At 40.9% G+C, this 135767-nt stretch overlaps 1 protein-coding gene across 4 annotated transcripts; it reads right to left on the reverse strand.

Moving 5' to 3' along the window:
* Positions 1-4338: 4338 nt before the first annotated feature.
* Positions 4339-89258, reverse strand: LOC124131539 (insulin gene enhancer protein ISL-1-like). 4 transcript variants are annotated; one of them, XM_046494852.2, is made up of 6 exons: positions 88569-89258; positions 26318-26510; positions 21221-21543; positions 16171-16448; positions 6561-6770; positions 4339-5233 (listed from the first exon to the last, which is right to left on the reverse strand). In XM_046494852.2, exons 2-6 carry the CDS (start codon positions 26446-26448, stop codon positions 5066-5068), a joined length of 1110 nt encoding a protein of 369 aa, XP_046350808.1. In that variant the 5' UTR covers positions 26449-26510; positions 88569-89258; the 3' UTR covers positions 4339-5065. The 4 variants fall into 4 exon arrangements, with proteins under 4 accessions (XP_046350808.1, XP_046350807.1, XP_046350806.1 ...); XM_046494851.2 differs by lacking the exon at positions 88569-89258 and adding an exon at positions 26704-26863 and having other exon boundaries at positions 6561-6749; XM_046494850.2 differs by lacking the exon at positions 88569-89258 and adding an exon at positions 26704-26863.
* Positions 89259-135767: the final 46509 nt, after the last annotated feature.

Here is a 135767-nt window from a genome sequence, read left to right on the forward strand (position 1 = left end):
TGAATATGAAACGTTAATGTACATAGCTACAAATTAAGATCAAATTATGAAAAAGCCCATGAAGTTTTATGTTTTAACGAAAGGTAAATCTTGGAAAATGTCGGAATCATATGTGCATTTAACGAAGTATTCAATTACTTCTAAACCAAAGATGCTATAACAAGCCACACGTCGTGTCTTATCGTGGACGGGAGAGCCAGATATAAAATCTCCTTTTTCAAAGCTGTTTTTTACTGTATTGTTTATGTTTGTGTGTTACACACATTTACCAGTAACAAAACAAGCTGTTAAAACGTGTGATAGATATTAAAGCTTGATAAATAGATCGTCACACTTATCAAACAAATGTGCGAAATTTGAGATAATTTGTAATTCAAAATCAGTGCCAGTGAGTTTGTTTACAGGTCACGTTGCTGTACATATGGAACCCTCCCAACAGGAAGTGTTTGGAATTTTCACACCGAAAAAAAAGTGAAAAAGAAAATCAGACGGAAAATATCAGTTCAACTTTAATGTTTCCGGCTCTATATTTCTCAAATATTTGATAAAACTTCCTAAATAAACTCATGGTTGGAAGATATTCTTGGTGTTAATGCTTGTCCTAGTCCTGCACCATGACCGTGGAATATATTTATTTTATGAAAAAAAGATAAATCTAGAAACGCATACAAAAGCAAGTCTAGCCAGCTCGAGCTAGCTCTATTCCACATCAGCATAGGGATTTATTTTGATTTTTAGAGTCAAGAAGGATATGGTGTAATATAAGATTTCAGAGACTAAATGTTAGTCTATGGTTGTCCGTTTTACCCCAATGTAACACACCTCGATCAGAAGATTTTAAACGTGACCAGTTTAAAACATGGTTTATATTGATATTTAAACAGATTTTACTGTCCAGGCTTAAATGACCCGTGCCATATGACGGGAGAACTGGGTTTTATAGGAGGAGGGGAATCAAAAGGAATAGGGAAGGGAAATAATATTCACAGAACATACTTTTTGGAGGTACTATCAGAAGCGGTGCATTCAGTTCATCTTGGTATAGTAATGTTCCCCCATATATACAAAATGGTACTCAGCACAATATAGGAAAAGCTAAAACTTATGAAGTGTAATTTTGTCAAAGATTTTTATCGGAAACAAATATTACGATCTATTCTCATACAAATTGTGAATGGAGGAAAAAAATTGACATTGCGAGTTCTGAAGAGTTCAAAAGCATGTTTTGGTTGTTGAATCATCGGAACTCATCAATATTGTAGGTTGCATATTACGTATAACTGAAATTTCTATTCTGGTATGGAATACACTCAAAGTTCAAAGTGTCAATGGTTTATTTTCTTCAATCTCACATTGAAGAACAAATCTGTTATGCGCTTAAGGTTTCTGCGCATGTAAAATTCTTGGAAATCAAATGAAGCGTGCCATGTGTTGCCAGTCTGGAACTCCCATATTCATGCCTTGGACCTCCCAAAGTTCTAACAGAGAGTCCCCTGGCCTGGAAAGTAGATAGCCCCGGGACTTAACCATATTTTTGTGGTTATTGTGTTCTGTTGTCACCATCATATTTCACGTTGTTACAAAATACATTAAATATCATACTCTTAACTGCTATTGAGTTGCAGTTCTATCAAGTTCCCACGGTAAGAGAACTAGAGATGTTAGTGTAAAGACAATGATAGCTGTCTTTCAGTGTCAGCAGAACATCAGAAATAGACTACAGAACTCCCTGAGAGAAGTACAAGACGGTCGTCTAGAGTCGGGCCTCCAAAGAGATCGCTCCCTTCCTTTCATTGCCACCCCGAAGGCTGTGGGACATTTTAATGAAAGCGGTTATAAAAGTCGATATTCCTTCCCGATTCACTGCATTGTCTCTGCACAGATCAATATTGATGTAACCCTAAGCTTCTCTAGATTTTGACGGACTTTTTATTCTAGATACAGAAATCGATGATGTTATGAGCCATGAGACAACGTTGCGAGATGTCACTGACAACGCAGCTAAGATGACAGACGCAAAGGCAATCGCTCAATTCAGGTAAAAGCCATCGAAATCGATTTTCGACCGATCAGCTCCTACAGTCCGCATGTATCATTGCCTCGAAGGCGTAAAACAAACATATCATTTTGGTGTGTTTATCCCATGATTTATTGGCGTGCTGACATTCAACGATTCCATTTTATAGCTCATGACTGACTTTAACTACACACGCCTTTACAAGCTACGCCTTTTTCTCTGAAAAAATATTTCCAGATGAACCATTTCGGTTTTGTAAAATGATTTTAAGAACTTTAACTTTGAAGGCATAAACCCGCTCTGTTTGTATGCATCAGCCAATTTCAAAGAAATATAGAATTCCCGATACGGTGTTTGTGGTTTTGAAGCAGCTGAGATGACTCTATTTACAGAAAATAAGTAGGTAGGTCAGACGTTGAATAACGTTATCGATTGCTTTGTTAGATATTTTTGAACAATGAAACGAGTCAGTAACGACTAAATAAATATCAACTCGAACAATACATAAAAAAAGAAAATTAATTTGAAAGGTTAATACAAGGAATGAATTAAGTATTTTTACTTTCTTTGAAAAGAACGTCTATACGTTTTTTGGTATTAGAAAATCTAAAAGTAATAATTTCATTATTTTTGTGTAAATAATAAACTGATGTATTCATTATATTGACACAAAGTCGTTCACCATGCGTGGGCGATTAGCTCTAGTTCTCCATGAATGATCCCAAATTGGTAGAATCATTTGAATAGTGAATTCGATAATGTCTTACTTCAAACCCTGTAAACTAAAAATAAGATAAAACTGAATTAATTGCTTAGCCACTAGAACAGATGGGAACTGCAAGATTCGGGTGGATTATGTGGTAACATGTATGATTATATATATATATATATATATATATATATATATATATATATATATATATATATATATATATATATATATATATATATATATATTGTTTCTCTGAAACTCCACATGTAACTTTCACTGCAACTCTAGTGTGCAACATGTAACTTGTAATTTCACTGCAACTCTAGTGTGCTACATGTAACTTGTAATTTTAGCTACATGTTCATCGAAACACTAAATCGGTGCCGGTGTCGACGTTCTTAGTGCTAAGCGGTTTGTTTCTGTAGTTTGTACCGAGGGGGTCGTTACATGGAAGGAATTATCCAAAGAATCCATGTGAGCAGGAAAGACCGCAGTAAATTAACTGATAGAATAGAGCGGCAGATTATTGTAAAACAGACATAACTCTTGACTGCGGCTTCATGATTGCAGGTTACTGACAGGGATGGCTGGGATTGGTTGTATTATTGATTCATAAATTTATAAAAAAAAAAAAAAAAAAAATTTTGTTGTGTCGCATGTGCATATAGACATAACAAGTCCTGTGTAAGCTATATAGTCATTAGATCATATCTTCATACATTAATCCTATCTATATATATATGTATGTATATATGTGTATATGTATATGTATATACACACGTATATAAGAGTCAAGAAGTAGCTTTGAAAAGTCCTTACATAGACAGAATAAAACTACTTATCAATAAAAAAGTGTCGTATCGATGTTCTTCCAACTTCTAAATACCTATCAAAGACATAAAAGAATAGCTATATATCACAAAAGAGGACGAATTATTTATAAGTTCCACAGTTAAGTGAGTTTAATGAGTTACGGCAACAAATTATTCTATTCGTTTAAGAAATGTGTTACATGCCCGAGCTGCACTCGTGACTTGATATTTGAGGATTGACACGTTTATCTCTGCTCACGATGTCTATTCTCATACGCTGTGTAGCGAAGGGTGTTAGTATATTTGTATTGACATGGCATGTATTGCAGACAATAAATGAGTTCGAGATACCCGTTTACTATAATAATACAGAACTCCTGATGTGACGAAGTCGGACAAATCGTATGGTCTGTCATAACGTACCATATAGTAGAAGAAGTGTTATGTAGCGTTGTTTCGGATGTAACGAACGAATTTTGCAGATCCATTGAAGTTCGTTACATCAGGAGTTGGTTGTCATATCATCCTTTCTATCGTTGACATGATTCCCTTGTCATGCATGCACGTCGACGTACACAAACCGGACGTAAACTAATTGTTTGCACTGATACTCTGGGTGAGTGAGTTTGGTTTTACGCCGCTTTTGCAATATTCCAGCAATATCACGGCAGGGGACACCAGAAATGGGCTTCACACATTGTACCCATGTCGGGAATCGACGCTTTAACCACTAGGCTACCCGACCGCCCCTCTGATAGTCTGAAAGTCAGCTGCAGAATAGCATAAAGGAAAAATAGTCACATTTGTACACATTTTATTGCATAATTTAAATTATGTTTTTCAAGAAATAGGGATGATTGAGTGAGATACACTAGAGGACGCCATTTTGATTGCACGCTCTGCACGTGCTGATGAGAGAGATGACAGCACGACATGGAGAAGACAAGATCACATAGCTACTCTGTGGTGTAAACGATGCACAGACGTGTTGTCGTACCCCTCCCCCCAATAAGGGGTGGGTGGGGTATAGTTCGGAGCCACGCGCTCAGTTCGTGCAAAAATAACAATAAGAAGCACAGCACGAGAATGACACAAACCACTGTCTATTTACATAGTTCATAATTTCATTTGTCCTATATATATCCACATTTTTCACAACGAGTCAACACAACATTCGTGGTCCGGACTCCTGATCCGGTTGGTAACAACACCTACACAGTAGGCTAACACAGATACGCGTCCCGTGTAAAACCCGGACCGATGCCGGTCCTCCACTTCCTGGTTTTGACTTGGAGTCGGGCTCACTATGACTCTCGTACGTCCACACTGCACACAGGTAAGCCCAGTTTACACTAAGACTGAGGACCAGCCGGTGGGACGTTGATAGGCGTGTTCCTTGTGCGCGTCGGAGCCCTGAACGGAATATGGGTCTCCTGCCCCCAGCAGAGTGGCAGTGAGGTACTAGGTTGATTGAGTAAGTTTTCCGGGGCGGCGTCACTCCCAGACGCCGCCGACGGGATACCGTCACTGACTGAGCGGACTCGAGAGTTCTGACGGTGTTCGGGGAAAGTCGGAACTAACGGAGTTGGGCATGTCGTCGTGGTGGAGGTAGGAGACGTGCATGAGGGGGTCGCTCTGTGGGGACGCTCCCCCTGCCCCGCAGTGGGCTTCCATGTTGTCGAACGTTGACATCTGGAACGCAACGACGTCGACATTAATACAACGTCACGACTACATACGTATACGCCGTTTCATCACCACAATGATATCATTACAGTTTAACTTTTTAATCGGCGAATGGTTGATCTTTGGAATAGTCCGGATAAAAGAGTGTCCGGATTAATTACATATGCATCAAACGTTATCCATTAATAAAATCACATATTGTATATTGTGAACACACCGCACTGGGAAATTTTACATACTGTTTTATGTCAGTTTATTAGACAATTTTAATAAATATGAATAAGACTCATCTATGCATAAATAAGCAAAGCAGTGTTGTCTATAAAGCAAAACAAACATATCTTAAATGATATAAAATAATAATCAATAAAGCATCACTATATGAAAACTAACGGTCTATCTCAGGACACAGGGCAACTAAAAAGGGCGTGCTATAACAGAAGGGTTCAAACCCAGGTGATAAGGTGAGAGAGAGCTGACAGACTTTGGGGACTTTCGATATCAAACAGTATGGTGTTCCGATTGTATGACGATTCGCTGGTATATTATATCTTTGATTCTTTTGTGTTTTACATCTGGATTCTATTAGGAACTATTCGCTCCTATAAGTCGTTTTGAATCCGATCGAATGACAATGCTAAAAATAACCGTCCAATCAAATTTCATGTGCGAGAGACATTCTGTGGAAAGTAACTGATTGGACAGATGGAGATGGTGACGATGCTGTGGTGCCGAATGGATACAGGGTATAGATCATAATATAATAAAGCTATTATACACTAGATAATGGCTTTATACCATGGCAGTGTATCGCCAGGACAACTGATTACACTTGCCATTACGAAATCTTTGTTATTGGTTCATATTATTTGTGTTATATAGTTCCAGTTAACTAACGTGTTGATAGAAACGGTTCCCCAAAGCCCCTCCCCTCCTCCCTGTGCGTGCAATATAAGCTTGACACATCAAGGGACGGCAGCCACAACACCTTTCTTGTGATATGTACGACGACTGGGTTAATAAATAATGTGAAGGCTTTCCAGGTTAGGTGATAAGTGAACTGAGAAGTAAAAACAAATTCAGGGTGTATTTTTTAAAGATCGCGCGAGAAAAAGGATTAAGAAGGGGGTTGTACAAAGAGGGTCAAGAGGGGTGACGAGCTCAGTCACGACACAAGAAAGGCGTAGTGGGTTAGCGCCTGGAGTGATGGAGAGATTACCGTTAGTAAGAGATGGGAGCATCTGATTGGCTAGAAGCAGCCACGTGACTAGCCCTGGTCCTCGAGATATACAACCGTATCATCCTCATCAGGAGGGGCCAAGAAACTGCTCACCAGTTGTTGGAAGGGGGGATGGTGGTGGTCGATGTCTCCCTGCATGGCGAACTCACTCAGGGCTTTCCAAGGAGTTTGGTAACTCTGGACCTCTACTGGGCTAGCCTGGATTCCAGGCCCCTCATGACGTACAGGGCTGGATGCCACCATGGGGACTCCCTGCAGGGGGCGCTGCAAGCCGTTTCCGTTCTGCAACAGATGAAAGAAAGGCTGTGGTCACATAAAGACCGCATCTGGACACAAATGAAAGTCTGACTAAGCAAATGGCACGTGTGGATGTATGAGATGAGATTGTGCTCGTTTTATATACATTAGCATTAATGAAGCCTGATTCATGTCTCGATACGAGAACTCCTGTTCTGTGTAATCGCCGTCAGCGTATAGACAGTCTCTATGATTGCTGAACGAATTGGAATATTCCAACAGTGTGATTTGCGGCAGTGTACGGTTCATGAAACAGAAATTCCATTATTGAGTAAAGAAACAGAATATTTTCCAGTAGCTTTAACACCGTTAAATCAAGACTGAGGCGATGATATTTTCAGTTGAATAACAACCCAAGAATTGAAAATAAACTCCGATTATGAGAATATTCAAGAAGTACAAACAAAGACCTGGGGAATGATAAAAGCGTGAGATTGCGACCGTTTACTATAGAAACTGGCCAAACAGTGGGACTACACACACCATTGTTATAAGCCTATACACCGCCGTCTCGACTGATCAATCGGGTCCTAAAGTTTATTTACCCGTGAGAAATTGACATGGAATCGATGGAACCAGATTTAGAAAAATCTATACTGAACAAAGGGACCTAAACACCCTCCGAGAACTAAAAACCGCGCCAGTGCACGTCATTGTTGTACATAGCGCATGCACGTGGCTTCCCGCTTTACTCGCTCTTTGATGGCCATTCTGACAGGTGAAACATACCATGGATGATAAGATGACAGGGTGACAACGCGCGGACCTAGCAGGAAACAACCTCACATTGCGCGGACGTCAGAGAGGACACATTATCGATACGTTTCTGCATTGGACCTACTTGAATATTGTGAACAGTCACAAAGAGTTTAACTGATAGCAGCATATCTTTCAACACCAATTAAATAATCTAGGCGTAGTCATTGACAAAGTATGCTATTACCACATTGATCAAACGATCTAGATGTTATTAATTCAATTGCTTACACAAATGTTAAATGAAATGGAACTTGTCTAATTTGCGCACTTCTTTGAAAGACACATTATACAAAAAGGATATTACATATTTCAACTGTTTTCATGAGGGTCATAGGTGAATAAATAAATAAATAAATAAATAAATAAATAAATAAATGACATGACTGGGGCTTCTGCTTAGATGTAGAAGTACATGTTTTGAGGAAATAGAGCGATAAAAACATTGATATAGTGCAATAATGGATTTCTTATCAGACATCGCTTTTTCTGGAAACCATGTGGAAAATAAAGGTAAAGCTAATAATTATTTTAGTATCGACAGATGTGGCGATTGCTGGCGTTTAGTTACAGGTGTGACATTGATGAATCGGGTATCTTGCGGGAGGAGGGGAGCTTTTCACTTTTATTGCACACCAGTCTCTAACGGTTGCATATCAGTATTCATCGACAATAGCAATGCGCCGGCAAACAGTGAGATAGTTTTAAGATTATGAAAGATAATACGTTAGACGATATCGCAGATCCCGATGCTAAGATACAGGTTCACCGAATCTCCGAGGACCTTTATGATAATCACCATACAAATCACACCAAGATACTTTAACATAACTCCACTGTGAAAGGCGAGTTGTTAAATTATGCATTATTTATTCTGAACTAGCTTTTTTTGATAGCCTTGATATAGAACGTGGCTTTAACACACCCAGTGTATACGTAAAAACAATGTACCTTTAAATCCTCCGATTATCCAAACACTAAATGCAATGTTTATCCAGTTTTGTACTGACGGACAGTTAAAAAACACGAATATTCCACAGAACGAACACTTGCATACCATATAATGTACAAAGGCTACAAAATTCTTAAAAATCGATATTTTTTTTTTTTAAAAGATCAAAGATGTTGGCCGTTTGAGATAAGGTGGTCTCGTGCACCCGATGCACGTGCATGAACGTGCAGTTAGCGCGAGAAGCACGTGAGGGGGACAGGCCACAGCACATTTGGTGAGGGACTTCTTGGAGTGACGCCAGATGAGACCGGGGTTTAAAATGACCGTGGGACGGGGTAATTGCTCCGATGATAATAGGGTGTGGACCGCCCGGGGGGTGGGGATCGAGCGGTCCGGGCAACCGGGGAGACATGATTGTGGATGGAAATCCTCACACAGAGAATACTGTGACGTTATGGTGGAACCATGGATAGAATGAGCTTCCCCTGGTCCAGTGAGAGTATCATGTAGCGACTTAATAAGACTGTAATTTCTTCAATAATGATTGTGCTAATTTCATAGATGCGCCCCTCTGTTTAAACGGCAGTTTCTGTGCAGGCTCGGTCACGACTTTGCTATGCTTGAAAGCAAACATCTGCTCCTAGGCTGTAGTCCCCATAACGACAGATTTTTCAAACAATACCCGGGCTCCGAATACACCAACCCAGTTCTCTTTGTCTCAGTTCATTCGAGAAAATTAGCAATAGTTATTATTTCTTTGCCTGTTAACGAGAGAATTGAGTTGATCTTTATTGAAAACATATAAAGAATCTAAAATAATAAAATAAATAAACAAATAAACAAACAAATAAATAAATAAATAAATAAATAAATAAATAAATAAATAAATAAATAAATAAATAAATAACAGATATCAACATTCCGTAATTGCAACTAAATATAAATTTATTTTACTACATTTGCATTCTTCCAGAAGAGCTTTCACTAAAATAGCTGCGTTAAACGGTATTGTTAGTGTAAATGCACGTGTTCCATAATGCAACTGAATAAACATCACGTGCTATGTTGAATTAATAACCTTTAAGAGATGGTGTTAACTCCCGAATTAAAAATCTTGACAAATATTGACATAAACGTCTAGATATTCAACATGTCAAAAGTATTGATAGTTTCTCTATAGTCGACGCTCGCAATAAACTGTTTTATATGCGTTTATAAAAAAAATCCTTCCTTGTAAATGGGTGCCCAATCATATTATTAATTCAGCGATTTAAGTCTATTAGCGCCATTACATCTAACGTTATGATTACTACGAAGCAAATAAATATAATTGTAATTATATACATTATTTAAAGTTTTGTAATATAACATCCCATTTAGCGTTACATCAAGGGAAAATATCACAGCGTTGAAAAGCATAATAATTGTTACTAGCCGACTTGATTTACGTAACATATTGTTTGTGTCGAGAGAAAAGGCATTTGAATATTTTGAATGGCTGTTGGGTTTGATGTCGTTATATCTCCATCTAGACAACAAAACAGTTTGAATAGCGATTACTACCACAATGAATATTTCGAGAAGCGGATATGGATGGAATATGTAGAATATTAATAAAGACTTGATCATCGCCTGCAAAGCGTTTCTATGGGGGAAAAAGTCATTCAGACCAGGTTAATCCGAACGAATGGGTGTGCTCTTTGTGATCCTGACTAATCCATGATGTTGTATCTTCCATGTGAAGCTAGGACAATACAATGCCTCAACAATTTGCTTTTAATTACGAATGTTAAAGAAGCAATCCAATAAGACCATTCCTTAATTTCCTGATATAGCGGAACGGAAAGGTCGCTTCGGAGTTAGCAATGCCGTATCGAGGAGGAAATTGAACGGCTCAGCTCGCTAATCAGTGAAACAAATTTACATCAAATTAACCCGCCATGAATTTTTTTTACCAAAGGCTGCATTCAGTGTTAAACTCCAGCAGTAATCAGCGGTAGAGCTGCGATCATTACGACTTGAAGTTTCTAAGGCGCGCGCCAGATATTTACTGTCCAAAGAGTCCATTGTCAGGGCGTTGTTCGCCAAGAAAATCGCAATGGGGAGATTTCGAACCAGCTTTGTGATTTAATTAAACGAATATAATAGAAAGATAGCTCAAAGAACAGCTTGACTTCTAGAACAGACAAATTCAGAATAAAAAAATGTTAAAAACTAAGAATTTGGGTTATGTACCAATCAGCCGTTACGACCAGCAAAGGTTGACGGAGATAAAAAGAAACCATTGCCATCCAGCTTAAGTTGAAAATTAATCATAATATAAATTCTACCGGTCAGTGAAATAAAATTGAAATGATATGAATATAATTAATAACTATATTTCAAAAGATAAAGGTAATTATGTAGATTTTTACTTTGAAATAAAGATTACTCAAATAAACACGAATTATTGGCGTATTGGATGACAGCGTAGATTAACGGTAATGTATTTTTTATGCTGTGCCATTGCTTAAAGCCTGGCTCATCGTCTAAAGTCGCCTCAGTGAGTATCAATCTTTAATGTCAATGGTGCTGATTCATGACATTAGTGTCAGGACGCTCACGTGGTCAGTCCACGACACAACTAGCCACTTAAACCTGGCCCATATAATCCAACACCTACGCATATGATGGAGGGTATAACCTCACATGCAATATTCCTATATATTTCTTTTCATATATTTTCGCTGAGATAACTTCACCATGCCCGAAAATTGTAACGATTTCTGAATAATTGTTTTCAACCAAAGTCGATATTAATTATGACGGGAGGATGATATCAGTTAAAATAACATTTAATGTAGCACTACGCCCATTGTAACTTTTATAAGTAAAATAAAACAATTCTGACAATACCCATTCACAGTAGTGAATAAGAAATGTATTCACTGGAGAATGTTTATGTAATAATCTTAATGTACATCATTCTCCCTACTACACGCTCCTCGCAATATATCAATAATTTATACCACGAAAATAATATCTGGAAAAATGCACCGCAAGTAGAAAGTCACATAAAAACCTTCATTGTGGTGGACTGACTAATGATATATTCATTAAGATATTCCAACAAAACAAGAAAAAAAACCCACACACAAAACATAAAAAACAAAATGGGCGTAAAATGTACTGTTCAATAAATTTAAATCCCAAATATGTAAGAAGATATATAGATTATTATTTTTTATCAGTGCCTTAATTTCACAGAGGGTGGGACCTAATGAGTGTGTAATACTACGTAAAGAGGAAATACCGTTAAAAATCACAAATTACACATAAAATATCAGATAAGTATGTGATATTATTACGATGGTTATTAAGGGATCGGGAGTCAACACGTCGCCTTGGTGTGGACCGAACCCGGTGTGTGTTGCGAGTAAGGTGTAGATGGTAGTATGTAGGGGGGGAGGCTCAATGTTCTCAACAAACCTGGGGGTGATACACCGGGTTATCCAAGTGCGAGAGGGCAGAAAGTCACCCTATCTAAACATGGCCATATTGTTGGTAAGCGGCAATGCACCGAAATGGCTCCACAATATACACAGTATTTGTTTGCAGAGGTTTCAAATTTAAATCTCAAAAAGTTAGTCGTCAGAATAAATACTGTAGAAATGAGAGAAATAGCTCTCTAACCATATACATCTGTCTGCATATAGCAATTTACACTAGTTGAATAGGGGGATATTCCAGTGTCGTTATACCTCTACCACTGATATGAATTCTACCGCAATATGACACCACCACCCACAAACCCTGCATACTCTATTGGTGTTTTCTGAGGAATACCATTTCAACTGTATCGAAATTGTTTTAATTACATCGCACTGTAAACGAAGTATAGATATATTCTTCAAAGAAAGGCCCATCACACAATCCAGTGTCCTCATCAACACTTGAATCAATTGACAGAGAACATACCGATGTCGCCTGAGATCAGAATATGACTTAAAAGTTGGAAATGGTCTACCATTAACATTCCATGCCATTATGGAGTCGACGAAGGTGTTGTCCTGATGCAATAACCGCTGTGTAATAGAGTGCGATTGGTCTTTCATTAAAGTGGAGCTTCTTAAGTCGACAACTGCCACAAAGGAGTGCTAGAGTTCTGCTACATTAAACACGACAATTGTGCTCTGTTGGCCTGGGGTACGGTGATGGGAACCCAACTGTTAAGTGGACAGCGAAAATTAGACGAAACTTAATTACCGCAAGAATATCAGCAATAACCTTGCAAATATTGTTCTTCAATTGTTTCTATGATTTTATCAGTTGCCTCGGGATGTCTCGCGTGTCTACGCGTGATTTTGACGCGCTCTCGACTGGACCGCGAGTTGGCGGTAATTAGCAGATACGCAACGTTGACTTTGACATAATCAGAGCGAGTGTTTCTGGGAGGTTGTGATCGGAGAATAGTGCTCATCACGACATAGCGTCTTGTTGTGAAACAGGATTCTTTCTCGCGAAAATTGACAGAAAATTTGATAAGATTGGCAAGAGCAGAAGCGGCACGCGATGTTTCGAATTGAAGGCTATTTCGCGTGAACAGCAGCACACACTTCTGCACGAAAACCGGTCTTTGACTTGGAACTTGACAAGAACCAATCTAGATTTAATACGAAGAATTATCAGAACAATTGAAAGAACCGTACCATGTGCCTGGGGGCGACGTAGAATTAATATAAACCTCCAATCTTGAGTCGGTATTTTCAATTTGTTTGCTAAACTAATTTCAGCTAATATCATCGACTACACCAAATTAGCTATATCTAATTCCATGGCAAAACCTTCTATTTGCGCTTGGTCGTGAAAACCAGGGATTTTGTCTGATAATGTGACGTTTGATGATACGATGCACCGGAAGTGAGCAGTCCTTCAATGCAACCCACAATTCCACGCGAAATGAGCTAGAATCAAACATTATTTTATATCTGCGGCACTTCAGTCCAGCATCGCCGCTTCATAACCAACATATGCTATATTGACAGTAGTAATTACTGGGCCTCGCACAATGGAGGCTGCGTGAAGGGGGTTATTTGCAACCACGTGCATCCGCGAAAATTACCAAACGGTGGAAAAGTTGTAATTTGGGTAAATTACGCGCAGTTTGGCGTTCAGCTTGGTAGTTTTGAGTTAAGGAGAGAAGGAAATGAGAGAGAAAAATTGTTTGAGATTGAAGGCGGTGTTCTCTCGCTAGCCGAGATACTCTGATGGCCGCGTGAGACGGTGATTATGACGAGTATGAGAACATTCGGGCCAACAAGTTGAGAAAGGTGGTGTAATTTGAGCCACTTTTCCAGTTAAAACGTGCTGAGTTTGTGATCAGGCTTTCAAGGCAGATACTCTTCAGTCACAATATAACCTTTACGAATCTGTATCTGAATCTGATCTGAAGCAGTTGGTTTTTCCACTCCAGTATAGATCCAACACAAGATGGAACACTGTTTCAGTTCTATTGAAGTATCGGGAATTATCGGTATGTTTTATCATACTAAATGGTGAGATACATGTCTGATAACACTCGGCTAATATTCCTTTCCGCGCAGACTGATAATACAAGAGCCCAACCCTCAATTTCCCGTCTCCCACCCCCGGGACGAGGGAGGGGGGTTAGGCAGGATGGTCCGTCCTTCATCCCCCCTGCATAGCCAGACATACTCACAGACACACTTCTTATAATCATTTTCAGAAACAAAAAAAGACAGTCATTTTTCAGATATTTTCCTCCCCGGCGTCGGAGCAGGGAGGAAGCTCCCCCAATGCGTCTGCGATAGGAAACAACTGGGGGTAGATAACTGGCTTGGCACTTCTGGGAATACAACATGGAAAACCGCCCCCTTTTGCTCTACACGTGTAAAGGATTCCAAGAAAAATGTTGTGACACGCTACACGAGAGAGTTAATTTTGTTATGAAGAGGTGAAATAAAAAATCAAGAATGTGCGAATTCTGAATGCATGAAGAATGTTTACGCGTAGCAATATCCTGAATTATAACGGTAAACAATAAGAAGTTGAAAGTCTGTTTTACGTTAGGGTTTTAAACTGTTGGGCAGCGACTGTCATATGTATATAACGAATTAACATACTACGTATACCCGTTTCTAAATGCATAATGTATCAACTCCATTTCGACGTGTTAATACCATTTACATTAGGTGATTTAAGAAGGCTCAATCCCCATCCCCAAGCAGGGTATTTAGCCAAGGGTTTGCCTCGCCACGGAACCAATAAAATATCAAACATTTATGAAAAGATAAAGAAACAGACTTAAATAGCTATTGACATTTAGAAACAGCCCCTATCAAAATATCAAACTTTTCCATAAATTATTGAAATAAAGAGGTTTTTAATCGCTGTTTGGGAAGCGATATCAGATGACTGAACACTGTGTTATGCGTGGCTCCATGGCTGCTCGGTTTGTATGTTCGAACTGATTAAAGGATTACCACGCTTACATTTTTAAACAGATTTGCATTGAACTGCATTTGATTTATTTTAACTGAGATTGGGGATCAACCATAAAAAGCGCATTAAAACTCAAAGGCATGTATGTTACCTGTATTGTACTCCGGTATAAGTGTCAGTTATAAAATTGATCTTTGCGGAGAGATTATCTCGTGCACGATCCTGTTGTACTATTGAGTAACGCGTAAAAGAAAGAAATCAGTGCTCACTCTAGTTTCGTAACCTCTCAATTCATTTGAAAATCGTTAAACCAACGTGTTTGTACTTGGTCCTCGGGTCTTTCATCAGGAAAAGACACTATGCACCTAAAAGACCCCGGAGAATTCGCCATTAACCATATTGATAGTTCTAGCGGAGACTAACGTACCGTGCAGGGTGAGCGATCAGTTTGACACATCGCTTCCACCGGCAGAACAGCCACATGGAATCGTCCTCAAAATGTGCTGCCTGTTCGTTCACAAGAGCCGCAATAAAGCTACATTTGCGTATAGGTGTATTTGAGATTATTCTGGGAGGACCAGAGTTGTACTAACTCTGTGGGTGGTATCGCTTATTCCAGTATTCAGTTTGTTTGTGTTTTAAAGCCAGTTAACATATTTCCGGTCATATTACGACGATTTGTAAATAACCTTGAACATACAAACAAGTGATCGATATCATGAGCAACGTCCTACGGGGTACGATGCCATTCAAGCAATCAAGTCATCGGGCCTGCCCCCCCCCCCCCCCCCCCCCCCCCCTGTGCTTCTAATAAATTACCATTCCCAGAAGCCGTATGTGTGCAATCATCGATGGTCGTCATGCCTCACACTAAGCGAACATACAATCCATTTGAACTGGCATTTGGTTCCTCAATCTAATCAACATCCAATGTCCACCTAACCTTTGGGGACATCGCCCTTCCCCAGATCAAGCTAGTGGCTTATCAACACTTGTAAAGCATAAACACTCGAAGCAGTTGTTATTTAAGTGCCAGCCATTATATTCTGATGCAGATTATATTTTTGAAGTATTTTCTGTGAAATTATTTTTTTCACAAATACCCAAGCACCCCAACCGCTCCCCCTGGAGTATATAAGGACCGACCCTAAATATCAACACTGTATTTACTACCGTAACCTTGATTTCAATAATTTCCCTACACATCCACACGTGAGCACCCGGTACCCCATCCCCACAGCATCCCAGTCGCCTTACCTTGTCCTGTTGCTGCTGAATCTGCTTCATGAGGATGCTTCTCTTCTTGTCCTTACATCTCTTGTTCTGGAACCACACCCTGATGACCCGGGGGGATAGGCCGGTCATCTCCACCAGCTGTTCCTTCATGAGGGCGTCAGGCCTGGGGTTCGCGTTATAGCATGTCCGTAACGTATGTAACTGTTTCTCATTTAACACCGTCCTCACCCGTGTGGTCTTGTGATCTGACTTATGACCACCCCGACCCGCCTTGGTTCCGCCTGCCTGCTCTGCTCGACCTGGGGGTGGGAACATTTGTGTCAGATATGATAATGAAATGCTTATGTATCACAAAATAACGGTAAATGTGATAAACCAGCCTTCTCTTTTTGGGGGGTCCTATTCTACAGTGTGGGGCGTTGGGGTAGCCTTGTGGTTAAAGCGTTTGCTCGTCACGCTGAAAACCCGGGTTCGATTCCCCACATGGGTACAAAGTGTGAAGCCCATTTGTCTAGTCCCCCGCCGTGATAATGCTGGAAGTCACTAGAGTGTCTGAAAGCTAAGGAACACTTGTAGTGGGACACCAGTGGTCACCCATCGCTTTTCATGGATTCAAACCCGTGTCTCAAAACCACACTGGTAAAAATACCACTGGGCTAACACGATCTAAAACATCCTAACGGGGCAGTTGGCTGCATCCTATATCCACAATAGGCTGAACCTTACAGCTATTTCAGTGATCTTGTCATACTACTTGATCCACAACACCTTCCGGTTACAACAAACTGAAAATTGTTTGTCCGACATTTTTTCGAAAAACACTATTTTGGGGTGAGTTATCGATAAAGTTAAATGACATTTGTTTCGTGGGAAACTCCCAAAATAGTCATGGTCAGTGTCGCATTTAGTCAATACAGTCTAAAATGATAACACCCCATAAGACTTTTGCTTTTTCATTTAAATATAAATCTCAGAGAGGATTTCGCAATTTTGATTAAAAATGCAACGAAAGTTGCCTTACCATCTTGGCTTTACCTAGATATTGAACACAATGTAAAGCTGTCATTTCAAGGTCGACATGGGACACGTGTCCTTGTGAGAGTGACATGTGAATCACATGCCTCTATTACACAAACAAACAATGCCAAAACACGGAAATGAACGATTAATGCCCGCGTTAATTACATTGATATGTACCTCCTTACAGTTAATTAGATTCATAGGAAATACGTCAAGCGTCTATTGATCTGAACAAGGTTGAGTGAGTGAGTGAGTGTGTGAGAGAGGTTTAACGTCGCGTTTTGTCTTCTCTCTTATTGTGTTCTATCCTACAGTGCATGTACTTTCGTACATTAACATAGACGCGTATGAGTGAGTGAGTGAGTATTGTTTTACGCCGCTTTTAGCAATATTCCAGCAATATCAAGACGGGGAACACCAGAAATGGGCTTCAAACATTGTACCCATGTGGGAATCGAACCCGGGTTTTCAATGTGACGAGCAAACGCTTTAACCACTGGGCTACCCCACCGTATCAGAGTAAGGACTACCAGCACCAGGCCTTAATCCTGGCGACCATGTATTTGTCAGGTACTGTTCCCCCTGCACAATGTTATTCACAATCCTTATCTACAAATCAAGGGGCGTTCGTCCCCCATGACGCAGTGGGTATGTTGTACACGACAGTACATGCTTCAACCAGCAGTGTGATGGACGTCATCTGCCCGGTCCCCTTCTGTACCACTTAATCAGATTTTAAAAACTTAAGTAAGATTTTGTCAAGTCTGTTTGAGGCCTTGTCTAATATTTATCATTACGTGTATTTCGCCGTGTGTCTGCATTGCACGTAGCGTATGTCGTTATACCTAAACGAGGGGGTTACAAGGTAGCGTATTTCGTTATACCTAGGGGGTGTACAAGGTAGCGTATTTCGTTATACCTATATGATGGGTGTATACAATGACGCGTATTTCGTTATACCAACACGAGGGTGTTACAAGGTAGCGTATTTCGTAATACCTAGGGGGTGTACAAGGTAGCGTATTTGGTTATACCTATATGATGGGTGTATACAATGTAGCGTATTTCGTTATACCAACACGAGGGGGTTACAAGGTAGCGTATTTCGTTATACCTAGGGGGTGTACAAGGTAGCGTATTTCGTTATACCAATATGATGGGTGTATACAATGTATCGTATTTCGTTATATATATATGATGTCGGTATACAAGGTAGCATATTTCGGTACACATCGCACATGTGGAATTCGATCGTGATGAGTAGATGCACTTGAAAGAAGATGACCCATTAATCATAGACACTTTTCGTCCGGGTAACGATTACAGATTGTGGACCATGGACACAGAGTAACTTCCCTTCTTATATTTAGACTTCCCTAACAAGACTTGTCCGGAAGACGGGTTCCCGGACCAACAGTGTCCGAAATATCGAGGTTTCATTGTATAAAGGTATTTGATCACACAAATACACATGCAACCTGAGAGGATTCAACATGAAAGGTAGGCTGTTTCTGCAAGCTAGTTTTATTATTAAACCTGTAGCGATGTTTTTGGATGTCAGTTCTTGGTTGCCAGGAATGTAGATGATCTTGATTTGAACGTTACGAGTACATCGCAGCCTACTGCGCGGAGGACAGAATTGATGGATAGCTGGGCTGATAAGATGAACGAGTGACTTTGTTGGGCAAACTACGCCATCTAGCGACGGTATGACGGCGGGGCCCTGATTACCTACCCTTACCATCCCTGTTGTTTAAACCCAGGAACTCAGTGAGACCGGCTTTGCGTAACAATACAATCTGCTGTGGGGTGTTTTGCGCAGTTTCTGTGATTATTGTATCTTTTTGATAAATATACAGAGTCGGAAGAATCGGAGAAATCTGGAGGAGAACAGAGGAAGCCGTGTTATTGTTTGTGTCGGAGCGGTCCGCTTCCTCATCCGAACACATCCTGAGTTTGATAACTTTAGAAACCGGACACGATTAAATCCGATTTAATCTCAAATTGGGAAGATCAGGTTCGATGAGGAGGCTTTTGTTTTATTTATTGGTGTATGAAAATAAACCAGCATGTAATAAAAGTAGCATGTTTGCCGAAATGATTCAATGATGGCGCGGAGAAGGTCCTGGGTCGAATGCCATCCAAGATGAGGACGATCAAGTTTCAGGACAATACGACAGGGATGCGTCCACTTGGGATTTCCACAGCTATCTGTTAGAACATGGAGGCCATTGTGACATTCAATAACTGTCGGAGACTAATAGCCGGACGATTATCAATTAGTGAAACCGAAATATCAAAAGTTGTGTGTCTAGGATCGGCCGTGAAGCTGGTCCCGGTTGAATATTGTTGAAAAGATTGCCAGATAGACGGCATACTGAACCCATTCTGACTGACGACGCATGTCCCTAGTGGGCAAATTAATTACACGTTTTCACACGTTGGGTCCACAGACGATCGGGTCGAGTGCCGCACATTTTATATCTGATAACTAGTCGTGTAGCAAACAGTTTCATCTGGGACAAGACAAGCAAATTAAGGCGAGAGGAAAATACAATCTGCTACAAAGATAATCGGAATTTATTTCCTTTGCAAACCACGATCGCCTCTGTTCGCTGGATAATTCCCCCATCGCATGCAAATATACAAGATTAGAAGCCCATTTTACTATTGTTACAGGCTTTCCGGAATTAAAATATTCTAGCTATTTGTCTGTGAGCGTGTGTCTCCGAGCTACCCTTTAACCTTTGTGTAATTATTAAATATAATGCAGACATGGTTTATATGATTGAATCAAAAGCAGGTTGGTTAATGCAGAGTTAAGAGATAAATACGACCTGGGTCGTCATGTCTTGATTAGATCGCGCACACAATCTGATAACTGGCGGAGGGATACATTCATGTGGTCATTTTACTCACTTTATCTTATCTTGTGTCATTCCACCAGACCAGCCACTCAAAGGTCCGCTATCAATAGCTTTTTGCCTATCTATAGTATACATTTCCTAATGATTTTTAAAACATCGTTGAAGATAAATGGCTTTTTGAAAGTCTAGATTCTCTAAGAGCTTCCGACAGTTTGACATTTGAGAAATCGACATTAATCGGTTAAAATGTTCATTTTGAAACTTAGCAGCCTATGGTTTATATTAGTTTGATGCTTATTCAAGCTCGATATGTCAAATGTCTATTTGTTTTAAGCATTAATGAGGGATCATCTTTCTGGTAATGTGGATGTGTTGGGGAATATTTCATCATTACGGGGATGTACAGCAATTTACAACCATCCCAAAACGTGCATCATTAACCGCTGCTTTTAGTCGTCAGTACAAATGACGAAATCGATGGTGACATGGGATATTTTAAAACGTAACAACATCACACCTTGCGGTAGACTTTGTAGACACACGCAGATCAAACTCCCTGTTAAGAAACGCGCACTTAAATACGCATATAGATATAAGAATGCACTATGGTTTTGTTACCCATATAAATGCATGAATCATAAACAAGGTACAAGTAACATATTCATGTATATCGTTCTGCAGAAGAATCAGTGTAAATAAATAATCACTTCGATATAATATATAGTCTACTAGAAAACCATATGGACACTATTGTTATATTTTACGTGACTAAAAAGGTCATGAATAGCCTGGTTGCCCTGGAAACAAATTTAAAAAATATCAAATTTACGGAACTGGTTTGACAAATCATCTCTACACTCTACAAAATCAGTCCGAATAGTAAGAAAATCTCTTCGGCTGAGTCAGTATAAATAATTCATACATAACGTAAAACGATTTCATTGTAATATGGTTTGCATTTTAGATAGCATCACCCTTCGTATGGGGTGACAACATGGCCACACGCACGTACTAGTACCACATACGAAGCAAAATGACAATCAAGATGGCTTCACGTCAACCATCTCAAGAATATATTTAAACATCCAAAATTGCATTTCAAATTGGAATCTATATAACATCTTATCAAATGATTCAAATATGTACAAAAATATGCGAGAAGAAATACACGTAAAAAATATTACCTGCGAGCTGTAGTCCATTCTTTTCCGAGTGGCTTTTCTTATTGTTGTTGTTTACACTTGATGAATCGTTATTGTTATTATTATTATTGCTAAGGGGGCTCCCAGGATCACATAGAGGACCTGAAGCACGTTCAACGACATCATGATCAGCTTTACAGAACAGCCCGTCATCTCGCAAGGCAAATTCATCTCCTGGTATCAGCTGTCTGCTACACGCTACGCAACGGAAACAGTCGATGTGAAATATTTTTGTTTTTGCTCTCATAACAAAGTCATTCTTACTGAATCCTAAACCACACTTAGCACACTTTGTCCCGAATAACCTGAAAATAAAGAGCGGTGGATTAGATAGAATCAACACAGATTGAATAAGCATGATAAAGTTTCCAGCGAGATTCACACGGACAATCAACACGTAACTTCAAGAAAGCAACGACGAGATTCTATCTATATGTAAAATAACGTTATTATGTGTTGCACCTGCACTGTAGCGAGTTCATAGGAACGGTTGAAGCGTTTGGAATGTGTGAATTAAAAAAACACTGTACTTATTGGATTGGTTTGTGTATTACTGAATGTTTATTATAATTTTAATACATATTCTGACTAAATTATTCATACTATTATAAAACAAACCCATGTACATATGTAGGTGTAATTTGATATAATTTACATAAATTAATAAGGTTTGTTACATTTAATTTGAATTAGATTAAAATGAATATTCTTCCCACTATAGAATGCTCGAGGCCTGTCTTTATATGTAAAGCCATTCAGAGTTTTTAATTCATTAGCAAACCTATTATCAAACGGGTTTCCTTTGGTGTCAGACACGCGACCCACTGCGCAATATCTATATTATCACTGAAAGTAATATTTTAAAGCCATATCTATTGAGGCTGATATGTGATGATTTCATGCAATGATAATAAAAAAGGATCGATATTTGAAAATAATAACATCAGTTTACCATATCATTCATTAACATATTTATCACCTCATGGTCGTGTCACATGTGTGCGACTATGTTTTAGATTTCATTTGGCTGACGTATAACCAGCAACGAATGTCTAAACCACGTGTTGATATTCCCCATTAATTTTCAATTAACACTTAATAAATCCTTTTTAAAACATTCCATACAAATAGATACTGTATTCAACATACAGTCACACACATTAGGGAACCTTGCACATATTTATAGAACCATACAATACATAGTGTATAATATTTATATTTACTGCTCAATCATAGAAACCTACATTAGTGTTATTCTAAGGCAAACTGCAATTATTTAAACACAGACATACAAACTCGTGAAATAGTTAAGCAAGAACGTGGTCACAAAATGCTTCTTTCATTATACAATGTCGCCCAAAATACCGGAAATATTTCTCCCCAAGTAATATAATTCATACTGTTTTCATTTACTCTATCTGTAAGCAGATAACAATAAAATGCTTCAATGTTAACTAACATTAGCTATTGTCACTGATATTAAAGATTCCCTTTCGTTCAACTGCACGCAAGCGACAATAAACCACCTGAAATACAATCGTCAAAAGTTGGGGTGTGCTATCAATATTTGCATGAAAAATTCATAGGAATGCTTTAGTTAAAGAATTCCCTTTCTATTTTTTCTATTAAATATGCATGTCGCGATTTGGGAAGTAACCCTTTTCCTATAGCGTTAACACGCACATTACACCCAAAGGCTGATTCTAGCCCATGAGCTCAAAAATTAAAGATTTCTGTGTTTAAGGAAAAGATTAGCCAATATTTTTTGTTTAGTTTGCAGATCTTGTTGTTTATCTCAGACAAACTTGAGATGATAAACTGCGTTTTCTTTGAATCGGAAATCGGAAAACTCTTAGCGGATTTCGAGAAGAAAGTCGATTTGGGATCGAAAACAAATTCCAGCAATATGCTCAAATGAACAGTTAGGGGGCGTCCTGGGAAGGTCTCTAATTGCGTCACTATGGAACCTGTAGACCCATGTATGTATTTGAAGGTATTTATGTGAAGAGTGAATTCTATCAAATACATCGCACCCATCGTATCTCTAATTCCCCGAGCATTGATTGTGGGAGACATTCAAAGAACAACCATCGGCTGAAGAAGTACGATCAGCTCTCAAATTACCTTAATTATTAGCGTGCTCAAACTCTTCAAATAATTAATACATCTATCAGAGAAACCATCTGAATTTGTTAGGGAGGAAAATGATTTCCTTAGCGAAACTCTTTAATCATGTGTATTGCTTCACATTGATTAAGTCATCCCTATAAAGCACCGATTGATATTGACTTGTTATTTAGCTCTGTGTACAAACGTGCATTGATAACTTATCTATTAAATTTCTTTAACAGGTATACAGATATCATAATAACCAACAAAATATCTTATCTTAGATACATTTTAATAGTGATATTACAATGTCAAAATATACTAGTAATTTACATACACATACCAATTATTCCATTACTAACTCACTTGATAATTACATGGAACAAACAACCAAACCGTCCTGGTGTTTAATTATTATTGAAATAATTTAATTAAGGGCTAAGTTATTGAGGGGCCGTTAGAAGTTCAATATCGTCACACAGATCAGCGGTAGACCAAGTTATTTACAAGGAATACGCTTGTTGGTGCTTTTAGTAGATTGAATCAATAGGGCCGTAATCTCTGAACTCTGTGAGCTTGAGTAATTAAGACGATTGCTTTAAAAGGTTTTTGGATGAAAAGCACGAATGCACTTGAATTTTGGCACGCCTATTAAGATGGGTAAGCGCGATATCTCACCATCATGGCTGTTTCTGCCAAATACGTTTCACCCTTTTATTAAAGACAGCGTATTCACTATTATAAGAACATTTATAAAGGTACGTGTAATACTGGTCCAAATGCTTATAACTTCAGATAAGCGTAACATAAGCATTTTTTTTGTATTTTAACATACAATTTCTGATCTCATATATGTTCATAGTTTTACTTGTGTGCTTTCCATACACTCACATCACCAGCGTAAAATAATTTGAGGGTTGGAGCGAGCCTTCTTTTTGGAGAAAGAAATTTAAATATAAATTATTTCAAAACCTTTATCCATGACCTTTGACACTTTATGTTATCTTTATGAAAATTGCGTGAATATCTCGGCAAAGGAAAACATACAACGTTATGTGTTTATGTTATAAACAGAAGCCCCGGTCGCGGAGACGTATGTTTTCACGGGCCAGTTGCCCCTTCAGTTTAATCGCTCAAAAATATGAAATACTATCCTCAAATAAAATATTGATAATACACGGAGTTATTACAAGAAAGAACGGAAATTTGAACATCATTTTCCCTTGTCAAGACACAGTCTCTAATTAAGAGACGGTGAATTCAAACACTAAAACCATCCATACGAGACCAGCGTTCCGTTTCTTCTGACCCCCAAACAGACGCGCGACACAGTCGACGGGCCAGCTGGGACACACTATGGAGTTAGGGTGGGGGAACGGGGGGACGGGGGACGCTTCATTTGGGACCCGTTGTACTCGCGCTTTAACTCTAATGAGGCATACACCGCGCTTGTGATGCCTTCATTAAACATGGCTTGAGTAAAAGCCAATGGACATTTGATTTTGTGAACTGTCACTATGCCTGACGCTATACTAAGCCCATGTCAAACCTCATCCACGAACAATCGTTACCTTTCACCTGTCCCACTTTTTGTAATTCTTCACAGGTCGGTGAAGTGTTGTTTTGCTGACTTTTACCTCAGTAATATTCTTGTTTTAATACGGGAGTATTGCGTTACATTGACGTATACCAGATACTCTTATATCCCGTGTGTCCTTGTCAACTTGTAAGCGTTACATGGATAGATATGACTTATGAATATTGAAATCATTGAGAATTAGATATGGAAGTTCATTGATTTAATAACATTGCATTAATTTAAAAAATTAATTAAATTCCTACGTCATGAAATATTATCCGGTCTTTGGACATTTGAATTGTCCATTAATGATAACGCATTCTATAGAGCTGGATGTATATATATATGCCATAAGCGTGTCAATACCTTTCCTGCGAGTTGGCAATATTTACACTATTAATGTCATAGTGACATATGACAATATGTTGCGTATGCTATGCTGAATAGTATGTTTATTCCTACTGGTCCACCCGGATATATCGCCCCTGTTCTGCGGCAGGTTCTACCCTGATATGTCGCAGTACGACAACCGTACACATCGTTTTTGGCACGAAGTCACTGTCAACCAACACTTATCTCCGAGAGCAACACAACACTACTGGCACACAACGTAAGGGTACCACCCATGGCAACCGACGTATCCTATTCAGCTTTTTTAAAAGGTCCTAATATTAATAAACTGACAGTTATCTCACAGTAATTTTGCATTTGAACCTGGTCTAATCACATGTATATGTTATTATGATCTATTATATTTAATATGTTATCGAGCCCGGGGCATATACACTGCTGCTGCATACAGTTTACGGTAGCGCTATCTCGGTATATATAATAAACAATAAACATCTGGTGTTCTTTTCAGAATAACTAGGTAGTATACAAATCCGAATATATTTGACATATACACACACTTTGTTTTCGCATTTGTACACACATCGTTTATAGTCATCTGATGCCATTCATTTATAAATCGGACCTCATTATTAAGTTTGTTCCTATTTCTCTAATGATGTCTATATCAAGGCCACCTTTGTTCCATATTTTTTGTTTCATATTGTTCATAACGAACTAAGATGGTCGGTTGATGGGTGTATTTTTAGGCATGGCGACTTTTTAGGGTAATCAGTCCTTCGCAAGTCCAGTCCTTGGTTTGGACAGCCAATATATACTAGTATATATATATATTATAACCATCTTGCACTCCGCAATGGCAGTGTGGCAATATACCCGCCTATGATTTAAGAATTCCTGTGTTTCAGATTCCTAATATAATAAGTATAAGTATTTATATCAAGATGGTGCATGGTACATTTGACATATTCTTCCAACCACAACAAACTTTGCAAACTTTGTACAAGTACTTGCAGTAATAAAATGTAATGAAGGCTTACCTCACGTAGTCCCGTTTACAGTAGGTTTTTCCATCCCTGACAAAACATGTACACGACTCGTCGAGGTACTGGTCACAGTCGGCACACTTAAGGCACCCTGCGTGCCACTCCAAGTCAGGAGCGACCCTCATAATAAACTGGTCCTGAATCTGTGAGCCACAGCCGACACAGACCGACACCCGTCGCTTGGTGCCTGCAATACAACAGTAAAATTAGACGAGTCTCGAAAACCACAAATTTATATCAATTATTGGTACATTAGGCGACCTGTCAAACGCTGAACGTAGGGGTACAGATCGGCCCGTGCGTCGAAACATTTAAGTGATATCGGTGACGGAAGACAACGCTGGCTCGTTGAATGACTTTACATGACAATGATAACTTACTTGGGGTCTGCGTCTCAGCGGTCATTTCCTCGGACTTTGAGGGTGAAATTTTGGCTGGTTTTGAGCAACAACACTCCACGTGGAAAGAAGGACTCGCAGATATGTGTACGTTCGTTCCCGGCTACTCTCAAACACTCTTGAAAACTCGTGCAAGGTTGATGACACAAAATACCTCTATAAATTCCTAGCCTAGAAACTGCGCATTTGATTGGTCGTCACACCGTGACGGGAGCACGTGACCTGCTAATTATAGTGAGTGGGCGTGTCAGACATGTGCGACTCGGCGAAGAGCTGAGTGAAGGCTGCCTATGTGGGCTCTCGCTCGTGGAGTACTGCCCTCGCTCGTAGAGCCATAGCTGTCACTCATAGCAGACAGCTTCCCCCAAACAAACCCGAGTGTGAGGGTTAGTCTTCATTCGTAACGAGACGTAAGGGCCTTTCACCATAGTAAACCAACATGTCTAAATATACAAATACTTATATACATAGTGAAGGGGGGTTATGTACAAGAGGGAAGGTTTATTTACAAGATGCCCTTTCAGATGAAAGAAAATATGATTTCATAAACACTATACACGTTCTGGGCTGGTGCACAGTACTAACAAAGAACGAGCAGTATTAACAATACGAGAATGGTCCATGACATTCAGCTGCACACGTGAAGAATAAAACTTGTTTTTTTGTGTACCTAATTAAACTTATGTGCTCGTGACTTAAAAGTGTTCAAGGTTTTTTTTGGGTTAAAATGTGTATTATTACGTTTGATAGCGTGTAATTCTCACTCTGTACAGATGTATAAGGTTTGTATAAACACATAGGTGGAGACGCAGGTGCAACGTCGGATTTTATTGCTTTAGAAGTTTATTACAGCTATTAATAATAAATACACCTGGATTGATGACATATTGAATGAGTAGCAGAGGACCGAGTAGCCAGTAGCTGATCAGCATCTTCATCAGAGTAGATTCAACGTGCCATCCCTAGCCTTTCCGGGTATACGTGTTTGTGACAGAGGGTAGCCAAAACCTAAACATGAAACAACTGTCTGATTATAAGAACAGTGTAATAAGCTTCCATATTCATTATTTTATTTAGTTGCGTTTTTTCCGTAAGGATATCGATGCTGTACTGTTAATTTATTTCAAATTTGTGTCTTAACATACTGCCAAGGCCAGATTAAGAATAATAAAAGTGTTAATTTAAGCATAAGGATTCGTGTTTGCTTTAAAATGTTCGTATAAACATCCCGCACCTTAAAAAAAATGATTTCAACTATCAAAGTTTAACCAGCGTCGGTAGGTTTAAAACTATATATCAATGACGGTGTATATTATATAAATGGTTGAGTTGGTTGTATAACGCTGATCTGTGATGTAGCTATATCAATGTTTGGCTGTTGTGAGTTATCATCACTGAGCAGGTCTTCCACGCAAGCAAACTGACTTTAAACACTTTCCCCATCGCTGCACAGTAGTCCAAATTCCCCATCGTTCACCCCGTCTCAACAAATTAAAGCAGCGTGTTTTCATTTCACACACAACAAGCTCGTGTTTTTTTCACACGAGGCCAATCTATTGCGCTTATCGGGTGCTGTCACTCAGCCTTGGCGAGCCAGGACTCGGGAACGGGCCTCTGTGGGGGACCGCCCCCCGACGCTCTCGGAATTAACATCGTAATCTGAACGCTGAACGCTGCCGTAAGGAAACAGTCCAAACGAGGAGAAGGATCCCAAACTGGCGAGATTAAACCAGGGGATCTGCAATACTAGACTCCGGTATGGGCCATGTGGCGGAGCATTTGGGGATCGGGAAAGGGGGTTGAGGGTCACTTTTCAGTTTGTTGTGACTGCTAGGGAGATGTTCCAAGAATCCCTGCTCAAAATGCAAAAATATTGAAAATTTGATATTTGCATGAAGAGAGTGGCTTAAATGTATCTCATGACACGGCATTCGGTAGGGTTGGTACACATTTCAATATCAATAAACTATCTTTGAATCTTTAATTATTGTTAATTGAAGTTGTCAAATATAACGTACAGAAATATATCCAAATATTTGCCTTCAACAATAATATCTCACCGTTTCACAATAAACACGATTTTTGTTCATTTGGAAATATGTTTTTTTCTCCTAATCAATGAAATAGTCATTCGGCTATGCTGATTAAATGCATGCATGTTACAATGCAAATGAATGTAATTAACAGCTTTAATAGCAGTACCCACGTAATACAATAATTTAGTCATACTGTGTTCCTATATTAAATATGGTCAGGTTTCTGAACCTGTACACGAAGGTATTGTGTGTTTCTATCAATACTCTTTTCGTTTATAAACATAACCTTAAACATCCCGTTAATGTCGATATGCAGAAACGATTTAAAACAAATGCTTCTAAAGATTCACGGAATTCATTAACTGTATGTAATTGGATTAATTGTAAACAACTTCCTATTTGCATAACAAAACCACAGAACACTAAAATACTTCTTCAATCGACGATAGCCGTATTCAATAACACGAAACAGTTGATCAGTACAAATTACTATCAATCGAAATCCAAATGCCTTGTTATTATTTCCACCCGGTCTGCTTGAGAATCGATCTGTACCCGCAATGTCGATCGCTGTAATAACACCAAGGCCTATAATCACCATACGTTATCCGAAGTGTCTCTTTACCCGTGAATAAGCATCGGCCTACTATAACGTATACATGGGTTGAGAATGCTGCAATCACATTGACGTGGATGCTCTCTGATCAAAGTGTTAATGTAATTTCAAGCCACGAAGTCTTTGATCTCAATTAGTAATTATCTCCCGTCATAGAATTTAATCTGGTGTTTATGGAACAGTGTTGTCATAATCAGGCTTCTATATCGTTACTTAATCTATCATTATCAGAGTGATGGTGTGTAAATTATAGAACGATCGTTAAATACATAAAACTGATACGTTTGTTTAGAAAATATTATTTATTTATAATAGGAATGAAACAAATATGATTTACATAAGTATTTCAAGTTTCAACGTGTGTTGCAGGTAATGTTCCACAATTAACATTACTCAAACTCACTTCTCTGATGACGTTGACAATATTAGATTTTTCGGATTTCATATTTTCACCTTTGAAGCATCGTGTTACATTCATATAGGTTTCACTGAAAGAAATCGATGATAGCAAAATAAAAACTATAATGGGATGTCTTTGTGAAGTTCAACGTTAATGTATTTGATAATTCATCTCGGACGTATAAATCTGATCTACTTTCTTTAAATGTCATTCCGGTGAGATATGGAGCGTTGTTGTCATCACGTTGAGTTCTTGTTTCAAATGCAGAAAACTCCACTAACTTTTGACCTCGAACCGGTCACTCATTGTCCAGATTCACGTGGCGCGTGGTCGGTCTCGCGCTGACCGGAGCATTAATCCCTTCAAACAATAGAATAGTTACTCTATTTGAATTTCTGTCAAAGCAATCTTTTTCCAACGCCTCAACCGTAGAGGCAGTGCCAAATCTCGAGTGTTTCTTTTCTAGTTTTTGAGTTGATTGCTTGAGTCTGGGGCGGCATAAGCCTTCACAGGTGATCGACCCTCGAGTAGTCCACAATTACAGCCAGTATTCTTGAGTGGACACTATTAACGTTTTATGAATAGATAGCCTCTGTCAACTTAATCATTTACGAATTTCCCGAAAACTTTGTTACCAATACACATCAAAGAACATACTGGTAGTATTTCCGAGTATTGTTATTAATTATTTTTTCTTTGTATGAAAAAATGTTACTGTATCGATTATTTTGTTGTTGTTTATTTACGACCATGTCTATACAGAGTCCTAAATAATACTTCGTCTTTTGGTGAATGAAATTAAGACCTATTAAGACTATACATATCCACATACATGAAAAAAAAGATTTTAATAAGCAAGCTATGCTTGGCACTATTGACTATGAGGTCACAGATTGATTTTCGTTACTATTGATGCATTTCGCAGCATATCGTTGGAACAAGAAAGACACATACTAAATTGTAGATGTTTCTTGTAACAGGTAACGGCATGGTTATATGTCGCTACTTAGAAAACATCAAGTGATTTTGAAATTGAAACCTGCATTCAGTTCATAGATATTATACATTTTGGCTTATATTAGGTTTGTGTGTAAACGGTTGTTATATACTATGCATGCTGCGTTAGTAATGTAAATCGTGTATATTCTTCAACGATCCAACCGCATTGGAAGTTATATTAATATTAAAATATATCATATATTGAACATGAAATCATTAGAAGCTTATTTGTACACGGAATGATATTGATAGAGAAAACTGACTCCGTGTCTTCTGTCATATTTCTAAAGAATCCCCGCTTGTTCGTGTGTTCATTTTCTTGATACACTTAAAGGACAATATATAATTATGATTTGAACGGTTCATTTAAGTCTTATTACTAGTACTTTATAAATCTGTCTGAAGAGACTTTTTTTGACACTATACATAATAGTTATTATTATTATTATTATAATGATGGTGATGATGATGATGGTTATAATTACATGTTTAAACCATTTTTGGGGTATATATGCATACAGTCCGTATGTACTACTGTTCGTATCTGAGTATACGCTCTCTGTATTGCGGGTGTCTTAGAGGTGCATGTCGTTACGGATGCTGCCCCTGTGCTCTGGTGATACAGAGTTTTCGGGTGAGTGGAAATGTGGAAGACGACAAGTGGAAGTGACATGTCACCACGCTCAGAGGGAGAGCCGTTCAACTGAAGTAAACACACACACGACAGACTGTACTCCCCGGGGTTGAGGCGGTGCGATTACGTTAAGGAGTGCGGAGAGTCTATACCGGCTCCCTCTCTACAGGGTGATGTAACTACTATGTATAAAAGAAGAAATTTCAACTTGCATTGTAAATACATAGTGCATAGTGCACTTCTGATCCATAAGTAATTGTTATTCTTCCTTATAGGATTTAACCGCATGTTTATACAAGTCTAAATATATTTAGTTTTAAAGGTATTCTTCCTTAAAGGATTCCTCAACAGTTACAAAAGATATTAACAATGGTACATCTTCAAATAAGTACTTATAAAATAGTTCTGTTACCACACGTTCGTATTTATTTTGCATTTGTATCTCACTAAACGATACTAGTATAATCTCTTTACATAAAACTGAGTTATTTTTTATCTCTCGTGTCTCATAGGCCAACTGGCCGGGTGGTATATTTTATATTTTGTTATGTACTTTGATTGTATGTTTTTTATACTGCGTGACACGCAAATAAAATATTATCTTATCTTATCTTATATGTAATGTATCCTACATCTCAGATAACGTGACCGGTGTCTCTGCATCGAAACCACGAGATGACTCGTTATATTTCGGGCGTTAAAAACAGTTTTGTTACAGGATCGTCTTTTTTTCAGCACTGTACACAAACCGGAGCAATAGTTCACAGACGAGTCTAAGTTTCTTACTGTGACTTGAGAAACGCAGACTTCTCTTAATCGATATATACGCTGATTGTTGAGTTGTAACGTTTGGTGGAGAAGTATTATTGATTCTATAGCACGAAGCACAGATGTAGTACTGTAATGCCATTTTTTATGCGCAAACCTAATCAAAACGTTTTTCTTTTGAAAAACGCAGATCAAATTTAATACGAGGGCAAATGCAGAACTTTCGTTTGAAAACACGATTCTAAGAAATGTCAGCGCGCGCGCGTGTGTGTGTGTGTGTGTGTGTGTGTACCTCATCCACGTATGAGTGTATAGATATACAATGTGTATACGTTATCCACGTGTGTGTGTGTGTGTAGATATATACGTCATCCACGTGTGTGTATAGATATACACCTCATTCACGTGTGTGTATAGATATATACGTCATCCACGTGTGTGTATAGATATATACGTCATCCACGCGTGTGTGTATATATATATACGTCATCCACGTGTGTGTATAGATACATACGTCATCCACGTGTATGTATAGATATATACGTCATCCACGTGTGTGTGTATAGATATATACGCCATCCACGTGTGTGTATAGATATATACGTCATCCACCAGAGTGTGTATAGATATATACGTCATCCACGTGTGTGTATAGTTATATACCTCATCCACGCGTGTGTGTATATATATATACGTCATCCACGTGTGTGTATAGATACATACGTCATCCACGTGTATGTATAGATATATACGTCATCCACGTGTGTGTGTATAGATATATACGCCATCCACGTGTGTGTATAGATATATACGTCATCCACCAGAGTGTGTATAGATATATACGTCATCCACGTGTGTGTATAGTTATATACCTCATCCACGTGTTTGCGTGTGCGTATAGATATATACGTAATCCACGCGTGTTATAGATATACACCTCATCCACGTGTGTGTGTATGGATATAAATGTATACGTTAGCCACGTGTGTGTGTGTGTGTGTGTGTGTGTGTGTAGATATATACCTCATCCACGTGTGTGTATAGATATATACGTCATCCACGTGCGTGTGTATAGATATATACATCATATCAAGTTACTGACAGCGGCCTCATATTTGATTCACATACTCTCAATAATGCAAAACTGTACAATTCCATATTAATAAACGACAATTAATATCAGCACAGAAGTTGTTTGGTGTTTTCCCCTAATAGTGAAGTAATGCACAAATGTGCCGTCCCCAACCTTTCCCCTAATCTCTCCCCCCCCCTCTCCCCTCTCTCTCACTCGCCCCCCCTCTCTCTCCCCTCCCTCTCTCTCATCTCACTGTCTCCCCTAATCTTTCCCTATCTCTCTCTCTCTCTCTCTCTCTCTCTCTCTCTCTCTCACTATTCTCTCTGTCTCTATATACCCCTCTCTCTCACCCTCCTTCTCTCACTACCATCTCATTCTCTCTATACCCCCCCCCCCCCCCCCGGGCCACCACATTTATCTCTACAATCAACGACCAGTCACATAACGTACATGATTTTTAACACTGGAGGATCTAATCACAAACACTGAACATTGTTGTCAGTCACTATTCCTTTGTGATACAATCAGATTAACTACCGCCCTCTACCCTCCAGCGCCCAGACCTGTGGTTAAACTGTGGGGGAGGGGATGTTACGTTTGATGTGTTTCGGGATATTGCCACCGAGACCCTCTACCACCCAGACCAGTATCAGGAGTGTGTTGTTGAGAGATATAATGTATCGTAACGTCAAATAATTACCCACTGCATAATACATTGTTTACAGTTATCTTCTCTGCCATATAACCCATTGATGTTTTTTTAAAACATTAACTGTCAACATTTAATCATTATGGATATATTTTACGAATTGTATGTTTAAACATGTCAATATGGGGGTTGGTAGGTGGGGGGTTGTGCTGTAACGTTTGAAGGTCCGGACAACTGTGCCTGACACAGAGATGCTATATCAAGTTAATATTCCCCTCTTGTCGACGGTTGAAACATTTAAGTCTCCGTGATCATGTGACGTGTGACCCGTCAGCGTAACCTGCTCGACTACAGGTGAGAGAAGCAGGTATGTAGACATATACACAAGGACTCACAGACAATGTTTAGTTACAAATGAGCAAATAATCAAGGAATTGTTTGAAATACATCTGACAGGTTTATGTTTTTCGTAAATGAATAATTCATTTTTATAAATCTATGATTCAAATTTCCGTCTTAAATGCAGGTTTGTAATTGACAATCAGAAAACAATTTCATAAAAACAGATATTATTATCAGTTTCAGAACGTAAACATCAGAAATTATCATGAATAAACGTCGTTTTGTTCAAAGCAACGGTTCTTGAAAAGGATACATTTCCCAATACAAAGGGTCATCATAATAAAATATTTATCAATGAATTCGCCGTGATCCAGATGGGAGAGCTCGCGATAGCAGCTGGTTGTGCAATCACCCGACATCGTGTGCCTGACGCTTCGGGGCTCTCCGCCAAACCAGAAAACGTGTGTCTTTCTCTCTCACGGATGAATAGACATACTCGCAGCCCGACAATATGTGACAAGGTCTCGCAATTAATTTGTATTGGTCCGGTCACCTAAACCGGACTTGAGTCGGCGGAATACGATGGCGAAAGCTTATCATATTATCTTCATAATTATCCCGACACCCCAGCTTCCAAGTTTGTCCAGGATTTCGCGCATCGTAAAGTTTTGTTTTGATGTAGATACCATTATTGATTGGGTTATGTAAATTGTGCAATGACACAGCATTATTTAGGATTGAAGAATAGTGTTGTGTGTCAGCACCTGAAATACTAGAAATGAACGAAACATGATGCCTATGAAAGCGAGTAGCAGATGTCGTGAGCGTTGCAACGATGTGGTGATGTTGACTTGGACGTCAATGTGGGAGCGACGAGCGTTGGCGAACTGCACGTGGTGTATGTTCCCGGGCGGCAAACCGTAGCAGCAGCTGTGGGGGTTGGGGTACTGATGGACGTGAAGATTCACAGGCAGTATGGAAACAGCAGTAAAGACTGGTTTCGGCTGAAATGACGTTTCAATAAACTGCCGGGCAAAAGTTTGCTTGTTTGTTTGTTGTTTAACGCCGCACTCAGCAATATTCCAGCTGTATGACTGTGGCCTGTAAATAATCGAGTCTGGACCAGACAATCCAGTGACTGACAACATGAGCATCGATTGGGATCGATGACATGCATCAACCAAGTCAGCGAGCCTGACCCCCCGATCCCGTTAGTCGCCTCTTACGACAAACATAGTCGCCATTTACGGCAAGCATCGGTTGCTGAACACCTATATCCTACTAGTAGTAGTAGTGCAAGTAATATCAGTAGTAACAACAGCAGTAGTGGTAGTGGTAGTGGTAGTGGTAGTGGTAGTAGTAGTTACATCACTATCTGCAGCAGTAGAAATATATGTAGTTGCAGCAGTATTATCTACAGTGATAGCGGTCTGAGTAGAAGCCCCAGTATAACGGTATTAGGAGTAATAATAACAGTCTGAGAGTATTTGAAACACTAACAACAGCAGTATTGGCAGCAGTAAAAGTTGCAGTAGAAACAGCAACGGCAGCAGCAGCAACAACAGAAACAGTAGTAGTAGCACCGGTTCCATTAACATCAGTAGTGGTATTAGCAGAGCAGTAGTAGGAGTAGTAGCAGAAGTAGTAATAGCAGTGGTAGTAGTAGTAGTAGTAGTAGCCGTATGAATAGTAGTAGTAGTGGCAGAAGTAGTTGTAGTAGCAGCAGCAGGAGTAGTACTAACGGTGGTGGTGGTAGTAGTAGTAGTAGTAGTAGTAGTAGTAGTAGTAGTAGTAGTAGTAGTAGTAGTGATGGAAGATGGCTGAGGGCGTCACACGTGCTTCTGGTTTTCCACCCTGATGAATGGCGTGTTGAGCCACAATACATCCCCGGGGTAGATACGTGCACCCTTGTCCCGGCCCCAACACTGTACATCAGTGTAAACATGCTCACCCCACAGTCAATATACCGAACGCTGGTTCCTCCCCTTACAAGACAAGCCAATGTGGAACATCATATTTCATTGTTGTGTTTGAAAGGCAGCTGACCGTCGCATGAGTCGATGAGGGAAGTCAGAGTCTAAAAGGTTTTCGGTTACGTTTTGACGGCTGCTGATGTTTGAAATGGGTCAGGTTCTCTGCAAGGGGTGCCTGCACATCCGATCCAGTCCCTTGTCTGGGGAGTCTATGGCTATGGTTATTACACTCCGTGTGTGTGTGTGTGTGTGTGTGTGTGTGTGTGTGTGTGTGTGTGTGTGTGTGTGATTGTGTGTGTGTGTGTGGAGGGAGGGGGTGGGGTGGGGAAGGGGTGTAGGAGGGGTGAGGATGTAGGAGGGTGGGGTAGGAGGGTGGGGTGTAGGAGGGGTGGGAATGTAGGAGGGGTGGGGATGTAGGAGGGGTGAGGATGTTGGCGGGGTGGGGATGTGTGGGGTGTAGGATGTGTGTGGATGTAGGAAGGGTGGGGATGTAGGAGGGGTGGGGATGTAGGAGGGGTGGGGTTGCAAGAGGGTGGGGTGTAGGAGGGTTGGGGATGTAGGAAGGGTGGGGGAAAATGAGGGGTGGGGATGTAGGAGCGTTTGGAAAGTAGGAGGGGTGGGAATGTAGGAGGGATGGGGATATAGGAGGGGTGGGGGAAAAGGAGGGGTGGGGATGTTGGCGGGGTGGGGATATGTGGGGTGTAGGATGTGTGTGGATGTAGGAAGGGTGGGGATGTAGGAGGGGTGGGGATGTAGGAGAGGTGGGGTGTAGGAGGGGTGGGGATGTAGGAGGGTGGGATGTAGGAGGGGTGGGGTGTAGGAGAGGTGGGGTGTAAGAGTGGGGTGATGGATGTAGGAGAGGTGGGGTGTAGGAGGGGTGGGGATGTAGGAGGGTGGGATGTTGGAGGGGTGGGGTGTAGGAGAGGTGGGGTGTAAGAGTGGGGTGATGGATGTTGGAGGGGTGGGGTGTAGGAGAGGTGGGGTGTAAGAGTGGGGTGATGGATGTAGGAGAGGTGGGGTGTAGGAGGGGTGGGGATGTAGGAGGGTGGGATGTTGGAGGGGTGGGGTGTAGGAGAGGTGAGGTGTAAGAGTGGGGTGATGGATGTTGGAGGGGTGGGGTGTAGGAGAGGTGGGGTGTAAGAGTGGGGTGATGGATGTAGGAGAGGTGGGGTGTAGGAGGGGTGGGGATGTAGGAGGGTGGGATGTTGGAGGGATGGGGTGTAGGAGAGGTGGGGTGTAAGAGTGGGGTGATGGATGTTGGAGGGGTGGGGTGTAGGAGAGGTGGGGTGTAAGAGTGGGGTGATGGATGTAGGAGGGGTGGGGTGTAGGAGGGGCGGGGTGTAAGAGTGGGGTGATGGATGTAGGAGAGGTGGGGTGTAGGAGAGGTGGGGTGTAAGAGTGGGGTGATGGATGTAGGAGGGGTGGGGTGTAGGAGGGGCGGGGTGTAAGAGTGGGGTGATGGATGTAGGAGAGGTGGGGTGTAGGAGGGGCGGGGTGTAAGAGTGGGGTGATGGATATAGGTGGGGATGAAGGAGCGTTGGGGACCTCGGAGACTCGACACGTCACAAAACACTGTGACCTGATAGATCCATTTATATGTGTAGATACATTACATTAAGTATGTCGTTATCTTAGCACAGCATCAGTGTTTATTCTGAATGTATTTATGTTATTTTCAACACATCTGCAATTTGAGCTTTTATGTGTATTCACTTCCTTTAAGATAACAAGAAAATTGATTACAAATAGGTCATGAGTACGTTTTGAAAACGAATTACGAATTAAAAATGTGTACTTCATGATTGCACAAGCTGACTCCGCTTTCAGCTCTGACATACCGGCCTGCCAGGCAACAGCGAGGGACCCTAGAATCCGCCCTTAAGACCAGATGTAGATTAAACGTAAATCACGCGAGAGTGAAAGAGAATTTACGACATGTACGTAGATAACTGAACGTGTCTTATACGACAGTCTCTTTGCATCGACTGCAGAGTGATTTGAGAGCCGTTTTTGAGTCAATATGTCCTGTGCATTTATTAATGATTAAAAAAAACCCGATTTAATTTAAATATAATTTATCTGAATATAGACTTTTGGATAATAAGTTTTGCATTAATTTCAAATTCATTTTTATACGACTACTATTGCGTTAAGTCTTAAACCCAATAATATATATTATGAATAATACATATGTCGCAAATTAAAATAAATGCTCTTAATTCAGTTGGTTCGAAATTATTGAAATGGCATTAATTAGATTTATTGGTTGATATTACATGATTCGTCATTTGTGAACAATAAAATCATAATTGTCAAAAATGTAAATGATCACCGAGTTGGTAGCGATCTACGACATTCGTCCAACCGTTTATTCAAACCGTTTCAGGTTGGTCGAAATGCAGTTCAATAAACAATAAACGCGTAGAAAACAAACCCAGGGATTTGATACAGTAGCAGATAAAAAGGAAATAGTACAATCATTTCCACTTAAACTCAATCGTTTCTTTGCCGGTAAAAAACTCGCCTAGCATAACCTAGGGCCAGAAGCGTCACAGGAAACTGGATTTGAATCGCATTTTTTTTGCTAATCTGAAGTCATGGTTGGGATTCTCCACGACTTGTCTTACACAATCTACACATGCCACTTAGAGAAATCTAATTCTAACAATTTCACGCTAATCGCGCCGATCTGCTTTACCGGTGTCAGATCTAGACTGACGGAGGTCTCGTCGACCCACGCGAGATATGCGTGATCATTACTGAAGCTTGGTTCTGTGCACTGTGTGAAAATAAAATATGAGAGTTGCTGTATTATTAATAATATTTAAGTCCCGTCATACGTGGTCTCAACGCGTTACATGTCGTATATATAGTTCACAGCCATGGGGTATGGGTAAAGGTGACATTATATCACCTGGCAAACGGAGCAGTTCCAGTCCATACTTCATTTTCAACTCCCTGCGGAGTATACAGAACAAGATACGTTTTAAACGTGAGACTCGTCATGTTCAGTTTAGTGTTCGAGGCCTTGACAACCTCTCCACCTCACGCCCACCCACACGTATCGAGTACTGACATTGTGGCTGACATCACAGCTAGTTGCGTTTAATAACTGAAAAAAAGCTTTTCTGAAATATATGAAAAGAACGGGGGTAAAATGGTCCTTTGAAAATCTTTGGAGTCTGGCGTTAGACGCTGACTGTGAGACGCTGTAGCCCCAATACGGTGGATTGTGGGAGAACGAGGCGAACACACTATCAACTGGGCTACCTCGTAATAACTCATTGCTGTATTATAACATGCCGACTTAGTGATACAGACATGCGTGTTCACAGAGTGAGTGAGTGAGTTGGGTTTAACGCCGCTTTTAACAGTATTCCAGTTATATCGCGGCGTGTCAGCTTAATGTGGGAGGAAAGCCCGAGGTGATGCAGGTCTCAGACATTTACCACTTCGGTGAAACCCACGAGCACGGGTATGGCACTGACAAATCTAGAAACATAATCGGGGCGAACCGGGATTCGAACCCACAATCATAGGTTTCTGGCATGCCCCAGCTATATGACGGCAGTCTGTAAATAATCGAGTCTGGAACAGACAATCCAGTGATTGATATCATGAGCATCGATCCACGCAATTGGGATCGATGACATGAATCAACCAAGTCAGCGAGCCTGACCCCCTGATCCCGTTAGTCGCCTTTTACGACAAGCATAGTCGACTTTTACGGCAAGCATGGGTTGCTGAAGATCTATTCTACCGTATACACATGGCCATTGGATTGGACCCAAACGTTACAAACGCTATCAAAACGTTACTAGGCTGACCTGTTGTGATGCACATAAATATCGCATGAGTTACCCGCATCAAATACATCACTATCGAATAACCATTTCTTGTGTGTTTCATTTTAGCCTCCCTGAAAACAATTGGTGGAAACCTTTTTAACGATCTTTACATCCAAAATATGTCCAGAAATTGAGTGGAATTTGTTTCAATATATGTATGTTTTAGTTTTGAATTAACCTTGTAGTCGCTTGCAACATGACGCAACATAACATTGAACATTGCGCCTGAAGGCAGTCTAGGCGAGCGTGTTAGGAGCGACACCTAGCGGCAGTAACCTGCAGCAGACGGCTCGTGTGGCGGAGGACTCTAATGAAGGTAATGACGTCTGACACTGCATGTAAAACTCCATCGCCCACCCAGGTTAACAGCTAATTACCCGGCCTTCTAACACCTCGCTTATCACTCCGCCTCACAAAGTAGTCCAATTGAGCACAAATAGCACGGCTTTCTATGCAAAACATGTTTGCTATTTGAGATCATAAATATTATGAACCTAGTTGTAACTATTGCATTGTTAATCTGACAGAGAAATTATCACTTTCTTCAACAATGATGTTCATGGTAGTTGCGCTGAGGATTCTGGGAAACGTCCTCTGAAAAGGATTTATCCATCACCGGTTATTCAAAATAGGATGATTATTCGGTGCATCTGATCAGTGTGTCTGCAACAGTTCATTGCAAACTCGCTCTTCATTGTGGTAATGTACATACTTAGGAATATCTTTGAGTGAGTGTGGTTTTACCTGGTTTTAAATTATACCATCATTATCACGACACTGGGTCACCAGAAATAGGAGTCACACATTGTACCCATGTGGGATATCGAACCCGGGTATATGGCGGGATGAGCGAACGCTTTAACCACTCAGCCCCTATATTGGTTTGAAGGCACAGGGACAGTAGTAGGTAGTGGTTACTTTGTTAAGACAATAGGTACATCCATGTCAATGTTCAAATTGTTTTGTTTGTTTGTTCGTTGTTTAACGCAAAAACCCAGCAATAGTCCAGCTATCTGACGGCGGTCTGTAAATAATCTCTTCGGACCAGACAATCCAGTGATTGATATTAGTATCGATCTGCGCAATAGTGATTCGAGGGCATGGCAAATGTGACCACCTGATACCGTTAGTCCCTTTTACGACAAGTCATGGTTTGCTGAAGACCATTCTAGCTCGGATCTTCACGGGTTGTATTTAGGTAAAATACCCACATGGTCAAATATCTTATGCGCATGCGCGACAAACAGCTAAAGCAGATTCGCTTCATCACACTATATTTGCTGCTGAAAATTGTCAAAACGTGTGAGAATTAGATAATTAGAAAGAGATAGTTTAAAGTATGAACAGCAGACCTCTTCTAGGCTAATACTCCCACAGAAAGCAGGCATCCGAGTCTCTAGTTGGTCGACTCGTCAGATGTCAGGATTGGTAAATCTGACGTGACAGCCAAGGCGGGAGGTCGGTCACGTGCCATTGTCTCGTGCCACATCTCGCGCCAGGCCGCCGCAGTGACGTTGCTTGACGTTGTCAGTTCCGACCGGTATTTTACGCTTCACTTGATGCAATTTGGGAGTTGGACAGCGTGTTTTCCTGTCTCTGATTACGGTCTATGCTTGATTGACACACTAGTCCGCCATCTTGACAGCTCTGCGCATGTCAAACATGGCGTCGACACGAAGGTCATGTTTTGTCCGTAGCGGTCGTACGACGAGAGATGCCATTGGTTAAAATTGATAAGATAACGTGCATTCTTTGTTGTCAAAAGTTTAGTATAGGGACAATTTTTGATTCGCTGCGAGATACGGCTGGTATTACTGCTCGAGTTCATTGGAATTTTGGGACATCATTCGGTGAATAAATACGAGCATCTTAATAACACCGGGTCCATGCAAAATTCAGTAAAATATTGAAAATGAAATTTTCACATAAAAGAGTGAGAGACACTCATCTCTAGTAAGAATATCCCACGAGACATGTTTTTGTAAATTTAAAGAAGATGACAATATACATTTAAAAAAAACCCCGTATCACATCCCGCAACACCGCATAGAATAATAATTCCTAGGATGGATATTACAATTTCATAATTAATTTTTATTTACGAGTGTTTACTTGGCTTAGAGAGTCAACACTTAATTGTACATAGCACTAATTATAATGTCTGCGAACCGTTAGCATTACAAAACATCAGGATATATATTTCTTCCGCTGCATAAAATGTAAACCCATTTGAATAGGGAGGAACATTAACAAAAAACCGATGTTTATTCATATTAAACATCAAAGCATTAAAAAATGAACATATATATAAAACGAGAAATCAAACAAATTGTTAAATAGTAAATATACGCTTCAACATTACTTACTTTCGCTTTATCAACAATACAATAACCACCCATGCAGGCTTATCATTGGACATCGTTAGTTGTACTCTTGTTGTCGTTACGCTAATTCAAGCTTACTGATTAATATCAATGTTTCAAATTTCATATCAATTTATTTCCAATGCATTAAATACTATGTTATGCATCATTAGATAGATTGGAACAAAAAAATATCATCATACAGTCAACTACGTTTATAACGAACACGCTTATAACGAACTGGCGGATATAACGAACTGTTTTTTTTGGTCCCGGCCAGTTGCTGTATATATGCTGTATATATGCTATATATATGCTTATAACGAACTATGGTTATAACGAACCAAAATTTGTGGTCCCTTTGAGTTCGTTATAACCGTATAAATTGAAAATTACAAAAAAAATCAGAACAATACCATGTTTCTCAGGACATTTTGATCAGTCCTAATAAGAACATATGTACAGTTTTAAAAAGATAATTTAGTGTATACCGCACGGTTTCCAGTGAGATGTGAATGGAATGTTTGTTCACAGATTCGCGTCGCGTTCTTCACTCTGTTAACCTGGTGGGACTGGAAGTGACAGGGTACTTGAGTCTCATGTCCCGCCAGACACCCTGTCGGGGACTGTAGTCGGGTGTGTGGGTGGGAGTCGGTCTCTGGGTCTTAGAGGTCAGGGTGCGAGGGCCGGGACACAAAGAGGAGGTCACCAGTCAACGAGGCTGGAGAGAGGAGGGCGCACTAGGGGTGGATCGGGTAGCCGTGGCGATGCGGCGGGGAGAAGATTAGATGACATAACAGCCTCCATATTTAGTACGTCATATTCTCATCACGTGCGGTGGATAGGCGATATCCTTGATGACATAAGGGGTCCTGTTATAATAACCCATAACACCCCGGGTGTGGTGAAAAAAATGAAAGTGAATATTTCAGAGATTAGGTGAACAGACACATGCCCCTTTAAGACAGTTGGCGGCACCAGTGGTAGATAGGGGTAGCGATATCTCCCTCCCAACGTATAAGACGTCAGACGCCGTATCCGAGGCACCTCAGAGATCTCGCCTGGGTAGTTCAGATATCTCAGACATGTCAAGTACTCCCAGGATCATGCTTTAAATAGTCAGGTTGGATCTAACTCACTAGGCTAACATCTAGTCTCTGAAATGAACATATCGTACAGAAGAAAAAAAATTAAATTGTTCAATTATCTTAATAAAAATATAATAAAAAGGAGCCCAGAGACTCTCTTCATTTTCAGATACTTTTGTAATCTAGACATGCCAAACATTATAGACTTGCATGGGCTGTATTGGATATATATTTGTATCAGGGTCTGTAAGACAGACTACTAACTCACTTGAAGAACTGTATACATTCCTCTAACATTTCCTTGTTGTTGTAAATATGTTGAAAATACACCGAGATAAGATAATATCTATTGCGGCGAAACTGTTCGTTTGTGATGGGCGGCAATTTACATAACGGCATGTTTGTGATAAATTTAATGTAAAATATAACAGATATAATAAACTGTCTGGCAATAGAAAGTATATACTCAGGTTTGATGACGGCTGAACATGAAACAAACAAGACATGGTATTCGATGGCGATGTATATGATATAGGTGTCATACAGTTGTGTTTTGGACCTTACGTTTTCTGTTTCGCTGACTGTTTTCTGCCTTGTAACATTTTCATATTTTTTTTATCAAATACAATTTAATAGTGTATACCTTCTTTTGCCCATTATTTTCGTTAAAAGTATTTTGAGAGATAAAAAGTGTATCGCAAGTGTATTCGGCATTGTTTCATTACTGGGACATTTCAATTTCATTTTCCAGTACGAAACATTATGAGCGTAACAGTGAAAATAGCATACATCCCATAGTGCTACGCGTATAATTGGCACCAGGTTAAACATCAGTGAATTGTTAAGTGTAAAAAGTCGACAGTAATAACAATAACAAGTGATATTAACAATCCTGACCAGTAGACTGGCCTTACTCATGTTACAATAATGTGTGGACACATGACACCCAAAAGAAAAAAAAAATTCGTATAGTTTCTTGTAATCATTTATAAAAACGAAAAATCAACGTTTAGGGATAATTTTGAAGAAAATAACACTGATATATCCTCGAAAAGGTCAGTAATATCTACTTATTTACGATAAATAATGACGTAACTTGAAATGAGTTTGCAATGGAAATATCAATCAAAACAGTACTGATGTTTTATCTGTATGCATGTGTATACAGACATGCATACAGAGACAGAACAGACTTAGTTACGTATTCTCTGACTTGCTATAAAACATGACGGATGCATTCTGGTACCGCGAGACAATAATTTGTAGAGATGGTTAAAAATACTTTTAGATTTAAGATTTATGCTTCTTAATTTACGACAGGCTCTCGTTTAGTGTTCGCAGATAGATCCACGTCTCCCAACCCCCTCTCGGGAGGTCTTAGGATTGCGTTGACAGTAGTCGGGTAATGCAAATAAACAGATAAGATCCGTCGACAAGAGTTTTCAATATTGAATTTTCATATGTCAAGTTTTAAACTGCACTGCATAAAGGCGAGGGCAGGCTAGCGGGAACCAGACCCCCTCTTTCTATAAAACCCGATCATTTTTCTTTCTCTTGAAGTAATCTCATTCTGTGAAGCAGTCGTGTTGAAAGCAGCATTTTATTGTTGCGGACAGCAGCAATGGCGGCTGGTTTCAAATCGGTGTGTATGGAGTGGGATCAAGTATCGGCTAGGCCTGTTTTCGTACCTTGAACAAGGCCAAAGAAAGTGTAATGTAAGTTTGAGCTCTGACAATAAAACCCAGTTGATTCGACGCCAGTAGGTAAAAGAGTGTTTGGGTGAGCTGTGCTCGATCCGTTTTATGTCTGTTTCAGGATTTGTACGTTTTTATTTTCTGTTGTTAAAATTCAAAAATGAAGTGTCGTGGTGGCTGTAAAAGAAGTGCAGAATTGATTTGCACATATTTTACATAAATGTCAAAGTGTTTCTGAAGGAGAAGGTGAAATATTATTTATAAGGCTGTGTTGTCATTTTCAGTGATCGGTTATTGCTTACAATAAATCTAGATGTTGTGAAATATACATGCAGAATCAAGTCAATATCATGCATTAAAACCTTATGGTAAAAGTGGATGTTGTTACATGTACATTATCAATACCACTTGCTCATGAATATTTACTGTTACTGCACGCTGTTAAGATACATGGTTTTTCAGTTCTATTTAGAATTGACTTTTGACAAGAAAATCACAACATGAAACAACCTGTTTAATCTGGGTTAACGTGGCAGTGAAAAAAACCCCCAAAAACGTGGCAGTGCACAGGTGTCTAAACTGAAACCCTGATAAATCGGATGGAGGAGAAGTGGGGTTAACTTGTGGCTGCATCAATGCATCAAAGGCGATATCAATTGATCGAAAGGACAAAATGGCCCGTGATATATTTTTTGAATACATTATCCTTTTTCAAAAGCCCCACCACCCATCCCCCACCATCCCCCCCAACCTCTCCACTCCCCCACCATTCCCCCCCCCCCCCCCCCCAAACCTCCACCCTCCTCCCCGCCACAAACACACACACCTCCCACAATATTATAATATCAACTGGTTCACCGCTAACGTATTAAGTATGCATTGTTTTATATATACATTGTCTCATATATGGAAATAGTACTTAGGAGATAGCCCAAATGTCACAGTGTTAGGCGACACGTTTTCACAGGAACTATATGTTTGTAGGTTCGACTCTCCTTGTATAATGCCTATAATCTAAAACTTAACTGGAACATTTTAATCCACGGCGTTGGTGTGAGGTGCCGCGTTACACGGGGCCGACGTCTTTTGTTGACCCCGTTGTCCAACATACTTGAGGGAGGGGAAGTTGGGGGTAATCTGACTCGGGGGAGGGGGACAACTGGGCGCTGTCCACACACCCCACCTCCTCCATTGTAGTGGAGGTCAGGTTACATGACCTGTAGGCGTAAGGCTTGACCCTTGACCTGACCCGACTCGTGATCACACGTCACCCTTGACATTTGGCGCAAGGTCAAGGATATGCCGTTGTTATTAGGGAATGATTGAATGGCATCAGTGTGGACACGGTGGGTTTGATGCTGATTGTTTGTAGCATGTTGACATGTGTTTAATGGGTATCGTCATTAAGATATGCGCCTCTCAAATTATTATTTCTCCAATTTAAACTTTAATATAAAGCTTTAAGAAAGAGACCATGGATTCTCACCAGAGCCCCAGCATCGTTGTACTTGCATTGACATCAGTGTTAACTAACATGCAAATTTAATTTTGATTTTAGCTTTAGTTGTCTTTGCCATGTTATATAATTCAAAGCACTTTTATAAACACCCCAAAAAGTGTCTGACGAGGAGATGAGTGACCGTTTTGAAATATCTAGTACAACCAAAATACGTGTCAGAATCCATTTTCTGCACGTGCAACGAATGCCACGATCTGTTTACCGTGAAGCATGTCATGTGGCATTTCTTATTAATTGTTCATGTTACATGAACCGAAACAATGTTTTGTTTTGTATTTATTACCTCTCCTCAACATAACACAAAACGACATGTATTTTAAAATAAATTTATATAATCCTTTAAAACATATATGAATGTATTAGGGCTGGGACGAGTACACATATACTACCCGGGTACCCACCTCCCTATTACCCGACCCCACCCGGGTACCAATTTTAGATATCTAGAGATAGGTACAAACTGTCCGATTTGGAAAAGTTTGACCGTAGCCGTGGCAAAATGTATTTAGATATACGTGTTAAACAATCTGGTCATGCATACACTGAAGTTTACTGCATGAAGTTTTATCTTATTCAGACATATAAAAGTCAGAAGGAATGGGTGCATATTCAGAAAGAAATGGGAACCTTAGTCACTCAGAGTGTAACCATAGAGTTTTAGATAATTTTTGTCATTAAACCACGGGTCCGGGTAGTCCTGTGAGTACCCGGGTCCTACTCAGGACCCACCCGACCCGAGTACCCGAGTTACCCGTCCAAGCCCTAGAATGTATCATTATTCCCTCTCTATCTTTCTATTCACGGGTGGCCGAGTATTCTTAGGCACCGATATTCACTATGCAGGGATATGTGTCTTAGGCGTGCCAGACGCTGTGATCTAGGTTGGTCGATTCCAAACCCGTCTTGGTGGATTTTAACCAAAGTATCACTTCGGCCTTCCTCCTCCCATTATAATTAAAACAAGCTGAAGCGCCGTGATATAAATGAAATACAACCGTGTTAAACTTGCATTGTGTTGATCTTACCTGTACATAACTGAACTGATCTTGTCTGTGAAACAACCATTAAACATATAGATTTTACGAGATTGATAGTTTGGCTGATCTCAAATATGCAAAACGAGGCTAGGCCGACTACACATCTCCCTGTATGCAAATCGTAAAATGCTGAATATGTTTACATGTATTTGATAACAATGTTCTAAAAATGTTATGAATTTAATGTTATTAAATGAATGTTATGAAATGTTATCAATTGAATGCTATGAAGTGATCAATATTAATTCAAGTCAATGCTTCAATTACGTGTATTGTGTTTTGTTTTGTTTCCGAGCGAAAACGTATATAACGAACAACGGATATAACGAACTGATTTCTCTGGTCCCCTGTTGTTCGTTATATCCATGTTCAACTGTACTGTTTGACGAAGCTTACTCGCTCACGCTATACCGAACATAGGGCATTGTGCCTTCCTGCGTCCACTTGTAGAAAACAATCTTCGCTTCTGTTAAGTCAAAGTAAGTGATTAACATCAGTCTTTGCGGTAAGATCTGCACGTGGGCGCTGTTTATAGAGTGAGTGAGTTGGATTTAAGGTCACATTCAGTAAAGATGTAGCCATAATAGTAGGTGACACAAACTGATGGAGTAATTAAAGTTTAAATTAAAGCGATAAAAACCCTTTTCATAATCTTAAGAAATCTAAGAGTCCATTGTACGATTCCGACTACATTATAAACATGTGTTTATGAATCGCTATCAAATAGTGATGACACCATGTGTTCGCGACAATATGAGCATACCTTGGCCCACCGGTGACACCCATCACAAACACATGCAAAGTCAAGCCAACTGTTCGCCCGAAAACAAAAACGGAAACATGGCATCTTTCCATTCATATGACGTTTGACGTTGACGTTGGAAGACCAAGTGATGTAGGTCTCAGATGTTAACCTCTGGGGAACACTCTGTTTGGTTCAAACAAACTAAAGATCATAAGTGTGGTTTATCTAAAATTCAAGTTTCAGTGGTTTCTGGGGTACCCAGCCTCGGGTTATGGACAGGGGCGTCAATATGGGCTTCGAAGAAACGCCTGTATCTTCATTGACCGTCGCCCTGTGATTTCATCGAAAACATCCATTCAGTGTATGTACTCATGCTGGTATTATCTGATTGATCCTGTCGTCACGAAGCGATCATTCTGGTACTCTTATTTTGCCAACAAGCACGTCAGACCCACATACAAACATCACGCGAATCATGGCCACATTGATACCCCGATTGTCTTCAATCGCTTCCAGGAATTTTTTTCAAGGTAAGGAGGGCTGTCAACAAGTTCATTAATTCGTAGGTAAATGAACCAAATGACCTGAAGCAGACGTGTAAGGGTTCCAACCCGTATTTCCCCATACACATCATCGTCTACAAATACCACAACAGCTTGCCAGTGCAACCGCCTTGATAACCTCTGCCCGAGAATACCCTCAGCAAATACATACAAGATTGACACAGCTTCGATAATCGCTACTGACTATTTAAATGTTGTCTTGTTGGGCGTCTGTGGGCAACAAAGAGAACATGTCGTCTGCTGGTTGTACGAGCAGACGACACATCCACCCCTGCTCCGTGCATTGTATGTCCAGCCCGTTCCTGCCTCAAATACGCCAACTTTTTTCATGCACGCATGAAGTCTAATCTATGATGTCGCCACTGTCTGTAAAGCCGCCTCGCCCTTGTACCCGGGCCGTGACGCGCCATTGTATAGATATCGTTGTCAACTACGTACTAACGCGCGCATGTTTGCAAACTAACATGCCGAGACAAAGATGTCCGTTTGACAGGACCGCCTCCATTTAGCGCCCAATGTAGCGCGCGTGGACGTCTTTACATGCCAGTTGACTTTAACAGCGATAGACACAGCGCTGCTTCAAATCCGTCCAGACACCATACCTAGCATGCCTTGAGAGGCCAATGTAACCCCAGTCGCTGGTACACCCTTTCTTGTATACACCCCTTAAGGGAACTCCACCCTTACCCCCTGCCACACTGCTGCCACACCCTCACTGCCAAGGAGTCTACGAAGGTGCCGCGGTACAAAGCCATGAAGATAAGATGTATATATGTTTGTGTGTTGCTTACAAAACGGGACCAGGGACTGAATGAGTTTGAGAAGAAGTTTTTTTTGAGTGAGTATAGTTTTACGCCGCTGTTAGCAATATTCCTGCAACATCACAGCGGGAGACATCACAAATGAACTTCACACATTGTACCTATGTGGGAAACGAACACGAACCTTAGGCGTGACGACTGAACGCTTTAACCACATGGCTACCACACGGCCCCTTATCCAACATGAACAGTCGTGATTGCTCGGGATGTTCCGCCGATGGTTTTTCAGACCGAGAAGGTTATGTTGGCGTGCAACCATGGCCGAGTTCTCAATGCAGAGTAGTGGGTATTTTTGGTTTAATGCCGCTTTGAATATATTTCAGCTTGATGTTGGAGAAAAAAAAACGACGCGGGTTGTTCCATTAGCACCCTGTCTTTGTTATTTAACGCCGCAGCAATATTCCAGCTATACGACGGCTCCCTGTAAATAACTGAGCGGACCAAACAATCCATTGATGGATATTATAAGCAATGGTCCACGCCAATGATAAATAAACTCACCGAGCCTGACCACACGATCTATTAGTCCTCACGCGGGACGACATTTTGAACCCAAGGGTAAGATGTTGACAAACATAGAATAAAAATAACTCCGATTAGCAGATCCACTTGTGGATTGTATGTCAGACATAATCTGGATATTCGAGGGTGGTGGTCTGTTGATTGCTTGGCAAACCATCCAATCCTAATTTAGCCGACTCTTATGACCAGCAAGGGGTACTGAAGTATTGTCAATGCTGAAGGTCAAGTGGACATGAAATTAATTCGACCCTGGAACAAGTGGGAACCCCAAATCACGTGTTCAAACCTCCTACAGATTCAGATGTCGCCAAACAACTATTTGAAATTGGGCACCTTATCCTACATGTATTCATAATTTAGTCGGGGTCGAGTGACTAACTCGTGCAATTCCGTGTTCCTTAGACGTGCCAGAAACCGATGTTCGTGGGTCCCAGATTTTCCCTGATTATGAATCTCGGTCATCACTATACCCGTGTTCGTGAGTTTCGCCAAAGAGATAAACCTGCAATTTCCGCATCACTTGGGGGTTTCCTCCGACATCAGGCTGACAGGCCTTGATATAACTGAAATACTGTTCAGAGCGGCGTTAAACCCTACTCACTCACTCAGTCACTCACTCATTTATTTATCAGTTCAGTAAACAGGACATCACGTGCACCTGAAATGGATACGTTAACGTAACCTTCCTGTACTTCCACACCCCCCCCGCAACAACATGTACCTTACATACTCACTCACAACGGCCGCACACCCGTTTCGCGAACATCGTGTGTCATCACAGTAGCTAACAGTGACGCGTCAGTGCAGGTTCTTGATTCTCTCGCAAGTTTGTTCCTTTCCTTGGGGACCCGTGAAGATCCGGGGTAGAATAGGTCTTCAGCAACCCATATTTGCTGTGAAAGGCGACTATGCTTGTCGTTAAAGGCGACTAACGGGATCGGGTGGTCAGGCTCGCTGACTTGGTTGATGCATGTCATCGATCCTAATTGTGTGGATCGGTGCTTATGATTTCAATCACTGGATTGTCTGGTCCAGATTCGAGTATTTCAAGACCGCCGTCATATAGCTGGAATATTGCTGAGTGCGGCGTTAAACAACCAACCAACCAAACCTTGAGATTTGTTTGTTGTTTAACGCCCCAGCGACCCTGACCACCCGATCCCGTTAGTCCTTTCCTTGAGAGTGAGATCCGACTATGGAGACTCCTTGGGCATGAGCTGCGTTTCCTGAATACATTTTGTATTGAAAACTCTGTAAGATATTGTTTAGGTTTTAAACACAAGATTGTTTAAGTCTCTCATACAGGTCCTGAAAACCCCCATCCGAATCATCCCAAAAGTCAAAATACTTTGACATGTTTATATGTCTTCATTTTCTAAAAATTAAGAGATTCTGATGGCTGTTTGTTATGGTTATATGTTCACCGACATTTTAACAAAACAAATCTTGAAGTATTTTTTCATTTCAGACCCGAGATGGTAGTCTGGTCATGTTTTGCTTTAACATGTTTCAAAAGAGTGAATATATCCTGAATGGAACATAGGTGTGTTGTGCCTTAACACGCTGATGATCTAAAAAACTAAAAGGGGCGAGGTATGACTTCATGTACACAATGTATCTATCCGTCAGCATCACCCGTTCTGAGCTGGCATGACAGCTGGGTTCATTGTTCAGCATCTTCATCCAATAACCACTTACCTCCACGTACGTATACTTTTATTCGTTGAAAGTAAACTTTGAATAAGTATTGCAGATCGATACAAACAGGTGGTGTTTTCGTGGAGGCCGCCATTTTGTTTTCCCAAACACGTGTCGGTGTTTGTTAGCGATATAGAATCCATATTCAAAGTTCTATTTGGACGAGTAAAAGTGTACGTATGTGGATTTAAGTGATTAAGGAAGAGATTAGTGTGATTAGAGTTGAAAAACTTTTTATTCCAATCGGAAATATAGAAGTCCTACGGCGCAACTGGGCAGACTTTTCTAACGGGACGATCCGTAGCCCCTAGTTGTGACATATACTACTAAAAAAGAAAAGGGCCAACGATTCTTTCGTATTATTATAGTTAGTCTGTTCAGCCGTGTCACTATTATCATCATCACCATGGTCATCCTCCTCCTCCTCCTATCGTAAATCATATCATTGTCATCCTGAATATTATTATTATTCCCCGTGGCAATTCTGTCTAATATGCCATATGACATTTAACTAAAGAAAGATTTAACTATTGTAACATAGAAGAATCGGGAGGCCTTTAACTTTTTCTTTCATATTACTATTGTTGTATGATTGTTTCATGTTACTATAGTTAGAATCTGTCACGGCACGACAGGTTTAACTATTGTAATATGAAAGAATCGGGTGGTCTTTAACATTTTCTTTCATATTACTATTGTTATATGATTGTTTCATATTACTGTAGTTAGAATCTGTCGTGGCACGATAGGTTTAACTATCATGATAATATGAACGAATCGGGAGGCCTTTAACTTTTTCTTTCATATTACTATTGTTATATGATTGTTTCATATTATTATAGTTAGAATCTGTGGTGGCACGATAGGTTTAACTACATGTATAATAATATGAAAGAATCGGGTGGCCTTTAACTTTTTCTTTCATATTACTATTGTTATATGATTGTTTCATATTATTATAGTTAAAATCTGTGGTGGCACAATTGGTTTAACTATGATAATATGAACGAATCGGGTGGTCTTTAACTTTTTCTTTCATATTACTATTGTTATATGATTGTTTCATATTATTATAGTTAAAATCTGTGGTGGCACAATTGGTTTAACTATGATAATATGAACGAATCGGGTGGTCTTTAACTTTTTCTTTCATATTACTTTTGTTATATGATTGTTTCATATTATTATAGTTAAAATCTGTGGTGGCACAATTGGTTTAACTATGATAATATGAACGAATCGGGTGGTCTTTAACTGATGTGGGGATACGGTAACTGCAGCAAGGGTCGTGAAATCATATCTTGTCCACTGGATGTACAAACCATGTGTTCAATGTGCAGATTGAGCCTCGTTAGCACGACTGGCCGATGCACCGTTACATGATGCTGGCCCGTCAGTCATGCTGGCTCGTATATCAGGCTCATCGCTCCCTTCAGAACAGTGTAACCTGGTCGTAACGTCATAATTAACTACATCCCTGCAGATCCCCGTAACTCTCTCCCGTTACATATGTGCACACGTAACACCCAGCACGTGCCAGGTATGCAATGTATACATGTATGTATGGCAGTCCATCAATGCAGTGGAGCGTTTGGAACAAGATACGTGTGTATTCTGAAAAGAAGTTAACTAAACCTACGATATGAACACACAATGCCTTTTAGAAAGTGGTCATATGTAACAAATGTCACTTTCTGAGTAAAGTACAGATTCTCGTACTTTTGGGGGATTCGAATCCACACTGCCAGAATGGGGCATCTAATGGCCAGCACACAAAGTCAACGATCTAACCCAATCAGCCACCGAGGCTTCCACAAAATGAAAGTCCGACAACTGGTAGTCTAGATTACGTACTTTGTGTACCCCTCTGACAAGTGTAGATTGGCACCTCATGGCATAGCATGGCAGCTATAGCATTTGTTAAACCAACGATACACTACAAACGATGTGTTAATATTGTAAACACACACAAACATGGACCTTGTCCATTTCAACGCGATTAAAGGTCTAAACATGTTTAAATAGTAAATTATATCATCATCATTGTTATCATCATCGTCACCCTCCTCCTCATCATCATAATATCGTAAATCATATCATCGTCATCATCATTATTATTGATATTCCCCGTGGCAATTCTTGGACAGAATAGGCAAGCTTCGCTTGTCTTCAGAGGCGACTATATGGATCGGGTGGTCAGGCTCGCTGACTTCGCCGATAGAGTGGTGCTCATAATATCAGTCACTGGTTTGTCTGGTCCAGACTCAGGCCTGTACGGCTGCCGTCATATAGCTGAATGAATATTGCCTAGTGCGGCGTTAAACTGAGTGAGTGAGCTGGGTTTTACGCCGCTTTTAACAATATTCAAGTAATATCACGGCGGGGGACACCCGAAATGGACTTCAGAGAGACTGTGATCCAATGCCTGGAATACTCGCCCAGTCTAAATCTGGATACCGCCACTGAGTAATCATTAACAGCCAGATTGATCAAAACTGTCGGGAAAAAGAAAGCATACAACAGAAAATTAGATTTTACCCCCGAAATTACAAACGTTATCAAAACTATACTTGGCTGAAAACAGTTGCCAAAATACTGCAAACTTAAGATCCAAAACACAACTGTGAAACCCTGATTAAATACATCACTATTTCTGGTTTGTTGTCATTTTTAGCTACCATCACACATGGTGGATACTTTCATCTTGCCCGGCAGTTTACATCAAAACATTTGAGATAGCCGTCAAAACTTGTTGCTTGTACCGCTTGAAGCAGACTTACTATACATAGGCATGTCATTTAGCTCAAGCCTAGTACCCCTTTAACAACAAATAAATAATATCTACTATATTATTATTGTTGTTATCATCACTATCATCATCATCACCATAATAATAATAATAATAATAATAATCATCATCATCATCATCATCACCATCACCATCATCATCATCATCATCATAATAACAACAACAATAATAATAATAATAATCATCATCATAGTCGTCATCATCAACAGTTGTAATCTCCTTACAGTCTAACCGTGTCCACGTTCTCGATGGCACGCGGTCAGCTGTCCACATAGTTTAGCGGACAAATGTATCATACACTGTCGTCCCATAAAGACTGTGTGACGGGCGACACGCGTTTCACTGCATAATAACATTGTCGCCGTAATTAAACTGTCGACGTTGCCGCGGATCCCCTCGACGCTGTCAGCCGCAGATCTAGGTTACATCCCATCGTCAACTTACCTGATTTACCGAGTTATTCTACCTGGAATGGTCAATCGTGAAGTCTACACAATTATGTACTTTCACTAAGTGGTCACTTTAAGTCCGTCGTTGTGGTGATTAGTGTGATGCTGTAAGAGCTAGTGAGCCATTGCATATGTCATCGGACAGATGTCGCGAGGAGTTGTGGGTAAAATATGGCACAATGAAGACAGTCAAATGACTACGGCGGCTTAAGATTCTGACATATTTTATTATTTTGTTGACGTGAAAACCTACTATCGTGCCTATATATCAGCTGACAAGCTACAGCGTAACATCGGGTCCATGAGTTGCGAGACCCACGGGGGACTTTAAAACAGTCATATTGTATCCATTTATCAGCGGTATTCCTTATAATCACATGACGTCTTCGGGAATAATGTTACGGGAATAGATGTGTAACATGGTAAGTGCGGTTATTTTCCTTTGAAAATGTGAAATATACATTTTTAACATAAAAACGATATACCTTCTTGATTGATCAGATGAATGCTGATTAAGTAATGCTATGTACAAGAGGACGTTGAAGACGTAGCCGCGGACCCCTTGAAACAGGCTTGAAAACATGATTATTTTATCTACACTACGTAGTACCATCTATAACCTCTATTGCAGTATTTCAAAGCCGGGTGCTAATGCATTCCATGTAAAAAATAAACTTCCATCTCAAAGGTGTTGTTATTTCTGTGGTCAGTATATAAGTGTGTATTTACGCTTGGGCTTTTATTGGTTACTCTGCTCAACTTCTATACGATCTGGACATGTCGTGGCTTAAACTGTGGCCGAAAGCTAACCTAAACTATATTCGACAAAACTGTTTCAATGATCTTAAAATCTCTGCTAAACGCAGATTCCGTTGTATGATTCCGACGATATCATAAGCATGTGTTTATGAATCACTTTGAAATAGTGATGATATCAGGCGTTAGCGAAACGGCGAGCGCATCAGGCCCAAATGGTGTCACAAACACATGCAAAGGCAAGTCAAATGATCGCTTGAAAACCAACGGGAATGTATTGTACAAGTCAAAATAGAGATTTGGGTGTGACATAATTTTGGTCATTGATCAAATTTAGAAACGTCCTCTGCATTCGTACCAACACACGTTCTGAAAGCTTTACCTAGGCCTAAAATGCTGTAACTCGGAACAACAAAAAAAGTCATATGACGCTCTTTGAAATCTTCGTAGAAATAGCATGCACGATTGTACCGCAGAATATGTGAAATGTAGACAAAAGTTGGAGCTGCTAGAATACTGCCTGACATACAGACAGACAGAAAGTTGACTAGTTGCAACTTAAAGTCACCCTCTTGTCATACAATCATGTAGATAGTTTGTTGGGACTCTGAATATTTCCACAGATCTAAATAGGAAACATATATGGCGGTTTCACTGATCTCCTTTATTTCAAGTTCAGGTGGGTAAATCGGTGGAAGGAAAATGGCTATTTGACCATTATAGAACGTAAGAAGATCATACCTGAAGTTAATATCTGGGACTAATTCCGGTCATTTTAGAACAAACTAATGATTAATTAAATAAAAATGCTATTCCTGTAATTCCACATTCTGAAACGCGGTAGGTGTCAAATATTCTTTTGTCCCCTTTGAAATAAGAGTGTTTTTTAGTCATTATCAGTTCAGTTCTATAAATGTTTACCTCAAAACACCGCAAATGATAGCCTTTATCTAAAACTTTTTGAAATGTTAGATACATGGAAAATATCCTATCTTTGAACTATCAAGAAAATCCTTATTATGCCAGTGTTAGTCGCTCATCACCACTGATTAGCCATCAATTGACACGCGTTGACAGGAGGTAAGCCAATCTATTGATAATTACACATAAACATCAGGCTTTAGTAGCGTATGACACCTCTACAACAGCCTATGTACGGACGGAGACTCTGTGTATGAAAGAGATAGGGGTTAGTGTATCACCCTGCCATGGCCCACCTAGTAATTTAGGGAACATGTCATAAACTAGATACACACCCGCCCTTATACTAATATACATTAACGTATATATAGCAGGCGCGATTTTATTAATGGATAACGAGTGACTTTGAAACAGTAATGAAAAATTCGAACTTGAAATTTCTCGAGATTTCAAATGTGAGGTTAATGTACGATAACACATTTCCTGTTATATATGACACATCGTATGGTATGATGTATGCCTTTAACCCACGCTAATTAGGAATTTGTATTTTTTGTTTATGAATTGTTGCGTTTATTTTATTTTGCATTTCGTTAGTGTATCGATATTTAGTATAATATGCTTTTGACACAGTCCCTTGTAAGCCTGAATTTAGAAGAATTAGTTTGTGACCTCGTCACTCAATAATCTTATCATTAGTTAGCATAAATTCCACATATGACCACTAAACTAGCGTTAAATGTACTTACATACAGATTTTACTTCCTCTACCTAGGTTTCAATTGAGTGAGAGATTGAGATATAAGTAGATTGGTGTTATGTTATCGTGAAGGGCTTGCGTTGTCGCCTCCAGGGTTGATAAGGGAGGATGTCTATCTTAACAAACAAGATACACAAAGAACCCTCTTAAAATAAAGTGCAATTAGATTGTAGTAAAAGATATCGATTTTGCCTTAGGTCGACCTATGAAAATGTTGCATTAATTTTGAAGAAATTAAAATAAAATGTTATGCTGTGATTAATTGATAAAAGTTCTAAGCGTAAAATAACCGAAATACGTCATTTACCGTTGGCCTACTGAAGTTAAAAAGCTCAAAATTCAAATGCTAATCGCCCATGCCATGCAAAACAAGGCTATGTGGAACATGAAATGAAATTCTTCTGTATTTTCTTCCTGAGATTTGATTGTAGAGAAAGTGACTGTAATCGATGTATTACAGTAGAGATACATGTTATACTATACCCCGCGGCGGAATGAGTGATTGTTCAGATAATTTATCTGAGAAGTACTACAGCTGTTATGAAAGCGAGGTCGCCACTACAATGAGCATATAACAAACTTAAAGTTAATCAATTTGGGACGGATGAAATACATGTTTGCCCAATCATGTCACCTTCTTGAAAAAAATCTTACAGATATCGGATTATTGACCGTTCCTGTTTATACGACGACCAAAGGAACATCGTTTATTTTTTACGCCGAGTGTCCATGCTCTGTTTATTTTCAACACAGGACGTTGCCAGCACGAGGGAACCTTGCCCTGTATTTGAAGCGTCGCATGTCACGCATCAGAACCCAGTTCGATTCTCTATATTATGAGATTGTGTGATGATTATTCCCACGGTGATGGAAAACAAAATGGCTAAATGTGTAAACTTGACTGAACGATTTGTCGCAAATACGTCAGTCGTGATGCGTCAAACGAAATATTGTTAAAATGTAACCATTTTGAATTGATATAGATCTATTTATTAACAGAAACAGAAAATTATTTTTTTGAGACGTTGCAATCTTATTAACATTTTTGAATTATATATTTCCAGAGACATTTCGTATAACCGTCTTGAATTAATTTATATAACATGAAAAGAAAGTTATAAACTGACAGGAAAAAGAAAGGATACACTTGAATATTTCATTAGACCAAAACATTACAAACGTTATCAAGACGTTACTAGACGGAAACATACCTATGATACATGTATCAAATACATCACCATCGAATACCATTTCTTGCTTGTTTCATTTTTAGCCACCATCTAACATGGGTGGGTACTTTCTTTTGCCCGCAGTGTATATTTTTGAGACGTTGTTACTTTACCTGTCGTGCCCCATAGAGAAAGTAAAACAGTTAAAATCCAGGGAAAGTTAAATGAAACTGCATTATCTCGATATATCGGTTACGTCGATGCGACTTCATGGTCTCGAAAACCACTGGTCTCGTTCGACGAACAAGGATGTCGGAACAGCTTTATCTCACAGATCCAGAGCAAATATTAAGTAATACAATCACCCCTTCACCACCTCGATTCTCAGCCGTCAGTATATGCTCGTCCCTGGTTTATCTCTGAAATTAAGAAACTTGAGGGTTCTCCCATAAGCGAGAGTTACCGTACATTCCTCGTGTATGACATGTAGAGTGGAATCGATTCCAGTTGATGGTGGAGTTATTATACGCCAGTCTAGCCCATGCAAACCATTGCAGGACTTTATGGAATCTTCTTCCCAGGAGACCTTACACGCTATATATACGAAGTGAATAGCGTTTTACTTTCGTTCAGAGATGATGAATGTTTTTTATGATACATTGAGATGATTTAAGTGGAAACGTGCAGGGGGACTTTAGTAGAGAGCTGTGGGGAGATGGACTATTATCGGAGCTTGATGTAACAATGTTACTTCAATTACTGGTACCACAAGATCATGTTGCCATGTAACAGATATATAGTGGTCTTATGTGAAGACTAACCATTTAATGATCAGGGATTAATATTCTGTTTTGAAATGCAATGAGTGATTGTTCCGGTTTTAACAATAAAATAACACCCACAGTTTGGTTTAAATCTTAAAAAACGTAGTTTCGTAGTCAAAGGATCACAGAACATCCGTTCATGAAATGAATGAAATGCTCACTGATATAAATGAGATTTTTAACACATGCGAAATGTGTTCAGTTCCGGGCGTGTTGAAAATAGTTTACTTAGAAAACAATATTTGAAATGCTGGACTTCCTCATTTATAAGACATTTAGGCAAGAAGTAGGCATCCCATAGGCTCCGAATGCGCTCCGGGTGCCACCGATGTGGCAGGAAACGCCCACCTTCAGGCGAACACCCGCTATCATCACTATTTGATAGTGATTAAATATATATAGTCGGAATTGTACTATCGACTCTGTTTTTATCAGACATGTCTTATGAATATGGAAAGGGTTTTGTCGCTTTTATATAAAAAACCTAAACGGAACAAAGATTTTGCGGGTCTCATCTTTTACGAGTTTAGGATATATACAGTCTAGATCTCACAATGCATTTGTATCTGTATAAGTGCATTCTACATATTGATTTAATAAATAAATAAAACATTGTTATTATGTATTGAGGTATATGCAATAATATATAAATGCTTCTTTTACGGATGCAAGTTTTGCACTTGTTTGTTTCATTCACAAGTTTATAGATGCATAGCGTTTCGGCACGCGCTGATCAATTTCTTCTTCTTCTCACATCTCTTTCTTTCTTTCTCTCTTTCTCATTCTCTCTCTCTCTCTCTCTCTCTCTCTCTCTCACCCCTCCTCTCTCTTTAACGCTCTCGTATTCAACACGTCTTCCACTTTCACTGGGGTAATGGTGTTTTAAGTAACGCTTCGTCAGTGTTCATAAGATTTGAATAAACATATTTTTACGGTTGAGTGACAGCCACCTGTTTATCACGTTCAACTATAGCATCTGCGTGTCAGACCTCATTCCAGATATGCTTCATGCTTGGGTTATAAACCATACTTCGATGTAGTACTTCATTTATAACCATCCAAAACATGCATTTCCATGCACCTCTGAGATCTACATATTGAGAGGAATATTCTATATGGGTAAAACTGTAAGATTCATTACTACATGACGATCAGAGCAGTACAACCGGATTTAAAATAAAAGTGGTTTCAGGTCAGGGTTTGGTTGTCATATAATGTGTTTTCTTTTACCTACCTTAAATTGTGCATATAACATAAATCACAAACACGATATGTAAACCATTCATACGTTTACTTTAACAACCAAACTAACATGTTATCATGGTATGGTAACATTTTAACATGTTTTGTTTGGGTGCGTGTTTACATTTTAAAAAAGGGAGGGGGTAAAAAGGGGGATGCGTGGCTCATGCTGTCAACCCCTGGTCTGCCAGATCAAGACTCGGTATTATTTACCGGCGACATAGGAATATCGCTGATTGTGGCGTAGAACAACATTCACTTCACTGTTCAGTTGGTCAGTTCGATTGTCTCCATAGGTACTATACGGGAGACAGGGAGTGAGTGAGTGAGTGAGTATGGTTTTACGCCGCTTTTAGCAATATTCCAGCAATATCACGGCGGGGGACACCAGAAATGGGCTTCACACATTGTACCCATGTCGGGAATCGAACCCGGGTCTTCGGCGTGACGAGCGAACGCTTTAACCACTAGGCTACCCGACCGCCCCGAGACAGTGAGTGGTACATCGCCATCAAATGATGTACTGCATCACTTCGGGCTTCATCCCACACCAAATTAACACGCAGTGATTTTACTGAAATAAAGCTCAAAGCGGCGTTAAAACCCAACTCGCTCACAGCGCTGTCATGTCGCTTAACGCTGAATACAATACCACTCACTAACTCCACACAACGCCAACAATACAGAGACTTATTTATTTGTTAATAGTAGCTCCTTGAGTTTGTATCAAAGCGTTATCTAAATAGTTTTAACTGACTGAACATCCGATGTAACAAGTACATGCGTACCCACACCATTGTTTACAATTCTAACAACGGTGGATGATAAGGAAACGGGCTTTCATTGAAGCACAGCCAGTGACTATAGAGTGGCCGAAGCTGGGATAATATTTAGAAATTTACAATTCATAGAGGGAATTTGAGAGTAGCACTTAAAGTGGAACTATATTATTGTGGACTGTATGCAAACAACTTCCTACAATATCAAGCGCATTGATCACGAAAGTAGTACCAGCATGGTCGCCAACTCGAGTAGATGACAGGCAGTTCTTGGAGATAATTGTTCGCTTACACATAATATTTTAATTATTAACATAACCAATAAAAGGCCTAAGAAAAGGGTATCGATTATAAAACTGATAAAACTGAAGATAATCACCGCGTTAATACGATGTAGCGTTTCTGCTCTTCAACTGATGGGGATATTATACATGTTATTGACATTTACTTCTTGGATAATACGTTTAATTGCATTAAAAAAAAAATTCTTTCATAACCGAGAATTAGTCTTTTTTATTCCTTTTTGCTTAAAGTACATGGGTATTACGTCACGTGGGAGTCTCAATGCATTGTGTAATATTCATGAACGTTTTATCGTAATCTTTTTTAAATACAAATCGACAAACCCTTCGATCAGAAACATGTGCAGCAGCCATAAAATCAACACCATCACTATCGCGTTGGTTGTGTGTGTTTTCTACTGTAATTGTATACCTTGAGAGAATTATCAGTTTTAACCATACATATGCATTTTGGCGTCATTAACGATTCTATGTTTAGCTATATTTCTATCAATCTCTTTTTAGTGGAAATGTAAAGCTTGAACTAACATTGTTGCGATGATATCTAAGTTAAGTATTTAAAAAATATGTTAAAACCTGGCAGAGAAAATAAACCCATCTGCACGGACCCACAGTGAGTAAGTGATGCACGACTCTCGGCCCTTTAACGTTGCTGTATCAATGAGACGGAAGTATCCTGTTCGGCATATAGGGTCGTTAATGATGCTTAACGATTGTATCAAGATAGCCCGGAAATGTTTTATTAATACAAATAAAACTCTCAGATAAACATGTAAATGCAGTGTTGAATAAAAGCTGTAGAAGATAGTCATTTGTTGTTTAAATAAATATCCTTTGTTGCAAACATTGTTGATAATGGTTTAAATTTCACAACGAACAAAAAGCATACGCCTTCGATTTATAGACAATACCACAGATAATCATTATATACACTCAGTCGTAAGTGCTTTCGGTATTTAGAATGCCATTAACTTTCAGGATAATATTTTCTGCGAATTCGTTATAAAAAGGAATAATTTTTTTATAAAAATTCATGAATGATACCTGCCATGGCTTATGCTTAGTGGTGTATTTATACTGTAGCATATTGTACGTTAATGTTTAAATCTATTCATTGCTTGTTGATGTGTGTCAGAATAGATTAGAAGCTTAATAAAACTGTTAATTCCCCCTATTAAATTAACAACAGCAGACAGCCATCAAATACGACGTTTGCATTCTTAGCTGCTTATTAACATTCAAAACGTGTTGCACCTAATGTCTGGTTTATACTATCAAATGCAATGCACCCACAATTAAACACGAAGAAATACGTAGTCCTTGAGAACAGGTGTTATGGCAGGGGTCTTAAAGCGCGTGGGGAATCGCTGATGCATGACGGGAGTCCCGCCCCAAGTTCCGGTTCTTCAAGGCGCGACAGAAATAGGTAGGGGGCAGCGTAACGTATTAATTATGAACCAGCTTCGTATTTACATATTCTTCTTCATCTAACAGTTCACAGACATGACATTCACGGTTAAGTTTAAATAAAGAGTGTTTAATTTCTCTTAATCTCGATTTCCTTTGACCTCATGTAGTTCAGCTAACAATGACCCTAATGATTTAATCATTCGCCGTCAGGTGGCGTGCTCGCTTTTGCGCGCGCAGCATGCATCTCTTAGCTGTACATCGTGAGGTTACCGTATGGGACTCACCACCGTAACGAATACTTTATATCAAGCTCTCGTAATTCCATAAGGAATTGCCTTTGTACTTTGAACGAAATTGCAATTATTTATATATGTGATGCCTAAATTGATTATTCGTTTGTGGCTTTGGTTACGTTTGTAGCGTTACGAGGACAGATCTAAACCTTGTTAAAAGTTGGTTGCTGATTAAGAATGACCGCCTACAACCGTAATGATTCAACAGAAATAAGGAAATAACGTTACCACCTTACACTATATTTTTAGTAACACAGAATACCATTCTGTTGAGACAAATCTGCTCATATGAACACTCTTCCCGTTGCAAGAAAAAGCAAAAAGCAACCAAATAAATTAATTTGTAAGAAACCCAACATTTCAACTGCATTAACACTTCCGGAGAGCCTCAGTTATACTTTTCACATCAAAATAGGATCATTTTCGTGCTATACTACTCTAATAACAATAAAACACGGTGGTAATAACTAGCTGTAGATGGCACGTGAGAGAAAATGCAATATTTCAACAATACGCTCGTAATTGCGTGTTCTTGAATTTCTTGCTAGTGACACCGAATATCTCCGTGCCAGATGGGGACCGAACGAATCTCGCTGAACGCTGTTTGCCAGAGCGGGCTGCTCTCCTGGTGAATGGAAGTATGATATCAAGTTTACATCTCGTCTCGTAACTGACTGTTTCTGTCATCTTGTCTACGACGAGAGTCAGGGCCACTGGATACCACCTTTTTATCATACAATTACTGATTATGCAAATATGAAGTTACTAATTATTTGGGCACAGTTCCCTCTGTTAAAAAATGGTAAGTTCAGTAAGAAGCTCAAGACATGAACAACATACATAAACACAAACCCCATCTGAAACAATGTAATGAGAGTGATAAGAAAAAAAGAACCACACTGTGTTAATCGAAGCCTGTAAGTTCACTTCCGTTGTTCGTAAATTCTTACAATATTGGTTTTATGTCGATATCGGCGTATGTTCATTGTACCCTCAAACCTGTATGACTGCATAATACAATATGCGAATACATTCAAAATATAAAAGACAGACTTGACATGTGTCAAAATTCCTTTTTATTCTATGAAAACGACGTTTCGGTACTGATGCTAGTACTGTTATTGAGCAAGTGAGTGAGTGTGGTTTTATGTCGCTTTTAGTAATAGCGGCTGATACCGGAAATGGGCTTCACACATTGTACCCATGTCGGGAATCGAACCCGGGTCTTCGCCGTGACGAGCGAACGCTTTAACCACGAAGCTACCCGACCGCCCCATTTTCGTGTGTGATAAATGATACGTTCTGTTTCTTCATCAAGCATAAACAACATATTGTTGTTTCTTCTTCATGCTGTTGTTTGTAGACAGATCAAGAGGATACAGACACACACCCCCTCCCCCCCCCCCCCCCCCCCCCTTCCCCACAAGGCTACCCAGTACTGTTATAGAAAACGTAGCATTGATAAACTAAAATAGAAGTCGTATTCTGTCCTCAATGTTTCCACACTTCAAAATACATAATGTACTATTACTAAAGCAAACAAGACACAATATAATACTTGATTTTTTAGCGAGCATTTACATGGGTTTTATGTTTTACAAGGTAATGTAATTTATTGTTTTTACTAATTCTTCGTGATCAGTTGTGAAGTGGACAGAAGGTCTGCCAGGAGAGCGGAAGGTGGGTTAGCGATAATCCTGGTCGCGTCATACTAAACGATGTTTAAAGATGGTGCTGCTTGTTGCCCTGCCTGGCGCTCGGCATTAACGGATAAAACAAGGACTGGTCGGCTCTGTCGGTATACTGTATCTGAATAGGGTATCCATGCTAAACTGCGGCATGGTATCTCTGTGGGCGCAGCACTATAAAATCGGCATTAGTCCGGACTAGTACAGGGCGCTACACGCACGCACACGCACGCACACGCACGCACACGCACGCACGCATGCACATCGCTATATCGCTGCAATAATCCTGAACGCGTAAACCCCATTTCACCTCATCTTATTTGATATCAGATAAAAGCTTAGTACGTTTATACAAATGTAGTGTCAATCAAATATAGTGCCGAATAAGTCACTTTGTATTACAAACGAGGGATTTCAAATGTAGTTCGGATCAAGTCACTCTGTTCATCTAACGAGGTATCTGTGTCGCGCTGGGCCGGTAAGGCCAAACCAAATTAGGTATTTGTTCTCCGGTTTATTGTCAAAAGCGAGGATGCGTCAAACGTATTGTTTTCAGAGAATAACACGTTTTGATATTTATGAATGCAAATACCTCATCAGCTGGAAAACATAAACTATCAGATATTTAGCGTGTTTACATTTGAGGTTTTTTTACCTGTAACTTAGCCATGCCACGAGTATATTTTCAAGCCAAAGTACGAAATAATGTATCTATATGAAACAATTTACCTTTATATATTTTTTCTCTTGTATAAAAAGTCAGGCAATTCCGTCTAATTAGTTTTTAAAGGGCGGTCAATCCTCATAATGGGCATATTGTTCAAACGTGTCGAATATTGCATGCGGTATATGAGCATTAAAAATGCGGATATTTTTTAACCAATGCGACCTTTAAAATAGGCACATCTTGCCGCGAGTGTAAATTTTAATACATTGGTTTCGAGGCTAGTGGAATGTCCATATCTTCCTGTTAGGCAGGCTTTGAAATATTTAATAATGAATGATAATTTCTTATTCTCTTCCTTTCCTTCACGTACTCCACAAACTTCATTCCACAACAAGCAGACATAACAGCCCCTCGTCTATTTAAATGCCCAGTAGAACGGGAAATCGTACCAATTGTCTCATGTGATTTCTCAAATCTATTCTGAATCAAAAGAAAAATGAATGTAATTCTTTTAGCACCAACACTTAGTATCCGCGATGCATGATTTGATTAAATATCGTGCACGTGTTCGTTGTCGGTGACAGGTCACAGGTCTGTGGTTGCGCTTAGAACAAGACAATGTCTATGGGCCGTCCTAAAACCACAAAATGCCTTGGCAGATATGACACATTTTGACTATGTAAAGAAACACAAAAGAAACGACCGCTACACTAGGATGTGCAATTGAATAAAAGTAGTTCGATTCGTCTTAAAACCCATTTAAGTAATTAATTTTATGGTCGAATAAATTACGGAAATTATCAAGAGGATTGTATTCCATAAAACCGCTGTGTCCGAAAGCAGACAACGCGGTTCTTCGTGTGGTTGTTTTGAATGGGCGCAGTTTCGCCTTGCTTAACACCCAAGAGGTTACATTGAAAACAGGCAATGCTTATCTGATATCCCGACGGGCGATGCAAAAGGTGCACGTGCCTGATGTCGCCGCATGCAAAGTTGCAATAAATTGTGTGTTGAAATCAGCACCTGTCGTCATGGACGACAAACCCCAGCACCGCGACGGTCCGACAAGGACAGACGCGAGGGAGAGGTTCCGATGTAGATTATTCACGAATTGAATAATTGCGTTCAGCTCTTAGTCCGATGCACCGAAAATCTCCGAAGTAAGTTCGCAAAGTCTCCTAGCATTGTTTTAATTACATCAGTTGAAAGCGATACCTTGTTTCAACGAGGGCGATGCCGCCATTTACATGGGACGTAATGAACATGCGTAAAGCTCACTTCCGCCGAAGGTCTTTGATCTAATGAGGTGAAGTGTAGTCGGTAGGGGAATATCGTGACGAACAGGAATTTATTCCGCCAGCGATCTCGCAAATCCCCAACATAGATGCAATCTGGATTCTCTTTTCATCCTTCGTCCCGAGTTTGAATTTTCTGCCTAATGCACAACATCCGGTGATACAGCTTTGTAAACATGGCCGTAAGAGTGATCCGCGATGATCGATCAGGCACCTGCTGCTGCTTTGCGTCTGTTCTAGGTGGGGTTGGCCTGGTATGAACATCAGACAGGAAAACCAGTAAACTGAAACTCCGCTGCAAAAGCAGATGTTGATTTGTGGGACGAATTCGATATAACTATTGTGTTGAGTAATGGTCGACGTTTTCAGCTGAGTTTCGTGCGCGATGGAGAAACGCGTCTGGAAAAAATACGTTTTTGTTTCATTAAGTATGTAATTTTGATGTTCGGTGAAACCACGTTAACCATATTTCTGGGAGATCGAAATATACTCAGGGAAGAAAGTAACCGTGCTTCACGTAAAGTTCACTAAAGTAGACATATTCCGAATATTGAATAATGCATCTTTCAATACATATTCATGATAACATCTTGACTTTATGGTAGTATTCACAGTTTGCACGTGCATATTCATGCACGGCGCACAGTTTGGATGTTGGCGTATTTGTTGGGAGCATGATACACGTATTTTATGAATGTGAACAGTACACACTGATTGTTTAGCTATCAGGTTATCATATGAACACTTTTGTTCAACCGTAAATGACGCTTACGCAATGTCACTACTTGCCGAAAATCAACGTCAGCTCCGCGGGTATGCTGCGAACAGGAACAGCATAAAGAAGTTTCCAGACATTTTAATATTCACCGAAACACAATATCGTCTACTTTGAGACGTTATATATATCAGGGCAACAATTACGACTTGCCACGGAACGGTCGTCCACGTGTGACGTCACGTCAACACGACAACCATATTTCGTTGGTGTAACTACGGAATCGATACCAAACAGCTACATCAACAGCTCGGACAATTCCTTGGTTGAGTCCAATGCGTGACAGGGCCATTCACAGCCGGTTGAGGGAACACAACGTCCGGCCCCAAACTCCATCGATACGCCCAATGTTGCTTTCACGTCACCATCAGGCACGCCTAGCTTGGTGTAGACGACATCTGAGGTTCAGAAGACAAGACTGGGACAGTATACTGTTCACAGATGAGTCCAGGTTTCATCTGAACAGCTCTGATGGTCGTGCAAGGGCCTAACGGCGCCCAGGAGGACGTTTTAGCGACGTTTGCCTAACTGAACGTTGTCAGTTTTGGGGTTTAAGTATAATAGTGTGGGGTGGCAAAACAACTCTTTGGAGAACATAGCTAATTATTATTAATTTGATTGGCTTTCGCTAACATGCCGACATCGTTCGAGGTCATTTTCTACCCTTTGTGCAAATACAGGGACGTATATATAACGACAAAACCCTTTCCATATCCAATAGAAATCTCTGCGAAAAGCAGAGTCGATCGCACAATTCCGACTATATAATGACCATGTGTTTATGAATCACTATAAAATAGTAATGATACCAGGTGTTCGCGAAAAGGTGTGCGCACCCGTCACAAACTCATGCAAAGGCAAGTCAATTGTTCACCTAAAAACACATGGGAACATATGGTACAAGTCAAAATAGGAAAAAAAGTCAGGTTGCAACAGGAAAATGCTCACCCAAACGTTCTACGTATTGTAACAGACTTTTTGAGGCAGCATAACATTTCTGTCCTGACATGGCCGGCTGTTTCTCCAGACCTCATGTTTAGGATGAGATGGTGGACGCCTACGACAGGACCAGAACCAGCCGGTAAGGCAAGCTCGGTTTGGCCAACATTTGGAAAAATATTCCCCAGATTGTTTTCAATCATCTGGTGTCTTCAGTGCGACGCCGCTGCCTCGCCTGCACCAACGCAAATGGTGGTCACACCCGATATTGACATTGTTTAAAGAGTTGTACACCACCCCTCTCTAAGGGCGTGTCTCTCTGTCTCCAATATCCAGGTATGGGTTTTGTCAATGAATTTGATCAGATGAACAATGATCAGACGAATGACTGAATATTACATTGTTATTTTCACAATAACGTAACAATGAAGCTCAGTTATTTTTTCCTGTTTGTATACATCGAACTATCCGTAGTTCGAGAGAGCGGAGTGTTGATGACATGGTAGTGTCGATAGTGATTACATACAGATTTGGCTGTGTGTATATTTATTGTAAAGAGAAATGTAGATAAAAGGGACCATTGTTAATGGCCGTTTATTGGTCATCTCGTGAAGGCCTGGAAACAATCGTCAGTCTTAATCGTCGCTGTATGGCTGTAATAATGCCGATGCGAGGTTAAATTTTATCTCACTCTTCAGGCTTAAGCTCAGTCGGATTTGTATAACTGCGCATATTAAATAGGTGAGGCGAGGCGTGGTGGGGTTTAACGTTGCGTTCAAGATTATTGCACTTATACACGTGTGTGTGTGTGCGTGCGTGCGTGCGCGCGCGCACTGACATTAATGCCGCAGTTTAACATGGATACCTTACTCAGACACAGTATACCGAGCCCACCCGTCCTTGTTTTTACACCTTTTGGTTTGAAGCGCCAGAAGGTCTATCCACTAGACCACGGAAGCGAACTTTTCATGTAATAAAATCTCATGAAACAGACAGATGTTATAACTATAGTGCGGATCTTTATGTTTCGACTTGCGTTATCTCAAAGTTTTATCTAACGCTGGTGCCAAATGTAAACATTTCAAATTCAGATTACACCCAAATCATTTTGTATCCAACAGATAAATTCACCAACACCAATTCTGGGCCACTTCCACTAAATCAGTTATATCTTACTCGATTTTACGCACATCTCAGCGATCTTGGGGCGGTGGGGTTGCCGAGTGGTCAAAGCGTTCATCGCAACCTACCCCCCCCCCCCCCCCCCCCCCCCCCATACGGTTACAATGTTTGAAGGCCAAATCCCCGCAATGGTTTTGCTGGAATATTGCTACAAACGGCGTAAAACCTAAGTCACTCACACTTATCCACCACAGACAATACTCTTAAGACTGTTGTGTGCACAGATATTAACCAGTATGCCAATACTACAACTATATAAGTATATGTTTTTTTAATGAATTTAACCAATTTTTGCGTAAATTTAAGATGCAATTTTGACCGTTACCTGTGAACACACAAAGATCTAATTTATGTTTATTTTTTATTAAGGGGCCGGCTGGGTTTGATTAACCGAAAATAAAAATAATTCCATTAAAAATCTTTTTTAAAATATTTAATAAAGCGTTCCTTAAAAACGATTGACGTTTTAGCTAATTAACGTTGACTAGAACTATAACACGCTGTTTTGCTCAAAGATAAATTCGGCACACATGAAAAGATGTTTAATAGAACAAAACAACACCGCACCGTCTGGGTGGTAGTGCCAACTTCTGAGGGCCGTCGATAAAATTATTTTAATTATGAACTTACTTTCACGCATTCACGAACACGTTGTTACTTTTCTTTGATCGCACAACGTGCAAATTGTTGAGCCAACGTTTTGTTTTGAAGTATAAACTATGCTGCGTTAACACCCGCTAACCTCCCCCCTTCACCCACCCATCCACCCTCCCTGTCCATATCCGTCTCCCCATCAGCGTACAAGAGCCATGCTCTATCGACACCCCTTATTGTTTTCATTTCCGTGTCTTTATAATGCAATGTTAAAATCGAAACTAACTCAGGCGAAGTGCCGAAATTAAAAGTAATATTCTATTTTTATGAGCATAATGTGTAAAGGTTATAAATAATTGACGACTTTGTATCCAATGCAAACGCGGTGTACCCATGTATACTCGGTCGCTGGGTATACTCGGGTCCCACGCGTTTCAGCGTATGGCTTATGCCACTTCTGTATACGATATAAAAGGGGAAATCCTGGCTCTAGTTTGAAAAATGTAACTATTTACTCAGGTGATTATGTATTCTTCACTTGGTGTTCTCCCTGACTCGAGCACAATACAGATTAGTTGTCATGCACGCAGTTTTTCTCTGGCCATTCACGAATAAATGCTTAACGCGCATGCGTTTTCAAAGCAATATTTGTACTTTTTCCGGTCTGAAGAGTTCCTTCGCCAAGTGGCGGCCAACCTGTCGTCTCGTCCAGACTTGCCATGAAGCGTGGAGAACAATTCTTGATAAACACAACATGGTTTTCAAGCTTCTACCAACACGACGACCTTTTCTGTTTCCTAACTTGTTACAAACTTCGAGGCCGTTGTCACAAAGAGGGAGCGCGTTCTGCTGGGAGGGTCCTCATGACGCGTGCCGTTATTGATCAACCCGACACGCGCCAAACTCGCCTCGGGTTGTCAACAATCACCACCCTCTCCCGCCACCGTCAAGTATCGAATTAAGAGGAAAAGAAAAACATAGGTTTATGCGGAATAATACATGGGGCGAGTTCTGGGCATGACTGGAACCGCGGCCATATTGAAAACATATGAATAGAAGAATACTTGGAGATGTAGAGCTTTGTGTCACAGGTTCCACTCTTCCTCTAACACACCTGGTTACCCTGCCTAATTATCCAGCCTCCGTTTGTACCTGTATGAGTAGCTTTTGTCGAGAAACGACAAGAAAAGATTCAGATGTGTTTCTGTTTATCATATCGTCTGCCGCGGAGCGTTGTGTGTGATCAGTCCTCGGTGAACTCCGTGACAGGGTTATGATTGACGGAAACAAATAACGCGTCGCAATAAAGAGCGTTGTGCAGCGGGCGAGCTGTTGTATGTTCATTGCGACATTATCTAATAGAAACTGACAATAGCCAAATTGCCACAAAGAAAGCGACTTAAATTCTACACACATATCTGCCACTTTACAAAAAAGACTCCTCTTGTTATGCCGTTTGTTGTTGAAGGACAGCAACGTGTTTCCACAGAAACGTTATACAGTGTTACACTACAGAGGTGATAAGAATTTGAAGTGTGAGAGTTAGTGAGTGTGGTTTTACGCCGCTTTTAGCAATATTCCAGCTATATCACCACGGGGGACAAGAAATGGGCTTCACACATTGTACCCATGGGGGAATCGAACCCTTCGTCGTGACGAGCGAACGCTTTAATCACAAGGCTACTCCACCGCCCCTTGAAGTGTATGAGTTGGGTTTAACGCCGCTTTAAACAGTATTCCGGTTATATCACGGCGTGTCAGCTTTATATGGGAGGAAAGCCCGAAGTGATGCAGGGCCCACTTGCACAAAGCGATCTTAGCGCAAAGATGATCGTAACGCCCATACTTTAACATAGGCTTACAATAGTCTTAGCGCTAAGATCGCTTTGTGCAAGTGGGTCCAGGGCCCCGTTCCTCAAAGCGATCTTAGCGCTACGATGATCGTAAGCCTATGGTATAGTATGGGACTTACGATCACCTTAGTGCTGAGATCGCTTTGAGGAACGGGGCCCAGGTCTCAGACGTTTAACACTTTGTGATACCACGAGCACGGGTATGGTTCTGACAAACCTAGAAACATAATCTTGGCGAACCGGGATTCAAACTCTCGATCATGGGTTTCTGGCTTGCCCAAGGGACGCAACTGTATAGCGAGTTGCGGCGCCTTGGACGACTGGGACACCCTTCCCCACTTAGAATTAAATGTGGACAAATGGTGGTTAATGCTCTAGAATATCGCAGCCACGAGTATAACAGTATCAAACACATTCATATTTCAGTTTGATGTCAAAAGTTACGTTAACATCGCTTCAGACAGAAGCCAAATTAATGCTGCACTTAAATTTAATTCTGTAACGGTACAGTGATCCTACACAGAGTACATGTCACATGGTTTTTAATATAAAACATTTACAGAGTTGATGGTAGAATTATTGCAGGCATTGGGTGCTGGTGATTGGTTTAACATGTCCTTTGGAAGTTAAGTGTTGGATGAACAGTGCAATGCTTTTTATTTATGGTTTTAACCTCTTTATTGCAGGGGTAATGTTTACCATGTAACTATATTAATTGCAGGGTTTGTCTGTGGAACTTCCATTTTGAGTGGATCACAATATAGCACCAGTACGCAATGGGTCGACTGTTATTTTACGCCGCAGTAAGCAACACTTTCAGACGTGTCATGGTGGCTGTAAACAATCGAGTCTTCGTCCAGACATACCAGTGGCTGATGTCGTGTGCGTCCAACGCTACGCAACGAACAGTTACCGCGCCTGACCAACAGTGGCTATTCCATCCGCAGTCTCCACGGGATGCGTCGACTATAACCTGGGTCTCCGTTCCACAAAGCGATATTATATACACGACTATCGTAAGGTAATGTATGGGAGTAGCTCAGTCATAGCTAAGGTTGCTTTGTGAAAAAGGGTCCTGTCTGGTTGTGTGTCCTGTTGCCCTATCCGTCTAAGAGACGAGTGAGTGAGTTTGGTTTTACGCCGCTTTTAACAGTATTCCAGTTATATCACGGCGTGACAGCTTAATGTGGGGGGAAAGCCCGAAGTGATGCAGGTCTTAGACGTTTACCACTTCGGTGAAACCCATGAGCACGGGTATGGTGCTGACAAACCTAGAAACGTAATCGGGGCGAACCGGGATTCGAACCCACAATCATAGGTTGCTGGCGTACCCAAGGGACGCAACTCTGCACAGCGAATCGCGGCGCCTTAGACGACTGCGCCACCCTTGCCCCTCTAAGAGACGACATGTGAACAATAAGCTCTGAAAACCAAGAATGTTCGTTCACGTTTACTCATTACTACACGTTGTTGAGTGAAGAGTTTATTCTGTTACGTGTCGATTCCTAAGTTGAAACAATATGTTAACCCGAAATCTGCACGTAAAGAATGTAGTGTGAAACAAACAACCAACAAATGGTATACAATCAACAATTGTATTACACACTTAACTAGGTTGCAAATCAATACAGATTACAGCACAGCAATTGAAATGGCAGTACACAATAGAGTGGTTATACAATATTCAATGGCAGTATAAAATGTGAGAGCAGTGGAAATGACAATGACAAGAATAATAATCACCACGCAGCAACAGTGGTCAAGCTTCCGAGATAGGCCTAGGCTGAACACCAGGGTGAAACGTAATCTACCCACGAAAGCTGGTCTTGATATAATGTGAGATGAAATGACAGGCAAGCGTCCGCTTCACTTATATAGTCTAACTAGCTTAATACACTTTCAACACGGTGTCAGACCAGTTCAGTGTCACTTGAATATCACAGAATATTCCACATGTTTCTTTACATCAATCCATGTAATTCAGGAAGTTTACAGATAATTCGAGCATTTAAATATAATAACTTCCTCACCACTGCTTACATTTAATAGCACTACATTCCTGACAACAAACCATTGTCCAAATACAATGCAATGAACCTTCGCCGAATCTCAACAGAAACAATGTAATACAGTTACAATAACTGTTTAACAATATATTACACTGCCATATAACAATTAAGATTATTCAACATTTAATTCTTTCTGTAAAATACTTTCTTTTCAGAGACTCGATGTTAGTCTTTTTAACGTGACCTGGTTCTGTGCCGATGGCACAGTGAACCCTCAGCCAGGCCCCACTGTGCCCTATTGATATTTAGTAGATTACTAATTGGCCTTGTCTGGCACCATGCGTCTACTCGTAGAAATTCCATCATGATATTCTTGGGTGATCACATTTACTGTACATGTCTATATTGGTGGTGCTTTAACTTGTCCCCAGAGATTCAATGCAAGTAGCATCTACAAGGCATCAATTAAGTGCGGATACTCCTCTTCCGAATAGTGAAGCAGATAGCGTATACTTGTCGAAGTCTGTGACATAAACACACACATCTGCGTTGTCGGTCTTAGTCTGTCTCCCTGGCCACAGAGAATAAATTAAAAAGTAATTCAACTCAAGCCTAGAATGATTTGGCAAGTCTAGATTGTCTCTGAAATTGAACATTGTTCCGGCTCCATTTAGATTTTCTTTTATGTTTTGTAGATATATATATTTTTAAACGAGATAACTTTATTTCGGGGACTAAATGTTAGTCTAGGTCGGTTGCCTTGATGTGACGGAAAAGAAAATAACTTTAGTCACCGAAAATCCAAGATGGCCGCCAATTTTCCTTTCAAAGGTCCATATTTTGAGAAGAGACTTCCCATGTCTGCCGTGTTGTCTGTTTTTAGTTTGTACATTTATGCTTGCTATTATGCTGATTCAAATCCTACTGTGTAATATTGCTTGTTCTTGCTCAATATGGTGTGGGTTCGGTCCCCTTTAACCCATGCTTTTCAAAAGAGGTGGCTAGCAGGATTGGGTGGTCAGACTCGGAGATTTGGTTGGTTTGCATGTCATCGTATCCAAATTGCATGGATCGAAACTCATGATGTCAATCACTGCATTGTCAGGTCCAGACTCGATTATTTACAGACCGTCGTCGTGTAGCTGGCATATAGCTGAGTGCGACGTTAAACAGTTTTGTTTTGAAATACTACATCTGTCACGATATGTTCCTTTTTCAGTAAACATGGCTGGCTGCCCTGTTGTAGGTGGGAGTCCAACGCATGCCTCTGTCACTAAGTTCGTTTAGTTGATTCGTTAAACCAAAAGTCAAGCTGTAATACCAGTAACAGATCAGTTTGTCATCATCTACAAGTACCTTCTTGGTCACCTGTCCACCATTATGTAGTAGTAGTCAATTCACAAGGAACATGTTGTAAACTACCGGGCAAAAGAAAGTATACACTTTCAAACTGGATTGGACCAAAATATTACAAACGTTCGCCGAAACACTGCAAACTTAAGGCCAAAAATACAACTATGATACTCGAATGAAAATACATCACTATCGTTTAACCATTTCTTGTTGGTTTAATTTTTAGCCACCGTAAAATATGGGAGTTTATTTTCTTTTGCCCGGCAGTTTAAAATAAAGGCCTCTGGATCAACGCAACTCTTTCTTAACGAATCGTGGAGATAGGTCCCTTGTTTTAGACGTTCGTCTGGCAATTGTGGACACGTCCAATGCAATGCGGACGGAGGGTGGCTATGAGTGGGTACAGACCAAGAATGGACCAAGAGGACACCAAGAATGGGTTTGGAACATTTCAATCATTAGGAATCGAACCCTCCAACCATAAGGCTACACCAATGTACCATTGCACGGGAGCCAACTTAAGGAAAGTACAAACAAATTGTGAACGATGACATTTTTCTTTGAACACTTTTTATACTATTTCATTTCAAATATTTCACAATGGGATCATGAAATGTATACAGTTTTACATGTATTTAGCACGTGGCATTATAAAAAAACTGTTCTTCCGCATTAACACATGTTACTAAATGGGACAACCACCTGGAGATAACAGGGAATCTATCCAACACAGGAAGTGATGACACGTATTAAACCACACACGGCTTTACAGCCAACCGAACAATGGGTACACGTCTTTGAAAAAACTAAATGCGTGTTCCTCTGTTCGAATTTTATGAAAAGTATGATAAATATTAATGACGAGACATAAAGGCCACTTGTCTAATTAAAGTACGAGCCATTGATTATCTATCTGCGAAGCCTTTGTGCATGTTCTGCTCATGCAAGGAAATACGCATGACGGGATGTCAAAGGTAGCGTCTTTGGACAGGTGTGAGAGTTGTCTCTATAGGGGTAAGGCAGTAGGGGAGTGGGGCCTTGGTGTGACAGCGGGGTGGCGCGAGCTTGTGGGTGGGGGAGGGGTGATTAGGGACGCGGCAGCGAGGAGTTTAATTCGGTGGGTTATGTAGTCTCATATGTGATCTTAGACCCTCACCCTATTTGAAATGTTGCATAAATTGTTGGTTGTATTGCTTTGAGTTTGGTTTCATTTCAAATCCATTTTGCCTCATCCCACCCCTCCAAAGAACTTTTTAAATTTTAATGACACAAAAAATGATACAAACATATTGTGAACGATTTGATATTTCGATAACGTTTAGGTCAGTTCTGCAAGATCCAACGTTGCACAAAAACGGCGTGTAAGCACTCGTTACCGACAAGCTATTTGCGCCAAATGCTAAGTATTGAACCAGGTATTTTGCTAAATAATAGTCATGCTTTCAAACGATCCCCAGGGCAAAGGGAAACGTGACGTGTACGAAAAGACAACGTATTTTGCGTTCAAATAACAAAGTTCATCTTAAGTTGTACTAACATTGCCATATTATGTTTACACATAAATAGCTTTATAATCCATTGTAATGCTGGTTTGCGCAATAATCTATATTGTTATACAACAATTGAAGTTAACAATGTTTATGAAATTTGTATTTTTGACAGACAAAGGTTTTATCCCACGTATTAAACTAATTAATTTTCAAAATTAAAATATTTGGTTTTACAATGTCAAATACTCGTAGTTATGATTTTCGATGGTCGTTATCTTTATTTGATAATAATTATTCGGGGCAACATCTCTCTAACATACACTACTATGAATGTGGGATATTATATCTTTTGTAAGGCAGATCAATATCTTTGTTTTCTCACAGGAGTGCTCTTTGTCATTAATTGTCAGTGCTCTGTATTTACAGAAAGTGATATCGCAGGCCAATTATAATCCTGTAAATACAGGATAATGTTAAGATTAAATATAAACACAGTGAATGATACAAAGGTAAACTAATATCATGGCGCACACGCCCCTGTGTCAGCAGGCCAGTTTAAGTACGCAATTATTAAAAAATAATAATACCTGGGCCTTTTTTATATTCTGTTGTAAGAGAAGACACAGAACAAGTCTGATTGGGTGTAGCTCTTGGGTCACGCACGCCGGTTATTTGGTGACCATAAGCAGTAGGGCCACAACGATGTAGTTATTTGTACGTGGGCGGCTGATTCAGTGGTGGCTATTCTTTGTGGCTATGGTGACTGCTTCCTCTGAATCAGGGAATGGAGATGTAAAACACACAATAATCAGGATGGCCTTACCCTGTACAGTGAGTGAGTGAGTGAGTTGGGTTTAATGCTGCTTTAAACAGTATTCCAGTTACATCACGGCGTGTCAGCTTGATGTGGGAGGAAAGCCCGAAGTGATGCAGGTTTCACACGTTTACCACTTCGGTAAAACCCACGAGCATGGTGCTGACAAACCAAGAAACATAGTCGTGGCGAACCGGGATTCGAACCCACAATCACAGGTTTCTGGCTTGCCCAAGGGACGCAACTCTGCACAGCGAATCGGGGCGCCTTAGACGACTGGGCCACCCATGCTCCCTCTAATTAAGAAGGTTGTATGGTACACCCTTCACAGTTTGTACGTATTAAGTACACTACTTCCCATGCTTAATATCGGCATTTGTACTAGATATACAACCAGGCAGAATACTTCCGCGGGATTCAAAGGGATTAGGTATTCTTTGTTGATGAAAATGGACAAATTTGGCAACGGCGTCTTCATGAAGTATCTCAAAACTGAAAGGGTTAACTCACATAACCATTGATGCGGACATGGTTTCAACTTAAGGGGATGATGTCCCTTCCTTTGTCATTGTTAACGGGTAGACAGCTAAGTTCGATACCAGGGTCCCGGTGTATAAAGCGATCGTAGCGCTAAGGTGATCGTAACTCACATACCTTAACATAGACTTACGACAGTCATAGCGCTAAGGTTGGTTTGTACAACGGCACCCAGGAACACCCTCATCTGCCACCGCTGTTCCATCCATCCTTCTGTTTTCTGAGATTTCAAATGAATCTTACTGGTGGACTACCCCCCCCCCCCCCGAAAGGTCAGACCATTAATGGACAATCTGCTGAGGTAACTTCGCAAATCAAGGCGAAACATCGTGAAAAACTCACTAAATGGATTGTTGTTCCAGCAGGACAATGCACCTGCGGACAGGTCTGTGGTCATGGATGTAATGCATGACTGTAGTCTTGCTTTAAACTCATTGAACATCCTCCGTATTCACCAAATTTGACACTGTCAGATTTCCACCTTTTCCCGAACTTGAAGAAAGCATTATGCAAATGATGATGACGTCATTTCTGCTGTGGAGGACTTATCAAACCCTCGGGAATAAGCACTCTACGTCGTTGGCAGCGGTGTGTGGACCTCAGAGGGGATTATATTGAAAAATAATTGACAACCAACTCCATCAATCTTTAGGCTCAGAACATTTCAGCCACCCCTAACACTTTGGAGGCTAGCTAAAAATCACGAGTTTCTGATTTTGTCTTTGTGAAGAATTTACCATTTGAAAGATAAATGTCCCCCCTCAAGCTCCAATTTTGACAGATATATGAAGACACAACGAGATATGTATTTAGGCATAAAGCGATACGTGTAGACATAACAAGATATGTGAAGACACAACGAGATATGATATTTAGGCATAAAGCGATATATGTAGACACAACGAGATATGTGAAGACACAACGAGATATGATATTTAGGCATAAAGCGATACGTGTAGACATAACAAGATATGTGTAGACATAACGAGATATGATATTCAGACAAAAAGCGATATATGTAGACACAACGAGATATGTGTAGACATAACGAGATATGATATTCAGACAAAAAGCGATATAAGCAGACGTAACGAGATATGTGTAGACATAACGAGATATGATATTTAGGCATAAAGAAATATATGTAGACATTTCGAGATATATACATACATAACAAGATATGATATGTAGGAATAACGAGATATACGTGGACAGAATGAGATTTGTATGCAGGTATGATGAAACATGAGTAACAGACACGATGAACTATAAGAATAATGAGATTATGTATAATTGACTGAAGTCATAAAGAAGTGTAGGTACAACGAGATGACGCCGGTTTGTTGTTTAACGCCACACTCAGCAATATTCCAGCTATATGACGTCGGTCTGTAAATAATCGAGTCTGGACCAGACAATCCAATGATTATTATCATGGGCATCAATCCACGCAATTGGGATCGATGACATGCATCAACCAAGTCAGCGAGCCTGACCACCCGATCCCGTAAGTCGCCTCTTACGACAAGCATAGTCGCCTTTGACAGCAAGCATGGGTTGCTGAAGACCTAATCTACCCCGGATCTTCACGGATCTGTAACGAGATGAGGACTAGAGGATAAAGACACAACTGGGTGTAACATTCCATCAACTTGAGGCTTGATAAACTATAGGTATAATAGGATGTAGATATTACGAGATGTAGGTACCATGACATGTAGGTATAACGAGATATAGGTACCATGACATGTAGGTATAACGAGATGTCGGTACCATGACATGTAGGTATAAGGAAATGTAGGTACCATGACATGTAGGCACAAGGAGATGTTGGTACCATGACATGTAGGTATAACAAGATGTAGGTACCATGACATGTAGGTATAACGAGATGTAGGTACCATGACATGTAGGTATAACGAGATGTAGGTACCATGACATGTAGGCATAACGAGATGTAGGTACCATGACATGTAGATATAACAAGATGAAGGTACCATGACATGTAGGTATAACGAGATGTAGGTACCATGACATGTAGGTATAACGAGATGCAGGTACCATGACAAGTTGGTATAACGAGATGTAGGTACCATGACATGTAGGTATAACAAGATGTAGGTACCATGACATGTAGGCACAAGGAGATGTTGGTACCATGACATGTAGGTATAACAAGATGTAGGTACCATGACATGTAGGTATAACGAGATGTAGGTACCATGACATGTAGGTATAAGGAAATGTAGGTACCATGACATGTAGGCACAAGGAGATGTTGGTACCATGACATGTAGGTATAACAAGATGTAGGTACCATGACATGTAGGTATAACGAGATGTAGGTACCATGACATGTAGGTATAACGAGATGTAGGTACCATGACATGTAGGCATAACGAGATGTAGGTACCATGACATGTAGATATAACAAGATGAAGGTACCATGACATGTAGGTTGAACGAGATACAGGTACCATGACATGTAGGTATAACGAGATGTAGGTACCATGACATGTAGGTATAACGAGATACAGGTACCATGACATGTAGGTATAACGAGATGCAGGTACCATGACATGTAGGTATAACGAGATGTAGGTACCATGACATGTAGGTATAACGAGATGTAGGTACCATGACATGTAGGTATAACGAGATGCAGGTACCATGACAAGTAGGTATAACGAGATGTAGGTACCATGACATGTAGGTATAACAAGATGTAGGTACCATGACATGTAGGCACAAGGAGATGTTGGTACCATGACATGTAGGTATAACAAGATGTAGGTACCATGACATGTAGGTATAACGAGATGTAGGTACCATGACATGTAGGTATAACGAGATGTAGGTACCATGACATGTAGGCATAACGAGATGTAGGTACCATGACATGTAGATATAACAAGATGAAGGTACCATGACATGTAGGTATAACGAGATACAGGTACCATGACATGTAGGTATAACGAGATGCAGGTACCATGACATGTAGGTATAACGAGATGTAGGTACCATGACATGTAGGTATAACGAGATGTAGGTACCATGACATGTAGGTATAACGAAATGTAGGTACCATGACATGTAGGTATAACGAGATGTAGGTACCATGACATGTAGGCATAACGAGATGTAGGTACCATGACATGTAGATATAACAAGATGAAGGTACCATGACATGTAGGTATAACGAGATACAGGTACCATGACATGTAGGTATAACGAGATGCAGGTACCATGACATGTAGGTATAACGAGATGTAGGTACCATGACATGTAGGTATAACGAGATGTAGGTACCATGACATGTAGGTATAACGAGATGTCGGTACCATGACATGTAGGCACAAGGAGATGTTGGTACCATGACATGTAGGTATAATGAGATGAAGGTACCATGACAAGTAGGTATAACGAGATGTAGGTACCATGACATGTAGGTGTAACGAGATGTAGGTACCATGACATGTAGGTATAACGAGATGTAGGTACCATGACATGTAGGTATAACGAGATGTAGGTACCATGACATGTAGGCATAACGAGATGTAGGTACCATGACATGTAGGTATAACGAGATGTAACAATGAGATGTGGGAATAGTAAAGTGAAGGCACCACACCCAGCCACTAATGGAATAACACACGATGACAAAGACATCTTGTTTCACAGCCGCTTTAAAGGACGAGCAAACAGAATGCTGTTTTCTGTTCGAAATATAAAACGAGAATATTCAGCTTCGACTGTCTGCCGAAACAGATTCCACTTGGAGTCAAAGGCGAAACAGTGGTGAAAATTATATGAATGGATGACTGAGCATCAGTTATGACACCAGGTGTTCGCAAAAAACATGTATTTGCCCAACGCCGCAGCCAACAATACTGCAGACATTCAAGGGCGTCTCGCAGAAAATCCAGCCAGGATAACACATTCCACTGATAACGTGTCCGGACCAGACAATCCAGTGACCAAATAGTGCTATAATTGATTTTATTAAACCTTATGTTAACTTTGTATACAATTATTTTTGAGCATGAAACAACACAGGCACATAAATGTCCCCCCCCTAACATCAATATAGGAAATATGTGGAATTCACAATGTTCAGCGTTACAGAGTGCATTTCATTTCTTCAGGTTTAAAAAAAACCATGTTACCCTCTTACATTTTGTAAGCTTGACATAAGATATGAAAAAATGCATCGGTTGAAATCGTAGTCAGCGAGCCCTATTTTAATTGAGCTATCTTGCAATCTCCATGTGACGACGTTATCAGAATGATGAATGATGTCTGTTCTCATCGCCAGCGGTATCGCATCCTACTGGTGTAATCAGAAGTTTAGACCCGTATATCGACAGACTGCAAATTAGGCATGGGAAGAAACTCGCTTTGTATGTACTTTATATGCTTGAAGTGAAGTCGTGATTTAAATTAAATTTAGATTTCTTGTTACAAAACCCTATGGCAGACCAGACATACCCATCCATTATTTCATTACAACTTAGCCATATCGAAGCAATAATACCCATATATTTAAGAATCACGTTAGAATGTAAGATGATCATATTTAACAACGTTTGTGAATAACACATTATTTTTTTTATTAAAACATTCAAATATAATATAAAGCGTCAAAGCCAGAGAATAACCAGTCTCGATTATCAGTCGAAACAGATTCATTTGAGCGTAAAAGGCAAAATAGCAGTGGGATGAAGGGATCACTGAAACCCAGTGATGGATGGCACAAGGTGTAACCTGTCCTACCGTTAGCACCCGCCACACACACAATAGTAACGGTTTCAGAATATCGATAGCGTTATGCCTACAGTATATTTCATGTTTAAATCACCAAAACCCTTCCGTTGCATAATTTCAAAACATACACCAACGGGTAAGAAGTTGTGTAAACATTTGGATTACAAACCGTATAGTGTTGTTACAAACTTATGTATTGTTTCTGTAAGTGTATGGCAATGAGCTAACAAGTGGTTGAACATAACACGACAATGATTAGGTGACACAGACATGCCGTCTTAAACGACTTTGAAGTAACACTAACACATATTTCAAACGATTTGAAATCGACATGAAACAAATTGTGTAGACATATATTACAATATTCCAATATATATTCCATATTGAAATCGACATGGCAACAATTCTGTAGACATACATTCCAAACGACATGAAACAAATTTGAGTAGACATATATTCCAAACGATTTGAAATCGACATGAAATAAATTGTGTAGACATACATTCCAAACGATTTGAAATCGACATGAAACAAATTGTGTAGACATACATTCCAAACGATTTGAAATCGACATGAAACAAATTGTGTAGACATACATTCCAAACGATTTGAAACTGACATGAAACAAACCGTGTAAACAGACACATTTTACATAGTTAGTACATATATTCTAAGCCATTTGACATTATACAGCAATCATATAATATACATAATACTACATACCTTCCAAACAAATTGACATTAAAAACACCACATACAAAATTGAAAACATTTGAAACAGAAGGCCATGTAGTTCTACATGATTGTGAAACTGACAGCAAACCTATTATGGACACATATTTCAAAATATTTGAAATTGACATGAAAACAGAAATATTTATTTATTCTATATATGATTATGGAGCATGTGCGTCTTATTAGAAATTGTAACAAACACAACACATTGCTGTTAATTTAAAATTAAAATATAGAACGTGACAACACACGTGAAGGTGGCAAGCAATAAATGACAGAACAATCAATAGATACAGAGATATGAAATGAACGAAAGAGGAACGAATGAAATAACTACGCGGGCCGCAGGTGCAAGTGACAAGATGCCCGTGGTTCTTGGGCAAGAAACAAACTGGTAGTTTTAAAAGTTGGAACCGTAAATCAATTCCGAAATGAGATGGCGAGCAGTAAATCAAGCCTGTTGTCGGTAATGCTGACATATTTGGCTGTGAGCGGTAGTGTACCACATGGGTCTCGACCGAGAACGATATGCTGTCTCTAACGGGAGCCACACAGTGCCACAATTGTCAAGATTTACGACTAATACTCATGTATGATGGCAATATTTAATTTCGGTTTCACAGTCGTGTCCACCGCACTGCTAATTAGAAGCCACTTTGTTGATTATTCAAATGTATTTGATCATTTTGTACATTTATATCTGAATAGAATAATTTTTTAATTAGTATTTTTATCAAATGTAGAAAAACGTAGAAATCAAAATTTGGAAATAACATGTATCAGTTATTTGAAAGTATGTTAATCTGTAGCGCCCTTGTTTAGACATTTTCACTTATGATATGAATACCCTTATGACTTTTGACGTTTTACCTGAAATTACATAGACATAAACAAGCATATTTTCTCATGAATATTACTGTCCCTCTCACTTAATTATATAGTTGCTATAGTGAAACTGTAGTAAAATTATCAACATGGCGAATACCTGTACATGTCGTGATACCCTGGGCCATATGACATTTCCTTTTCAGAAATAACTCTCAGTGTGTCTTAGCGAATTTAGTTCAGAAGTATAAACAACCCATGGAGTTACAATCACAAGAGAAGATACTGTTTGTAACCTAGGAACATTAAGTGTATAATTTAAGTGCATCGCTTTTTTTCTGGAGTTGACACAACGATGAATTTGCTCTATGAATTTCCCAGCCCAAGATAACTACCAGCCTCACTGCGGGCAATTGGGATAAGGAAACTGATACTGTTATGTGGCTAAATAACAACAAACATGTTGATGTTTTATTGATAAATTCCCTGTAATTATTACGCATCCAGAACAACTAATAGTTCTTTTTCAAGAATAATTTGACATGAAGCGCACTTCGGATAATCACGAGGAACGCCGAGCTCAATTTTTAACGCTCCCATGGGGAAGGGGTAGGGCGATGTTCCACGCTGGGACCAGATCGGGATAGCAATTTACTAATGAATATTGATTTGTATCAGAGAAGTCACGTGGCATGAAAGTGATGGGGTAGGTGGAACTTTTTTATATGCCATAAACATATACATAGATCCATAATCATTGTTTTTATCATTAATAAATCATGAGTGTTCCTGTACACATATGCATCACTGGCCATGTGGCATTTACACCCAAGTGTGATACAGTCAAGATAATTACTTGCAACATCATCCCGTTAATCCGGACCGTACCGTCCCAAGTGAAGTATTCATGGATACATATATCCGGATTAACGAAGTGTGAGAGTAATGCCCCTTTATATATATTTTACATTTTATCAACATTAATCGTCCTTTAAATGGCGTTTCCAGAATAAAAGGGTTGCATTGTACATTCAAGGAAGAATGGAATAAGTGAGAGACAATTTATCCACCAATTGTGCTGTTGCACTCATTTATACAACACACAACAGTATAACGGTAACTATAGTAACATCCCTGCTATTTACACGGAGTCATGTACATTGTATATTGCAAAATAAATTGGTACATTTCCTTTCATGTCGGTCTCGGTAGTCCCATTCTGCCTTTGTTGTAAACAAACATATGATATTATAACGGTAAAGTTGACTGGCGACGATTTGAGTCTGTTCTAAAAGTGAAGTTCTATCTTCTACTGCTTAAACTGCCGGGGAAGATTTTTATAGCTGATTTATCGTTAGGATATGAACGGGTCCTGAGCAACCAACTTGTAAATACCAACGCTCGTGTACCCAGATACGTGTACATATCGGAACTGAAGCATTTTATGTTGTAAATACATGTACATCACCTGAAGAATTTTTACATGTTTGTTACAATTGTAACATTATCCTTAGGCTGGCGAGAACATGGGGCGTACAGCGTGTCAGGAGAGAACTCATTGTGATACGTACAGATGTAATCACTGTGTAATAAAGAAAGTCGTAGACATTCACGAGTTTCATCAGTGTTGTCAATATCATCCATGGCGTCTGTTATGAATAAATCAACAGCGGTTCTGTGGTTATTCTGTGTCTGTGTTCAACGTAAAACACATCGATACACAGCTCACCACCGAAACTGTTTTAAGTGATTAAAAGTTAAATATTTTATGAAGTCAACCCAGGTAACCGCTTATAGTCCCCGGGGGCTGGGGGTTGTCGGTCGTCGTGTTTTGACACAGTCGTCCTCTGTAGCAAACACGCAACGAGATTACCATTAGTTCGTATTAATATCAGTCTAATAATAAACGCACTTACAAGATTGAAATTTACACTGTTCATTTTATTACAATGTTGAATGTTTGATATATTTGTGATAACAAAATAATTGGGTATTTTACAGATCTTTTTATGACGAATATACATATTACCGTGATGGAATGAACGTATTTGATATAATTTTGAACATTAATCAGATACTATTTAATACAAATAATTTAAAAAAAGAAAAAAAAAGAAATAATACCGACATCTAGCGTGGTAATAAATATTTTATCAACTGTAAAATATTTCGTTGAGATTATATTTCAGTATAATTTACTATATATGTATATATTCCATAGATATTACACAGTAATAACAAATGTATCTTTACTCCAATTTGGTTATATTCTAGACAATTAGAAATGTGCCAAAATATATTCCTAGGAAACAATATTATAGATGCTCCAGCGAAAAGATGATTTTTCCCGATTGATTTATTCCTTTCAAATCGCCTTCCGAAGTAGGTGTTTGTTTACGTGACTATACCAGGTGAGTCGGGTTTGCATGGAATTCGGCCTTTTAACAATTATTATCTTTAGCTTCAATTTGAAACAATATTTACACGACTCTCCATCAAGGGTCACTAGAATTCCCCTCGCTCCGTGTATGTATTGAACGGTAATTATATTCATAATTATCGATTTATCTGAAAACATTAAAAAAGAGAGAAGTGTCACATTAATGTGTTTATCAAAGTTCAACAAAGGAATTTAGATCAATTTGAGTGTTGATGATTATGAAAAATTGAAATATATTTCAACAAATTTATGCGTGTAGTTGTGCCTTTACTGCTTTAATCTCTATAAAAAACATAAATGTAAATGAAAGTTTGATATATAATGTAATAATTCAATCAATCAAATATAACGTTAAGTTTTCTATGAGGTATATCAAAAATTGAGGGAAGATATATGTCTTCAAAATATTTAAAGTTTGTTGGTGATCGTTTGATAATTAAGATAAATACATTGATGATTCAAATTTCGAAACAACACATACCGCACTAAATATTCTTGGTCTGTATTTTAAATCCCAAAAGGATTTAAAGTATAACAGCTTCTTGCATAATTGGATTAAAACGCCATTTTTAATTGGGACTCTATGTGCTTGAATTTGATAAACCCTTGAACACAATCACATTGAAATAAACACAATGTTCTTGTATTCGTCACAATGCTTAAAAAAGTACGTACGTATATTGAGCAATTTTCCGTGAGTGTGATCCAACATCACAAACACAGTACCCGTCAAGTGAGAAATGCCCTGCCCGCACAATGCAAATGACGTCACAGTTTACTCACCTGTATTCAGTTGCCCGGATGTAAGATGTATCAGCTAGCCAGGTAACCGGGCAGGTGAGGTATTCCCATGTACAGCTGAACGAAGCCCCGGCTATGGCGCCGATTGTGTATGTTTGTTCCCCCAAACTCCTCTTCAGAACGTACCCTGGGGCACGAGAGACACTGAAGGTCGAATGTATCCATGTTTGAATGTGATATTCTCCATAACACGATTCAGCGATAGAGAAGAGACTGCGTCTCGGATGCTGGTGAATATCCTATGTGGGTAGACATATCCAGAAGACATTGGAGATTAGTTTCATTGTGGTTCAAAGTTTGTTACTTTCCAGAATTCAAAATATGTCACCATTAAAACTCCTTTTGAAACTTGATTAAAATTGATGAAATTATTTTCCGGTTCGAGAGCTACGTCACAACACTTTTACGGTTTCAGACATCTACAAATCCGGCTTATATGCCTGGTCCCTAGAGCACAAGCAAATCTTGTCTCACCGAGCCAGTGAACATCCCAAAACATATGTTACGTTACACTTGCGAGAACGCAGCTTCTACGCCGTCGCAGAGTACGCCGTACCCGTAGCGTAATCGTGAGCGCTCCGGTGAACACCTGTGAAATATTCACCTAGAAAAAAACAACTTGACACATAAGTGTGCTTGCGTCGTATGATAGCGAATGTTGCCCACTAAAACAAGTAATTCTAGTATGGCGCGGAGCTTTGAGGGCCTGGCTTTTATCCCCACACAGGATCAGGGGATGAGCTTAGGCTAGATGGAATAATTTTGACAGTACCGGATTGCAATAAGCCCAAATGGCGGGTTTTTCCTGCCGATGCCATTACGGAAAATTGAAACTAGACAAGGAAAAGCATGTGACATTTATTGGAGAGTTTAGTGTTTGCAATATTAATATAGATAATGTGTTGGATGAAATCTCTTCGTAGAGGGGATACAGAATTCCTCAATTCCGGCGTCAGGGGAAAAACCGTAGCGTCCGCGGAGATAGCCGTCACGTGCAGCGCGTGCAAGCTTTGCTGGGGGAAATTTAGTTAATGGAGGAATTTTGATACTGAGTGGGGTGCTTGTCAAACGTTTCCCACGTCTGGTGGCCATCGATTCGTCTTCCTAACATATGCGGCCACCAATCCAATTTGAACCAATTTCACAAATGCACTCTCGCTCAAGTCCGAACACTGGGGGTCGACCCTGTCGTATATTTTCTCCGCACTTTAAAAAGCTTCTCCAAATTGAATGGTTGAAATAAACCAATTTGTTGTTTTAAATCTATAAATTTATTTGATGGAATTTACGAAGAAAGCATTAAACGCGCGGATGAAAGCTTGCACTATGCACTTTACACTGCTACTAATACAAATTAATTGGAAGATCTTTTCCATCTGTCTGAAAATCACATGAATAAAACCAGAATTAAAACAGGCCTTAATGTACCCTTTCGTATTCTAGACCATGATTAAGTAAGGAAGATTTGGATTGATGACATGATTTAAGAAGCTAAATGGATAGAATATTTCAAGAAATTCCTTAAATTTACTGAGAGTATCTCTCAAAGAATGCAGTGATTATTCATGTAATATAAAATAAAGCCAGGTTACAATCTTCACAGTAACGTGTAATAATTTAAAAAATGAGTAGAGGGTGATTCTGGCAAGATTAATCTGTTCTAATCGTAACAAAGTCTTGAAGAAACATAAGTTTAATCATCCGAGATTTCATCAGATTAGAAAGTTGATGGAAGGATGATGCTAACACCCTGAAACTGTTATTCATGGATGGGATGGATTTGTTGATGTGTTTAACGGAAGTAGTGTGGCGACAGCAGAAGATTGTGGTTACACTTTACAGTCAGGCTTCTGAGCGTTGGTGTATACTTTTTCATTAAATTCGAATTCACGAGAACCACGAGAACCACGCTTTAATAGTATTACTAAGTATGGTCCAGTATTGCCTTACTGAAACGCTGTCCCTCGTATTTCACAATACAGTCGTCTGTATCCCTTAGTAGTACTGACCCGTGAAGATTCCGGGGTAGAATAGGTCTTCAGCAACCCATGCTTGCCGTAAAAGGCGACTATGCTTGTCGTTAAAGGCGACTAACGGAATCGGGTGGTCAGGCTCGCTGACTTGGTTGATGCATGTCATCGATCCCAATTGCGTGGATCGATTCTCATGATGTCAATCACTGGATTGTCTGGTCCAGACTCGATTATTTACAGACCCCGTCATATAGCTGGAATATTGCTGAGTGCGGCGTAAAACAACAAACAAACAAAGAAAGTAGTAGTACTGAATCATCCGTATTTTCTCACAAGACAAAGAGGCTCCAGTCGTGTAGGGCGCCGCAGAACAGGGTTGCGTCCCCTTGGTGTGCCAGTAACCTATGAGCGTGGTTTCGAATTCAAGATTCGCCCTGATTATGTTTTTGGTTTGTCGGCACCATACCCGTTCTCGTGGGTTTCACCAAAGTGGTGAACGTTGGGCTTTCCTCTCACTTCAAGGTAGCACATCATGATGTAACTGACACCTTGTTGAAAGCGGAGTTAAAACTAACTCACTCACTGGAATTATCGTTCGTTTTATTTCATCAAAACAATTGCCCCTGTTGCTTCGAAAGAACTGTCATCTGTATTGTTCCAAAGAGAACAGTCGGTATTGTCTCAACAGAATGATCATCCATATTGTCTCACTGGGACCATCGTCAGCCTTGCCTCACTGGGACCATGGTCAGTATTGCCTCACAGGGACCATGGTCAGCATTGCCTCACTGGCAGCATGGCCAGTATTTTCTCACTGGGACCATGGTCAGTATTGCTTACTGGAACCATCGCCATTAACGTCAGTATTTGCCTCACTGGGACCATGGTCAGCATTGCCTCACTGGGACCATGGTCACAATTGCCTTACTTGAACCATCGCCATTAACGTCAGTATTTGCCTCACTGGGACCATGGTCAGCATTGCCTCACAGGGACCATTGTCACAATTGCCTTACTGGAATCATCGCCATTAACGTCAGTATTTGCCTCACTAGGACCATAAGCCATTAACGTCAGTATTACCTCACTGGGACCATGGTCACGATTGCCTTACTGGAACCATCGCCATTAACGTCAGTATTTGCCTCACTGGGACCATGGTCAGCATTGCCTCACTGGGAAAATGGTCACAATTGCCTTACTGGAACCATCGTCATTAACGTCAGTATTTGCCTCACTGGGACCATGGTCAGCATTGCCTCACTGGGGCAATGGTCACAATTGCCTTACTGGAACCATCGCCATTAACGTCAGTATTTGCCTCACTGGGACCATGGTCAGCTTTGCCTCAATGGGGCCATGGTCAGCATTGCCTCACTGGGATCATCTTCAGTATTGTCTCACTGGCACCATGGTCAGTATTGCTTTACTGGAATCATCGCCATTAACGTCAGTATTTGCCTCACTGGGACCATAATCAGTATTGCCTTACTGGAACTTTCGCCATTAAAGTCAGTATTGCCTCACTTGGACCTTCGTCAGTATTTGTCTCACTGGCACCATGGTCAGTATTGTCTCACTGGGACCATGGTCAGTATTGCCTTACTGGAACTTTCGCCATTAAAGTCAGTATTGCCTCACTTGGACCATCGTCAGTATTTGGCTCACTGGGACCATGGTCAGCATTGTCTCACTGGCACCATGGTCAGTATTGCCTTACTGGAACTTACGCCATTAACGTCAGTATTACCTCACTTGGACCATGGTCACAATTGCCTTACTTGAACCATCGCCATTAACGTCAGTATTTGCCTCACTGGGACCATGGTCAGCATTGCCTCACTGGGACCATGGTCACAATTGCCTTACTGGAACCATCGCCATTAACGTCAGTATTTGCCTCACTGGGACCATGGTCAGCATTGCCTCACTGGGGCCATGGTCAGCATTGCCTCACTGGGATCATCTTCAGTATTGTCTCACTGGCACCATGGTCAGTATTGCTTTACTGGAACCATCGCCATTAACGTCAGTATTTGCCTCACTGGGACCATAATCAGTATTGGCTTACTGGAACTTTCGCCATTAACGTCAGTATTACCTCACTGGGACCATGGTCACAATTGCCTTACTGGAACCATCGCCATTAACGTCAGTATTTGCCTCACTGGCACCATGGTCAGCATTGCCTCACTGGGACCATGGTCAGCATTGCCTCACAGGGACCATGGTCACAGTTGCCTTACTGGAATCATCGCCATTAACGTCAGTATTTGCCTCACTGGGACCATGGTCAGCATTGCCTCACTGGGGCCATGGTCAGCATTGCCTCACTGGGATCATCTTCAGTATTGTCTCACTGGCACCATGGTCAGTATTGCTTTACTGGAATCATCGCCATTAACGTCAGTATTTGCCTCACTGGGACCATAATCAGTATTGCCTTACTGGAACTTTCGCCATTAAAGTCAGTATTGCCTCACTTGGACCTTCGTCAGTATTTGTCTCACTGGCACCATGGTCAGTATTGTCTCACTGGGACCATGGTTAGTATTGCCTTACTGGAACTTTCGCCATTAAAGTCAGTATTGCCTCACTTGGACCATCGTCAGTATTTGGCTCACTGGGACCATGGTCAGCATTGTCTCACTGGCACCATGGTCAGTATTGCCTTACTGGAACTTACGCCATTAACGTCAGTATTACCTCACTTGGACCATGGTCACAATTGCCTTACTGGAACAATCGCCATTAACGTCAGTATTTGCCTCACTGGGACCATGGTCAGCATTGCCTCACTGGGACCATGGTCACAATTGCCTTACTGGAACCATCGCCATTAACGTCAGTATTTGCCTCACTGGGACCATGGTCAGCATTGCCTCACTGGGATCATCTTCAGTATTGTCTCACTGGCACCATGGTCAGTATTGCTTTACTGGAACCATCGCCATTAACGTCAGTATTTGCCTCACTGGGACCATAATCAGTATTGCCTTACTGGAACTTTCGCCATTAACGTCAGTATTACCTCACTGGGACCATGGTCACAATTGCCTTACTGGAACCATCGCCATTAACGTCAGTATTTGCCTCACTGGCACCATGGTCAGCATTGCCTCACTGGGACCATGGTCAGCATTGCCTCACAGGGACCATGGTCACAGTTGCCTTACTGGAATCATCGCCATTAACGTCAGTATTTGCCTCACTGGGACCATGGTCAGCATTGCCTCACTGGGGCCATGGTCAGCATTGCCTCACTGGGATCATCTTCAGTATTGTCTCACTGGCACCATGGTCAGTAGAGCTTTACTGGAACCATCGCCATTAACGTCAGTATTTGTCTCACTGGGACCATGGTCAGCATTGCCTCACTGGGACCATTGTCACAATTGCCTTACTGGAACCATCGCCATTAACGTCAGTATTTGCCTCACTGGGACCATGGTCAGCATTGCCTCACAGGGACCATTGTCACAATTGCCTTACTGGAATCATCGCCATTAACGTCAGTATTTGCCTCACTAGGACCATAAGCCATTAACGTCAGTATTACCTCACTGGGACCATGGTCACGATTGCCTTACTGGAACCATCGCCATTAACGTCAGTATTTGCCTCACTGGGACCATGGTCAGCATTGCCTCACTGGGACCATGGTCACAATTGCCTTACTGGAACCATCGCCATTAACGTCAGTATTTGCCTCACTGGGACCATGGTCAGCATTGCCTCACTGGGACCATGGTCACAATTGCCTTACTGGAACCATCGCCATTAACGTCAGTATTTGCCTCACTGGGACCATGGTCAGCATTGCCTCGCTGGGATCATCTTCAGTATTTGTCTCACTGGCACCATGGTCAGTATTTGTCTCACTGGCACCATGGTCAGTATTGCCTTACTGGAACTTTCGCCATTAACGTCAGTATTTGCCTCACTTGGACCATGGTCACTATTGCCTTACTGGAACTTTCGCCATTAACGTCAGCATTGCCTCACTGGGATCATCTTCAGTTTTTGTCTCACTGGCACCATGGTCAGTATTGTCTCACTGGCACCATGGTCAGTATTGCCTTACTGGAACTTTCGCCATTAACGTCAGTATTACCTCACTGGGACCATGGTCAACATTGTCTCATTAGAACCATCTTCAGTATCGTCTCGCTGGCACCATGGTCAGTACTGCCTTACTGGAACCATCGCAATTAACGTCAATATTGTCTAACTGGGACCATGGTTAGTATTGTCTAACTGGGACCATGGTTAGTATTGTCTAACTGGGACCATTGTTAGTATTGTCTCACTGGGACCATGGTCAATATTGCCTCACTGGGACCATGCTCAGTATTGCCTCACTGGGATCATCTTCAGTATTTGTCTCACTGGCACCATGGTCAGTATTTGTCTCACTGGCACCATGCTCAGTATTGCCTCACTGGGACCATCAACAATATTTGTCTCACTGGCACCGTTGTCAGTATTGTCTCGCATGGATCAACGTTAGTATTGCCTCCCTGGGACCATGGTTAGTATTGCCTCCCTGGGACCATGGTAAGTATTTGTCTCACTGGGACCATCGTCAGTATTACATCACTGGCACCATGGTCAGCATTGTCTCTCTGGGACCATCGTCCATATTGCCTCACCGGCTCCATCGTCAGTATTGCCTCACTGGGATCACCGTCAGTATTGTCTCTCTGGGACCATCGTCAGTGTTGCCTCACAAGGGTAAATTTCTGTATTCAATCTTTAAAATCACTGTTGGTTTCATAGGGTCTGAAAAGTTCCTAGTCTCTCGTTGCAGAATAGAAAGGATTGGGTGATTTTTCTGTGTGTGACCTGGCTGGCATGTGTGTGTGTGATCGTACCCTGACGGCATGGATCGTTACTCATGCTCTCCACCACTGGTTGGGGTATCTGGAGTATCCAGGTTCCGCTGTTGGTGTACTCATTGACCACAATATTACTGAATTACCAGCCACTGATAGCAATCTAGATCATGTCATATGAGGGATGTATTCAAATTACAGGTCACATATTTCATTTTCAAATCTGTTTCGAAGTTTTCTATTGCCGGATTGTAATCACACTCAATTTTCGACATGACAGGAGTTAATATTTGTGGATAGTAGAGAGACAATAGAACAACATATTGTCACCCTACCACTGCTGGTGTATGATGCGCCCGTATAGTCATTTAAGTACATCATTTCAAAGTAATGCTATTGCTCGTTCATGAGACATTTTTTTTTGTAAAAAAAACGGAAGGAGAAACAAAACTTAACAAAACAGAATAGGAAATCCATACAGGACAATCCTGAAATCATATTTAATATCGTCAAAAATCTTTTTATGTTTTGTTGACGGTATCAGCGATCAAGTCACCTCGGGGGGCACGTTAGTTAAACCAACAATATCAGAGTGATTCTCGTCTCGCACCACTGACCACGTGATTACTACGAGAGTAGCGCGAGAGCGAGACAAAGCGAGAAGGAGTGTTATGAAAAGTTGATTGCGGAAATATTTGATAATGTGCATAGCGCGAGACGACACGGTAATGGCGACCAACAAAGAAACAGATATGGAAACAATTAGAAGCGAAGGGGTTGAATTACCCTAATGGCCCGTCTTCCAGAATAGCAGCAAGTGCTTTGCGGGGGGCATTAAACTAGGGTCATCCATATTGAATTATGATTCAATCAACCTAGCTTCTGGTATCTGGCATTGTCAATATAAATTTACGTGTTTCATACCTGATAAAGAGACCGTTTGTCGAGTTAGGCGTTCGCGTGATGACCTTCAGTTTACTGTTACGCTCCCCTCAAAACCTATTTATTGAACACTATAAAATACCATGAAACCAAGCCATTGTTTCACTCAATGGCTCCCATTGATGAGGAGAGTGTACATTGCGAGTTTCATCGGCATAAAACCTGGCTCCTAATTCGCGCACAGGTAAATGGATACATCACTGTTAACTCGCTGAACAGCATCACTGTCTGGAACTAAAGCCGATTCTTGGAGTTCTTTGATGCGTTAAGACATAAAAGTTCCTCGACTCAGGTAAGAATGGGGCTATTAGGGTGTGGCGGTGTGGATATTAGCCCGCTAGACAACATGCTGGTGAAACAACAGAGCTTTTGTACCTCGTGACCAGGGCACACACACGAGCAGATTGCTTGTATTGGTTGAGAGAGATTTTATACGATTCTATCCGAGGAGATAATGGGATGTCCTATTGTTGTAATTTAGACAAACATCACGCACGGTGATTGTCCTTCTGATATAAACGGCGGTTTGTGTTTTATTTACGGAGATCGATTATCCAAATCTTTATCTTACCTTCAGGGAAAATAATGTCACTGGATAACGGATTTGGGATGTTTTGAAATGTGAGAAAATAATAATAAAGCTAGTCGTGCGATCTGAATTTACACACATTATTTACTGGGGAAATGTGTTACAGTATATGCGGGCAACTGAATGGAACGTATTCGGGCAAATGTTAATTAATTTAGTACACGTGCTAAATGTCATCCTAGTACAGTGAAATGTAATTCTGGTCTGCATACCATTGGTTATGATAAAAAGATTACGGGAAATTCTACAAAAGCAAGACATGAATTACTGTTCGATCTCATCAGCTTAGGAGGGTGGAATGGTAGTCTTGTGGTTGTTGCGTTCGCTCGTCAAGCCGGAGATCTGGGTTCGATTCTCAACATGGGATCTTTTGGAATTTGCATCTCTCACAATAGAGGTCTTTGGATAAACTTAATCCCCATCGTGTCAGTGTCAAGTGTGACATAAACAACCTCTCGGATAGAGTATAGGGTCGTGTTCAATATATTTTAAAAATACTGCCAATTTGTGACTGTGCGTGCTGTCATGCTTATCATGGGGTTAGACTCTTCCTCGATCCCCTTTCTTAACATTCAAGATTGGCCTCCTGGCCTTGTCATTTGTTCATTAGTTCCTGTGCCATGGGACAATACAGGCGTGCCAATGCATTTCCGCTGGTATTAGATGAGTTTGTGCAAGGGCAAGGGCAGGGGCAGGAGCAGGGGCAGATAACTCTAAAACAGTTTTCAAAGCGTGTATGAAGCAGTTTGGTTGATCAATACATTAACATTGCACACTTTGCGCTTGTTGTGTTGTGTTGGGTGCTTATAGACCTTTCCTGGTCCAGGTACTAAACCGCAAATACCTACCTACCTAACTATCTACCACCCACCTACACGGCATGTACATTTCTTTTTGATTGGAGCCACATTGCAAATTATATAAGGGCGGATAACTCTCCAGACATTGACGTGAACTTTGAAGTGCTATACTCCGCAGTGTTTTGACCCATTCGAATCTAGATACAGACGCTTTAAAGCCTTCTGTGTAGTAGTAGTCAGGGTTACCAATAACTTTTAGATTACATAAATATACAAAATAATATTGGAATAATTATATAATGGTGCTTCGACATCCAAAATGACATTTCTGCTCTTTCGTTCGAGCCTAGTGCCCCTTTTATATACCCTCAGTATACCATACAGGATAAGACACGTCGCATCGATTTATCATAGCTAAGAAACAAACTACATTTTATTTTAGACATATATGAGACTAGGTAAGGAAAACATGCAAACGATCAATAAAACAGAGAGAATCAGCATGGACAGACGGTCATAACAAATTAGGATTGTGGAGCTGAACTAAAGTCCCCGGATGTCTCGACGACAGCTACCAGTGTGATGGAGATGTTTATGCCGTAAATATTGCTGTTTGGCGATCTAAGGATGTGTGTATGTGGTCTCGAATGTACAGCTGAAAGTGTCATCTAGCGTCTCTCAACATAGCGTGACCGTCCATGGCGTAGACGGGACCCCTGATGGCGGCGCAGTCTTTGATGTCCGTCTTCATCCCGTCCAGGATACACGCTGGCGTACACAGGTGGCGACTGATAGTTATCATACGCTGTATATGAAAGTCTGAATATGTATCAAAAACTAGGTTTGTGATAGCTGGGCCGAGAATGAGATGGCGGACTTTGGGTTAAAATAATTCACAAATGAACGGTTTTGTTTGGAATGAGCAGAAAATATTTTACTAAAATTGAAATATAAATATTTAAGAATTGACATTCACGTTGTGTGGGGTCATTGGAGTGTGAATCTTCAATCTTCACTCACTGTATGAAGGTTCATACTCCAATGATCACAATGTGCATGACATTTTTTTTATAATTTTGTATATCCCCATTTTGAATCTCGAAGGATGTTTCATCTAGTACGTGTGACTATGTTTATACTGACAGTCATACAACAATCTATATAGCGGAATAAAATATTTCCACAAAATGAGGGATGTCATGAACGTATGGCTTGCTCAAATTACTCTAAGGTAATATCGTTTGAAGCTTGGTTGCAACAAATAGATTTAAATAATTTTGTCATGAGATGAGAAATGTTGGTACATACATTTACTTTACCTACAAGACACGATCAGCGTGATGTGGGAGAGTTCCAGTGTTGTCAATGTACCTGTGTCTATTACAAATGTTCGACGTTATTGATCACGTTGCCTATCATTCAAAGGTGATTATGAACATGTTTCGAATTTACCGAAGTAAATTCATAGATTGAAGTACAATGCTTTTGACTGTAACTGCTAGTCTAGCATGGATCGAGTCGATAGTTTGGCTGTGCGTTTCTTCGTTTTATTCACTCGGGTCGTTGGGGGGTATTCGAGTCAGGGGATGCAGTCAAACCCTCTGACTTTTTCCAACGTATGCAAAAAACCCTGCCGAGTTGAAGATTAAAGCTTATAACTGATCAGAAACAACGCTTCTGTATGTATTCTGCATGTATTTCCAAAGGTGCGGCAATAATCCGTCGGTGTTTAGGTCATTTCAAGAAAACAGTATCGTGAAAGACAAAATGTATCGTTCATACGGCTGATACGCTTATAAACGTTAGTTTCGCGGTCATGTGACCGTCCTCTTGTCCAATTGTAAGGCCGTATAACGTGTAAACTTCACATTGTCATGTTTATATATGGAGAACTGATTACACCAGTACATAACGTTTATACGTAGTCTTAGTTCATGTTGCCTGCATGCAGTGTATGGAATAGGTGAAATCTTACCTCCGAATAAATAATACTATCCTTTATTTCATCGAAAGTGAACTTTGAATAAGGATCTCACATCGAAAACGAAAGCCGCGGAAGTAATGGGGGGGCCGCCATTTTGTTTTCCAAAACTGGTTCCGGGTTTTGTTTCCGATCTGGAATCCTTCACTTTCGATAAACTAATGTACACGAATTGTGAGTTAATTGAATACGAAAGGAATGCTCATACATTTTCAGTAAATATTTCATGGTTTGTAGCAATCGGGAAATGGGTACGTACGCTGTAAATCCTACAGCGCACATTGGCAGACTTCGCGGGTCGATCAGCAGCCCAGAGTAGTGACATGCAGACAGCTGATGATGAACGATGGATGAAGGAGGGAGACGGTTACCTCAGCCAGCTCATAGTGATATCCGCAGTAAAAGACTGTACAGGGTGTCCCTTTAAACTCAACTACATAATAATATCACATGAAGTTTTATCGACAGTGACACCCGTTAGTCCGGAAACCCCGCTTTCCGGTCGATCACTGGAACGTCGTTTTATATATTACTCTTTAAACGAGCTTCGGTAATCCGAACTTCCTTAACCTAGACGATATCACTGGGAACGGATTTCTGGATTATCGAAGTTCGTTGCACCATCCACATGTAAATGTCGTAAAAGTTCATGCAGTTTCGGTTTTAAATGGTCAACTTTTCAAGGAATAGAAAAGTTGAAGGATTACTATTTCTGTTAGATTAGTGAACGTTGGATGACGGACAGGCAGGTATTTCGAAAGGTGGCTGTGTGCAGTACATACTCGTATGCTCCCTTTTCATCTAACCGGCTGATTTAGCTTCATTTTGAGGACATTGAAGACACTACATCTTGACATTAACTTTGTATGTGAGACAAACGGGGTCCGGTGTGTATCAATTTAACCAGCTGACTTCGTTTCACTGACGGGACATGAGACCATATCTTCACACTCCCTTTGTATATAGGCAAGCGGATCGGTTGTGTCTTATTTTCACCCCTTCAGTTCCTTTCACTACAAAGACATGGCAGACACTGTATGTTCACATTCACTTTGTATATGAGACAAACGGGGCCCGTTGTGTACGAAAGAAACAAAGGAGCTGAATTCATTTCACAAGAAATTCCAGATCACGTATAAAATCAGGATGATATGATGTTCATTCTCAGTCTCGTAGGTCACCATCTGTCGGGGGATGTACAAGAGGAAAACGCCAGGCCAGGGATTCGGGGGATTCGGGGAGGGACCATCTATGTACACACGGGTAAAGTCGCGGATTAATCAAGGCGAGGAAGGTTCGTGCTTGCTCCACGTTTGAAGCGCGATGGAGGAGTGAGCCGCGACGATGACACCGAATTCCCTGCCATCACCGGCCACTCTGCTTCAGCGGCAGGCGAGGAGATCTGCCGAGATCATGCACGGAGACCGAATTTATTGAATTAAAGTCCATTTGTAGTGATTGTTTTCCTCACGGAAGAAATCTTGGGTTTTGCAAGTTTGCGCTTTTAATTAAAATCGAAGGCAAATCGTGAGTGTGTGTGGAAAGGATAGCGTTACATGTAGCGGGGTAATCAGGAGAGGCGGGTCTGGTTCGTAACAGTTCGTCTCCCTGCTGTAGGCGAGATGAGACGACCTGGTGTCCATATGCTCCTGAGACAGGACCAAAGTGTACAAACTACTGGCCCAGGCAATGTTCTCAGATGAACAATCTCTGTAATAAATGTTACCACCCCGTGGAGAGAAATACATTTACTGCCGGGCAAAAGAACGTATCCACTGGAAAACTGGTTTGACCAAATTACAAACGTTATCAAAACGTTCCTAGGCTGAAAGCAGACGCCGAAAAACTGCAAACGTAAGGTCCAAAACGCAATACCTGTATCGATAACCATTTCTTGTTTGTTTCATGTTTTGCCCCCACAAAACATGGGTGTGTACTTTCTTTTGCCCGTCAGTTAATATCCGTGAATACATCAAAATGCTTTTGAAAATGTGCTCCGATAAGGTTCATTAAGTGACTTTCTGGTATATGCAAGCATTCAAATTATGCAGGAAACAAACGAGAGGAAGCGAGTAAAGAAGATGGCCAGAGCCAAATCACAAATGTATCTGAGAAAATATCTGAGAATACATCAGATCAAGGATAATATTTAAGAATATTACATGCATGGTTTTCTTTAACTATTTATTCAATGCAGAAAGTAATGTTAATAGTGGTTATGTTAATAGTGGTCATGTAATCCAAATATACAATGAACGTGTTCTACTCGACATTACTCACATACTACGGTGACACGCCGTGATAGAACTGAAATACTGTTTAAGGCGGTGGTCAACCAAACTCGCTCCACTGAAAATTTATAGCGTTAGTGAGGGAGTGAGACGAAGGAACGCTTCAACGATTATGATACTGCAAATATATATATATATATAATGGAGTTACATGTAAGTGCGAATCAAGATTATCGATAATGATTCAGTCGGGTTCTTATATTAACATCGTCTTAAACGTGATGTGGATTTAATGAGTTCCACGTTGCATTACCGTGAATAGACACGCCACGATACGACATTGTATATGAGGCGTATCGGAATTATTTACCTGCGAGTGTTGGTTAACGTAAGAATTGTATTCCTGGCATGAACGTATAGCAGAAAAAATTCATGATAATAAACAACTTCCAGGGAATCACCGGAATCTAATGTTTGTTTCAAAAAAAAGTTGAAAAGAGACTTCAATTAGTAGAAATGAAAATGCTGATCACTGTTTACGATTGTTAAATTTGTATTCAACTCCAGCCATTCGCAGTGACATAATTCCTGATTGATTAGTAACGGTCGCCCAACATTCTCCGGGCACGTATCAGTATCACTCTGGTTATTTACGTGGCGGCACAATGGGTTTAAAGTGTGCAGGGAATTTGCATCCATTTTGAAAGAGATTATAGGCCTACTTCAAAGGAGCGCAGCAATCACAGTACATTTTCAACAGATTTGAAAGACATTGTGATAATGCCGTTTGGTTTCTATAGCAAATCCCGGAACTCGACGATTTCGCCCTCGGCGGTTGGAACTAGTCTGAAGGCATTCGGGTCGCCTGGATGTTGTTTGTGTTGTGTTGGATAATTTCTACCTGGGTTTACGCGATTCAACAGAACAGTGATTTGATCCTTAAATCCCCCTGAACCGGACATCGTTGTTTCTGTGCGGCAAGATATGAGTAAACTGCATCGAACCGGAACCGGAAACAAGAAAATTACGCCATCGTGGATCTGGTTTTGGAAAATGATAACTGACACTTACAATTTCGTTTTCTCGGCGTCTTCCATACACGACAGCAATGCTGGCCATCCGGGCCATGGCGGGATTTCCGGTACTATTCTATCAAGAAATACAATACGCTGGGCCTCGCCGCTAGAAGGCGGTGCGTCCCGGCGCCATGACGACAGGGGCTCGTGCAGCACCGGAAACGGAAATTCATTTCGCTGACACATACCGCAGTTAATGCCTTGTATATTTGATGGATAGGATGGAATGCAACGATTTGTGTTACATGGGTGATTTTTAATTTCACTCTCATTCAAACAGGCTCAAAACCTTGATGACGATAATTACAAACCGGAAACCCCCTTCAGTGTGCGCAAACTTCGAACACGCATACAGAGAGCGAACCTCGAAGGATATTACACCATTACTTCGGCTTTTTCCCAGTTGACGAATGATCTCGGCAACACACTGGGGGCTATAAACCAGCCAGGATTGAGCGGGTTTCACTGATAAGAACACATAGTCCAAGACGTGTCAGCAATTTTACACTTCTCCTCAATTGATCCCTGAACAGCACTGGGACCCAGCCTACACCCCGCTAGACCTACACGGAAAACGTTTTAGACGGGACGTTGATTGCTCGGGTTATGATGAGCTCAATAAATAACGTCTGCTGGCTTTTGACACCATTTGGGAGTCTTGTTCATGCAGGACTCGCGCTTCTCCGGGACAGTCATTGAAGACTGGGCTCGAGCTGAAGCAATTGTAGCCCTCTGATCTTGCTCATCGGGGAGGGGAATTGGAAGCGCGTTGAAAAAACAAATGGGGGTGAAGTGAACCTATCCTACAAGTGATTGATACAGTACAAAAGTGATACGGTAGTAAAGAGATCGCGTCCCGCTTCATTAGCCTGATTGGCCTGACTCCGGGACATGCGCACTTCATTAAGTAATTAAAACACGCGAAAGGACGGTCAGCTGATGATGCCAATTAGCTGATTTATGACGGGGTATTTTCCTTGCCTCCTTTGTCGGTGTGAGGAGTTTTTCACATGAATCATGTACCGTTGGTCGAGCGGGGTCCGAGAAGGGGTGTTGGAGACTGGGCTCTTTCCGAAACATCACCGAAGCCTATATATCACGACAGCCTGGGACAATCCCTGGTCTGACGTTATGACAACGTTGTTGAAGGGGCGTGAGTGGCAAGTCTTTGAGTTTCCTGCTTATTGAGAATGTGAATATAGCACGCCAACATAACCAGTCTCGACCAGGCGTAAGAGGCAAAATAGCGGTGAAAATTATATGAATGGACAGATGCCATAAAATATATTATGTTATGGCCTCTGGAATGGATCACAGAAAATATCGGATGACACCAGGTGTTCGCGAAAAGGGTAAGCATGTCCTGCTCTACCGACAGAATCCTGAAACTACACCTAGGGAAACTGTTTACCAACTTTGGAGAACCATACACTATTTCAACGTCATTTGCCTGAAAGTCTTGTGCGCCAATAAGCAGTCCTAAAAGTTTCAATTCAGTTTCAGATCATACAGAAAAGAAGTGCAACACTCCAGACCCAGTGACAAATGTTAAAATATTCATGAAATAAAATTGTTCACGAGTATAGCAAAAAATGGACTAAATATGTCCAAATCTAACAAGTTTTCTCGTTGGAAGATTTTGCTTAGTAAAACCGTGTACAGCGAAACCCTGTTATACTGGACTCCATTGATCCGCCTCCTGACTTCCGGGTGTATACTGTCCGGAATTGAGTGATTCTATAAATAAAATGATTAATGATAACATTTAGAACTCTTTGCCACAGTGACCCCCGTTCTTGGATAATTGGTCTTTTAACAACAGTACATGTACATAAAACACACACACGCACACACATGCACGCACAACAAAAAAAGAAAGAAAGTGTTAGACTGAGACAATGACTCTGTAATTATATTCGTAAACTGCGAAATGATATACTCAATAACATTTGGTTCTCAGACAGTGTGATTTATAACAACCTTCACCTATATTGCTGGGACTGTATATTTGCCGAGCCTAGCCCCCCTTTAACAAACGAAATGGACGTATAATCTTTTTATTACATTCCATCTCCAACTTGACATCTCTTACCGAACGAGTTGTGCTAATTAGCTGAATTACTTATGATGATTAAATCCTTGGAAAATCAGCTCAAGTGTCAATTGATTAAAGATGCATATGATTTATCGTAGACTACACCACTTTGGAGTCTGTATCACTTACCAATATCACCAATTAGCACTATTTTCAGGTCTCAATTTGAAGGTTTTAACAGGCCTTCGCTTCTATGTTTCAATTCTCTTTAAATCTATTGCATATTTATAAACATCTTTTGGCATCGACAGTCGGTTTATCTACCTGTCTATAAACAGAAACACTTAAGCTACTAAATTTCTTTGTAAATGGGAGTGAGAACATTTTGTATACTATCTACATGGCATTTTTGATCAATCACTTTATCTACATATATTATGCACGAGGAAGTAATTAAGCACACAGCATCGTGGCCTGGTTTTCCACATATACGTATGTATTATACAACAGTGACAGTTCATCAGTGGGCTTTGCTCTTTACCCGATAACAGAACTATTCACGACCCTCGTTAAAATTCAAGAGGGGTTGTGATGATATAGTATAAGTATCCATCACGCATTAACTTTATATTTTAATGAGACGTCTTTCACGGCACACACACACTAAAAGGCCTATAATTTGTCACACCACTTGTCAACACAGTCGGGTATCCTACATGTGCGAGGGCGATTGTCGTATAAACCGGATCTATCAACATACAGTTGTTCTTTGTATATAGCTCTTATATGACTGATTAAAATATGCTTTTAACACAATCCGTTATCAATTCGTGAATATTATCTCATTGATATTTTCAATGATTTTATGTCAAATAAACTCTCGCTCTTACATGTAAATGCTAATATCACCAGGATTGAGTGGAAAGCTTCATGAGAAGGGGATTTATATATGTGAGTTTATTCGAAAAAGAGATCGACGGGAAACTTCGATGTTTTGGACGTTTCTTGTGAAATGAAGCTTTACAGTTATTTTACTTAGAAATGAATGGTTATTATTTTATGCTGTTTTTAGCAAAAATTTCGCTGTATGACGGCGGGGGACACCAATATTAGGCTTAAAAAAAATCAAGGTTTCATACAAGGTTTCATAAAGGTTTCATACATATTAAGGGAATAGGGAATCGAGCCGGGTCATCTGTTTCTTTGTTTGTTTGTTGTTTTACGCCGCACTCAGCAATATTCCACCTATATGACGGGGGTCTGTAAATAATCGAGTCTGGATCAGACAATTCAGTGTTTGACATCATGAGTATCGATCCACGCAAATGGGATACGGTGACATGCATCAACCAAGTCAGCGAGCCTGACCACCCGATCCCGTTAGTCGCCTCTTACGACAAGCATAGTCGCCTTTTACGGCAAGCATGCACCGGTACCTCTCCAAGACGAGACAGCGTCTTGACCGGTAGGCCGTGCGACATTCTCTGTTCAGCTTGACCTGTGACAAAACATGAACTGTCATTATCATAGAAGGATTCAAGTTTGATAATGGTACCAACTTGTCAATTAGAATATTAAAATTTCGAAATAAAACAAGTTACCAGCAAAATACATTGAAATATGTTTTCGTAAGATATGTATTTCTTGGACGCTGAACCTTGAGTCAAAACTTATTGTTGTTGTTGCGAAAGATATAATTTCAGGTGAGTGAGATGTTGACAGTTTCTGGGGCGGTGGTGCAGCCTAGTGGTAATAGTGACGCCCGTCATTTCTGGATTATTGCTAAAAGAGGCTGAAACAATCCTCACTCTCACTGAGGTGAGGTGAGGTGAGGTGAGGTGAGGTGAGGTGAGGTGAGGTGACATGGTGTTCAACGTCGCGTTCAAGATTATTGCACTTATATAGCGACGTGCATGAGCGTGCGTGCGTGCGTGCGTGTTATATACCATGCAAGGATACCCGACTCAGACACAGTATACCGACTCCGAGCTTACAACTCCTTATTTTGTCCCCTTATTCCGAGCGTCAGGCAGGGTAACAACTAAGTACTATCTTTTAACGTTTTGGTATGACGCGGCCAGGAATCGAACCACCGACCTTTGCTTTCGGGGCAGAGGCTATCCACTAGACCACGGAGGCGGTCTAGTTATAGTTAAGGCCGCATTTAGCAGTATTCCAGTTATATGACGACAGTAAATGATCGAACCTGGGCCAGTCACTCCAGTGGTTGATACCATGAGCAAAGAGCAACGCTGTTGACATCTGACAACACGCCATCATCGTAGCCTCGGTTTGGTCGGCGCTTCGAGGAACATGGTGTTCAGAGAACGCGGGGTTTTGACAAGCTGCAGCGTCAGGCAATAATTCACTCACTCACTCCAGGTGAGGAACAGACGTTCATCCATATCTTCTTACATTCTATCACAAAGGAAACCTTTTTCTGTTATCTCAGAATAGTTCATTATTGTGATGGAAAATATTTGCGCGCTTCCTCATCTCAATGGCAAATTTTACTTTTTTATAAATCAGAGTCTCCTCTAATTAGTCCAACATCAGTCAACAATCACATGTGTCTGCAGTAAATCTCAACGTCGCTGTGTGTACGGACACACGGACTCTGTGACGTGATCAGTGATGGATGGTACGAGCGAGACACGACCTGCACCCACGACCAATCAGAGAAAACAACTCAATCGGATCGCTGCGCAGGACACGTGACTTTTCTAAAGAACAAAACGAAAGTAAAGATTGCAGAGAATACAATCACCAACACTGTTTACACACCAAATGAAAGCTTTTCTGGTCGTTTGTCAGAAGAAAAAATAATTTTTGACACGCGCATGAACCGAACATATCTTGGGAGAAGTGGACAAAGGCTAGGGCTAATTATCAACAATTGCTGCTGCACATGTCTAAGACTGCACGTGCTTTCAGTGCACGCCACGTGAAGGTGAATATCACGCACGACGGGGTTCATTTAGAGTGATCCTACCGTCTCCGCGAGTATTTAGGCGACATTACTGTTGACACTGTCGTCATAGAGGGGCGCGTTCTTTCTCTTTAATCTTCTCCAACCGGCGTTGCGACGTTTGCAATGTCGACATCATAGTCAAAAACGTTGTTAGAAGCAGTGTGCATCAGCGCATAGATGAAGCAATATTGCATGTCCAAACGGCGTTGTTATGATTACACTTTGAGATATCCTTATCTGGAAATAAATGTTCATTGTAATCAGTTTTTTGTTCGGCTTCATAACATTCCATAGTCTAAATGGACATATAGTCACGTGGTACACTGCCATGGTTACTCAACACCAGAAACTATAACGGAATTGTAAGTTAGGCGTTAGGATTTTTGTTTAAGATGTCACTGGAAGGACGAACTGTTTTGATGGAATTAAGAATGCATTAAACATTTCTGTGCGACGGATAATATTTATCGGCCAAAACCCTTCTTTCAAATTACAAAACAGACTTATATCGCTTCTAAAGGTTTTCCCCAAACCCAGATCGTCATTTCACCACCGGAGAACATATATATCCTCGAGAATTCATGGGGATACGTGCTGCACGTGAATTCAAAGCGTGACATTTTGTCAGCGCTTTCGGTGAGAGCGAGTACATATTACAGTTTACAATCGGGATACAAAACTATTGCAGCGCGAAAAAATAGAATTGAAACAACAAAAAACATTCTCCCACCAGTGTGACCCGGGTAGAGAATAATCTTCAGCAACTGATGCTTGCCGTAAAAGGCGACTATGCTTGTCGTAAGAGGCGACTAACGGGATCGGGTGGTCAGGCTCGCTGACTTGGTTGATGCATGTCACCGTATCCCATTTGCGTGGATCGATGCTCATGATATCAATAAGTGGAGTATCTGGTCTAGACTCGATTATTTACAGACCGCCGTCAAATAACTGGTATTTGCTGAGTGCGGCGTTAAACAACCAACCAACTCACACCAGCGTATAGCTAACGTTAACACTCATAATCATTTCGAGGATCCAAGATGTTTTCACACAGAAACGGAAACTATAAAAACTAAACTACCTATAAATTTGATTCTACGTTCTATGGCTGTCATCAATTGTAAACACAAAACAGCTGATAAAACACCTGCAAAACAAGGTCAAAGGCTATCTATATAATCTTGATATTTGGGGATAACTCTTTGAATACTGTATGTATTGAATAATATGTGTCTGCCGGCTATGCCTTTGAACACACGTCAACGTTGCGGCCTATATGATACGCTTCTTTTCCGAATCTATTTTAGTACCCCGGCGGGTTCGTGTGATACTTCAAAGACGGCTTACATGTATAAACGACAGGTAAAAGGGTACAGGTAAGAAAAGAACGGATTTATTTCTATTTAAATGTTTGACTTTCTTCCCACAAGAGGCTCACCTGAGCTGGTGCATTCCTTAATAACAAGGTAGATACTATCTCGTGACGGTAAAGGCATCAAAGTGTTCCTCTCTCAATACACGACAATTGTAATGGCTTCTCCATCCTTTTTTCTTAATAAACCATATTTCGGAGAATAATCGCCCTTTATTTTCACTGCACTAATAAGGTGAGAATCGTTTGATAAACGCATAAAATATTTCTCGATAAATTTCGTTAGAAGAAAAATGTACATGTTTATGTGCAAATGAAACTTAAGATGAGTATAATCCATTGCTCGGTAAAAAAACAGGCCTTGATTTATGCGTGGAAGACACAGTGTTATCTGCAATTAGCCGTTTTTGAAGTTATTTCAGATCAAAGATGATAAAATCTCACATTGAAAAAAATTCCGTGTGATTTACATCGTCAAAGACGTCAAAGAAACCCTTGGAGCATTTAATTGAAATTGTCGAAAGCTATGATTCAAGGGCTGTCCCAGAAGGACACGAAGCACCGTTGTTCACACTGACGCGCTCAGGACAATGAGGCGTTAGAAAAAGAAGTTTAAATGTACTGGCCATAAGAATTTGAAAATACTTTGATTTCGGCAAGTTATGTTTTTATCCCAAGATTAAACGGACTGTATACACAATGAGAAACATGCATCACTTGTGAATTTCACAATACAGTGAATGTTTGATATACCGACGTCATTGTACCCCGTTATGAATGAAAATGCGTTATTAAAAATAACAGCAGCGGTCATTACAACTGTTGGGGAGTCATACCTGGCTACCAGGCACACGCACACGCACACGCACACGCACACGCACAACCCTCCCCCATTTTACGGGTAGTCATACCGGAGGCGAAAGGTCGGGGTTCGATCCCCGGTCGCGTCATATAAAAGTACCATTAGATTCTGTTTCTTAAACTATGGTACTTGCTGTTACCCTGCCTGACGCCCGGCATTAAGGTTTAAAACAAGGACTGGTCGGCTTGGAGTCGGTATACTGTGTCTGAGTGGGTTATCCATGGTATACTGCAGCATGGTATCTCAGTGGGCTGGCACTATCTGAACTAGTACAAGCAGCCACGCAGCCACATGAGGGGACTGGGAAAGGGTTCGTCCGCTCTGTCAGTATAATGTGTCTGAGTGAGAACTAGAACTACGCACGTACACACACACACACACACACACACACACACACACACACACACACACACACACGCACACATGCATGCGCGCGCGTTCTTGTACATCGCTTTACAACATAAGTGCAATAATCTTGAACGCGATTTAAACCACACTTCACAACCGTTTCCGGGTTCGTTGGCGAAAACCCCCCAGAAAGATTCTTGATCATATTTTTGACAAACCCGGACTGAGATTTCTACTATCCTTTGAAGATGGAACGTTTGAACATATAATTTAAAACGTATCCTTCTTTTTATCTTTTCGTTTACTATAAAGGTCTTTCAATATACGAACACCAATAGATGATTGATCACTTTGGTTGATGATGTCATCATATCTGAAGGCGGTAATTGGCCAAAACTGCTTGTGTGAGTCATTGCCGCTGTGTCTTCTAAAGTCTCCATTTGGAGATATTAAAGGGAGGTAATTAGGCGTGACGTGAAACGGGTGAATGGCGCTACCGGGTGTGACGCTCGCACGGGACGGTGATGGCGGGAACTTGCAGCGCTTGGCACGGGAAGCCGCTAAAGACAAACGCTGTAATGTTCTCAAGATCAATTTTCATATTTCTGAGTACATTCATCACTTTTTAAACCAGCTGTTTTTGTTTATAAGTCTTTGATGTATAAAAAAAGAAATTCACGGACATTGTTGATTGGCATTTGACAGATACAAGGCTCGATTTGATTTGGTTATGAACTGGATAGGCTACTACTGGACGGACTCTTCTGTGGGCTCATCATGACTCAGGCTTAATTGACATTCCAGGTATTGTTGTTATTGCTTGAAGTTCGTGGGAGAAATTTTATACATTCCATCACAATATGCATTCTTTGTACATGATAAATAGTACCAAAGAAGTAATCTTTTTGCGGTTTCTTCAAAGAATGTGTTTTGGGCCCTACATTCATGATAGTAGCCGACAAAGCAACTTCACTATGAGAGTATGTTTTAGTAGGATTCCAACAGAAATTTCGTTTGGTGTATTAGTGTGAAATATGACTAACCCTTAAACATGTATGAAAGAATGCTAATGGCGTACCTGATTTCATCGCTGCGATTTATATTGATATAAAAGCTTTATAACAACAAGCTTTAACAGTCTGCGTGGAAGCAGGTGTTAATTTCAAACGTTTAACACCTACAGATTGAACAGGTAGATTTTACTGAAAACATTTAATTACTCATATTTTTGTTATTTTGCGACATCATATTGGTGTTTAACATATGAGTACCATGGGCTTTTTACCTGGTGATATTTGGGTCCACTTAAGCCAATGTTAATATCTATGAATTATTGCTCGTTTTCCGTGGCTATAAACTTGCGGGCCAAAACATGTAAAGCCACGTTTGATGGTGGTTAAAAATGAAATGTTTATACGATGGTGATGTATTTGAAATAGGTACCTTGGTGATGTATTTGAAACAGGTACCTTAAATTTGCCTTGTTTCAGGGACTGTTTTCAGTCAATAAAATTTTGATAACGTTTGTAATAATTTTATTGGACAAATCCGGTTTTCAAGTGATTTTGTTTTCCTCGGCAGTTTACATGCATACGTTATTTGATAGATAAGTTCACGTAGAAGTGTGATGCCGATTTCTGGTATCCCACACTTTATTATTGCTGGAATATTGATAAAAAGTGGCGAAGAAATAACCCAGCCGTTCACTGATATATACGTTTCCATTAAAGCGAACCCTTTCCGTATCCATGAGAAATCTCTGCTAAAGGCAAGTTCATTGTAGGATCCTGCCCATATCACAAGCATGTGATTATGAATATATAGTTGTGACGATACCAAAAAGGTGAGCGAATCCACATGATAACATGGATCCGTGAAGATCCGGGGTAGAATAGGTCTTCAGCAACCCATGCTTGCCGTAAAAGGCGACTATGCTTGTCGTAAGAGGCGACTAACGGGATCGGGTGGTCAGGCTCGCTGACTTGGTTGATGCATGTCATCGATCCCAATTGCATGGATCGATACTCATGATGTCAAACACTGGATTGTCTGATCCAGTCTCGATTATTTACAGACCGCCGTCACATAGCTGGAATATTGCTGAGCGCGGCGTTAAACAACAAACAAACAAACAAACAACATAATAACATGACGACAGATTATATGGGTGCACGTAATATTTGAACAGTAGTGAGTGTGTTTGGCTCAATGCCGCTTTCAACAGTACTTGTTATATCACGGTTTTAGACGTGAGCCACTTAGGCGAAACGGTGTCAAGCCGGGAGAGCCACATTTCAGAAATGGCTATTGCCGGTAGAGCCACATTTTCAGCTGAGTGCATTTCACCTATTCTAACGGGTAATTAATTAATCCGATTACCGATACCTTTATTTGAGTGTCCCACATTTAAATTACTAAGCGTGGTGTTCTTTAGAGATACCTTTAAATGAGCCACATTATACAATCACGCAACCATAACCATTGCCGCGAGAGCCACATCAATTTGGGCTATCTATTTTCGAAATGTGGCTTTGCCGGCCTGTAACCGGCGAAACCCTCGAACACCGATAAGATGCTGATATACCCAGAAATATAACCTGGGCGGATATGGGATTCGAACCAACAGTCATAGGAGGCATCCCACCACACGACTTTATAACTGCGATGCCATTGTACACCTGTACCTTGAGAATTATGTTACTTTTCATTTTTAACATAACAGTATAATGTGACATTAAATATTTATTCTTTAATTTACCGATACATTACTAATATCTGCATCACATTCATCAGACCATGTGCTTACAAAACAAAGGGAGTATGGATGGAATGTAATGAACTACGTATATGAAAATATTGCCAATGCAGAATCTTCATCGATAATGTTTTCCTATATTGATAGCCCGCTTGCTTCGGTTATAACGATATATTCTCCATGGGTCCAACAAGATCAAGCTAGTGGGAATGTCGTAGGAGCTTGCTTATAGATCAACCTGGTTTTTGCTGTACCATCATACCCCGACACCATGGATTGTTGTTGTTGTTGTTCTATCATATCCCGACACCATGGATTGTTGTTGTTGTTGTTCCATCATATCCCGACAGCATGGATTGTTGTTGTTGTGCCACCATACTCCGACACCATGGATTGATGTTGTTGTGCCACTATACTCCGACACCATAGATTGTTGTTGTTGTGCCACTATACTCCGACAGCATGGATTGTTGTTGTTGTGCCACTATACTCCGACAGCATGGTTGTTGTTGTTGTGCCACTATACTCCGACAGCATGGATTGTTGTTGTTGTGCCACCATAATACGACAGCATGGATTGTTGTTGTGCCACCATAATACGACAGCATGGATTGTTGTTGTTGTGCCACTATACTCCGACAGCATGGATTGTTGCTGTTGTGCCACTATACTCCGACAGCATGGATTGTTGTTGTTGTGCCACCATAATACGACAGCATGGATTGTTGCTGTTGTGCCACTATACTCCGACAGCATGGATTGTTGTTGTTGTGCCACCATAATACGACAGCATGGATTGTTGTTGTGCCACCATAATACGACAGCATGGATTGTTATTGCTGAGCCAACATACTCCGACATCATGGATTGTTGTTGTTGTGCCACCATACCCCAACAATATGGTTTGTTGTTGGTGTGCAACAATTTGGCTGAGGAATTTGCTCAGTTGGACATCAAGGACAGATGCCTATACTCTGCAGCCATAGTGACCACCAGGGCCCACTTGAACAAAGCGATCTTAGCGCTACGACTGTCGTAAGTCTATGTTAAAGTATGTGAGTTACGACCCTCGTAGCGCTAAGGTCACTTTGTGCAACAGAACACAGGTACCCATTTATCAAAACAAACATGACCACTTTTGCTGTCCCGCAATCCCAATCAGCGATATACTGGCGCGGAGGAGAAGGCCAGTGGTTTAATGTTTGGTCGTCACTCCGACGACCACGGTTCGAATCCGTATATAGGTGTCATGTGTGACACCTGGCATCAACCGCCGCGATAAAGCTTGACATTGATAAAAGGCGGCGTGAAACCATACTTCCTCTCTCACTCCAGATATTCGGGGCTAGTTTGAAGGTGAGTTCTAGAGGGCCGTTGCACAATGCCATCTTAGCGTTCAGACGATCGTACTTGGAAATAGACTTACGATCATCTCAGCGCTAAGATGGTTTTGTGGAACGGGCCCAGATCACTACACATGTCATTGAATTCAGAAAGTGGACGTCTAAATACGACCGGAGTAACGCCATGCACGTGTAAAACATGCCCCAAGGTGAAGGTCACGCGATAATGCCGTATCCAAGTGCCCGCTAGGGGAAGTACCAGATGTAATGGGCGGGCAACGTCCGATCAAAAGACCGAGAGAAGTAACCAGAGGACAATAGGTACAATGTATGGCTTAGGCCTAAGGCTGTAAGCCGATGGCACCTTTAAGTGGGAGTTTTCACACTCGACTTGATCGTAATGCAAGAGGCCGACTTATCAAGCAGCAAGATGACTATCATTCGGACCCCATCAATTAGCAGGGGCCAGGTTCGGGCAGGGCCTCGCTACGGAGGCATGATTGAGATGTCACGTTATGATAAATGTGTCGGCGCCTTGTTGGAGATACAGTAGGCTTTTATAACCACCATACGTATACGAGAACCTTCCAGTGCTAATATTTCATCCTTCATATTTCAAGTTCTGGTAATGAATTCGGTCAAAATGATTATTTATTTTGTCTGATGGTTTGAATTCAGATTTGAATAATTATCAAATACGTTTGCAATGAAGCTGAGCTTTGGGAGTCCCCCACACACCACCGTTTATTTGAATTGTAAATGTGAATAGCTAATGCGCATGTGCTGCGGGGTAGATGGGAAAGCCACACGCTTGATTCCGCTGTTTTTCTACCACAAAGGGTTAAAGCATATAGACAAGCCGTGTCCCGTGAAGATTCGGGTTAGAATTGGTATTCAGCAACCAATGGTTGTCGTAAGAGTGAGTGAGTGAGTGAGTGAGTATGGTTTTACGCCGCTTTTAGCAATATTCCAGCAATATCACGGCGGGGGACACCAGAAATGGGCTTCCCACATTGTACCCATGTCGGGAATCGAACCCGGGTCTTCGGCGTGACGAGCGAACGCTTTAACCACTAGGCTACCCGACCGCCCCGGTTGTCGTAAGGGGCTGCTAACGGGATAGGGTGGTCAGGCTCGCTGACTTGGTTGATGGATGTCACCGTATCTCAACTGCATAGATCGATGATCATGGTGTCAATGACTGGATATTCCAGCTATATGGGAGCGGTCTGTAAATAATCGAATCTGGACAAGAAAATCCAGTGATTGACATCATGAGCATCATCCACGCAATTGGGGTACGATGACAAGCATCAAACAAGTCAACGAGCCTGGTCACTCGATCCCGTTAGTCGCCTCTTACGACAAGAATGGGTTGATGAAGACCTATTCCAATCCGGACCTTCATGGGTAACTGAGATAAGATAATACAGATCTCAGGCTGCTCTACATTGGCAGGGGCCAAGGGTCGCGAAGTGGCTTCAGGTACCGCGGGTCAGGATCCGCTGAACGTGGGTTCGAATTCAGGATTAGCCTTTGTTATGTCTTTGCAAAACAGCCAACGTCATTTAATATAAACTGACGGAAAAAGGAAAATATACACTTTAAAATTAAATTTAACAAAAAAATTACAAACGTTATCAAAATTTTATTTGGCTGAAAACAGTCGCCGAAACACTTCAAACTTGATGTTCAAAACACAACAATGATACCAGTTTCAAACACATCACTATCGAATAACCATTTCTTGTTTGTTCCATTTTTAGCCAAACATGGGTGAATCAACATGGGTGTATACTTTCTTTCTTTGGCCCGACAGTTTACATCAAATACGACCCGTGAAGATAGGGGCAGAATACGTCTTCAGCAACCCATGCTTGCCGTAAAAGGCGACTATGCTTGTCGTAAAAGGCGACTAACGGGATCGGGTGGTCAGGCTCGCTGACTTGGTTGATGCATGTCATCGATCCCAATTGCATGGATCGATACTCATGATGCCAATCACAGGATTGTCTGATCCAGACTCGACTATTACAGACCGCCGTCATATAGCTGGAATATTGCTGAGTGTGGCGTTACAAACAACAAACAAACAAACAACATCAAATACAAATGGAGACATTTATATCTTACTTCTTTAAGCAAATGTTCCATTTCTGTTTCGATACATTTTGAATGTGTGCCTTGGGTCGCTCGTCATGCGTGCATGTAATACAATCAACCTGCACCTGTTGACGTCATAATCAAACGTTATAATTTACGGTTAAAGTGTCATCCGTGCTTCGCTGGAGATGCTGAATGAGTCAGAGTTTCATTTGCATTAAGTGTGACAACACGTACATGTAACCCTTGGTACTTATATTGGTCAGTAGGGACAGTGTTATATCACGATCAATGTGTCAAACGGTGCAGTCAATGACATCAAGTATCAATGTCTATCAATGTTTAAATATTGATCAACAAATCAGTAACGACAGAAATCATACGACTTTGATGGCGATTGTCATCACAATCACATATTACGAGTTCAGGTAGTGGATTAAGTGATATCGTGAATAATTGATCAAAATAATTGGCAAGTGTGGAAAACCGATCTGCGAGCAGCGATTACATCAGTGGTAGGAACATTAATGTGTCAACTACATCCGGGTAAGTCCTCGGAGACAGTTACGCCATCTATTCATCTCGCAGAATCTCGTCTCACACGCAATCTCGCGTGACTTGAACTAATATCCGAAGCATTCTGGTTCCCGTGACATTTTTAACACAGATTTGTCACGTGTCGATATGCTCCGAGTACAACGGATGTTTCCACGACGTACATCACCGCTAGATGGCGTGTCGACAGGTCACGTGATTTCAACTGTCACAGCACGTGCACTCAGTAGAGCATTAATTTCTCTTAAATGACAATGACAGTCTTGGGGCTGTCACTTCCGGTACTTTTTATGTTTTAATTACAACTATGTGGCAATAGTGAGCCTATATGTATAAATGGGACGGGTATGAATAATTTATAGACTGATACATAGATAGGCGATAGTGCCAACACCGAGCGTTAGTTAATGACAGATCTATTTGGATTGTTAAAGCGCTTGTTGTCCTTTTATTATTAAATGTATTGAATCATGGTAATGATACTTAGAGAAGCTTTTGACGAGTGCCGTTGACGATTAAAAGCTGATTTCGGTGTAATGCCAATATGGCTACTTAAATATTTCCAAAAAAATAAAGAATTTAAAAACACACTGTAATGAGATACAATATTCTGTTTTATGAGGGCTGTGATCAAAACAAAGATAGGTACGTTTTTTCAAACAGACTTTAAAACGTGTCAACATATTTCTATGAACAGTATTTAAAAAAAAAAAATTCTCCAGAGTTATGTAATGATTTATTTATTTGGCGTTCTCGGAGTTTTACTCATTATAATATTTAAAGTTTCCAAACTGTTGCTTGGCTCCTTGACTCCGTCCTGCCTGGGCTTTAGATAAACTCTCAGATATACACACCTATTTAGCATTAAGTATTTCAGTGACCTGTGAATATCCGGGTTAGAAGTGGTCGTCAGAAACCCATGCTTGTCTTGAGAGGCGATTAACGTAGTACTGTAACGGGATCGGGTGGTCAAGTTCGATGACTTGGTTGATGCTTGTCACCGTATCCCACTTGCGTAGATAGATGCTCATGATGTCAATCACTGGATTGTCTGGTCCTGAATCGATTATTTACAGACCGGCGTCATATAGCTGAAATATTGCCGAGTGCCGCGTTAAACCACAACAAAACAAACAATTAGAATTTTAGTAATATGAAGACTGTAAGTTTTAGATGGTGTGTATAACCTTAGGTGACGTTTTGTTTGTTTGTTTATGGCACTCAGCAACCTGGGACATATTCTGATCCGGGTCTCCATGTGGTACCCATGATAAAGACCCGTCTATGACTTCATCAAGAAGGACGTGTCACGTTCTGTTGTTCTCGGAGTGGTAGGGCATTCATCACAGCGATTTATAAAAAGCGTTCGCATGTGACACCGAATGCACGGGGTGCATCACTACATGACTACAATATGCTAAGTTCACTTTTAATGTTCCCCGCAGTCATATTTATAAAACTGTTGCTAAAAGCGGCGTGAAACGATTCTCACTCATTCAGTTGTTCATTTGGCTTCGTGTTATTGGTGCTTTAATGAAAGCAACTACACTACTCAAAGGAAGTTAAGAACACCCGCTTCTGTCATATTATTGTTAATCTGTCACGCCAGAGATAAAGATATCAACTATACTACTCAAAAGAAGTTAAGAACACCCGCTTCTGTCATATTATTATTGTTAATCTGTCACGCCAGAGATAAAGATATCAACTATACTACTCAAAAGAAGTTAAGAACACCCGCTTCTGTCATTTACTTATTGTTAATCTGTCACGCCAGAGATAAAGCTATCAACTATACTACTCAAAAGAAGTTAAGAACACCCTCTTGTCATATTATTATTGTTTTTCTGTCACGCCAGAGATAAAGATATCAACTATACTACTCAAAAGAAGTTAAGAACACCCGCTTCTTTTATATACTTATTGTTAATCTGTCGCGACAGAGTTAAAGATATCAACTATACTACTCAAAAGAAGTTAAGAACACCCGCTTCTGTCATATTATCATTGTTAATCTGTCACGCCAGAGATAAAGATATCAACTATACTACTCAAAAGAAGTTAAGAACACCCGCTTCTGTCATATTATCATTGTTAATCTGTCACGCCAGAGATAAAGATATCAACTATACTACTCAAAAGAAGTTAAGAACACCCGCTTCTGTCATATTATCATTGTTAATCTGTCACGCCAGAGATAAAGATATCAACTATACTACTCAAAAGAAGTTAAGAACACCCGCTTCTGTCATTTCCTTATTGTTAATCTGTCACGCCAGAGATAAAGATATCAACTATACTACACAAAAGAAGTTAAAAACACCCGCTTGTCATATTCTTATTGTTTTTCTGTCACGCCAGAGATAAAGATATCAACTATACTACTCAAAAGAAGTTAAGAACACCCGCTTCTTTTATATACTTATTGTTAATCTGTCGCGACAGAGTTAAAGATATCAACTATACTACTCAAAAGAAGTTAAGAACACCCGCTTCTGTCATATTATCATTGTTAATCTGTCACGCCAGAGATAAAGATATCAACTATACTACTCAAAAGATGTTAAGAACACCCGCTTCTGTCATTTACTTATTGTCAATCTGTCGCGCCAGAGGTAAAGATATCAACTATACTACTCAAAAGAAGTTAAGAACACCCGCTTCTGTCATATTATCATTGTTAATCTGTCACGCCAGAGATAAAGATATCAACTATACTACTCAAAAGAAGTTAAGAACACCCGCTTCTGTCATATTATCATTGTTAATCTGTCACGCCAGAGATAAAGATATCAACTATACTACTCAAAAGAAGTTAAGAACACCCGCTTCTGTCATATTATCATTGTTAATCTGTCACGCCAGAGATAAAGATATCAACTATACTACTCAAAAGAAGTTAAGAACACCCGATTATAATGCCGTTACAGCTTAACCAGGAGGCTGTTCTTTAAAATCTTTTGAGCAGCACATATCCAGACATTAAGGTGCCGAGCATGTTACAAAAGTCTGTCTACAAACCAACGTGACATATACTGGCCATTAAAACGTTGGCCATCCCCTGTCAGCCAGCGAGTGGCCTGCTTTGACATGAAGTACCATCCGTTTACAGGAAGAGGGAAAGGTTTATAGCTTGGCAGACGACATTTCCTTTCTACTGGAACCCATGCTGTTGGTGGCTTGGATATAGCCGCCATGGGACACACCAGCGATACGTTTATCGGCGGGATGTTTGGTCGACAAATGGAACACGCATGAAAATGATGTAACAAATTTAATTGAATATGGGACAGAATGGAAGATTCCGCTCCGACAATTGTGATTAATGACTTGAGGTCATCAGAGCATGGTGCTATCTCTATCACCAGGGGGTCCCAACTAACGAACTATTTCCTTTCTTTGGCAGATCCACATCCATTTCCGAGTTACAAATTTTGAGAAACCCTTGCTCAATTACATCAAGAGTCGACATCGACGGCGTTTGGATTAGCAACATCGAGACAGGGGCCGTATCATGGCTGGCTTCTTAAGTCGCCTGGAAAATCGTGTCAAACGACACATTAACCCGTGTCAGTTGAAGTTATTCAGTCTCGCTGCTACCAAAACAAAACTCTACCCTCCCAATAAGATGCAAGTTTATAAGGCATTTATTGCCCCGTTGTACATCGAGGCCTTAGACGAAGCATGATGCTGATCGAGCCACACGCGCCTCGCGAGCGCTCCACGACCAACAGAGCGATATGAAACGTACCCTTCGCTTAGATGAGGCTCCAGTGATTAAACCCGCCCAGCCGTGAAGACTTCGCATGCCGAATTTATTACTGGTGTAATGGGTCAAATGTACTTGATGTTTTATGCGAGGGTCCTCCATTACACCCGTCCTCTCTTCATCAACTTCTCCATTAGCTGTGATCCACATCGCTCCACCGCCAGCACGCGCACAGGCAGGGAATTGGCGCGAATACGCAGACGACATGTTTACATGCAGCACGTGCTGCGTACATACACGCGCCCAGTGTTAGCGGAACGACAAACAAAAGTTACAGCATTTGTTTTTCAGATGAAATCCATGGTCATCTGAATCGCGAATTTTGATCAATCTTGGAGACCTTTATCCAAAGGTCGGCCCCACACAACCGCAATTTAGCGAATCAAGTCTTTGGTGCCACGCGTTGATCTCACTTGTGTAAACAGTCGGCGAGTGTGCCTCTCTTCCCCGGCTTTTGGGAAAATTACAAAGATTCATTAAATCGATAATTCTGTTACTGTTTCACAAATTTGTCTCGGTGGTCCTTTATTTATTCTTTAGCAAACAAAACATCCTATCCATTGCAATTTCTTAATTCTCCATCGCCCACTCAGAGGTCGTGCATCTGCATACTGTAGCCGCGGTCGTCGTCCCTAGTGCCGACCCCGCGTTCATTGCAGTCGTCAAATGACATAATAAGCCTAGTTCAGACACAGGGACTTGATACCAAATGACCGAACATGGAAACCCTTTTATCTCGAAGCCTCAAAGAAGCGTCAAGCATTAGACACGTGCGGCGCGCTCGGACATTCAGCGTTACTTGCTAACTTTACGAGCTTGAACATGAGGCTTACTCGGATCCAATATCATTTGAAAAAGAGAAAAATAAAACTTAATTTGCATTCAAGCATACGTCATGCATACAAAATAAAGCTGTTGTGAAACGTTACGCTAATTAAGTTCTGCCTATCCTAGGGCCAGCAATTGCCAGATTTCATCACAAGCAAACAAAAGCTTTACATAAACATCGCAGTTAAATTCGATCCTGCGAAATAATGTTTTAAAGCTAAGTGAACCAATGCTGTAGTGGGTAGATTTCGTTTGTGGAATAATCGTTCTGATGCGTCTGACGGAAGCAAACAAACATACTATTTGGAAATTACACGCATTAGAGACGCGAATGCCGTGATGTAGATGACTCGGAATGACGAAGGTTTAGGGTAAAAAGTAGCCATTTCTGTATTAATTCTAAAGCATGTACAAAACCTCGTCTGGCTCAAAGGGCGAAGCAGCAATTTGATTTTGCTCGGCGAGTGAAACTTCAGTTTAATTCGGATCAAAGGGGACGGGAAGAAAAGTAAAAGGGCCCTCGCTCCTTTAGCATAATTAGAAATAAAACGTAGTGCCTGGCCCATTGAGTGCCGCATGCACTATCGCATATCTAAAGTTGTCGGCGGTTTCAGCTTATCGTTTCCTCAGGTCATTAGTCATCAATGAGTGAGTGATTTGGGTTAAACCGTTTGAACAGTATTTCAGTTGCATCACGGCGTTTCAGCTTTGTTTGGGTGAAAAGGCCGAAGTGATGCAAGTCTTAGGCTGCAACTATGACGAAACCCACGAGCACTATGGTGCTGAGAAACCTCAGCGCGGTTTTGGGATTCGAACCCATAATCATAGGTTGCTGGCACGCCCAAGGGACGCAACTCTTCACAGCGACGCATTTGCTGACAAGGCCATCCGATAAAGATGTTTATTTAATTTCATTTTTTTCTTCATATTGATATGGTGGTCCGCTTCGTCCTGGGTATTAGGAACATCGTTGGTATCAATAATTAGATCGCATCAACATCGTCCAGATTAACGGGTGTTCGCTCTAAGCTGGTCAGTTCGTTGATTCAAAACTTCCCCTGTTATCTTGTAGATTTTTACAACATAATCTTAAGACTGGCTCCATGTGCAAAACAGGACATCTATAATATTTACAGCATAATCACATTGTATGACGTCCGCCCTGCTTTGAGTAAGAAGACATTCAATATTATACCAAATCCCGTAGTTTGATAAAACCTTTTGAAAATAGTTTCACGGAAATTACAAATCTCCATCAATTTAACAAACTAATAATTAAAGAGAAATAATTGTAAGGTTAACTAGATGACACCCATTCCTCAATCGTCACCAGTAATAAATACTGAAATTAATGTCATGGAAAATTTAAATCGACGTTTTAGTAGCTTTTTCCAGCGAATAGTAGTCAGGAGTTAATATGTCCCGAAACCTATGCCCTGGGTGGCCACTAAGGCAGAACGATGGCGCGTGTTCGAGACTCCGTAACCACGTGTTACTGGCGCTCTACCAGCATATAACGGTCGCGGCGGTCGCCCCCGGTCGTTGAGTGAAGTCGTAGGGAGTTTAATGAGTATACTTCAGCTTTGTCCGTTGTACGCATCGTTGCAAGAACCATCTCATGGGAGTTGCCGAGTCCCCTGGTACGCAGGGAGCTGATAATAGCTTAAAAAACACAAGAGGAGTACGACTCCCATACAGGTCGTTTTCAGCACTGATGGGTAATGGCTCAGGATTATACTAAAGCGAATTGGCTGGGATTCAGAGGCTGGTGGAAGGTTCAGCAATACAATTGCAATGACATCTTCACATACAGCTGACAGAAGGCTTAGTCTGCATACACGGAACACATTTGTAACAGTGTTGTCATTTTGAAGCACGTGTTGCTATTGTTTGAAGACATAGGATTGAAATACTTGAAGTTAATCGAAGGAGACAGGTTAAGGGCTGCACAGTTGCATGGCCATCCATCCATGATGCGGCTTGTTTACTGAGATGTCGGTCATGTCAGTAAGTTAATGTCAGAACTATGCTTTCGGGGTTTGTGGCTAAGATGACAATATCAAGTCGGAATCGTTATTATCTGTTTATTTTGGGTTCGTAATGATCAACGGAACGGAGATGCAGTAAGAGCTGGATGTTTTTTTGTTTGTTGTTTAACGCCGTACTTATAATATTCCAAGCTATGTGACGGCGGTCTGTAAATAATCGAGTCTGGACCAGACAATCCAGTGATTGTTAACATGAGCATCGATCCATGCAATTGGGATCGATGACATGCATCAACCTCCTCAACTAAGTCAGTGAGCCTGACCACCCTATCCCCTTAGTCGCCTCTTACGACAAGCTTACGATAAACGTTCATAACCATACAACGGGGTTTACCTACAAAAAAGATCATCGTGCACCACATGGTTCCATGAAATGCATAAGACATTTTTACCAAAGCAACTTTCCGTGCCAATGACCATGGGTTCATCAGTTGAGGGTCAGACGTTGTCTGTTTTGAGATCAGATAATATCCGTTCTATCTGAGAAAATGTTTGTATTGGGCTGGCTTGGTTAGAGTGACATCGTACCCGAACGAGGTGGACAGAGTAGGCTCAAACCCTTACTTGGTTTATCTGCCCCAGATGTGACCTTTTCTTTGGGAGCAAGCCATTGTTGTAAGTTGCGGAAGGCTGCTGGCTACGGCTTTATGTTGAGGAGTGAGTGAGTGAGTTGGGTTTAACGCCGCTTTTAACATTATTCCAGTTATATCACGGCGTGTCAACTTAATGTGGGAGGAAAGCCCGAAGTGATGCAGGTCTAAGACGTTTACCACTTCGGTGAAACTCACGAGCACGGGTATGGTGTTGACAAACCTAGAAACATAATTGGGGAGAACCGGGATTCGAACCCACGATCATAGGTTTTTGGCGTGCCCAAGGGACGCAACTCTGCACAGCGAATCGCGGCGCCTTAGACGACTGGGCCACCCGTGCCCCCTAATGTTGAGGATGTTGGATTAGTCTTGTGGATGGCAAGGTCCAGATTCTATAACCCGTACATAGTTACACTGGCGGATCCGCGTGTGTGTGTGTGTGTGTGTGTGTGTGTGTGTGTGTGTGGTTTGCTTGGGTGAGCACCCGTCATTTCAGACACCTTACTACGCCATCGGCCACGTCATTGAGTGGGTATCCTTTTGAATCCTTCTCAAAGGTAGATATTATGTGTTTGGTATTGGTTGACAGAAATACAGTATCACTCCTTCATACAGTCAGCGGGCGCTTGCTCATCACGAAGAAGGCCCGGACTCCCCAATGGTACAGTCTGTGTGAATAACCCTATAGGTATCGCCAGCAATATGGATGAAATATTTCAAACTGTGACGTAATAGCCCCTTATCCGTACAGCAAAATGTCTGATGCGCATATGCCTATGTTCAGAGCTGTGCAAGCGTGAGCTATGAGGGTTACTTGGAATTCAACTTGAAAATTCACAATACTCACATAGCGAAAATATATCAATAATTTATAACATTTAAATGACGGTATTTTCATTTCTCTTCCGATTTCATGTCAGAGAAACATGTCACGTCAAAAATACATTAACACTGCAAAAAGCAAACACCAAATAACGTCTGTATTTTGTTTTGACATCGATATGCCTTTTTATTGCAATTTCCATGCAGGTAGCATTTCACGCTGTCACAACCAGTCTTCAATGTATTTCTTTAAAACCATTCATACTTTGATCCGTTGTCATACGCTCATCGCAGCCCGCACGGAGCCCACAAACCAGTGGGGCCGACGGGGGACATTGGATATGTGACAATCACCATTAAATGACAAAAGTCCCCAGTCACCGCTTCCATCAGAGCAGGTTGCGAGGAATCTTCTGCTTGGTTCCAGAACGAGTCTACAGGCGCCTATAAAAAGACTGCAATCTGGTTGTGGTGTTTTAGCTTCGTCCTAGGATAGGGGTTGCCAGATTGATGTGATAGATTTATGTGAGTCTCAATGGCTAGCCCTGCTCTTGTGGAAACCTACCAGATTCCCTATTGTCATATTGGCTGTGGAAGACAATGCCAATAGGGGTTGACATATGTTGTGCTTGAAACGCCCAACAAACGACTGTTACTCGCTAATCGTATAGCACGGGCGTTAGGAGATACGAACGTTCTACCCGATTGCGATTTTGATTCGGATAACACCGAATCCGTTTTAATTACCATTTCACCCTACACTAGCATCGGTAGTGATGCTTGTGACTTTTATTCAAAGCAAATGTGTCGTGACTAGAAAAGAGTGTTTTCAGTCATTAAACATCCCCGTGCCCTTGGAAGGAATATATGGCCAGCTTTTCTGTCGCAGTAAATATGTAATTAGGTTGTACCTGGTTGTAGATGCTATCTTCTCGGTGTTAATACACGAGTTCTTTAGGGTTATTAATGACCGTATGATAACGTTAATGATACCGTTTCCTCACCACCACCGCGAGAGTTACAGAGGAGCAGATGTAATAGCAATTCTATTCAAATATAATCCTTATCGTATGTCAAATCGGTTGTACTTTCCGTGCACCTTTTTGTCGGATAAATCCGTTTTTAATTAAATAAACGTTTAAAGCACGTGCTAATAATGCAGTTGGCATTGTCGGCGGTGCAGACTGTCCATTATAGGGATCCTGAGATACAACCAAAGGTTTGCAGAAGTCATTGAGGACACGTATACCCTTGCTTTTTGAGGATTATGCATTCCCCTTTAACAACTTCACTGGAAACATGACATGAGTATGTACTCCCCCTTACGTCTCACGTGTCCAGTCCTTCAATAAAAGGAAGAGACATGAATAAATATAACGGAAACAAAAAGGAGACAAAAGCAATCAATTACCAGAAACACAAACAACTTAACAAAGAACAATCAATAAACAATGACACAACTCCAGAACTGTCTCCCGAAGGACCACAGTTACGTCCACTACCCCCACTATTGCACCAGCTACGCAAGAACTGTCTTCCGAAGGACCACAGTTACGTCCACTATCCCCACTATTGCACCAACAACGCTAGAACTGTCTTCCGAAGGACCACAGTTACGTCCACTATCCCCACTATTGCACCAACAACGCTAGAACTGTCTCCAGAAGGACAACTGCTATTTCCACTTTGCCCCCACTATGATCCTATTAACACTGGGACTATCTCCAGTAGAACCACTACATGGCCACTATATCACCACTATTGCAGCAGAGACAATGGACCTATCTCAAATTAGGACCAAAGTTACGTCTACCATCCCCCCTATTGCACCCCCAACTCTAGAACTGTCTCCCGAAGGATCACAGTTACGTCCACCATCCCCACTATTGCACCCCCAACGCTGGAACTGTCTCCCGAAGGACCACAGTTACGTCCACTATCCCCACTATTGGACTCCCAACGCTAGAACTGTCTCCGGGAGGACCACAGTTACGTCCACCTTCCCCACTATTGCACCCCCAACGCTAGAACTGTCTCCCTAAGGACCACAGTTACGTCCAATATCCCCACTATTGGACCCCCAACGCTAGAACTGTCTCCGGGAGGACCACAGTTACGTCCACCATCCCCACTATTGCACCCCGAACGCTAGAACTGTCTCCCGAAGGACCTCAGTTACGTCCACTATCACCACTAATTGACCCCCAACGCTAGAACTGTCTCCAGGAGGACCACAGTTACGCCCACAATCCCCACTATTGCACCTCCAACGCTAGAACTGTCTCCCGAAGGACCTCAGTTACGTCCACTATCCCCACTATTGCACCCCCAACGCTAGAACTGTCTCCAGGAGGACCACAGTTACGTCCACCATCCCCACTATTGCACCCCCAACTCTAGAAATGTCTCCAGGAGGACCACAGTTACGTCCACCATCCCCACTATTGGACCCCCAACGCTAGAACTGTCTCCAGGAGGACCACAGTTACGTCCACCATCCCCACTATTGCACCCCCAACGCTAGAACTGTCTCCAGGAGGACCACAGTTACGTCCACCATCCCCACTATTGCACCCCCAACGCTAGAACTGTCTCCGGGAGGACCACAGTTACGTCCACCATCCCCACTATTGCACCCCCAAAGCTAGAACTGTCTCCCGAAGGACAACAGTTACGTCCAATGTCCCAACTATTGCACCCGCGACGCTAGAACTGTCTCCAGGAGGACCACAGTTACGTCCACCATCCCCACTATTGCACCCCCAAAGCTAGAACTGTCTCCCGAAGGACAACAGTTACGTCCACTTCCCCAACTATTGCACCCGCGACGCTAGAACTGTCTCCAGGAGCACCACAGTTACGTCCACCATCCCCACTATTGCACCCCCAAAGCTAGAACTGTCTCCCGAAGGACAACAGTTACGTCCACTTCCCCAACTATTGCACCCGCGACGCTAGAACTGTCTCCAGGAGCACCACAGTTACGTCCACCATCCCCACTATTGCACCCGCGACGCTAGAACTGTCTCCCGAAGGACAACAGTTACGTCCACTGTCCCAACTATTGCACCCGCGACGCTAGAACTGTCTCCAGGAGGACCACAGTTACGTCCACCATCCCCACTATTGCACCCCCAAAGCTAGAACTGTCTCCCGAAGGACAACAGTTACGTCCACTGTCCCAACTATTGCACCAGGGACAATGGAACGGTCTCCAGGAAGACCACAGTTACCCCACTATCGTGACGATTACCCTCGTCACCAAATTACCACCGACGACCGCCATGGCAGATACTTAACGTACTGTTAACGCTACTTATCAATACCATTTGGTATTTGGTAATTTGGGTCTACTTTGTGAGTTATTCTGTTATCAAATTGATGTCTTTTTTAAATAACACCTGCATGACAAGCTAGTCCGACATTCTGAAACAAATTGTCATAATTTCTCATGACAAAAAAACAATGGTACATCGAGATAAATAATATAGGTGTTATAACAGTTCATATTAGAATTTTCCCTTTTCGTTTGATTATTGAAGATCAATTCGGAAATATTGGTATGGTTTCATTATTCCCGGTATGTACTTAAAATAGGTCCCCGGGAACGCATGTTTGCCTTACGATGAGACCACATGGACCAAGCGGGCAGACTCGGTGACTTGGTTAATTTGTGTCATCGAGGACGTGGGATGCTGTTCACACTATCAACTTATGGTTTATGGACCGCCTCCGTGGTCTAGTGGTAGAGCGTCCGCCCGGAATGCGGAAGGTCCGGGGTTCGATCCCCGGCCTCGTCATTCCAAAAGACGGTAAAAGATGGTACTTGTTGTCCTGTCTGCATGGCGCTCGGCATAAGGGGCTAAACAAGGACCGGTCGGCTCGGAGTTAGTATACTGTGTCTGAGTAGGGTCTTCGTGTTATATTGCGGCATGGTATCTCAGTGGGCTGGCACTATGAAATCGGCCTTAGTCCGGACTAGTATAAGCAGCCACACACACACGTGCATGCACGTCGCAATGTAAGTGCAACAATCTTGAACGCGACGCTAAACCCCATTTCACCTCACTTTACCTGTGGTTTATCAAATTTGATTATTTACACGCCGCAGTTATAAAGCTGGAATATTATTGACTGGTGTAAATATAACAATACATTGTTTTCGAAATACTGCGTACTCAACGGTAGTGCGTCCGCCCGGAGAGCGGAAGGTCCGGGGATCGATCCCCGGCCGCGTCATACCAAAAGTAAAAAAAGGTGGTACTTGTTGTTACCCTGTCTGGGGCTCTAAGGGGCTTAAACAAGGACTTGTCGGCTCGGAGTCAGTATACTGAGTTGGGTATTCAGAGGGCTAGCACTAGTCCGGACTAGTACACACAGACAGAGACACAGACATATAAGTGCAATAATCTTGGACGCGACGTTAAACCCCATTTCATTTCACCTCACCTCGTACTCAACATAGAAATCCATATAGGCACACTACTGGCTCTGTGATAAAGGCAAAAATCCCCCGTGGTTGGAGTTGAGTGAGTGAGTGACGTTTAACGTCGCATGAAGCGACAACGAAACAATGGGAGGGACTCGGTGTTGTCATAAAATGTAACAAAAGCAAAAGCATGTGCGCCTGTACGTCGCCTGGACAAGGGGAGGTAACTCTCATTTTGATGACCATTCTATATCTCCATTTTTGCAATGGTTTTGGGAATGCTGGTTCGAACCTGCACCGCATTCGTCACCTCATTTTATTTTACGAAATCACCTCACCGCTTCCGTTTGCTGCTAACAATCATCAACGTAATTAATTAATATAGATATTTTATTGGATAACTGTCACACGGTCGACATAAAAAGGTCACATTGACACTGCGATTCGAAATGTACGGCATCGCAAATTCTACACCAACCCAGTCTAACAACCAATGAGTAGCAGCGGATACGAAATAGAACCAATGGACTTTTGATACAGAGATATAAACAGCATATGTGTCGGAACTGTTGGTACATATACTGCCAGGCAAAAGAAACGGTTCAATTGAAAATTGGAATTGGCACAATCATCAGAAACGTCATCACAAAACGTTACTACGCTAAAAACAGTCGCCGAAACACTGCAAACTTTAAGGTCCAAAACACAACTATGATACCCGTATCAAATTCATCACCATCGAATAACCGTTTCCCGTTTGTTTCATTTTAGCCACCATCAAATATGTGTGTATACCTAATTTTGTCAGGCAGTTTATAGTATCGAACCAAGTTTCAAAATATAGTGTACCCAGTGAAGATTCGGGTTAGAATTGGTCTTCGGCAAGCTATGCTTGTCGTAAGAGACGACTAACGGGATCGGGTGGTCAGGCTCGCTGACTTGGTTGATGCATGACATCGTATCCCAATTGCGTGGATCAATGTGCATAACGTCTGGAATATAGTCGCCTTTTACGCCAAGCATGGGTTGCTGAAAACCTATTCTAACAGAATAGTATGTTTTAAGTGTTTTAAAGTCCGTTGTTGTTTATATTTTTCATAAATGAACTTTCTATAGAGCTGCAAAATAGTTGTCAACATGGGATATTTGTAAACAGAAGAAATTATGGCCATTATGCTCCTTCTCTTTTCTGACGAGGTTGTAATATTTTCCTATTCTGTAAATGGCTTGCAAAAACAGTTAAATGTGTAAAAATGGAGTCTTGAAGTAAATCTGAATAAAACCAATGTTGTAGATTTTAGAAAAGGTGGTTTTGTTGCAAAACATGAAAAGTGGTTTCTTTGTTCGCCTGCCTTGAGTGTAGTCACTATAAATATTTAGGTCTTATGTTCTCCTCTAGATTGTCATGGTCTATGGCATGTAAACAATTAGCTGTTCGGGCGTCGATAGCCATTAGGCCTCTTTATAATTTATTCAGGATACCTAGTTGTGTCTTTTTTCACAGCATGTATAATTTTTTTAAGTATAAGTAAAAATTTGCACGTTACTTGTGTGTGGTTCTGAAATATGGGGTGCTAAGTATTACGCTGCAATTGAAAAAGTTAACACTGTTTCAAATGTTTTCCAGGAGTTGGTAAGTTGGCCTCGAACAGGAAATCTTTGGTGAAATAGGCTGTAGTAATATTTTTGTAGCCAGCCAATTAAGGGTTATTAAGTATTGGATTAAGAATGATGCCTGACACATACCCATATTAGTGTTATAAAAGGTTAAAGGTACCTGATGATAATGGTAAAAATAATTCAGATGTCAGAAATCTATCATTGATTTAAAATCTAATCATTTACATCACGTGACAAATTTTAATATCCAATCTGCATTGTACTACGGGCCTTGATGCCTTAATTACTAAATAAACTGTCTGTATTCTAACAGTTTGTTTCAATTATTCACTCAGTAAGAATTTCCTACGTGATGCGATGGCATACAACAACCAAGTCAGCGAGACTGACCACCCGATCCCGTTAGTCATCTCTTACCACAAGTACAGCCGCCTTTAACGGCAAGCATGGGTTGCTGAAGACCTATTCTACCCCAGATCTTCACAGGTCTGCACGCACGCACGTACGCACGCACGCTCACATGAGCACGTTGCTATGTAGGTGAGCGAGTTTGATTTTACGCCGCTGTTAGCATTATTCCAGCAATAACGCGGCGGGGGACACCAGAAATGGGCTTCGCACATTGTACCCATGTCGGGAATCGAACCCGGTCTTCGGCGTGACGAGCGAACGCTTTTAACCACTAGGCTACCCGACCGCCCCGCTATGTAGGTGAAAAAACCCCCGGAAACACAACATTAATGCTCATTATACCTCCCCACACGCTCTAAAAAAACTCTGACATGACTCTATATATCTGACATGAGTGGCGCGTTAATAAAATGTGCATGCAAATGAAATGGTGTTTCACACTTCAATGTGTGCGCGCCTTTTCTATGAACCCATCTCCTTACTTCACCTAAAGATTGAATGGTAAAGCGCCAGTAAAGCGGCGAAAGTGCATCGCTGGGTGAGGTGAGGTGAGGTGAGGTGAAATTGGGTTTAACGTCGCGTCCAAGATTATTGCACTTATATAGCGACGTGCATGCACGTGTATGTGTGTGTGTGGCTGCTTGTACTAGTCCGGACTGATGCCGATTTATAGTGCTAGCTCACTGAGATACCATGCCGCAGTTTAACATGAATACCCCACTCAGACACAGCATACTGACTCCGAGCCGACCAGTCCTTGTTTTAGCCCCTTAATGCCGAGCGCCAGACAGGGTAACAACAAGTACAATCCTTTAACGTCTTTTTGTATGACGCGGCCCGGGATCGAACCCTGGATCTTCCGCTCTCCGGGCGGACGCTCTACCACTAGACCACGGAGGCGGTCTGCATCGCTGGGGCATATGTTTGTTTTTGATACCCAGCAACCTATGTTTGTCGAGGCGGCCTAATGGACCCAGAGGTCAGAATCGGTGACTGGTTAATTGTGTGTCAGCGTACTCCGACGGTGTGGGATATTGCTCTTAACATCTCTGGTTTGTGTGGTCCAGGCTCCATCATGTACAGGCTGATGTCCACAGGGGATTTATTCAGATTACCTGATACGAGCTTCATTTCATTGCGACCCGGTTGAGATAAATATTTTAAGGCCGCTTCAGTTCAGTTCTTAATCCAGACATTGTTATCTCCCTTAGATCACGTTTCAAAGCGCTAGAAACTTTGGAAGTATCTCCTTGAGTTTAATAAAAACAATACTTGTTGAAATGTATTTGATGCGGAAACATATTATAAGCGTACACTGATTGAGACACACATATCTGGGAAATACTTCTGTAAGACTAAATGAGCGACACTCTCCAACCTAATCGAAAGTTTCGAGTATGAAGAAGGTACAGGTGCTCTTTTTGTCAGATTTTTGAACAGCACCAAAGTAAATATTTCTACTGAATTTCCGGTACTTGTACCTGTCGATCCCAAAATAATGTATCCATCCTGAGAGGCAGGGTCTTGACTTCACTGTTGGACCCTCACTCAACTATCTCATATTCAGATTCAGAGGTGATTGAGGACCAATCCTGTTAATGTGACATATTTTTGTTCATGTGTATTTCAATTTCACTTCCATTCTGAGGTTTCATCCTTCCAGGTACCCATTCACTGCCATGTGAAAATAAGAAAATGTCGCTTGTCGTTTTATAAACCTCCAGTGACTTTCAACCTAGTGTATTTACGGGACTTTCATTTTTTTGTTAAACCTCGAAAGTAGTCAAGATGCCTGAAATCCCGGGCATTCCATTAAAATACTCGGGGCTTTTCATCATAATACCAATAACGGAATACCCGGATTTTGTATGCCGTTCATATTCATCAACATTTTGAAAAACCTCTTACAGCGCCAAAGATTTATAAAAATCCTTTTGTTTTGCACCAAATGTCACCATGTTGAAAAAGACAATACTAAATATAGAACAACAAGGTCAGTTTTAATAACTGGATGGATGTACATTTAAAAGACATAAAAAATCCCAACTGGTTCTGATTTGGTGCAGTAGAACCGAGAGCCATCGGTGGATATTCCGAGTTATGTCCCTTCTATGTGCCCCCTATTGACCAATCAGATTCCACCTCTCATATCACTTGCAATTGCTTCAAATAAAATGGCGGAACCCAGTCAAGACGATCTGATCGATAGACTCGTTATTCCAGCCAAAATGTAAGTAAGAACAAGTATTTGTCACAGAGTGACGAAATATCCCCCGCCATATACACCATAGTACCAAATATGAAGACAATCCAGCGATTAGTTCTTGAGATATTGTGGCAACACCGTTTTCCAACTCCAAAAACAGATTTGCCTGCTGTGACCTTGAAAATGGGGTCAAGGTCACCAAATCTGACAGGTGTATGCGGTGTCTGTATATACACTATAGTTCCAAATATGAAGACAATCGAGAGGTTTAGTTCTTGAGATATCGCGGCAACACCGTTTTCCAACTCCAAAAACAGATTTGCCTGCTGTGACCTTGAAAATGGGGTCAAGGTCACCAAATCTGACAGGTGTATGCGGTGTCTGTATATACACTATAGTTCCAAATATGAAGACAATCCAGCGATTAGTTCTTGAGATATCGCGGCAACACCGTTTTCTAACTCCAAAAGCAGATTTGCCTGCTGTGACCTTGAAAATGGGGTCAAGGTCACCAAAACGGACTGGTGTCTGCGGTGTCTGTATATACACCATAGTTCCAAATATGAAGACAATCGAGAGGTTTAGTTCTTGAGATATCGCGGCAACGCCGTTTTCCAACTCTAAAAGCAGATTTGCCTGCTGTGACCTTGAAAATGGGATCAAGGTCACCAAAACCGACTGGTGTCTGCGAAGTCTGTATATACACTATAGTTCCAAATATGAAGACAATCCAGTGTTTAGTTCTTGAGATATCGCGGCAACACCGTTTTCCAACTCCAAAAGCAGATTTGCCTGCTGTGACCTTGAAAATGGGGTCAAAGTCACCAAAACCGACTGGTGTCTGCGGTGTCTGTATATACACCATAGTTCCAAATATGAAGACAATCCAGTGTTTAGTTCTTGAGATATCGCGGCAACACCGTTTTCCAACTCTAAAAGCAGATGTCTGCTGTGACCTTGAAAATGGGATCAAGGTCACCAAAACCGACTGGTGTCTGCGGAGTCTGTATATACACCATAGTTCCAAATATGAAGACAATCCAGTGTTTAGTTCTTGAGATATCGCGGCAACACCGTTTTCCAACTCTAAAAGCAGATTTGTCTGCTGTGACCTTGAAAATGGGATCAAGGTCACCAAAACCGACTGGTGTCTGCAGAGTCTGTATATACACCATAGTTCCAAATATGAAGACAATCCAGTGTTTAGTTCTTGAGATATCGCGGCAACAAACAGGTGGGACGTACGGACGGACGTACGGACGGTCGTGAATACTATATCCCCCGCTTCGCGCTTTCGCGCGGCGGGGGATAATTACAGCCTTCTTCGGCAAGGGTGGAAACTGGACTTTTATAGTCAGTTAACTCCCTTGCCTCGGGAAGATATGATCCAAGTGACATCAAAGATGATCTGACATACTACTAAACACAAAGTTAAGGACTGCCCAATTCTTTCATACTACGTCAGTTATGTACAGCCTAACTATTCTTTTTAAAGATGAATCCAGGGGACAAATGTGAACTTATGTAACTAGTCTTCAGAGTTAATAACTGGTCTTGCTTGACTGAATTGAAGTGAAATCACAGCATTTGGAGCTGGTAAAGTGTTATAGCCATCAAACGTTACTAGTCATTATAAGAATCAATGGACTTTATTTGTCCTCAGTATAATTTCGTACAGAGGGTG

Source organism: Haliotis rufescens, unplaced genomic scaffold, assembly GCF_023055435.1.
Source record: "Haliotis rufescens isolate VD_foot unplaced genomic scaffold, xgHalRufe1.0.p SCAF_1, whole genome shotgun sequence".
NCBI classification, from domain to species: Eukaryota; Metazoa; Mollusca; class Gastropoda; order Lepetellida; family Haliotidae; genus Haliotis; species Haliotis rufescens.

Coding starts and splice junctions, on each gene's coding strand:
- LOC124131539 (XM_046494850.2), bottom strand. CDS start 26,728: ATGACCGCTGAGACGCAGACCCCAA. Junction 16,449..21,220: donor GAATGGACTACAGCTCGCAG/GTAATATTTTTT, acceptor TCCCACCCCCAG/GTCGAGCAGAGCAGGCAGGC. Junction 5,234..6,560: donor ATCCCCCCTTCCAACAACTG/GTGAGCAGTTTC, acceptor GTTGCGTTCCAG/ATGTCAACGTTCGACAACAT.